Source organism: Agelaius phoeniceus, chromosome 1, assembly GCF_051311805.1.
Source record: "Agelaius phoeniceus isolate bAgePho1 chromosome 1, bAgePho1.hap1, whole genome shotgun sequence".
In the NCBI taxonomy this organism is placed as follows: domain Eukaryota; kingdom Metazoa; phylum Chordata; class Aves; order Passeriformes; family Icteridae; genus Agelaius; species Agelaius phoeniceus.
In genome coordinates this window covers 151,166,731-151,286,725 of record NC_135265.1, presented here as the reverse complement: position 1 = coordinate 151,286,725, position 119,995 = coordinate 151,166,731, and the positions used below count along the sequence as shown (strand labels likewise).

At 45.0% G+C, this 119,995-nt stretch overlaps 1 protein-coding gene across 4 annotated transcripts; it reads left to right on the top strand.

Moving 5' to 3' along the window:
* The first annotated feature begins 24,435 nt into the window (after nt 1-24,435).
* On the top strand, nt 24,436-109,377 carry SLC45A4 (solute carrier family 45 member 4). 4 transcript variants are annotated; one of them, XM_077189462.1, is made up of 9 exons: nt 24,436-24,596; nt 25,030-25,169; nt 72,757-73,375; nt 97,113-97,301; nt 99,690-99,869; nt 99,980-101,055; nt 101,160-101,259; nt 102,255-102,466; nt 103,319-109,377. In XM_077189462.1, exons 3-9 carry the CDS (start codon nt 73,132-73,134, stop codon nt 103,679-103,681), a joined length of 2,364 nt encoding a protein of 787 aa, XP_077045577.1. In that variant the 5' UTR covers nt 24,436-24,596; nt 25,030-25,169; nt 72,757-73,131; the 3' UTR covers nt 103,682-109,377. The 4 variants fall into 4 exon arrangements, with proteins under 4 accessions (XP_077045577.1, XP_077045581.1, XP_077045563.1 ...); XM_077189466.1 differs by lacking the exon at nt 25,030-25,169; XM_077189448.1 differs by lacking the exon at nt 24,436-24,596 and having other exon boundaries at nt 24,662-25,169.
* Nucleotides 109,378-119,995: the final 10,618 nt, after the last annotated feature.

Genomic DNA, 119,995 nt, shown 5'->3' with positions numbered 1-119,995 from the left:
CTGTCTCAGAGGTGAGCACAGTCTGAGCTACAGCAGATGTCTGCTTAGACACCAGTTAGACAAAATTCTCTTTTGCCTCTTTCCTTACAAAACCACAGTCAGATAAACATCAAAATCTTTTGATGTTCCTGAAATATTGTGGGGTCTTGGCAAAAGACACAGTGAGATGTCTGGGACTTGTTTACCTGGTACATGCATGTGATAGTTCAACAGCATTTCTCAGATCAAAAGGAGAGGCTAGGCCTTTTTTATTCCAAGTGCACAAGGTCTGAAACCCCCAGATCCCTTCATTTCTGTTTATTTAGCACTTCCTTTGTGCTGATGTTTCATTTCCATCTGAAAACTTTCACTTTTGGATTCAGGTGCTGTGATGTGAATCAGATGCTGTCAAGGAATAACAATCTGTCCTCTTAAAATGACAACGTATCCCTTGCTTTTAAAACAAGAATCGCTGGCATTGATATACTTCACAGTTACAATATTACTGCCTGCTGATCCCATTCCCCTTCAAACTGTCCCCCTTCCCACTGTCCTTCTGGACAAATGAACACTTGCAGATTATAACTCTGTTTTCCTATCTTTTGATTAATCCTCCCAGAGTCAACCAGGTAGCCACATGTATCATTGCAAGGAATGTTTTCTACGTCTTCTTTCCTTTCAAACCATTATGCCCTGGAAAAATATCTCCATCCATCACTTCTGATAAATTTCAGACCATCTTTCTCAGTTCTCTCTAGAGACTGCAGGTTCCCACCAGCCCTTAGCCTGTCCTATGGCTCCACAGCCATAAGAGTGGCAGCTCCTGTTGTTTCAAAGATGCTTTTACAGCAGAGGCAAAACAGGAGGAAGGAGGATGCTCACAGAAACTTCCACAGACTCCTTTCCCTAACAGCTTCCAAGCCCTTAGGATCAAGCAGAGGCATCTGGAAGACACCTGTGCCTCCAAGTCCTTCAGAAACCCTGTGGAACATCTCTGGCTGAGCATTCTCACCACACCATGGGCACTGAGGGGCTGAATGGACATACTGCTCCTCTAGCAGACATAAAGCACACATTGCACAGCTCCAGATCTTTTTGCCTTGGCCTATTTATAAGAAAGGATGTCAGTGTCAGGCACTGCTCACTCAGCTGTGCTGTTCAGCACAGGGAAGGTGCTGGATCAGAGGCTGCTTGGTTTTCCCCTCTTAAACCCCTGGTACTACCCCTCATGGAAACTTCAGCCCAGACTCTGAGCTGTTACAAATGGCTATAGCAACATCAAAGGTGTTTAAGCTGCTGTAAATCAGGAAGGATCTGGATCCTTTACCTCTGGTGCATCCCTGCATGTGTCGTGACTTTATAAGCAATAACTAAGAATAACATTTAGCCTCCCAGCCTGAATGCTGTGCAGAATATCAAAGTAATTCACCAGGAGTGCAACAACACGACTTTCTTCTGTCCTTCACGATCATAAAAATGTCCTCACCTCCCACATCCAGGGAAACAGTGAAATCATTTATCCCCTAAATTATACAGAAATCAACAGAAGCAGCAGAGTCCTTGTTTTACCTGATGTTCCACTTGAGAAGGAGCAGCGTGAGAGGCTCTGTCATGGCAACTGCTCGTCCCTTGCAGACGAGCTGTCTCCAGGCCTCTCCGATTACATCTTTGCCGTTATAATTCACATCCTGCACTTATTAGTGATAAGGTCAATGGGAGCAATTACAATGGGAGCCGCTGAAAACTCTGTTGTTGCACATGCTCCCAACAACACTCACTGTGCTACAGAAACCAAAAATAACTTCCTGGTCTCCCAGAGTGGCATGGAAAATATTTCCCTGTATTTTCTAGGTTATGGATAGCTTCCCCTCTTTAGGTTTGCAGTGGCTATTTCTCCAGGAGAGCCAAATACTAATCTCCCTTGGGGCATGTACCATTTTCCTCTGCCTTCACCCTGGAGATCTCCATGTCCTCCTTATGAGGGCAAGAAGTCACTCTCTCTCACTTCTCTGACTCCTATTTACATGTACACAGCTTTAGCTCAGTATTTTTCCCTTTCTTTTTTCCAGCATCCTCAGAGTTATCTCAGAGTTATCCTCTTACTTTAAGGCTTTTAATGCTTGTATGAAGGTGTGAGCTCTCAGTGCACACCCATGGCAGAGAGCAGTGACATCGCTTGTGTCCTCTGTTGTTCCTCTAAATGAAACACATGAAACCCCTGAAAGTCCCAGAGGCTCTTTTTGACTTCCCTTGTAAAGAGAAGGAAGTGTTCCAGGAGCTGCATTTCTTCCCTAAGAGAAAACACATCTGCACTGCCTAGACAGCGTGACAGCAATGGACCAGGAAAATTACTTCTGCTCAAGAGATCTAAAATTTCTGCTTCTTCCTACCACTTTCCCATTTCTTCCAATGCTGTCTGTCACTGCCTTCACCTGGGTCTGGCTGTAAGTGGCAAATGAAGAGACTGCCTCTCTGCACTGGCTTAAAAGCTCATGAATTATTTCTGATGGTCTATAAATGTTATTTGTTTTTGAGAAACAGTTGTAAATTACAGAACCACAGTGAATATTAGAGGAGACAGGAATGGAATATGAGAATCCAGCTGTGTTGAGAGTGAGAAAGAGGTGTATCCAGGGACCTTTGTGAAGGTCAGGTCCTGCAGATAAGTCACTGTGCCATAAAAGCCATTAGCACAAATTGTTTTCTAGGAAGAATCCAAGTCCCTTTTCCCCATGTGTTTGAAAATACAACTCACACACATGGGGTGACCCTAGAACTGCCATTGCAGTGATACCTGAAAACCTTAGAGGCTATCAAGGCCCTGCTGTACTATCCTATGGAGATGAGGTGAATCCCTGATCAAAGTAGGATAAACTGACAGGGCAGAGAGGGCAGAGCAGGCACAGGCAGTGCTGGGCAGGGGAAGGAGGGATTCAAAGCCCCTTCACTCTAAATTTATTCTTGCACAAGTCACAGAGAAAGATTTCTTTGCTGGGACTGATCTGTCTGGCTGATTCCAGTCTCCCAAAAAAAGCACATGAAGTTCTGCAGTTTGAAGTATGCTAAAAGCTGTGACTTTCCCTGATCCAGATGCAAAAACCAGCTTTCTTGACAGCTACAGCTGTGGTAATGACTTGTTGTCAGAGCAAACATCTGTGTCTCATCTAACACATGGGGCAGCACAAAAAGGGACCAAGTTATTCTATAAAGAAACCTGATGGTCAGGCCAAGACAAGGAAGGCTTTAAGCTGGTCTGCACTGGTCTGCAGTCTCTAGAACACTATTAAATGTATGAGGATGTGCAAGGCCTGGAACAGGGATCCCATGCCCTTTCCTGACCTCACATGCTGCATCCAGTTAAGATACTGAGCATCACCCTGTGTAAGCAGGCAGCTGCTCAGGAAGACAGCCTGGATTATGTAGGAAGGGTCAAATCCTGTAGGAGTAGGGTCTCCTCTGAATGGTAAAATTCCTAACAACCATTCAGATCCCCTCCAAGCCTATGGCTCTCACCTTCTTCTTGATCACCTGAAACCAAGATCAAAAAACTTGGACTCTACTCTCCAGCTCCTTGACCCTGTTCTCCCTGATTCCTGGTCCTTTTCAAGAGCAGACTTCCCTCCATCCACCCCACAAACCTCACCAGTCTTCTTTTTCTTTCATGCCTTCTACATCTTCCATGGCCCAAGCCTTGGGTGTTTTAGAGCCAGCCCATGCCAACATAGGGAACAGTTTGGTTTACTCCTGTGTCTTATGGGATCAGATGTGACAGCAGTGAACACAACAGAAAAGCTCTTCACTGGAGGAAATACAGGGAGACTGGAGTTCAGATCTGATGACTGGGAACCATTTCAAGTGTTAATCATTCTTTGTTGTTCTTTATCCAAGTTGAAGCTAAATCTTAATCTCCTTAATCCCACTATTTCCATGTGAAAGGTCTGCAGGCAATGTGGGAGATAAACTCATTTATTTCTCTTAGAAATTATGTCAAGGATGGGAAGATCCGCATAGGCAGGAATTTTTAGGTACAGTCCCCCAGGGTGTGAGAGCAGTGTTCTTTTTTCAAACCTGATTAATTCTGCATCAGCTGGGCACATTATAGACACCATTTTCCTGAAGTCTACAGTGTATTCCCTGGGCCACAGCTGCTGCTTCTGCCACTACTTGCTATTTGTGGAGTGATTGCATCTGACAAATAGCAATGGGGAGACATTCAGCAATGACTCAGAGGCAAAGGCAATTTCACATCCAATTTTATATCCAAGGACAGCTCTTCACTGGTTACAGAAATATGAATGGATGAGGCTTACTCCCACTGCAGCACACTCTTGGGATCTTGTCACATCCTAAGCCATGAGTATCCATCACCCTTCAGCATTTCTCTGCTCCAGGCACTGGGGGCAATGACTATCAAGCCCTCAGCACATTTCTTGGGTTTCTCTTAGGTTGGTGACAGTGTGCTGAGTTTGGATGTACCTATTTATCCCTGAAGGAGCTGCCAGTGATTGATCTCTCCAGCCTGAACTACCTTTGCAAGTTATCAGGATTCACTAACTGACTTTTCTTTCCCAGTCTGGGTGTCCTGAGACATTGCACATAGCTGTGCTGGGATCTTGCTGATTTTCTCATCTAGTGGCCATCTACACCTGCCATTTTTGCAGCCTTCTGCTGTTTGTCCCTTCTGGTGCTCCTACACCAATCTTCATCCAATTTCCATTCTTGCCAGTCCAAGCATTTCTATTATAATTCCCCAACACACACAAAATCCCTTCTCCTGCTAACAGCATAACAGCACCTTCAAGATGGGACAAGATGCTGCCACACAGGAATCTGCCCACACAGACCTCATCATCTGAGGCATTTCAAACACAGTTCCAAGTTCCTGTGGGAAATACTGCACAATCAACAAATTCAGGCTACTGCTCTTCAAATCCCTTTGCTAGAAACAACTGTAAACTTTTAACCACTCTGGTGTAATCAGTCAAGAAATACCCTGAGCCAAGGGTTGCATGCTCACACCGAGTTGTCCCTAGGGGAACATTTATCTTTGGTGGCAGAGATTGGTGTGACTTTATCCCAGAGAGGGGTAAAACAACAGTAACCCTGCCTTCCTCCCTTTCAGCACCATTCCACAGAGCAGAAGCTCTCTCTGCTCCATCCTGGGGAGGCCTGTAACATGCTCCATGTCCACCAGTTTCACAGCACATGGCTGGGTAATTTGTGGAGTGGGAGCATGGTTAAGGGCAGCCTTATGCTGTAGTGATGAATTATCCATAGGGAACAACCAGCCTGGCAGTACTGAGTGCTCAAGCTCCATCAGGGCAATGACAATTGAGGCTATTTCCCTTCACATCCAGTCCTTTCTGCAGCACTGTCAAAAGCCCATTCAGGAAACCAAGCAGCAAGCGGCAGGTGTCATCAGTGCAGCTTGCAAGCTGCAACATTGTTGAGCTTCAGATACAATCCCAGAGCTGGCATAATCCCCCAACAATTAAAAATTGATCTGCAGTGCTCAGTTTCCAAAGCACCCATGATGGTGACAGAACATCAGTCAGGATGGGATATGGCCACAGTGGTGACTGTCCTGCACCTGCAGGACCCACCTGAGAGAAACCTTGTCCCCCTCTGTGGGTAAAGCTAACCCTGTTACCACATCCCTGCTACCCCTGCACAGAGAATCATCGAATCACAGAATCATTTAGGTTGAATATTACATCTAAGATCATTTACAGGCATTAACCCAGCACTGCCAAGCCCATCACTAAACCATGTCCCTAAGTACCACATCTACACATCTTTTAAATACTTCCAGGTATGATGACTCCATGACTTCCATGGGCAGCCTGTTTTGATGCCTGACCACCCTTGTCAGACCACACTGTTCAAAACCCCATCCAGCCTGGCCTTAAACACTTCCAGGAATGGGACAGCCACAGCTTCTCTGGGCAACCTGTGCCAGGGCCCCACCACCCTCACAGTAAAGAATTTCTACCTAAGATATAATCTTTCATCTTAAAGCCATTCCCTCTTGTCCTATCACTGCCTTTGTCAAAAGTCCCTCTCCAGATCTCTTGTAGCCCCTTCAGGTACTGGCAGGCTGCTGTAAGGTCACCCTGGAGCCTTCTCCAGGCTGAAAAACCCCAATTATCTCAGCCTGTCTTCATATGAGAGGTACTCCAGTCCTCTGAGCATCTTCATGGCCTCCTCTGGACTCACCACAACAGGTCCAAATATTTCTAATATTGGGGACACCAGGGCATCACTCCAGGTGGAATCTCACCAGAGCAGAGCACAGGACAGAATCCCCTCCCTCACCTGCTGCCCTCACTGCTTTTGTAGCTGCCTAGGACACAATTGGATTTCTGGGCTGCCAGTGCACACTGACAGCTCATATCCAGCCTCTCATTCCCCCAGCACCACCACTGAGGCTGCTCTCAATCCATCCTATGCCCAACTTGTTTGGGAATGCCCCAATGGAAGTGCAGAACTGTATACTTGGCCTTGTTGAACTTCATGGATTCTGACAGTAATGGTAATTTACAGTAGATATTAACACCTAATTTTACTCCCATTGTTATTAATATTAATTATAGCAATTTTTGTTATTCCTCTGTCAATTAGAAGAATAATAGAGTTATTGCAGGTATTATGTGCTGTTGTCATTGACCTCTAACCCTGATGCACATCAGAGTGCTCATCATGGGTGAGGACACCCTGTTCCAGGCTTTCTCTGAGCCAGCCATGGTGGCCTGAGCCTCAAAGCACAAGAGGCTGCTTGGGGAGATGCTGGAGGGAGGTGAAGAAGTGGGGACATGAGGCATGTCAGCACCCTGGCATGGTGAAAGTGTGCGAGTCGAGGAGTTGAGAGATCCAGAAGCATTCCCCATCTCCATCACAACCTTCCTGCCTGACCTCCAAGGAGGTATTTGGAAAGCCACTGGAGACAGGAGGCAGATGCAGCTTACAATGCTTAATTGCAGGTGTCTCCTTGTGTGTTAATGCCTGGTCTCACATTACAGCCACCAAGGAGCTCATCAGCACTCTCAGTGCAGACTAATTAGCAATTTAACTGAGTGAATGTACAGCTAACCCATTTGCCTAAACATAAGCACCACACGTTATTTGAGATGCTGGAATGTATCCCTGACTAAACCTGCTGAATCTCTTCATGGTGCAGCTCCCCACCAGTTACATGGAGATATTACAGCTCACTCCTCTTCAGCTGAGTGTTCTGACATCCTACTCCCCATGATAAGAGGAGCACAGAGCTCTGTTCTCAACTGAGAGACATCAGTTATATTAGTAACAACACAAGAGTTTTGCTTTGTGGCAATGCCACAATGCTCAGCACCTGATTAACTCAGTTTTGAGCTTCTATATGAATCTCACATCTGCATGGAAATCTCAAGCCAAACACTACATCTATATGTTGAAATATTTACATATTTCAACCCATCCTGGAAGCTTATAACATCTGTGAATGAGAAGACAAGCCCAGCTACATAAGCTGACCACATCATTAACAGTGATTCACTGTTCCAGTCAGGAACATTGCAGAAACCAGCATTGGTCCTGCTGGCCACCCTCTGCTCCCCAGGAGTGACACATGACAAACAAGATTCCTTGTCCTTCCCCCAGGGGTACCACAGGTTGTACCAGAGACCTTCTCATGTCCACTCCAACCTGAATTATCCTGCAATCACAGACTCCTGCAACAAAGCATGGATGCATGATGTGAATGTTGTGCCCACCAGTGTGGTCTCATGTCAGGAAGGGTTCTTTAAGGGGCAGGTTTTTATTGATTTTGGAATAACATCGGTTGCGCCACTTGTCCTTCTCTCATATCTCCTCTGTGCCAGGAGGCCTGGGGGGCTCTGCCTTGACAGCAGACCTCAGGTTACCCTGGACAGACCTGGCTGTGGAAAGCCTGCCAAGGCAGCATGGCTGCGGCACACCTCTGCCTCCATCCATCTCTGAGCAACAGCACAGCAGGGCCAGAGCGTTGTTTTTGGCCCCCCTCCAGCAGGTCATTGACCTTCCTGCTTCTGAGCAGGGGTTTTGGCAACAAGACCCATGATCAGTATTTATTTGTGAGTCAGACAGATAAATAGCAGTTAAGCCACGTCCAGAGAAGGGCAACAGAACTGGGGAAGGGTGTGGAGCATAAGTCTGGTGAGGAAAAGCTGAGGGAGCTGGGGGGGGCTCAGTCTGGAGAAAAGGAGCTTCAGGGATGATCTTCTAGGTCTCTACAACTCACTGAAAGGAGGATGTAGCCAGGTGGGAGTGGGCCTCTTGTCCCATGTAACATGTGACAGGACTATAGGAAATGGCCTCAAGATGCACCAGGGCAGATTTCAGTTGGATATTATGCAAAATTTCTTCATGGAAGCAGTAGTCAGGCATTGGAACAGGCCACTCAGGAAAGTGGTGGAGTCACCATCCCTGAAGGGATTCAAAGAAGGTGTAGATGTGGCACTTGGGGAGGTGGTTTAATGGTGGAGTTGGCAGTGCTGGGTTAATGTTGGATTCAGTGATTTTAGAGGTATTTTCCAACCTATATGACTCTATGGATTCTATTTCAGCTGCCTTTCCTTATGTGCTCCTTAGGATCGTGACTTGGAGCCTTGGGCTATGGCTACACAGCCAGCCTGGATCCCCATCCCAGGAATTACCATTGGTGATGGTTGTTGGATGGAGCTTGTGATTTCTTCCTCCTGGCCCAGGGCCATGGGAAGGACTCTCTGTTACTCAGCACCCTGTTTAATCATTTACAGCAGGGCAAAGGTGGGGCAGGCACGGTGTCCCTGTGCTCTCAGTGCCTTGGGAGGAGTCACACTGGAGAGCCTCCCAGCCTGCCCATCCTGCTCCTGCAACCCCACACCAGGGTGACCCAGGGACTCCTCCCCTGCTGTGGCACAGCTCTCTGGGAAGGCTGAGCTATTTCAAAGGGGTTTCAAAACACTGTTTACTCCACATCCAGCCACAGATCTCCCAGGTAATGCCATTCTTTTGCTTCACACTATGTGCCTACTTGACCCACACCCAGTTCTTTGCCCTCCCCACCCAAGAAGAAATTAACTCCTTCCCACCCATGGCAAGATTCCCTTTCACACCCAGGAAGCCCTGGCCATTTCTAGTGTCACAATCTCTGTCCACAATGCTGACACTCTCTCTGAGCCTCAAAATGTGCCAGTGGGCATCCCAGTACCTCCCTTGGGGTCAGGAGCACCTCTGCAGTTCCCCTCCCCACTGCCTTGCATTGGGGGTACTCACATTCCTGGGTGAGTGCCTTGCTCAAGGATCTGTGTGTGTGTCAATCCCTGAATCCTCCACTCATGGCCCCAGAGCCCCAGGTCCTGAAAACACTGTGGGAACAAGAACATTGGTAAGACATAAACAAGCAGACTGTAAGATCCTGTGTGTCACTGACGGGAGGGCCTTGTTTCCAGAGAAACTGGGTGGATCTTCAAACCACAGAGAGCGGGATTGGGAAGAACATGAGGATGTGACCTTGTCCTTCCCTCTGCCCCAAGGCAAGATCAAGCGTGCCTGAACCAGTCCTGAGAGCTCTCACTTTAACCTGCCTTTGGAACATCCAGGCCCACAACATTTGTTGCCTCCAGCTCTGACAAGTTCCTGCCTCAGTTTCCCTACCTGTAAAAGGAGGAATGGTCAGAACTAGTGGATCCATTGCTAGAGAGGAAAGAAGTGGGGAGGGAAACTTTTGGCTGGTGACTGATGATTCACAAACATCTGGTGAAAAGCAGTAAATAAGCCTGGACTATTGTGTACCTATGGGCAGGACCTGTGACCCGATTTCCAGAGGATAACAGGTATCTCCTTTCAACTTGTAGCAAGCCTTGGGTTTTTTGGGGGGTTTTTTGGGTTGTTTTTTTTTTTTTTTTTTTTGGGGGGGGGGGCGTGGAGAAGTGTGGGAATCACAGAGCTGGACTTCCTAAGAAAGGTCAACATTTGCTAGATTAGGCCAGCATTCAACTGCAGTCAGCAGAGTGGCAAGAGGATCATTATTTGTGTCCTGTCCACTGCATGTATCTGACACTTGTGTGAGCACATGATTCCAAGTACACCCAAAAGGGTGTTTTTAAAAGGGTAGCATTTTTATGGCACTTACAACCTCAAGATTTGAACTTTACTGCCTTGAAAGACGTCTTGAGCCTCCAAAACTTATTGGTTATTGTGGGTCCAGGTGTCTGGTCAAGAAGAGTCTGAAGACAGGAGATGACAAAGGCTCCAACATGGGCTGTTGGGTATCAAAGTAATTTGGGGCTCATGAAGAGGCACAAACCTGTTTCAGCTGTCTGAAACCACGGATAGGCTGCACCTCTGCTGGAAAACATGAAGAGCCATGAAGAAAAGGAGGCTGAAAACCAGGCTTTTAACTCCAGATTTCTTTCCTGCACTATAAGCCCATACAATGCATTATAACAGCATTACAACATACATCCCAGAAACCTCCAATATGACAAAGGAGCAGGAAGAAAAAAATAAAACCAAAAAGGATTTTTTTTCTCAAATTTGAACAATAGTTTTGGCACATGCCAGAGCAAACTTAGCTGAAGTTGATTTGGTGTCCTATATCTTATTATGTTCCTAATTTAGCTCTGAAGTCACTGCTTCAGCCAGTGACTTGATACACTAAACCTGTGTCATTAAATCATCTCACAGCTCTCTGGGGAGCAGATAAGATTCAGGATGGCCTCTCAGCATTACCATGCAATTTAGGTCTCTATAATTCCCTTTAGCCAAGAAATATGATGAAAATGTATCTAGGAGACCAGTAATCATCCATACAGCTTCTATTCTTGACAGATGCACAAGCCCAGCTTTCCACTGATAGTAATTGCTGAGAACCAGGACCTCATGATTTATCCAAGACTCCTAAGAGCTTGATATCTGCTGTTCTACCAGCAAGGAAATGCAAAGTTTAAATATAAAACCTGCCTTGAAAAGTTCTGTGCAATCCAATCAGCCAGTATATTTCTTGCAGATGATAGCACACTGATCCTGGCGTAATCCAATGTTTCATAAATGTCTTAGAAGATTAAGGCATCATTTTCTGCCCAAATGACAGAGGAGATTCACATGTCTGCAGAGTAAACACTGGCAACACTCTTGCATAAGAGCCAGCAATATTGTTAAAATTCTCCTTTGTGCTTCCTTACAAGGGCAATTACATAACCAGAGGCCTTCCATCTATCAAAATAAATCCTTTTCATTAAACAAGATGCTGTAGTGTAAGTGCACAAACACATATCCATGGGAAGGAAGGCAAGGTGGCTGGATTGAATTGCATGACTGACCTGGAAAGAGGATTTTAACCCTGCAGTGACTCACCCCTGCTGGCTATTCTCTTTGGTTGATTTCTAGCTCTGACTCATGAATCATAGACCCCAACACTGTGCTTACAATCACACATGTCCCATTCTTTTTAACAGACAAGGGTTGTGCCTGCTAAGGAGAATGAGTCTGGCTGAAAGACCTGCAGGTGTAGAACTGCCAAAGAAACCTCACCAGCTGCTTGCCAAAATGGATCCTGCTCAGCCAGGCTCCCTTAGGGACTAGGAGTTCTGCTGCTCCCTCTGCCAGAGGCTCTCTTAGTTCCCAGTTTATCCTAAACTGCAACAAGATCTGCAAGTTACAACAATTCCTGTCTGAATCCTAAGGTGACAACAGACAGGAGCAGGTGTCTGCATGTGGCCTTTCATCCAGATTCCATAGCATTCATGAAGAGAGACATTCCCTAGGATGAGATGTCCTAGTCAAGCCTGTTTCCCTCTGACTATGGAGGGTGAATCTGTCACAATCTGCAGCACCTCTGCATCAGTTCTACAGACGGATACAGCAATGGGCAGCTTTGTCACCACCTCCTCTGGTAGTACACATAGCAGCTGGCCCAGGAAAAATCACATCAAGAGCCACATACATGTCATAAAGAACATGTCCAGTTATAGAACCAGCAAATGTGCCAACTAACCTGGAATAAAAGATCCTGCTGTCTGCTTCCCAACAAGAGACCCTGGGAGATCCTGGGCTAGCTCCCTCACAGGAAAGCTGTGGGATCTCTTGCCCTCACTGGGGCTTTCTCTTGAGCTGGCAGCTCAGATTAGGATGGATATATTCTCCTCAAGGGAGAAAAGGCCAAGTTGTGCAGGGACTCTGAGGATGCCCCTCAGGAACTGAGATGAGCCTCATGTCTCTGTTCTTCTTTTTGCCATCCATGGTGCAGCTACAAGGGGAAAATTAGGGACAGAAAGGACTGGATTTAATACACATTATCTCCTCTGAGTCAGCTGAGGAGGGATGTAATTCACTGAAGTGCCTTCCCTCAGCGGGAGAAACTTTCCTGACTGCTGATAATGAAATAGCAGGAAACTGTATTTTCCTGCTCAGACCTGGCAAGCACACAGCACAGAGGGAGAATTTTTGAAAGAGGTCCTGTCAGAGAGCAGATAGTAACATGATAATTGGATGAAGGCAAATGGGAAGCAAGGAGAAGGAGGCCATGATGGCAAGGTCAGAGTCTGCAAGACAGGAGTCTTGCAAAACAAGCACAAGGAAAAAGAGATGGACCAAGAAATAATTGGCATAGAGAACTAGGGGCAGGACATGGGTGTCCCCAGAGAGTCCCCACCAGGAGCAGACATACAACATACAGCACAGCTGTGACCTGCTGGTGTGTCTGGGCCTCCTAAAGGCTTTTCCCTACAGAGCAAAAACAGGAAACCAGATGAGTTTATTGCTAAGATCCCACATCATATTTAGGCTCATCCACTTGTGATCTAAAAGTCACACATTATCTTTCACTACCATTTCTCTGGCTTCAATTCTGGCCTCTTGGGTTTCAAGTCTAAAACAATGAAGTGTCATAAACTACAGAATGGCTCAGTTGAAAAGGAAAATGAATCCCTGCTTCTGAGGCTGTAGGTGGATCACATGAGTGGCAAAAGGAGTTGATTTAATGAGCACAGAGATCAAGACTGGAGGATTCTGCTGTGGTCCTCCTTCCCATCACCAGCATGGCCCAGGCCACAAAGCCATCCTCCTGCAGTGGCAGTTTTTGTGGTCTCTCAGATCAAGTCCAGGTCCCAGACTGGGAAACTACAAGGGCAACAAGGTAAGGGAGATGACCTAACAAACCCCTACAAATCATTCACTGCAATGAACAAGCTGTCCTTGGAGAAGTGGATCAATGAAACCTGCTTTAAAGAGATTGGAAGGGTTTTTACAGAGACATTTTGGGGATTTTTAGAAACTTCTCTGGGGTAATATGTAAAGTCCTCATAGCATTGTATTTCCATTAGTGGAGGCACTGAAAGAGACTTTTCCTTTGTCCAGCAATTAATGTATGCAAAAGTGATAGGAATTTTGATATCTACCATCATTGGCACTTCACCAGACTTGGCTGAAATGGGAAAGGATTCAAAGGTATGGAAGATGAAGCAGGAAAGGCACATCAAGAGAAAGCAAGGCAGTATTAGTTTCCTATCTCCAGTATATCAGAAATCAACATCCTTAGCTACTTATTGCAGGAACTGGCCCCTGAAAGGTATGAAAAGATGGCTCAGTAATTTCAGAGGTTCAGGATGATTTTGCCACTTCCCATTAGCATTTTCAGGAAAAGCTGGGCACCCAGTGGGAGGAGGAGAGCAAACACAAGGCGATTGTCTGAGTAACTTTCACATACGTGCACACAGGCGGCTGTGCACTGAATGCTCCCATTGAAAGTGTTTCAAAGCCAGGCACGAGATTGGTCATAGAAAAAAAAGTTTTTGTTGGAAAGTATTAGCACTGGAACTAAATACCTGTTGTGCTGTGCCCATGGCAAGGTTGTAGCTTATCTCTGCAGCAGCAAGAAAGCAACACAAGCCCTCCAGCAAAACAGCAAACAGCAGCAGGATTAATTAATAACACCCAAAAATGAGACAGTGCAGGAACAAGCTACTACTACTATACTCAGAGGCCAGACCTGCTCTAGGGAGCCACTTTCAAGCATTTGAGGATGAGACAACAAAAGGCTTATAAGATCAATTACTCTTTGCAAAAGACCCCCTGTGATGCAGTTTCCATGGGTCCAGGCAAGGTAACACACAGGTTGTGGTGAGAACCAGGGCCACCATTCGTCCTCTGAGTCCCAGCAAGGTAAACACAATGCTTGGGACAGTAGAAATGTCAGAGCCTGCACCAGACAGAAGAAAAAAATGCAAGGAAAACTGCTGATACTGCAGCTGGGGGGATTGAAAAGCTGAACTGACTTAGAGCAGGTCACTTCCACAGTGCTTGGAACTGCCTTCGAATTATCCGGTCAAATGAGCGTTAGATAAGCAGAGTCCTTCTGGGCCTGCAGGGGAATTCAGACAAGAGGGTTATTCAGCAGCTGGGTGATGACTAAAACTTTCTGAGGCAGGTGGGGGATAAATCCCTTCTGTGACCAGAGACTCAGCTGGTGCTGGAGGGCAGGCTGGGAGGGTGCCCAAGGTAACCGGGGTGACTGAGCTGGGCCAAGGTCAGGATCCTTGTCTGTGTCTGTCCTGCCCAATTACCACATCCCTGAGCTCTTTGAGGAACCTTATTTCAAGAAGGGATTTTTTTTTTCTCAGATTTGTATTTCTGTCAGCTTTCCTAAGTTGCCAGGAAATCCCCTTATGCAATTGCTGTGCATGACTGTAACTCTGCTCCTGACCAACAGTTGTTTACCTCACCAGTGCAGGGCTCTCAGAAGCCCAAAGAAAGGTTTTTTCAACACGTGATGTGCAAATGGTGAATGAGGAGAGCAAGGTGCTTGGGATCAAAGGGTTTAAGCAAAGCATGGGATCACAGTCTCTCTGTCCCCTCCATAACACCAGAGGTGAGGAAAAATCCCTGTAGAAAAGCCAGAGGATGCCCACCCTCAGACACACCTCCAGTTGTAGAGATGGACAGGAGATGGAGAGCATTCCCATCTGGTGGGGATCATCTCTGCCTGCCTGCAGCCAGGGCTGGGCCTGCTCTGGGACCCTGGTGAGCACTCTGAGGCTTTGTGCAGAGGAGGGACCTGGAGAGAACCATATCTGCAGTCTGGCACAGGGCTATCCTTGGAGATAGCCTGGCTGGAGATGGAGAGGGCTGAGAGATTGAGTCTGGCTGCTGCCAGTGCGTCACTGCAGAGCTGGGCAAGCTGCCTGTTCCCTAATGCCTCCACTCCTGGCAGAGCCTGGGATACAGCTCTGTCCCCACACTGGGCTCTGAAATCAGCTGAAGGAGGCAGGGGTTGTTCATTAGCCATCTCAGGCCTGTCCCTGTGAGCCTTGTGAAGGGAAAGGCACAGTTTCTCCTGCAGCCAGCAGGGTCACATACACAGCTGAGGATTCAAAGTGTATCAGTAAGGTCAATGAAGGACACTGAAGTTATTGCTCCCCCTTCTCTTTCCTCTCCTCTTGTCTAAATAAAGATCTTCTCTTTTGTATGCTATCTGAGGAGAATGGAATAATTTTGGTCAGAAAGGTCCTCTGGGTGTCTCCAGTCCAATCTCCTGCTCTGAGAAGGGTCATCTTCAAACTTTGGTCAGGATCTTACCCAGGTGACTTCTGGTTATTTCCAGGTGTGGAGATAGCACAGTGTCCTGTGTACCTGACCCCTCTCCAAGTGAAAAAGATTTTCTTTGCCATGCAGGGCTCCATAACAGAAATGTTCAGACTGAGGGAATGTGGATGTTCAGTGTGGATGCACCAGAAGGAACAAATGGCAGGGAAGGGCTGCACAAGCAGCACATTCTGGTGGCACCTGGCAGAACAAGCCAGCAACATCCCAGCACATCTCCATACACCATCTCAGGACATTCAGGATTGGACACAAAGGCCAGTGAGTAGATCCTGGTGACTTTCAGACATGGGACAGGATGGAGAGGCTCAGCTGCTGATTTCCCTTGTCCTCCATGGCTTTGCAGGGAACCCTGGACAGATGACTTGGCCTCGAGTGTTTTGGTGCCAGACTGGTGGGTACACACAGCTGCTGTGGGCATGAAAGTCTGGATGCAGTAAGTGACAACTTTTGTTTTGATTTGTGTTTAAAATGTAATCAACTCCCAAGAAATTCCTCCTGTTATTTCTCAAATATCTGCATGAGCAGCAAGAACAAGCTCCTGCACCTTTGGCAGCAAGTCTTTAAGTATTTGCTGATAACTAACTTTCTCCACTCCATTTCATGTGTCTCCTCTGCTCTGCCTGATAAATTGGCTCCCACATTTCCACCTCTGCTGAGCAAAAACTGATTAGGAACAAACATAAGAGAAACAAACAATAGAAGGTTCCTGACAGTTTGGAGATGAAAGGGTGCTTTTAAATCATTAAGAAAATAATTGAGGGGAGTTTTCTTCCTCCAAAGCAGGAGCCTAGTTCAGCTTTTAATTATTTCCTCACCACTACAGCCCCCTTGGGAAGTTATTTCTCTGGCTGGTTGAGCTCATTGAGGCCCAGAAGCAAGAGCAGGAGCTGCAAGACAGGATGTCTGGGCTCCCCCCTGGTTCTGTCCCTGACCTGCTGTGGGGAAACACAGCTCAGCCCTGCTCCTGATGGGCTGAGCCTGCCTGAGGGGTGGGTTTATGCAGCATATGTCACTGCAGCTGTGGTTTCACTGACTGGCCACTATGGTGCTCCAGTGCTTCCTTGTCTTCTGCAAGTGTTAGGAAGATTAGGTGGTGTTTGCTCAGCACTGGACAGATGCAAGGGGAGGGGGAAGGTTCTCTTCCTTCTCACTGAGCACATGCAATTCTCTCTCATGTTTTAAAGGCCTGCCAGGATCCCTGTTCTTGCCTTTGCCTCCTCCTCTCCTGTGGCCCTTGCAGACCACGGTCCCAGAGCAGAGCATCTCCACCCAGCATGACAGGAGCCTTCCATGGGAAAAATCAAGGCTCTTAAAAAGCCCTTCTCTTTCCCATCTGGTTTTTGTGTCATCATAGAATCATAGAATAGTTTAGGTTGGAAGAGACCTTCAAGATCATCTTGCTCTAAACCCCCTGCTATAGGCAGTGGTACCTTCCACTAGACCAGGGTGCTCAGGGCTCCATCCAGCCTGGCCTTGAACACCTCCAGGGATGGGGAAGTCACAGCTTCTCTGGGAAACCTCTGCGAGTGCCTCACCACCCTCACAGTAAAGAATTTTTTTCCTAACATCTAATCTAAATCTGCCCTCTGTCAGTTTGAAGCCATTGCCCCTTGTCCTATCACTTGAGGGCCCTTGTCAGAACTCCCTCTCCAGCTCTGCTGTAGCCCTTTTAGGTCCTGGCACGGGTCTGGGGAAACCTTAGAGCCCCAGTTTATCTTCTCCAGGTGGAACAACCCCAGAGGCTCTCCATCCCTCAGAGCATGGCCCAAGCTCCACTCTGGACAAGAGTGGAGAAGTATCTACAAGTATCTACAAGTATCTACTGAGAAATATCTACAAGGCTGACTTGGCCATCAGCTCTGGGGTATAAAAAGTTCCCCCGCCAGCTCTCTGTGCCTTCCTCAGCTCTCTATGCTAATGCACAATTCCCTTTGTCTGAGACACTGTCAGGAGGAACTGAAAGTGGTGACACAGCACCACAGGTGACACACACCCCAGTGCCACCACACCAGGGTGCAGAGCAGCCTGGCTGCCTTGCTCTGAGCACACTCTGCAATGCAGGTGCCTTTCTCCCAAGAGTGACCAGCCAAGAGCTGCACCAGCTCAACAGCACAAAGCCAAGGCACGACCTGCCTCTGGCAGGGACATCCCATTTGTCTCATCTGTGGTCCTGCTGGCTTGTCATTCCCCATGCTGAGCACTGCCTGCAGTCATTGGGCATCTCCTGATGCCTCCAGGCCTGGTCTGAGCTGGCAGAGTCTGCAGCAGGGCTGCTGTGTCCCACAGATCCCTTCTGCTGTGTGGGCACAGGGCAGGGTGTAGGAAGCACAGACAGAGCATGTGTAGCCAGGCTGGTCAATCCCACAGCCCCTGGGGTATGTCAGGAGCTCTGGTTTCGTGGCCATGGCCCATTCTTGGCAGACCTTCCCCTCCCAGCACCTCCTGATCCCCCCAGCTGATGCCCTTCCATGTTTCCTTTGCTCCACCCTTTCTCCAGCTCCAGAACTGAAGTGAGCACATGTGCTCTGCTCCGCTCTGCAGAGAGCTGTGGCCATTTCTCCAAGCCAGCAGTGCCATGGGGACAAACCCTGTGCTTTTAATGAGCCCCATGGGGAATAACCAGGGAGAGTGCAGAAAAACAGCAGCCAAGCAGCACTGCAGCTCTGCACACTGAACTACTGTTTGAGGAATGAAGAAATCCCATTTTCTGTGACCCTGCATTTGCCCTGCTCCACTCCCTCTTTGCTGCCTGAAGCTTAGACACTGCCATGATTCATCCCTAGGAATAAGAGGCAGGTTAGCTCTGAGTTACTTCCAATCCCTCACACAGCCTGGTGCCTGCAAAATTCCACATTGCCACCAGCTGAACCAGCTGCTGCCGAGTGCTGAGCCAGACTCTGAGGCTCCTCTGTGTTGCAGATCAGAAGGGCTGTGGGGCAGGGATACAAAACCAGCAGTATTGCTTCAGGAGAGCAACACATATCTGGCTGCAGTGGGGAAAAGGGGATGAATAACTGGACTTGCCTCCAGCTAAAGGCTGACTTCACTGAAGAGCATTTGACTCCATGCCAACCCCAGAGCTAGTGGATCTTGATGGGAAAAAAAGCAATCCAACAACAAAAGTTCAAAGTGATGAATTCCTGTACTTGGAGGGAGGTTTCATGAGGCCTTGACTCAAAGGATTTTTTTAAACCTTATCCTTAGCATAACCAAAAGGAGGGCAGGAATCTCAGCAGTTGAGGGGACTTTCATCTGGCCAAACAGTTCTGAAAGCTTTCTGTCAAGGAGAATTCTCAGGTGACTGAGCTGTGAGCAATCTCTTCCCATGCTGGAGCCTCTGCTGGGTCAAGGCTCCTGCTGCTGCCAAACTTCCCAGCTTCAACAGAGGACAGCAGTTTGAGGCATCAAGGAGAATTTATGCATCCATCTCCTTGCCCTCCACCTTCTGGTCATGCTTCTGCTTAAGCATTGTCTCCTTCAAGCCCAGGTTTCCCTCACCAAGCACCTCTCTGGTTCTCCGCTCTGCTCTTCATGTGCACATCCCAGTGCCAAGGGAGCAGCTTGGGAAGGGGGCCAGCAAACACGGGGGTAGGCAGGACCCCTGCATGCTTTTCTTGCAGGGAAACAGGTGTGTTGCAGGCAGAGACATTGCACATCCACGTCTCACTCATTTCAGGCACCTCTTTCACTCAGCTGTGTGAGGTCAGTGCAAAGACAAGGCATGAGGATGGCTCCCTCAAAGTCAAAGTCTCCCCAAATTTGTGTGCACACGAAGCAGAGATTTTGTAAGCAATTCTGCAGAGCACCTCCTGGCCATGTAACACTCACAAAGCTTCTCATGAGGTCCCTCTGGCTAAGAGGGACCAGTGACCAGCATCTGGTTCAGAGTCACAGGGTTTAAGGCACATGGAATGAACAGTACTCAGCAATCTGCCCTCTTGCAAAACCCAGCACTGACCACTTCTGCCAAGCCCGCAATTTCCTTTTGAGCAATAATTTTGCTGTGTTGATTTGGAGATTTCCAGCAATGGAGAACCTACTGTGCACCAGCTACCACAGGTGGCTGTTCACAGTGGTCTGCAGCCTCCACCAGTTAAAGCCAGGAGGGGATTAGACTGACTGGACATATCTGGCCTCTGCTCCACATCACTGGATGTGGTTTGGTTTTCCCAGTGGGGCTGAAGTGTTGTTCACCCCATGGAAAGTCTTTGCATCCACCTCATCCAGGTCAGCTCCTTCTTTTTTGAACTTCATTGCTGCTTGGGGCACAGCTGTGTCTCATCATCCACAGTGGCCAAGAACAGCTGTGCTCTGTTCCCTGCTCTGATGCCCCTGATTCCCCTCAAGGCCACGTTACACAAGATCTTCTCAGATGTTCAAAAACCAAGAGCCACATCAGGGCAAGGAAAGGCCAAATCAACATCTGCTGGACAAGTTTCTCTCAAAGAAATCACAGAGAGGGTGCAGGACAGACACACAGGACCTGTGAATGTTATTATCTGGTTGTACTTTTATTAAGACTCCACATCATGTGCTCTCATAGTCTCCACTGACCCCCAGCACATTTTTGGTGACCCTGGTAGTGCCAGCAGCCTGGGATCTCAGTTCCAGTCATCCTGCCTTCTTGCAGGCCTATGGGTAGAGGCAGGTAATCTGTCCCCAGATCAGCTCATCCTTTCACCCAGGGACTGCTTTAAGCCTGGGGACAGCCACTTTCATGGCATTTGTGTCCAGTGTGCAACTTGTTCTCCCCAGGAGCATCAGATCCCTGGAGACACTCTGGGCAACAGAGGTGCCCCATGGTGGAGATGTGGGGGATGTGGAAAGCCAGGATATGCCTTGTCCTCAAGTCCAACCCCAGACAAGCAGTTGTTGAATCCCTGTGAAAACTCACCACAAGCACTGATAAACACAACCCCTTTGTATAATTTCAGTGACCAACAAACTGCTGAGCTCACCCCCATTCCCATCTCGGACATCCCTGTGGCCACTCCATCTCTGCTCTGGTTATCTCCCCAGGCTTTTCTGACTGAAGTCAAACCTCCTCCCCAGCATTCTGTGCCAGCAGAGAAGCCACTGTGCCTTTCAGCTGCCGATTTCACACGAATCTTTGATTTGCCAGCACCTGCCAGGTGGGACACGGCAGGATCCCGGAGCAGCACGAGAGCCGCAGGGATGATCGGCGCAATGCCTGAGCTGCAGCCGGATCTGGAGGGAGAGCACTCGCCTGTGAGATCTGACACGCTCATAACAATCCCAGCTGGCTGGCACACACACCGAGCCCAAAACACCCCAGGCCACCCCCCTCCCACCCTTCTGATACCATCACACCCCTCAGCAGTTAATTAAAAAAGGATTAAAGCAAGGCTGTAAGGACGTGGGCGATGCTGAGGTCAAGGGGTGCCTTGCAAAGCTACGCCAAGCCCCGCAGCTGGTGCTGGGACAGGGGGCTGCCTGCTGGTGACTTCAGCTTCTCCAAGAATAAGGCAGGTCTAATCCAAGACCCAGGCAACCTATCTGGGCTGCTTGCCTGTGGCAGTGCTGCTCTGTACAGAGAGCTGCAGGGCAAGGATTGGGATCAGGGATGTGGGAGCCTGCAGGGTAAGACAGCAAGCAGTTATGGCTTGTTTGCCAATGCTTCCATGCTGTCCTGCTGGCCCTTCCAGAGCTCATACCTTTATCCCACATGAGCCACGTGCACCCATCCCAACCCTGGCAGTGAGGTTCATCTCGTGCAAGCAGCTCTGTTACAACAGTACAGGCTGTTCCTACCCGCTCCCTGTTTCCGAAAATATTAATGTTTCACCAGGGCAGCGCTCAGAGGCTTTTTCCAGCCACAGTGATGCCAGGTACATAGGTCCTTCCCACATCCAGCCTCATTGAAAGCCCTGGGAATATGTGTGTGGATGAGGCACAGTGCCAAAGAGTCCCTCATCTTACCTGGCTGAGATGCCATGGTCATGGATGGCTGGAAGTCACCTCTGCACAGGGATTAACCCAGGGATTAAAGCTTCAGTATCAGTGAGTTACACCTTCAAGGGGGTACCTTTTTTCACAAGGAGGTGGAAAACACCCTGGCTGACTCTGAGGATGCTCCTACCCTGTTCAAAGGTCTTTGAGAGCAGACTCCATGACATACCTGGGAAGCTCCCACATGGAGAGAAGCAGAGGGCAAAGCTCAGCAAATAGAGAGACTGTGGAAGATGCAATTTGCTGGCACAGAAACAAGGCAACAGGTCCAGGTCTGAAACTCACCCCTGAGTGACAGGACATGTTGTATTGTGGCAGCAGAAGAGATGTCTCAGGCTGGTGATGGACTGCACCAACATTCCTGATGGGAACCCTCACAGCTTGTAATCCCTGCATGGAGAACTGTCCCTGCAGGACACAAGTTGGGCCCTCAGCAGCAGATCCATGTCCCACCCAAGCCTATAACATGGGGCCAGTCCCTGCAGGGAAGTCAGGTGAGTCCATGGCATATTTAGTGCTCCCCACTTCACCCAAACCACTCTCACATCCCCCGATGCATTTTGGTTCAGCCCCAAACCCACCTCTTTCAGAGTGACTTGACCAAAACAAGCCTGAAGAGCTGCACAAAGTTCTTCATGGTCTTTTTACCTCTTTCTTCTATGAAACCACTGCCTTTCCCTCCATCACCTAAGGGACTCCTGCTCCTTAGACCCAGCTGCTCCATGCAGAACCTGACCTTTTTTTACATCCTAAGCATTCCCAGTCACAGAATCACAGAATGGTTTGGGTTGGAAGGGACCATCAAGATCATCTCATTCCAACCCCCTGCCATGTGCAGGGGCACCTTCCACCAGAGCAGTTGCTCATGGCTCCATCCAGTCAGGCCTGGAACACTTCCAGGGATGGGGCAGCCACAGCTTCTCTGGACAACCTGTGTGAGTCCCAGTGACCTCAGTAATTGCTGCTGTCCCCTAACCAACCCATCCTACTGTCACCCAGGCTTGAAAATTTCCTCCCTCATTACCTTGCACTTGCCAGAGAAGGCTGATTCATCCACTCTCTGCCTCAGGCATCCCACTCAGCCACTGATGATTGAGTTACTTAACAATTAAGCAGAGCCTTAAATCTTTGCAGCACTTAACATGTATTGACTAATTAATCCAAGCCTTATCTGAGGTAGGTTAGTTCAGTCTTGTGTGTAGCTTCCAAACATGCCCACGGCCGCCTCACTGGTCAAAGGCAGAAGCTGCTCTGCAGAGAGGATGGGAGGTCCATCATCCCCACTGCCCACCCTGCAAAGAGGGGCCCATGTAGCACTGCCCTTCTGTGCTGTGACTTCAGAGACCACTGGGCCCAGGGGAGCATGTTCCCAGCCCAGGACTCTTGCCAAGCTTGCCCTCAAATGACCTTTTCTCCTGCATCTTCTCTGGCCCTCCATGATTGCTTCATTGCCTGCTGTCCCACCCAGTGGGGCTCTGGGCACATCCACCAGCTGAAGCCAACTTGCTTGGACAAGCACCAAGTTGCCTGAGGCTCTGCCAGACCTGGAGTGCAGGTGGGATAAACCTTCCCCTGGGGTCTGGCTGGCAGCCATCCATGAGTTCTGCTGATGCAGGAGAACAAACCTGGCCTTGAGAGGTTACAGGTGAGCACAGCACACTGCCCTGCTGCATCCTGCTGAAGTGACACCAGGGGAGCCAGGCTTCCCCCTCAGCCTATTCACAGGGACTGTCTCAGCCACATCAAACCCCACATTCCAGTCCTGCTGGCAGCAGGGAACAAGGCCAGGTGTGGGAGGCAGGGAACCCATTCCCTGCATGGATGAGCTGCACAGGAACTTTGTGCAGATGAGTGGGATGGGAGGTGCAGGGACACACCCAGGGTTATGCAGAGAGTCCGTGGCAGAGGTCAGTGCCTCAGTGGCTCCTGGCCCTGGGCTTTGGGAGAGAGAAAGGGAGGGGGTTGGCAGTAGCTAAAGCCAGGGAGTTGGGGACATGAGTGGGTTCCCAGCACACAAGCCTTGGGGCCTGATCCTGAGTAAATCATCTCATTTTCCTCCAGTGCAGTCACTCTAGTTCCAAGACTAAAGGAAAATGCCATGTTCCTTGTGCCCCACAGATTCCCAACCATTAGCTAAGACCAAGGCAGACATCAAAACTCTTGCCATGCCATGAGCCTCTTGCACTGGAGCACAGGATCCCCCCAGCACAACAATAGAGACCCAGAGATACAAGATTCTCTTTGATATAACACTGACACCAAAAAGTTTCAGCCCACCTGAATCCTTTGAGCACCTCTTGCCCTTTTTCTGCCTCTCTGTCACCCCAGGGTTTCAGCTCAGTGATATCCCCAGCCTGACAGGCAGGTGATGAGCCTTGAGAGATGCATGATGTGAAGGACATGGCAGAAGAAAGGGACTTTGTCAACCTGGGGAGTCATGGAGCAGCCAGGTGGAAGAGATTTTAATCCAAACAACCTCACTTAGGAAAGCCAGGACCAGTGGAGTCTGGATCTGCACAGCTCATGTGGATCTGTAACAGCAAGGTGCTGGTTTGAGTCAAAAGGCATTAGCCTGCAGGTTATAAAGGCATCTCTGGTGCTTGTACGGGTGTCTTTCACATGCCCTCCACCTCATGTGGCTAAGAATGGGTTCCTGCCTACCCCATGGATATCACCACCATTTGCTTGCTTTTTAACACATCTAACACCAAATGCAGAGGAGAAACTCCTTTCCCTATGAAATTCACCCCAGAAAATCCTGAGTAGTAAAGCAGAACAACTTGTGGACCGACACTTTTCCTCTGGGTCTCAAACCATCACATATATTTATTTTTTTTTTTCCTTGACTGAATATGTGCTGATCTCATTCATCCTGGGAAAAGCACGGGGTGTTCTCATCCCGGCTATACCTGGCAAGCTGCACACACTGTGACAGAGGGAGAGAACTTCTGATCAGGCTCTGCAGTGGCTGCTGCCCAGCTTCTTGTGGCTCCTTCCTGGAGCGAGAGGCCGGCTTCTTCACCTGGCATTCCTGGGAGAGATGAAGGGTAAGTCAGCAAATCAGCTTCATGCACTGCACACATCCTCTGCTTTCAGCCATAGCAGAATTAGCTCAGGTCGGGATTTGCTGGTAGCTGGGCAGAAAAACATCAACAGGGCTTTTTTTACCCCCTCTCCACCTCCTTTGGAGGGAAAAAGCAAGAAAATGTTTTTAACATGCTGCGTGCAGGCAGGTTGCGGGAGCCGTGGTCCCCGGCATAGCTCAGCAAGCACTGCCAGGGAAATCAACAGGGAACGTTCCTGATGCTATTTTAGACACCGGCAGAAAACGCCAGATAGCAACACCGAGTTCGACGGGGCTGCGCGAACCCGGAGCGGCGGCGGCGGCACGGAGCGCAGGGACCCGCTCCCGCCGCCGTGTGGGTTGTCAGTCGATTTGTCGATGAGCTCGCTAACCACGACGTTGCTTTGACATGTCAGCTGGCGAGCCGGCGTCTGGATGCCTCGGTGTCATGCAGGCAGCTCCGTCTGAGCCCTGCGGAGAGCAGCTTAGATCCGCTGGCCGGGGTTAGAAATGAGCCGCAGTTAAGCTGCTGAAAGGGATCCGCGCTGCCGCCAACGTGAGTGCTCCGCGCCTGCCCGCGCAGGTGGAAGATGCATGCCGGTCTCCAAGGGGGGATGCAGCTCTGGCCGGGTGACTGCCGGCTCCATCGGGAGCCTCCTGGCTTGCTTGCCTGGGAGAGGATGGAAAGAGGGCATCTTAAGGGATTGCTGCAGCCAGAGGTGCCGCTGAAGGCAGAGTGTGCGATTAAAGGCAGTATCCGAGCATAAAGATACCGCAACCTGATTTAGGAATAACGAATATAGCAAGGCTGGCTGCTGCAGGGAATGTCCCCTTTGTAAGTCGGGCTGTTTGGAGCAAAAAAGAGCAATTATGCGGATTCTGCTGCAGCTCATTGTGGTTGGGTTAATTTGGGAAAAGGATGCTTGCTGGCAGCTGAAGGAGGCAGCCTGGCACAGGGGTTAAAATGCACAATTACCAGACCAGGCTGCTGTTTTGAAATGGTACAATAATGCCAAGGCAGGGGAACATTGTTTGGTATGATTTATCTTCTGAGATAGTCAGGAGCAGGAAGACCTTAGCTTAGAGGGCTACTTTTAATAAAATTTTAAAAAAGAAAGATTTTCAAAGGCAGACCCTGTTTTGCAAAGCCCTGACACCACAATGACAGGCACTGCTGATACCAGCTGTCCTGCCTGCCATCTGAATGCCAGGCCTTCCCAGAAATGCTGCTTGTGAAAGATCCATCACAGGGAAGTTTTTACCACCCCCGTTTTGTGTGGGGGTGCGAAAGCACATCAGTGTTTGGGGAGAAGAGAGATGAACTGCTCCTTGTACCCCAAACCTGGCTGTGCAGCCAAGGAATTTCTGTAGCTCTGATGATGAGTGTTAGGCAGGGCTGTGCTTTTAAAGGACAGCCTGGCTGGGTTTAACATGGTGATCCCTCCTGGAGCTTTCAGCACTCATGGTCTTGGGCATCTCATGGATAAAACTGGTGCCTGTTCTTCAAAAGCTGGTGTCAAATGCCTGGTGCTCCCATAGGATCTCCTGCATGGACACAGCAAGGACACAAGGTCCAAGCTGATTCACAGCTCCAGCTGGGGTGGAGTGGCATAGTGAAAATGCCATGGAGGGCGACTTGGCAGGGTTGATTTGGACAGGATGGGGATTGGAAAGGCAGGCAAATAGCAGTGAATCTTCCTGGAGAGGGGACCAGGGATCAAAAGGGAGAGATGGCATTGGTGTGTGCTGGGACAGGTCTGGGATGTGAAGGGGACAAGGGTTTGTGATGGCAGGGAGTGCTCCCAGTGCTAACCCATCACTGTCTGTACTTGTCAGCAATACACAAAGCCACAATTGAGAGATATTGTGTGTTTGCAAGAAAAGGGGAATTTGCTCCTTCCTCATTTCTCTATTAAACTTTGCACTGCAAACTGTGCCTCAGCTCTCCTTCCAGATGGAAAAGAGCAGTTGCTGTGAAGGCTTATTTTTTAAAAGCAGTAGCACAAGGAACCTAAAGCACAACCTTCCTCTGACATAACCTTACTCTGGTCTCATTCCCAGTGGCTGCTTCAGGACTAACCAGAACCAAACCATTCAGCAGTGTAAGAGCACATCCTCTGCAGAAGCAGCAGCCTACCCTCGAGGGCTACTTCATTTTCATTCATTAAATTTACTATTTGTATTATTTTGTTTAATGCTGTTGAGGGAAAAGGGCCCTCTCTACTGAGCATTCCTATTAAAACATGCCTGTTAAACCTCACCCCATGAAATCACAGGGGCTGGCTGGTGCTAGTGGCAGTCCTGCTGATGGTTCCAGTCCTGAAGGGTACGGAACCAAGCACAGACCAATGTTGCTGTTGTCAAAGGCCAGGGGTCTGCTGGTATAACAGCAAGAACAATGAGGGAGGGAGGTTTTACAGCTCTCTAGCTAGCAGGAGATCTTCAGGATGTTTTTTTCCTTCCCCCTTCATCTAATGTGAAAAAGGAGATACAGTGAAGGCTGTCCCTTCATGCCTTGTTGACAGCTTGTCAGAAGAGGATGGGAGGAACCAGTTAACACCTGGGCATTCCTGTAATTTAGTTCTTCTAGCAACTAATGCTGGTTCATGATCTGTGTTTTCAGAAACCTCTCCATCCACTTCTGAAGCATGGCCACTGTTTTGCTCAGCAGGGATCAGAATCCTGGCTATCACTTGCTATTGACATGGGCATAGCATTTTATCCTTCACACCTTCCCACCATGAAAAGATGAAGCCCCACCAGCAAACTGATCCAGACTGCTCTATGGGGTGACATCACAGGGTGCCTTTCTCTGCCATGGAGCCCTGTGCCAGTGCAAGCTGCTCTGAGAACATGGACCCAGACCCAAAACTGGGTGAGGGCAAGGGCCTCCAACACCCCAGAGCAAGGGGAATTGTATCACATGCACAGCAAACACTTTGCCAGCGGCTGCACCATACATTGAAGCAACCACACAGCCTGCAGCCCTGATACAAAACCACTGACCTGAACAGCAGCCAGATCATTTTTCTTATGAAGATGCACCATTCTTGAGCAATTTTTCCAGCACATCCCACGCAAACAGGTTTTCTGTGAACACTGCATGGCAGCATTTACCATCTCATGCCAGCTCTTGTTTTTCCCTAATGGCAGGGGCTGGGAGGGCTCTCACGTAGCACTAGTGTGTCTGTGCTGGTGGGCACGGAGTCTGAGGGGTATCCTCATGGAAAATCAAGCACTAAATCATTTCATGTCACCAGTTCTGCTGAGGACAGAATTATAGGATGGTTTCGGTTGGAAGGGATCTTAAAGATCATCTATTTCCAAACTTAAGTTAGACAAGGTCACACCTTTCTGCAGAAATCTGAGATCCTGAACCTTGCATATACATACTAGTCTAAGAACACATCCTTCATCTTCTTATCACTGCAACAGCTTTCCCAGGAAGAGCACATTGACTCTTCCCAGCTGGCATGCAGGGGGTTGCAGAAGCAGTGTTGATACTTCAACACTGACACTAACTCCTGTTGTTTGGGATGTTATGCTAAATTAGTTGAATTCTTGGTGGTAAAAAGGAAATGTAGAGGGAAATGGATAGTGTCTGTAGAGTCTCATTTATGGCCCAGTGTATTTTGAACCCACTCTGACCTGGAGTTTAAGCTACTGTGGAAGCAAGGAGATTTTAAGGCATTTTTTTGGCCCAATTTATCGACTTCCATTGCACAACAGCACCTCAGGGCAGCCAGGGTGTATCACCAGATACATTAACTGGGCTTCTTAGTGGTGAGTGATGGCCATGTGCTATTTGTTCATAACTAAGAGAAAGAAATGGCCAAAATCCCTCTCTTCCCACATGGCAGAGATGGAGGGATGTTTCTACAGGAGCAGCCCTGCTCCTTGGCAGAGACTAGTTTTTGATCCAAGCTTGCAATCTCCTCATGTCCCTCATTTCTGTATGCAGGAGGGAGGAGGAAGCAAAAGCAGCTGTGCTTCTCCTACTTGTCTGGCCCTGGTACTCCATACACTGATCTGATGGGAAGAGCAAGGCAAAAAAGTATTTATTCAAGATGATCTAATTAACATTTCCCATGTTGTCTCATTTGGTAAGAGACTGGTACTCTATTTCTCCCTTGATTACCCTGAAAGGTCCATTAATTTTAACCTGCCAAAAAAGGATTGGTGGATATAAAATTTGACCCTCAAGCAAACAAAAAAAAGAGCAGAAATTAAGTATTTTCCTTTATTTGTAATGCAATGCACTAAATAACGTTCAGAAGCGGCAAATGCCCAGGGAAAAGCATTTCATCATATAATTTTACAAGGGAGAGAAGAAGCAAACCCAAAAGTTATGGATTCAGTGGATTGAGTGGATTGAGCCCTGTCCCCGTGCAGTACTGCAGTCAGTCTGATCAACCTCCCATGTCTCTTGCACTTGTCCTGTCAGACCTATCTGAGGGTATTTGAGGTAATTCTTACCTCAGGCACAGAAGCAACTTCTGTCTGGGATCACGACTGTGCTGTGAGTTGGGAACTTCTGGATTTGATTCCTGTGTTCACAAACTTCAAGCAATTCTCTCCCTCTCCTTTTGGGAGAGGGAGAGAATGAGCTGGGTGGTAAGCCAGGTTCTTCTTGCCATTGTCAGAGGATTCAGTGTGCTTTAGAAGAGAGGCAAGAGACTTTAGGAAAACAATTCTCATATACACAAGTCTACAGAGAAAGCAATGATCAGCACATAAAGAAAAACACAGCTTAACTTTAGCAACCTACAAAATTCACAGCAGGGGTGCTGCACAGGGGGGGCTTGGCATGATATGTGAAAAATTTAAGTGTCCCCAAGAGTGAAAATACATGGACAGCTGCCAGTGTATTATGCAGTTCTCATCTGAGCATCTGAATTCCCCCTCAGTGAGCTGCGCTAGGCTGCAGAGCAGTCTGTAATTGGGAAGTTTGGCAGTGATGACAGAGATGTTCCTGGCATCCATTTTGACCAGTCTGTTGTGCAGCCGGGTCTGCAGAGCCTCTCTGGGTACCAGAGAGAACAGAGGCCTCTCCTGCAACTGGACAAGAGCTGTGGCTCTCCACACATTGGACAGGATCCACTTCAGCCTCCGGCACAAAGCCCCGGGAGCAACGGAGCCGGGGCCACGTTGCCTCTTTGTACCGAGTCTGGGCAGACACATCCAGGTCACTCACTCCAGACAGCATTCATGACCTGTGTCTTTGCTGTTTTTCAGTTGCCCAGAGGGGAGCTCAGAGCCTTGGCAGCAGCCCTGTCACAGTCCCCAGAGTCCCTGGGCTGTCCTGCCTGCTGAAGCACGGCTGGAGCGTGTGGCAGCTCAGGAACTTGGGAAGAGGCCACCACGTCCAGCTTGGATGTGATGTGCCTCACCCCATGGTGCCTTTTGGGTTCATTTAGGCACTCAGTTCATTCTTCAATGGCTGAAGGGAGATCCAAGAACAGGATTTAGCTATGGCTCACCCTCCCTTTCTACTCCTCAATCCTCTAGAAAGAATAAATGCTAAAGAGAATGAAGGTCATCCACGGTCAAGGCAAGTCCATGCTAATCCCTCTCTGGAGTCTTGGCCGAGTCCAGCTTTTAAGTCCTGGGAAGTATTAGGAAATGGATAATAGAACAGGAAATGCCAGATTTTGGTAGCTGTGAAAAGGAGAGACACACATTGCCCATGCCATAGAGACAAAGGAGAGGATTTCCCTCTCCTCCCAGGCTATGGATGCTAGAACTAAATGGACACGGTGTCCAAAGTGGGTGAAAAAAGACTGTGCCACTCTTCTTGTGGGGCTTACAGGGAGGGCCCACACTAGGAAAAAGCCAATGGCTTGAGGATGACTTTCATACTTGGTGCCTAACCCCTTCTGTGCTTGCCCATGTGGAATTTTCAGTAGGCACCCTTGCATGCATTTCAGAGGGAAAGAAAACCTGTCTGACAGTCCATTGCTCTAGCAGATCTTTCCTTTCATTTCTGAGCCCAGCTCAAAAAGGACTTTTCTCTGCCATCCTGGAGAAAGAACTGAAAGTGCATGATCAGCTGAAAAAGCAAGCTCAAGCAGCTGCAAGCAAACCTGACACCTTCTGCAACATCCAAGAGATCAGAAACTTTATTTGCTTTGTTTCTACACAAGTGATCAATTGAAACCAATCGATGAAACACTGGGGGTTGGCACATTCCTGCCTCCACCCCATGGGCTCTGCCTGATCCCAACAGCAGCCCAGAGCTGGCTCCCATGCTAATGCATGCTCAAGCACAGATCCTCCAGTGACATCTGATCCTCCAGGATATCTCATGGGTGTCTAATTATTATCTAAAGCCCAGCCTGGGTAAAACAGAGTTTTTGATATCCCTTTTCTCCCACACCTTCTCCCTACATCTTCTCAAAACACAGTGGGCAGCATGATGGTTTATCTGATGGTTTATTTGTCATGCAGGCAACTGATTCTGATGCCACTTCATACCTCTCCTTCAAAGCCCATGAATTTAGGCTGCAGTTAAACCTTGCAGAATTTTTCAAGCCCAGCTTCTCCAACCCTGCAGGTAAATCTCTTGCATATCTTTTCCTTCATCTGTTACTGAAGGACTTCTTGTGGGCCCTGATCACATTTCACTCTTACCCAGTCACGATACCACCACTGAGATTTTTCTCCTAACTCTTCTCTTTTGTTCTGTTTCTCAGGCTGTATCCCTTCACTGGTTCATCCCTTCCCATAACACCAAACTCAGGTCTTTGCTCTCAGTGCCTTCTGACTTCTCTGTCCATAGCTCTTCCAACCAACAACCAGCCCACAATGGTGGCCAACCTCCTTTCTATCATGTCTTTGGAAGTGCTCCTCAAAAAACCTCCAAAAATCACTCTATGGTAGAAACCCATCTTTGCTCCCAGTATCTGCATACTGGTCATGTTGCCACACAACACATTGGCAAATATCACTTTCCTTCTCCATGTTCCCATTTTCTGAGCCACCCATTTTCCTATGTCTTAATCTTGGAATAGCAGTCATGAGGATTTGTTGCGTAGCACGGCTCAGCCCAGCTGCAGCTTCTTGTCCTATGGCAACAGGAACCAGGAATAATAACAGCAAGGTGATGACTCATTAAAACCAATAACCTCAATAATTAGACTTACTTAACTTTTCCAATTGTATAAACAGCTGAGAAAAAGAATAGAATCTTATGCTTTTCCAATACTTTTCCTTCTTCCAGTTTCTCACACAGAAATTGTCAGTATTGGGCACTTGTCATAGTCAAATTTCCTCTCTCTCCACACAACAGTAAATTCATGGAGTGAACTGAAATGTTTGCTTTGTCCATATTCTGTGAGTGCTGAAGACTCTCCAGCATCTCCTTGCTCTGAGCAAGGAGGAGAACAGCTGCAGCTCTGCCTTGGTGCCAACATTGTTCCAGCTGCTGTTGCTATAGGAAAAAGGCAGAACTGTCCAAGTTTCGAGTTCCTGAAAAAATCTGTTTAAGTCAGCAGGGATAGAATCTGGATGCAAATTTCTCTCCAGATCTGATGATCAGTGGGTGCCATCTACCACTTCATTCAGCTGCTGCTGGTTGAAGCTGCATCCTGGTACAGCCTCTTTGCTCCCCCTGTGACCTGCCCCTCTTAACACTTCCCTGCCCATTGCCTCTTGTCAGAGGCAAAGAGGCTTGGACCAAGGAAAAAGCTGCCCATGGGATTAACTGTGGGACAAGGAGCCATCACAAGCAGGACAGAACTCAGAGAGCACTGGAGGGAAAGGTAGCCTGGGGGCAAAACACTGGGACAAGCTAGCCGGTGAGATAAGGAGCAATCAGGCTGGCAGGGAGTGGGAGAGAGGAGGCAAGGAACCAGGGAAGAAGACCTGAGAGGACTGAGATGAAAAGGCAATGAAGTGACCAAACTGCTAAGAGAGGTGCGTGTCATCCCTGAGCAGAGCCTCACACTCCACTCTTCTTTCTCAGTCCTTGTCCCTGCATTTTGGGCCCACCAGGACCTTGTGTTTAACTTTGTCCTTCTTTAATTTCAAAGGATCTCAGTCCCCTGTAGCTGAAATGGCTGCTCTGGCCCCAGCAGGGGAACTGCCCTGCTGCCAGCATTGAGGGAACCTTAGTATGGATCAGACCTAAGGAACCTGGCTGCCAAACCTGCCCTACAGACCTCACCCCCGTCCCAAAAGAAGCACACCAGTGAGTACAATAATATGGAGTTAAAAATGGAAAGTGCTTTTGGAGAGAGATCAGCTGCTTTGTGAGGCAGCTGTATGTTCTGGAGCTCCTTTTGATGTAAATGTGTGAAATTACACATTTATTGCAGGATTCAAATGTAGCCATGGCAACATGATTATCAAACAGTTTCATATGGAAGTGTAAATCCATACAGGTTTCTGGCTGGCGAGATTAAACTGCCCAGAGACAGAGCTCAATGTATTCCAAGCCCAGACCCTCCATGCCCAAAAGGATTCATCTCTGGCTTCTGTGCCTGGGAAAAATTCCATTTCTTTGCAAGCAAATTGGCTCCACTCAAGTGGGCCAACCACCAAACAGATGGAGAAGAGCACTAAACAGGCCAGTACCCTCAGCAGAGAGAATTCACTGCTGCACAGGGTGACCCTTTCCTGAAGGCTGGTTTGGACAAACTCCTCTGCTCAGCCTTGCAAGGGGCAGGGACAGTTCAGGCAGGAGCTGTGTCAGCAGAGCAGGTTTCAGTTACACCTCGAGCATCATCAGGCTAAATTCATAGAGTGCCTGGCATGAAAACAGGCTGGACAGCCAAAGTCACCCCCTCACCCACAATGTCCTCATGTGACAGCAATCTGGTGACATGGTGACATCTGAAGAGGGGACAGCAAAGCTGGCATGTGTACTGGCTGCAAGTAGGAAAGGGCTGTGCCCTTATAGCCTGGAAACCGTGACCTTGACGGTCATTCCTTGGAAACAGGGCCCATCCATTAATTTTCCACAGCTGTCAGCTCCAGGCTGAGCCACAGTGTCACAGCCAAGGAAAGTCAGGCACAGTCTCCTCCCCTGGATATGCAGCAGGCTCTGACACCTCATGTAACAGTGTCTGCACATAGACTGGGCTCAGCCCAGGGACCTTGTGTGTCTGGAGTGATAAGTGATGTGTATCATCAGGTGGACTGTGAAACAACAAGGGAAAAAAAAAAAAAGAGGGAAGAGAAAGAGAAAAAGAAAAAGAAAAAGAAAAAGAAAAAGAAAAAGAAAAAGAAAAAGAAAAAAAGAGAAAAAAGGAACCTGCACCCCAGTACGGAAACAGACTGGTGGGAAGGAAATAGAGGTTTTAAATAGGCACTAAAAGATTGGCAGAATTTGGCTGTAAATGAAAACAGAGTAGTGGAAGGGCAGAACTTTGTCCTTGTTTTGCTTTTTTTTTTTTTTTTCCAGAGCCTTGATGAGGCTCTTTCACTGAGAAACACAAAAGTAGGGCACAGTCCTGCAGCAGGCACCCGGGGTATCCACAGTCCTGAGGTTTGGGGATCTGCAGCATCCATCTGGAACCAGGGGAAAAGCAGGTTTTCTCCACAACAACCTGGTGAGCAGCTTCCTGGGACACCTGAAGCATTTGATGGCAATGCCCCGGAGCCATCACCTAGGAATTCGCAGGATGGCTTCTCAGTAGGACGTTCCTATAGTTAATTAACCTCTGGTCCCGATTTTCAGCGGGAACATCTCTTGTTTTCATCTTCAGCAAATGGCTCTAATAGATTTGACAGCCTGCTTTTAACTGGCACCCTCTTCTGCTGCAGGTATTTCTGGGCAAAATCCCTTCTCACCTTCCCTGCTGCAGTGTAAACATCCTGGAGCTCCACCTCACTCCTGTTTCCAAAGCTGTGAAGTCCCAGATGGTCCATCAACCATCTTCCTCAGTTTCTTTCTCTGCATCGTGAGATTTTCTAGCAGAACCTCTTTACCTTTTCTCGGGGACTTTTTTAATAGTGCTGTTTCACAGAAGATTTTTGGGTTGGGGAAAAATATAGGCTCTTGGCACTAAACATAGACCCTTTTCAGTAAACATGAGGCCCTTGATTTTAAAAGTGACAAACCTTGCTTCTTAATTTAAAAAAGATTAATTTTCCCAAGCGTATTTAGAAAATAAAGAGAAACTATTGCTGTGCTAATTGCTATTACCAAATGATTTTCACATCATCTCCCACCTGTGGCCACACAAATACAGGTCAGAAAAATGGACTTGGAATTCCAGGCTGCAGCAGATCAAGTATCAGGTTTCTGGCTAACCATGAATTATCACTAAAATTTAAAGGCACCCAGCCCTGTCATTAATGCTGCCTGAATACCATGACTTGGGAGTGCTGCTGTGCTGTGCTGCCATGGCATCTGCTCCCCAAATTTGGCCTCTGCTCCTTGAGAGAATGAACCAAACCTCCCTAACAGGGGAGGTGAAGCTGTTACCCACATCTCCTAATTCCCCTCGCTGCAGTCCTTTCATCTCTATGCTATATTAGCATTCTGGAGAGCACTAATGGGTGTGAAGTGGCTTAAAGCCATTTTCTTTATTGCTGGATTAGTGCTGGAAGGGTATGAAACTGCCGGCGCTGGGCTCGAGCACGTCGAGAGCTTTCTGCTCCAAGCAGACACGAGAGCTCAGAGCCCCAGCCCGCTCGCACAGCCCAGCTCACTGCTTTTATGAATGGAGTTAAAAACAACACATGCCGTGAAGCTGCTGCTTAGAAGCTTTTTTTTTTTTTTCCTGATGTCCTGACTGCTCCGGCCAATACAAGCCCCAGTGCTCCGGAGCAGTGCACAGCCATGAAAACAAGGAAGTGGGCAGAAAAAGCAAAGCACAGGTTCCCTATCTGTTCCCTGCCTGCCTTTAGTTGAGCAATTATACAACTCCAGATCTGTGATTATTCCTGGCAAGGTTTGTTCATCTCATGGGAGACTTTTGGAACAACGCAGTGCTTTTGTAGGGAGTGTCAACCACCAGGCGAACGTGTCTTCCAGATCAGATTTTATTTTTTTTTTAAATATGTAAGTAATTGTTTCTTTACAGATTGGTCTTTGCCTTTTAATGACTCACATTTCTACCTTGTCAGCTTTCAGCACGGGCCCTGCCCTCCCTCCCAGTGCTACAATCCTCCCAGATCTCACCCACAGTGCCAGGTCACACCAGGTGAAATCCTGAAGGAGGAGAATCCATTTTGTTGGCGCCCTGTCCAGATGTTCTGCTTACAGGGGCTGCTTTTTGGGGGGCTGCAGAAACTACAGGCACAGCAATCAGAAGGCATAAAACCGAGGTACAAACCTGCCTCTAAAACACTGAAATAGGGGTTTGTCTGTGGTTTATTTTTTGGACAAACCCAGATACATTTTCATGGCAATGGTGACAGATTCTCATTCCCAGCACTGCTGCCGTGCCAGGAGTCTCATTCCCACTCTGGCCTCCTGAGGTGCAAACATGCTCTTGAAAATAAGGAGGGAGAATGCTTAAACACCCCTAAAACTAATAATTAGGTTTAAGCTCAGTGCAATATAACTGCATCTTTTAAGAGGGTTGTTTTTTGGTTTGGGTTTTGTTTTGGTTTTTTTTTTTTTTTTTGAAGCTTTTCCCCCTTCATTGCTCTCTGAAAATCTATTCAACATGAGGCAGGGAGCAATTATGGAAAATTTCAGGCTGGATGGTTAAAGCATGGCCAGCTTGTAAAGTAATTGGAAAGGCAGAAAGAAAATGTTTGGCAACAGGGGATAAAAGGTGGTGTGTAAGTGGAGGATTTTTTCTTACTGCAAACTGTCCTCTCTGATATGTCAATTGTGTTTGGCCTGATCCCTTGACAGTCCATTAATTTTTTGTCCAATTGCAGGCTGCTGAGGGCAGATAAATTTCAGGCTATTATGGGAACACCCTAGAAGTTTGTATAGAAAGGAAACTCTCTGTTTCCTGTATCATCCTTCTGGGGATCTTGAAAGAGTTCACAAAAGCCACTTAAGCAAACTTTCTTTGCTGGATAACGGAAGGAAAGGAAGCTGTGAACAAGCAAACAACACTCAATTCCATGAGACAAGAGATACTCTTGGGTCATTTGAGAGAAAGTAAAGTCTGTGAATGAAATACACACACACACACACACACAGAAGATATTTTGTACTCTGAAAATAATGGGTATTTTTTGCACCTCTGCTCTCTTTCTGATTAAAAACAATGTAAATCCTGCAAACCACCAGTGAGATAGGTGGTGGAACATCCATCCCTGCAAGGCATGAAATGTGTGGAGGGTTTTTGTGGTTCAAATAATACATCTCAGGATGAGCTGGAGATGGTCATGGATCAGCTGAACAGCTCTTTTCCTTTCCTTTTCCTTTCCTTTTCCCTTCCTTCCTTCCTTCCTTCCTTCCTTCCTTCCTTCCTTCCTTCCTTCCTTCCTTCCTTCCTTCCTTCCTTCCTTCCTTCCTTCCTTCCTTCCTTCCTTCCTTCCTTCCTTCCTTCCTTCCTTCCTTCCTTCCTTCCAACAGTGCAGCTGCCACAGTTCTGCTACAACCAGCTCTGTGGTTTTTGTCACCCAGACAAAAAGCAAAGGTGTGAAGAGCTCTAAGTTTCCCCAGGGCTGGCGTCAAGCGCAAAATTCAGACAGAGCTCAGGGAGCTGGGGCAAAACTCAGGATTCAAGTGTTCAAAACTCAGCCTTCAAGCCCTGGAAATATTGGGGGGTTCCATTTTATAGGTTTGTCCCTGTCTCTGACTTTTACTCCAGTAATCTAAGGAGGTGACATTGGTCAAACAGTGCATCCCTTTTCCTGAGAAGTTTTAAATATCTTGGTTTCAGCTGCATTTCAGAGGGAGAACAAAACCACAGAGAGGATGAAATGCTTTAAGTTTGTTAAAATAAGCTCTTAGAGGAGAAGATTTGTAGCTCATCTGAAATATGGGGGTTGTGGTTTTTGATGTGAGTAAATCCAAGTGGTAGAGAGACCTTGTATCTATTCAAACCACAAGAAAACAGGTTCAAGTTTGCAGTCAACAACAATGCATGGTCATTTTAGAAGAAGAAATGGTTTGGGAGAATACTTGGTTAGCAGGAAACTACCTGGGCACTGACTGAAAAATTTTTTAAGGCATTTAGGAAATCAGTTCATCAAATGTGAAAAGATTTTTTTCTAGCAGATTCTGCAACATATGCCTATGGTCTGACCAAAACCACTAATGCTGGGGGGGGGGGGGGGGGGCAGAGAGAGAAAGAGCAAGGAAAAGATATTGAATATTTAATATATTAAATATTTGCCAGCTGGAATAAAGAAAAAGGTTTTGTTGAAATTTGGGGCAATCCACTCAGGCCAGTTCTTGTTTCATTGGGACTGGGGAAGGCCTTTTCTGACAGAAATATAGCTGATTACTTGACAGGAAAAATCTAAATTCCTCAAAAACATTTCTCCTGGTCACTTCTCAAAGTTATCCACAGGAACAGTGCTTCCCTGGGGAGCTTGTTAAACCTCCCAGATAGCCTCATTGCCTTTCTCTCAGTTCTACAAACTTCCTTACCTTCAGCTGTAAGCTCTTGAGTCTGCTCTCCAGGTTGCAAATGATCTCCATTCAAATCATCTGTTGTCCTTCTGTGCTCTGGCCCAGGTGAGGGCCAACACATCCCTGTGGAGAGTGTCCATCTGCCCAGCGTAACTGCATCACCAGTCCAAAGAAATGGCCTGGAACCTGTTCAAGGAGAAAAGTTCTTTACTCCTATTCTGACAGTAATACAAAATTTTTGGTCCTACCAAAGCAGCCTTTGAGGTTCTTAAGTCTGGAGCTTAGTTGCCAGGCTCCTGATATAAATAAGGAAAGAAGCTGCTGAACTGATAGGATTGTCTAAGGAAGAAGAGCAGCAGGAAAGCACAATTCCATCCTAATCTTCCTGGTCTTTGCTGTTGGCACAGTGTTCATGCACACAGGACACCTTCAGGTCCCCCTTCAGCAGGTTGTGTTCTAGCCCTTGGAAGGTCTGGGAAGTGTTTGAGGGAAAATTATGAAATTGCTTGAGGAGAAACTGGAAAATGAAGCTGTTTTTATAGGGGTCAAAAGTGAGAACTGGAGGCTGATTTGTTCTGTGAAAGGGCCTGACCATGACCTGCCAGCCTTGGCAGCTCACACAAGGTGTAGGACTGTGGAATGAGTCAATGTGTGCGGTTTCTTCAACAGAAAATTATACTTCTTTTTTTTTTTAGGGTTTCCTACCAAATCAACTAGATTAATTGATTCATCCCAAGACTAAACTCTTACAATTCCATAGGCTGAGTTCTGGGGTTCCACAGTGTATTGCCATGTATTTATTCCCACAAAAATGTCTGCAAATTGCATTACCTATCCCACATTCCAAAAGGCTTCTGTCCAGTGCAGTCACTTAAGGAGAGCACTGTATTTGTGGGGGTCTTTGTAAGGGCCCCTACAGGGTTCAAGCAGTGCCTGGATAATGTCATAAGGTTTAGTTTTAGGTTCTGCAAGGAGCATTGAGCTGGAGTAAAAGACCCTTATGGGTCCTTTCCAAATTGAAATATCCTATGATTCTATAGAGTACAAGGAGATGACAAGGAAAGGAAAAGTTACTCCTTTTGGGAGTAAGTGGTTTTAAAATCATTTAGGTTGAAAAGCAAAACTAGAGCCCAAGAACAGTGGTGTGAAGTATCCACATTGTACTTCAGGTAGAGGGACTTTCACAAGTCCAACACTCCATGAAACTCAATGACTGGGGTGACATTCAGGTCTAGGAAAAGGGGAAAATTGCTGAACACATAAGTAACTCAAAACAATTGTTTTGAGTTAATTCCAAAAACTGTGAATGTTTCAGTTTACACTCAGCTTTTAAGAGCAGCAGGTTGGGGGGGAATGATTAAAAGAATCCTGAAAAAATCCCAGTATTTTGTAGGGGATTTCCACTCCAATCACTTTGGCATTTCATTTTTTTCCTCAAAGTTTAAAATTACTTTCATAACAAACACTTTAGGGTCTGCAGCTGCTTGGTTCTCTAGTTGTGTTTGGAAATTCAAGCAATTAGAATAAAAAGTATTCACCCAATTTGGTTTCTCAGTCACAAGTAAAACAGCCTGCTTGGGGTTATTCTTGAAACTTGGGTTGCTTAAGTAATTTAAATAGATTTCTATTTCAGAAACAACACAAGAGCCAACAATTTCACAACTAAAAGCTCGAGGGCTACAAAACTTGGCTTCACCTAAGACTCTTAACATTGTTTTTCATTATCTTAATCACTAGGTTCTTTACATACTAATTTTCCATCCCGTTGCCAACCAGTGCCAATCCAACTCGCTTTTCCATCACCCAGGTGAGTGTTACTCATGTTTTCATGGAAATGTGAAAACACTCTGAATACAGTCAGCACAACAGTGTCCATTTCTGTGACTGCTCATTGGCTTCTGCCAACACTGAGTCATATCTGCAGAAGTCACTAACACAGGTGTAGCTTCTGAGTTCTTTCCTAGGATTTTCCAAAAATATGGATAATGCTGATGGTTGTCCAGATGCAGTTTTGATGACACAGGGCTAAACAATTTGTTTATGCTGGGACCCAATATATTGCAAACACCAATTAGGTATGTGACTGATTAAGCAAGGGGAGAGATGAGATAAATCACAGCACGTGGTTCTAACAGGCCTTAGCAGAACAGAGAATAAAGTGAATCCTCCAAGAAGGCTACAGAGGATTCAGGTCCCACCTGGTGATCAAAACAGTGGGCCCAGTAACACCTGCACAGTTTGAATCCAGCTGGAGCCACAAGGCTGCAAAACAAGCAGGCAGTGTGAACAGGGATAAATGCTCAGTTAACTAAAGGTCATCACTCAGTGTCTAGAGCTACAAACTAAGCATTTGTGTGGTGATCAGGTAAGAAATAGTATTTTCTTCTCTCTGGGTTAGTTCAACTGCCTATCATCTATTAATTAATCCATGAAAAATTTGTGTTATTATGAGAAAGCATTAAGTAACCAAGAACTATAGAATGATTTGTGTTGAAAGGGACCTTGAAGCCCATCTCATTCCAATCCCCCTGCCACAGGCAGGGACACCTTCCACAATCCCAAGTTGTTCCAATCCCCATCCAACCCGGTCTTGAACATTTCCAGGGATGGGGCATCCACAGCTTCTCTGGGTAACTCATGCCAGTGCTTCACTACCCTCTGAGTAAAGACTTTCTTCTTAATATCTAATCTTTACTCTCCCCTCTTTTAGTTTGAAACTGTTCCCCCTTGTTTTATCACTTTCTGGCTGTGTAAAAAGTCCCTCTCCATCTTTTTTTACAAGCTTCCATTAAGTGCTGAAAGGCCACAAGATCTCTGAGGTGAAACTTCAGAAAATTTGGCTTTATGGGAGGCAGCAGGAGTCTGTGCAAGCAGAAGACTAACTGGTCTTTTTTTAGACATTCACCAGTGTAAACTGAAAATATTACCAGTCAGCTTTCACCAAGGTAAAGCTAACGTGAATTAAGTCACTTGAAAATCATCTCAGACTTAAACAGTCTCCTGTACTTGAGGCTTTGGTTCAGGATTTTGGTTCTCTGCACACACAATATGATGAAAATATATCCATTTTTCAATAAAAATAGAGCAACCAAAATACAAATATCCCTGTGCAGCAATGGAAACCTCATAAACATCACAGTCATGGTTTCATAAGAGGCTGCTCAGAAGGAAAAGTGACTAATCTCAGCTCATTGCCCAAGTGCAGAGAAACAGAAACGTTTCAGAAAAGTACACAGAATTAAAGAAAAATTAAAAAGAGAGGTTCTGATGTCTCCAAGACAAGGGAAGCAGTGACTGAACTGAACAAGCCCTGCAGTTCTTAAGTGCTGTCTGGCAGCATCTTAACTGCTCTTGGCACTTGAGGACTGAAAGCCACAGTTCTTGAAGGACTGTCACGTCACCCCTTGACACCTATAAACTATTCTGAAACTTAATTCCTCGCAGTTTTATTGTGAAGATAATTATAGACCACATAAACTCAAGAGGCAGGATAATTTCTGCAGCCATTAATATCAGGTTTCAGCTGTGCAAACCAGGAAAATAATGACAGAGAACTCTCATTCTTCAAGGCATGAACTCATGATGAGACCTCACAAGTGGCAGAAGCAGCAAACCCAACCTTACAGCCTGTATGAGCACCTTGTAACAGAGCTGCTATCATGAGCTGTTATTTTCCGTATGAGGGTGATGTGAGAGAAGTTATAGCTACTGCTTTTAGAGTCATACAATCATTTCAGTTGGAAAAGACCTTTAGGAACATAAAATCCAACCATTAACCCAGCACTGCCAAGTCCACCACTGAACTATCTCCCCAAGAGTGACAGAGATCACCTCGATCATCTCTCTTGTAGACAGTGATAAGGTCACACCTCAGCCCTCCTTTCCTCCAGGCTGAACACCCCCTGTACCCTCAGCCACTCATCATCCAGACTCTTCCCTAGCTCCTTCTTTGGACACACTCCAGGACCTCAATGTCCTTGTTGTTATGGGTCTAAAACTGAACAAAGGATTTGAGGTGTGACCTCACCAATGCCCAGCACAGGGGGATTCCAGGTTTCAGTGCAGGACGAGGGCAAAGGGAACCTACACCTCCACCACCCTGTTTGCTCAGGACTGTTGACATTGCTCTGGGGTGGCATGAACCAACTGGCTCCACATGGGTGGACTTTGGGCTGGTGACAGGGCAAAGGGCTGAGTCACACTCTACACCTTGAGTTCTGTTGGAAGCCCTTTGGCTCTCAGAATTAGAAGTCAATTTTGGCTAACATGGGCAATCTGAATGGACCTGAAAATCTGCCTGTCTGGGTGCCAGTCACAAATTCATACAATCTCCTGCTCTTCTTCATTAAACCTTCTTGAGTCTTGTCTGTGTCCAGATAAAATATCTTTGGTTGACTAGCCACAAGTTCACATCTGAAAAAAACCAGAAGCATCCCAATGCTTTTAGGGAAAAAAATAAATAGGCATCAAGGGACATGGGCCATTTTTTGTACAGCCATTAAAGTTCCATTGTAATGACAGCATGTGTTGGGGGAGGGTGGGAAGGATAAACAGCAGTTTCAAGTCCAGAGTCTGGGTCTCCCATCAGATATATCACCCTGGGGCTGAGTTACAGGCCGAATATGTAGAAGTTGAGACTCATTTTTCATGTCCTGTTTATAAATCTCCTGGCTGGGAGACCTCACCTGGGTTTCTGGGTGCTCAGATTTGCTTCAAGCACAGCCTCAGGCTTCCCAAACCCACGGCCACTCCCAATCAGGAGACACCTCAGAGAGCTGTCTGTGTCAAATATCATTAAGTCTGAAAGCAAGTCAAAACAATCCCAAGGGCTTCTGTCCATCCAGAGGGAGAATTACCTTTTTTTTTTTTTTTTTTTTTTAAATCACAGCTTTGAAAGGATTTAGGAGCAGCAGCGTTCTCGGGAGGTTTGTATAATCTAGGAATCCCCTTGTTTCATATAAGGCAATTCACACTAGATCTGAACACTGGCAAACAGTCAGCTAAATCCATTATCGCATGATAATGCTCAAACATTTCATTAATTCCTAACCAGCTGTCCTCTGCTCCCTTACCCCTTTCATCATGCAAACATTTCTTTAACTGTCTAAGGGAGGGGAGAAGGGAGGATCAGCCGCAGCCTCATAAAATTCCTTCACCCGCTTGGCCTGCGGCAAGTTATTTCTTTTGACACGCGTGTAAAATAATATTGGGGGTGGTGTTTGTTTGGCTTGGCTGGATGGTGAGTTTTCATAACAATTTGGTAAGCCAAGTACCTGTGAAATGGAGTACAGAGAACTCATGGCAGCTTGTTGATGAGCCTGCCGTCTGGTTGATTAACATCTCATTAAATAGGGAAGACCCCTTGCTCCAGCATCTATGCCAAGACACAAGGCAAGGTGTTTGGAGCAGGATGCTGCTCTCCAGTGGTTTGAGGTCCTATAGGTTATTTCTCTTTTAAAGTCCTCGGGTACTCCACGCCAAACAAACCAGGGGAAGTGAGGGTAAGCAAGGGATCAGTACCTTGGAGGGTTCTCCAGCTACGTGACTCACTGAAGTGGATACGTGCATGCCAAGAGCCAGAGAGAGATTTTAAGGGGATTTCTGAACGCTTTTTTAAAAAAAAGCTTTCCCTGAAGTGCCTCAAATCCCTCCATGTCGCTTAGGGACTCTCCAAAGACCAGGATTCGCCACTCTGCTGAGGAGGGACCTGAGGGGAGGGCTCAGGGGGTGTCTCCAATCCTGCTCTCAGCCTCAGTCCAGGGGCTTTTCTCCCAGCCCCTCTCCCAGGCAAACGTAGCACACGTCTGGACAGCACATCAGGCTCCTGACTGACACTCGTTCCTCCCCTGCCAAGACATGAGAGTGCGTTTATTTATTATGGGTTAAATATTTGGAGTTGAGTAAGAACCTCAGAGGGAAAAGGTGGGTCTGTTTCCTTGGATTTTTTTCTACCCCCTCACTCAGTATGAAAAATCACATTCTTTTAAACTAAAATGTTAGGTTTATGGAAAAATTCCCCTTTCTGACTTTAGGCTCAGCTAAAAGCTGAGAATTAACAACTCCTGAGTGAAAATAACATGAGGAAATACAGTGGAGTAATATCTGGACACGTCTGGACATGTCTGGACATTGCCAGAACGGGTCTAAAATGTCAGGCTGAGGTAAGGATCACACTTCACCACAACAGCAGGCAACAAAAGGACTGAAAAAAAAGTACTTTTAAATTTTTTTCAGTTATTTAAAAATGAGGTGTCAAAACATGAGGTAGCTGGGGCTGCCACAAACTCATGGGTAACAAGAAGCACATCTTAGAAGCTGTAATGATATCTTGAGATCCTTTCTTGGTGTTTTTAGGTGTGTTAGGGTCTCAGAATTTTCAATAAAGTAATTCAAGACTTTTTTTCTTACCACAGAACCATTAGACATTTCTATAAGTATAGGTATATGTTGTTTCTTCTGTGGAAGAACCTTTAATGTTTTATTCATGTGTATTGCAGTTTTGATACAATGGATGTTGTTTTGCTGTCAAGAGTAGGTGTTACACTGGTCTGTTATGGGTGTGTATCCTTTATCTTCACCATTTGACTACTTAAGATAATTATTTGGCCACTTTTTGTGTTTATAAACATCTGTAGTATGTCTTAAAAACCATCACTCTTTGAATGGACTTTGGACATCCTCACCAGAGGATGTTTAATTTAGTGAGTTGTGCATGACTGGTCATGCATGCTTTTCAGCCCTCAGTCTGAATTAGCCCAAAACCAAAAACATATTGATAACAGCATCATAGAACAAAATATTGCTCACTTTTTTTTTCTTTAGGACTTGTAATAGAGTCTCTCTGTTAGACTCAAGATTCATCTTGCTTTTTAATAGATGTGTACAGTTCTTCCATTTTGCCTTCTGTGGTTTTCCTTTTCTGAAGTCTGGTATGCTTTGCGGTTTATTTATTCATGAGCTGTAGAAAAAGAAGTTCACCATTAAAAAAACTTGTTTTGGAATATCTCCTTAATGGTGTGTCAAGAAACAGAAAACAATTACACTTACGCAACGTAACGTGCATTTTTACATGCCACTTGCAGGCTGCTTTACGTATCCCCAGTTTATGTAAGTAATGAAAATTAAATATCATGCTAGCCTGCACAATGCAGTCAGCACAATTAAAGCTAGGAGACCTTAATTGGGAATAAAAAAAACACACACCAGTGCTAAAAAAACAGTCTTTTATGGCAAGTTTGCAGAGGGTTCTTCCAATTTGGCAGGGCTATGGCTGTCATGGGGAATGAAGTGTTTTCATGTCCTGAGAGTCACTGGGCACTGTCTGTTGAGGGTTGTGTTCTGCAGATGTCACAAATACATAATAAATGCCACATGTCACCCTCTCCATGGTGGCCTGGCACATACCCTGTCATAGGGCTGGACATGAGGAGAGGCAGCTCATGGCCTGTGGTGGGCAGAGCAGCAGGGGAAGGTGGGAGGCAGGATGGGACCTTGACTGCAGCCAAACATGAGGAAAAAGTATTATTCTCCTTCATGATGAAGGCCAATTTCAGCAGCTTGGGGCCAGCATGTTTGCAGTGTCTCAGGTAGAGAACAGCACCCACTCCTGCACTTCCAAGTTGCTGGCTTGCAGCTGTACTTGGCACAACTTTGCCCTGAGTGGGGCAAGGGCTCTGTTTCTGTGCAAATGCCCACTACCCTGGCAGAGGCAGTGCAGGTAGAGCCTCCATCAGCCCTCAGGTTGCCACTCGTGCTCCCTTTCCAACCAAGAGCCCCCCTTCAACCAGGAGCGGTGTCAACAGACTCATCCTTCAACCCTGGGCAGAGGGAAAAACTCCTGCTACACAAACTGGGGAACAAGATGCTGGAAAGAAGCATTTCAGAAAGGGATCTGAGGGTCCTGGTTGCTGGCAAGATGAATGCAAGTCAGCAGTGCCCTGGCACCCAGGAGGACCAACCCTGTCCTGGTGTCATCAAGCACAACATCACCAGCTGGGCAAAGGAGGGCATTGTTCTGCTCTGCTCTGCTCTGCACTGGGGTGGCCTCACCTTGAATATTGTGTGTGGGTTTGGGTACCACAATATAAAATAGAAAGCTATCAGAGAGCAACCAAAGGAGGGTAATGAAGATGCTGAAGGGCTTTGAGGAGACAAGGAATAGGAGGAACGGCTGAGGACACTTGGTCTGTTCACCCTGGGGGAGATTGAGGGGAGACCTCATTGCAGTCACAATTTCCTTGTAAGGGGAAGAGGGGCAGACACTGATCTCTTCTCTGTGGTGACCAGTGACAAGGGAATGCCCTTATGTCGTGTCCGGAAGATTTAAGTTGGATATTACAAAAAGGATCTTCACCCAGAGGGTAGCTGGGCACTGCAACAGTTTCCCAGGCAAGTGGTCATAGCACCAAGCATAGCAGAGCTCAGGGTGTGTTTGGACAGCTCTCACAGGCACGAGAGTTTGTTTGGATTGCTGGGGATTGTTGAGGCTGTCCTGTGCAGGGCCAGGAGTTGGACTGGACTCCTGAATACTCTGTGTCACTCTGTGACGCTGCCATCCTCCAACACCGGCCCCACCATCGCCCGCCTCGGCTCCCCTCACGTGGTCACCCCTGCGGCGGACGCCTGGGCGCCCCCGTAGCCCGCCCGCCCCCACCCAGCAACGCCCCCCGCCCGTCCCCACCCTGCCGAGGCCACGCCCCTCGTTACATATTCATGAAACACGCCCACAGCCCGAGGGACGCCGCGCCTCTTGATACATATTCATAACCCACACCTCACGTACCCCCGGGAGGCCACGCCTCTCTCGCTGCATATTCATGACCCCGGGGGCGGGAGGGGGCGGAAGCGGAAGCGGAAGCGGGTGCCGGTTCCCGAGGACCCGGTATAAAGCGGCCGCCGCTGCCCGGTGCCGCCGCGTTCGCGCCGCCGTCAGTGACCTCGTCCCTTCCCTCCTTCCCTCCCTCATCCCCCCCGCCCTCCCCGGCGCCGCCGCCTCCCCCCTCCGCCGCACGGAGCAGGTCCCGGGTGCTGGGGGAGACCCGGGGGCAGGTAAGGGGGGCGGCGGGAGCTTGGGCTGTGAGGGGCGTCTGGAGTGAGGACGGCGTGTGGAGGCGAGGGGCGGCTGAGGAGCTGTGGGGTGACGGGGGTGAGGGGCTGGAAGGCGAGAAAGGGCTTGGGGTGAGGGGCTGGGGAAGGTGAGGAAGAGTCTGGGGTGAGGGGCTGGGGAAGGTGAGGAAGGGTTTGGGGTGAGGGGCTGGTGAAGGTGAGAAAGGGTTTGGGGTGAGGGGCTGGTGAGGATGAGGAAAGGTTTGGGGTGAGGAAGATGAGGGGCTGGTGAGGATGAGGAAGGGTTTGGGATGAAGGAGGTGAGAGGCTAGTGAAGGTGAGGAATGTGAGGGGTTGGTGAAGTTGAGGAAGGGTTTGGGGTGAGGGGCTAATCAGGATGAGAGATTTGGGGTTAGGAGCTGATAAGTTTTTTAGGTGAAGAAGTTATGGAACTGGAAAGGTGAGAGGGTTGGGGAGCTTTGGGATGTGGGTATGTAAAATCGTGGAGAAGACAATGAGGATCTTGGGAGTGAGGGACATGTTAGGCTGCAGAGGTGGAAATTGGAAATGCTGTCTGCTGTGGCGAGAAATCAGGTCAAAGGAACCTGCAGAGGTTGGGAAGGGATGAAGAATGAGTAAGGTGATGTTGGAGAGACTTGTTTGGGGTGTCTGAGATAGCCACCCCTTTCTCATCAGAATTTAAGTGCCCCTTTAGGGTTGTGTTGGGTGGAGACTGCGCTGGAAGAGGACTTGACAAAGGGACCAAAGATGGAAATTAGCGTGCCTTTTCAGACTGTTAAACTTCAGTAGTCTGCTATTTGAATAATTCCACACTTAATCTGTCACCTGATCTCAAAGCTTTATCACAAAACAATTGAGTCTCTCCTTGCCTGATATGATGGTGGGAGGGTACTGGGGAAAGAAATTACTTCCAACTTTGCTCTTAAAACTCCATGAATACAGCAGTTTTCCTTAAGATCATGTTATCAGTGATCTGCAACTCTTGAGATGCCTCAATTTAGCACCTTTAGCAGGTGCAGAAACTCTGCTTGACCTTGAAAAATACTCTCTCCATGGGGCAGTTTTCTGTTGGAGTGCTTTGCCTTCAGTATTTTCTAGGTATAGAGAGGAAAAAGGAGGGGAGGCAAAGATTTTGCCGAGGCTCTGACTTGGCACTGGGTGCGGTGAGTGAATCAATGTTTCTGGAGCCTGGCTAATTCAGGGACTTACAAATGGAAAAGCATAGGAAAGATATTGCAGGATATTGAATGTTAGACAGAGGAGATGTTTTCTCCTTCAGGAAAAGAGCTGATACAAGAATTGGATCTACAAGGAGAGGCAGCACTTGGTACAGACACAGCCAAATAACTGCATCATTATGAGGATCTGTGGGAAGGAATTGCACTGTTACAGCATGTATCCTCTGTGCTCTGCAAAAACTGCTCCAGTGTGAGCTGCATCGTGTTCCACTGCTGTGATCAGACAGTGCTACTAAAATATTTAATGAAATATGGCTTGAGCAGGTGCTTGAGCTCAAAGAGTGAGCTTGTGAATACTTTCTGCTTCCCTCCCCAAGTCAGGCTTTTTTGAAAATATCTGTCAGAGGGGGGTTGCTGATGTAATTGCACTGCTTGTGTGGCTTGTGTGACTTCTTCCCTCCTACCAGTACTGTGAAAGATAAGGTCTTCCTTGCTTGGTTTGTTTAGTGATTATACTGGATTGATGAAATGTTCAACATGCCTAGTTTTCCCCTTCCTAAATAAGGGAAGAGGTTTCAGACAAGAGATTAAATTATTTACTTGACACTTTGGCTATAAATGCCTACAGAAGTGGTTTTTACTGTAAGTTTGAAAAGCTGACACTACCTTAAACTCCTAAAGATGCATCCAAAAACATCTGTGAGTTCCTGTTTATGTCAAAGGTAGTGGCAGCTGCTGTCTTGGAAGTGAGAGCTTCATTCCTCTATTAATGAGATTAAATTGGATACTTAAGGGAGTTTTCATGACAAAATAACAATTTCCATGATCTAATGGGTGGGATCAGTGGAACAACTTCTATTTTAGTTTGCTATTTGGAGTGTCAGAGGCTGGTTTACATGGGTTGGCTTGTGCCTCTCCAAGCAAGTAAATGATAGCAGTTCTTGTGTTCAATTATGTATGACTGAGGCATCCTCAGCAAAAGGAAAATGTGTGGTTCTACAGATAAACTCTCCTGTGTAGCTGTGGGTTAACTCCTGCAGGATCCTGCTGTTCTCTGCGAGTCTGTTGCTAAGAAAGGAATGAGCAGTATCTGCTGACGTGATCTTGCTTGGATGCTGTGGGGACTGCCTGCATTCGAGGGCAATCCTCTCCTTCCAAGATGAAATGTGCCTTAAAAATTCAGTCTGTTTTAAGTACAGTTGTATTGTGCTGCCTTGGGAGGTTGTTTTCTGCTGGAGATGTCCTTATTAGTCATGAGAAGGTGGCAGGAACACTGACTAACAGCTGATGAACCTGCTGCTCCTTCTGTGTTGTGTTACAGCAAAACTCAAGAAGTGCAACTTTGTTCATTTGCCTTTTCAGTGGGGGGGCACAAGTGGAATATTTTTGTGGCTTCCAGTGAAGCGTGGTGTAACTCTGACTGAAACAATGCACATGCTTGTATGTCTAAGTGCATGTGACCTTAAGTTTTCCCACTGAAGCAAGTGTTCAGCCTGTTTGAGGAGCTCTCTGAGGTAAATGCCTTGATTCCTCCAGGTGGAAATCCAGGCTCTGAGAGAGCAAGCTGAAGTTGGACCTGTCTCACAGGGCTGTGACCTCCAAGGTTAATTACCTTTAAACTCACTCCAGTCCTGGATTCTCTGGCAGCTAGAAAGTTAAGACTTGGTAATATAATGTTGCTCTGCTTGTATGCTGAGACAGGAATGCATGGACTCTGCCTCTATCCCTGTATAAACTTAAATGGATCATTTATAAAAGCAAGGAGAATATTAACATTGGATGGTACCTGCAGAGTAATTCACCAGGGAACCTGCATCTAACATTTGAAAAACTTTTCATGCAGTCAAAATATGTTGCCAGCTTAAAAAAGATGTTGAAGCTTTAGGGGTCATGAATTCCTGGGTAGGAAGGTGATGGCTGGCATGACCTGCCAGGTGATGCCTGCAGTTGTGAACACAGCTGCATGTAACACTTCAGCAGACACTGATTTAAGCTATAAACAGTTCCTTTACACAAGAGCATTTGCTCTTGGCTAGCCTGTAAACTCTGTTTGTGATGTACCATTTATTTGAGCACCTTATGACTTCCAGCAGCAATTCCTAGAGTAGAAAGCCAGTTCCACTGGCAGAATGTGGGCACTGCTACTTGCATATTGGGCAAAAGCAGTGAAATCCCTCACATTGCTCGTCACAAGAAGTTGGAGCTGGCAGCTGCTTTTGAGCTTAACTTGTGGTCTGTAACTCCTCTGCCCCTCTAAGAACATAAGCCATCCTAAAATAATTTCATCAAATGATCAAGCAGTATCTGTTGAGCAACAGTGTATGTGTGCTGGTGTCATGTTTGACATAAAAACAAGCTTCACTTGCCCTTCAAACTGACTGCAATGCTATAGGCTACTTTTAATAGTGTAAAAGCATGCTGAAGAGAGGCAAAGCTATTGGAGTTGAAATGGAGCTTTCCAGCTGATCTTCCAGGCGAGCCCTGTGGAAGTGACAAGGCTGTCGTGACGGAGGAGGAAGCTTTAGCAGCTTGCAGAGGAATGAGTAATATGAAGAACTGTTTGTGCTGTGTTTTAGTTTTGCAAGGGTCACTCCCATGACCTTTATATCTGTAATACTTGTAAGATCCTAGGCTGTGACCTATTCCAACTCTAGGCATAAGATTCACCAAAACTGCCAACAGAACAGCCTTGTGTGCAGTTGTTTCCTTTAGAGATGGATTAACTGATCTGATACCTGTTCTGTTGGAGCTCATGTTCCTTCAGCTTAGTGTCAGCCTTACTGAACACTTTGATTCAGCAGTAGTCCCTTGACTTGGGGATTACAGAGTGCAGAGAGCATTGCTTAGCTTAATATACCAGCATTAAACATGACATGAGTGAAACAATACTTTTCCTAAGCAGAGCATTACACCTGCCCATAATGACTGTATCAAGTCCAATACACTTTCTAGCTGTTGTGTGTTTAATGCTCCATGCAAAACCAGAAAACAATCCAGTTGTCAAAGTTGGAGCAGAATGCTGTCAGGATGAGTGACACCATGTGTGTAGCTTGACAGCTGATGTTTTAAACCTGAGAGTCACCTTTCAGACAGGAGATCTGGGCAGCCCAGAAACCAAGCATGGCAGCAGACACATTAAGCTGTGGGGTGTTGTGAACCAGGGACTGCGTGCTTTCAGCGGGCTGCTGCTGTCAGGTGACTTTTACGGTCAGCAGCTTATCAGTTACCCACACATCTTGCAGTTGGGTCACAGCCCTGCCCAGAGAAACTACCCAAAGCTTCCACTGGTAAACAGATATAATATCCTGCTTCTGGGACTGTGAGGGGCTCTTGTATCCAAGCACTGAGTAATTACTGCTCTTCTAAATAAAATGATTACTCTTTAGTGTGGTAAAGAAGCATAATATTCCTCCAAGTGAAACAAGGTACTCTGCATGAAAAAGAGCTGATTTCCTGCTATAAAATCTAGACCTCCAATAGAGTTGCCCAAGACTGAATTTGCCTTAAGTTAAAAGCTGGGCTTTGGACACTCAGTGATGGGTTCAGAGCACTCAGTGTCTGAGCCATGGAGTGGTTTGTGCTGTGACCTAACTGGCACACGGTGGCTATTAACTAAAGCCCCTTCTTGCTGGTACTTCCAACAAGTGCTGTGCAGTCATTTGGACTGCAGCTGGCATACGGCTTTGTAACAACTCGGGACAAGCAGCCAGGTTTCCTCATCAAACTTGCTCTTGGCAAGTGACTCTGGCAAGCATCAGGACACAAGGCTTTTGTTGGGTAATGATTGGGTTTGGCTTAAGAGCTGCTCCTGACCTTGGTTTGGCTCTTGCTGGCGTGGATTCTGCTCAAAACATGAATCTCAATCTATAGATGGTGGGAAGTTGGTCTCTACAATGTGGACAACTACCTAAACTTAAGACCCAGTTAAAGATGGAGAAGACTTGATTTCCAGGACTCCCATTTATGGAGGATAAAGACTATTAAACTTTAGCTTTAGGAGGCCTGGCTGGCCTGACACTTCAGGCTTGACTCAATCTCTTTTGCAGTGTTACACGAAGACTGACTAATCTGGTGGCCTGAGGTGTTCTGGGAGGGGACTGAGACATACTTTCCTTGCACGACTGAAATTGTCAGTCAATAGCTGCTGCTCATGCAGCAAGGCACAAAAGGGTAGGAGATAAGATTTAGTCTTAAGAGTAAGCCAAAGATACTTTAAAGAAAATTCTAGTGTGTAAATGGCAGCAGAAAGGTGTTACCCTGAATTGTTTTGCTAAACTCTGTTTGAAGTGGATTTTGTCAGTATTCTGGGGAGAGAAGGTTGGTTCTCTCAGCAGAGTGGAGAGAGGACCTAGTTTCCTCATCTTGTTTTAAATGAGAGCTCTAATGTTTTTGTAACTGAAATTGAAACCAGTGTTATGCTGACCCTGCATATTTTCTATCCTCTGCTGGCTGGCCTGGACTACTTCTGCATGCAGTGTAGTTCATTTATTTTGGAGACTTGAAAACAAGCCATTATCACCCTTCAGTGCCAGATAAATAAATGATCTAACTGGGGGCCGAACCCAGTGTTCTTTTACAAAAGCACAACGGCATGTCACTCTTATCTTCTGCATTCTGCCCTTGAATATGTGATCAATCTTTCTGGACCACATCCAGAAACCAGTGGCTTAACCCAGCAAGCGATGACTGCGGAGCAGTCAGATTTCTGTGCCACTTCATTTCCTATCATCACTTACACACAGCAAACAGTCTTCCAGCACTGTTTAACCTACAACTTTCTTATCAATCACATGGAGATACAAATAACAGAAACAGGAGTCAACTCTTAAATAGTCTTGATGCTGGATCTGTGCCTCCAGGTAACTTGAGGGGGTGTTGATTTTTTTGTTTGGTCTTTTTTTGGGGGGGGGAGTGGGGGGCAGGGTAAAAAATCCTCCTCCCATTTCATGAGGGGAATATCTGAGCGAGTACACTGGCCTGAGCAGTCTGGCTCTGGGTACTCCCAGAGGAGTGATCTGACAGTCTGAACTATTGCTCCTTAGAGTAGTGTGGCTGGCCAGCTAACTCCCAAGAGTTCAAAAAATAACCCAAAACAAATGCACAGCTTGCTTTAACACCAGCCCTTCCAGTGCACGTCCCATTTGCTGTCTGATTCGTAGCTGGAGGAATCAGCTTGTGACGTAGGCTTGTTCTTTTCCTTGGCTCTTGTTCTGCTTCTAACTTTGGTATAGAGGGAAAAGGCTCCCACCTCTCAGTGCACAGGTACCCTAATTGTTTCCAGCATCATAGGGCTTCCACTTCCCTAAAAGTCAAATTCCCTTCAATGAACTGAAAAAAGAGAGTGAATGGGCAGTTACCTGTTCCCTTCATGTTCCTACAGTCATTTCTGACCTTACAGTTGGAGCTTTTTCTGCTGCTTTGTTTTCAAATCACCTTTCCAATTTGTCATCTTCCAGGTACAGTCTGTTCAAAGCTCTCATTATGCAGCTGCATAGTAGATCTTTCAGTCTACTGAAGAAATGGAATTGAATCAGATAAGGTGTGTCCCCTTCCAGACAATTGCTCTGGGATAGTTTGCGTGACAGTTCAGGGTGCCAGTTGAAAATAAGCTTTTTGACCCTATAGCACTAGTGGGATCTCTAATCTTCTTTGTATGCAAATGACACATGGACACTACCATGGCTGTTCAATTGTGTAGTAGCCCCCAATTAAGCTGTATATAAAAGGGTTTGGGTTCCCATACAGTGAATTTTGTGCTAACATCAGATGCCTGTGTGTCTAATGAGTTTGTATTACATTGTTAGTAAGTCTTTTACTGGTTAGGAGCAGCAGGATATATTTGTGGACAAGTAATAGCCTTGGTGTGATGACTTAAGATAAAGCCTCACTACTCTGTCCCAGGGTATTCTTAGCCTGGTCATGGCTAGATGTCTGTAACATCACTTTGTCAATGTAAAACCTAATGAGTCTGAGGGATGTACAGTATAAACTTGACTCTGCTCTTTGAACAATTTCATTGCATCACCCCTACCTCTTTGTGGTAAAGATACACATAAAAAAAACCCCAGTGCTCAATTGCTGCAAACTATGAAACATGTACATTCATCAGACTACAAACTTCCAGCTCATTCCAGCAGCCCAACACTGCATGGCATTTCCCTCAACTGCACTTAGTAGTTTTCTCTTCCTCATTAACTATGCTCCTAAATTAACACGTTCTAAGAGATCAGTTCCAGTTCTTTGTTAGGGCTGGTTACTGAATAACTGGTTGTAATTAATGCCTGAATTTATCACTGCTACAATACTGGCTACACTGTTCCCTGTGCTTCAGCCTCTTTAAGAAGCTCTTTGTCAACAGACTCCCTGTCTGGGTGGCTCTGTGAGGAGTCTGTGTATTGCTGAGTATCTCACTTGCAGGATCCTTCAATGAACCTGGTGAGTTGCCCTGATTGTGGATCACAGCCTCATTCTGTCTGTTGAGAACTTAGTAACTGATGTGTCCCTGATGGCCTTTTTGAAGTTTTAGGGGCTACCTAGTGACAAAGCCATGCTGCTAAGTGGCCCATGGTCAAACATCACTGACAGAGAAAGCTTTAAATCCCTATGTGAAATTATTGTATTGACTGGAGATATATATATACACACACACACACCATAGCTTACAAAAGACAAATTCTTTAAGTAGGGAATAAAGTTTCAGCTTTACATGCAGAAATTGCTGCTGTCCAAATGATTTGGAGATCTTGGGATAAGAAAGTTGTTGCAGTTCTGTGCTTCAGGCATTCACAGTAAAATTGCTTTCTCTGTGAAAAAAAAAGTTTGAAATAAAGAGGTGTTGGTAGTGGTTCTCCAAGCTTTAATGCTAAAGGTATATTTTCTAATAAGGGCATGTGTTTGAATACTTCAGCTCTTATTTATAACACCTTCACTATGCACTATCCTCTCCTTCTTGCATGTAAATGAATGTGGTCAGGGTGAAAGTACTGTGCAAATGAAAGCAACACTTGGTTTATCTCCAGTAGCAGCATTCAGTTCATTAATATTGCATTTCCCTGTAACTTAGTGGAAGCCTGCCTGTGTCAAAATATTAAATAAAAATGGGTTCTGTATTTTTGCATTAATGACTGTCCAGCATAATTTTTAATTCTTACCTGATGCAGTTATGCTTATACCATTATAATACTTCATTTTCTTACTCACTGTTGATGTAGGGTTTAAATAACTTCCTTTCTCATTGTCTGGATAATAGTCATATCTTTTCAAAGAATGAGAAAAACAAGAACACTGGCCAATTCTTAGCTTTCACCAGAGAAATTTTTAAAATATTGGACTGGACTGAGAGGAAAGCAGGAAGCCAAGGCTGGAAATTTCTCTACTCCATCCTATCTGATAAAGCAAGCAAGAGCCCAGAATTTTCCTTCTTTAATTTGTTGGCCTCATAGGACAATCTGGAGCTCTAAGTTGCTTGATGTGAGCAGCTAAGACTAAAGCTACACAAGTCTGTCTTTTTGCATCTGAAAGGGCTTAGGCTGGTAATAATACTGTGACCCTTCCAGCCTTGCAGGGAATAATGAAAATGCAGCAGGCTTACATCAACAATGAATACATCCTGCATTGTTTATATCTGGGCCCCATAATTTCATGTTAGATCTTCACTCCCTTCTGAGACTAAGTAGTTTAGGTGCAGAATTAAACTGTAGATTGTGCAGCAAAAGCCTGAAAGTCTGGGAAGCTTTTTTTCATCAGGTAGGTGGGGGGTTTCACTCCCAGCCTATGTGGGGAGGATGTATCCAAAGTGACATGCAGGTGTCACTGCTCACAGACTGGTGGGATTCAGCTGTGGCTGCAACATTGAACTGCCAGTGCTTCTGAAATAGTTTAATCTCAGCAAATGCTTGTCCAGCCTGCCCCTCATGGTAGGGAGTGTTTAACAAAAAGCATATGAGAAGGCACATACTTGTGTGCAGTTTATTTGCTGTTCAGCAAAGAAATCTGGGATCAAGCTTCTGAAGATCCTACCCAGATGGCTGATTTAGCCCATGTGTCCTAAAGTAAACTGGAGTCTGTTTTGATTACTCTGTTCTTCAGAAGGAATTCACGTTTCATACCTGGGAAATTTGTCTATGTAAATTTCAGTTCCACGTTTTGAAGGCTGAGTTTTGCTCTCCTTGCCAGTGAAGGTTTAAGCCTGGTTGATGCTCATTCTAAGGTGACAAATATTCTTTCATTGGGTAGAATACAGAATACAGTTGCACATTTTATATTCATTGTGTTTTTCCAGACTTCATGTGTGAGTGGTGAGCAAGGGCACACAAAGTCCTCAGAGGAAGATGAAAAAGCTTTCATAGCAAAAACTTGTTTGAGTTATGCACACTGCTGTTCACATTACTAGAGATAAATAGGAAGAATTTTACAGACACCATGTGAACTCTTTTCCTGCAGGTTTTATTTTTTTTCCTGATAAACTAAGACATTTTTATCCCCTAACTCTCTACCCCAATTAAGTTAACATAAACTGACTGCAGCTTGATTGAAAACCAGAATACAAGTTAAGGAGAGTAATGTGTCACATCATGGCTTTTTTAATGTGGAATTGAAACTTAAATTTAAATGTCTTTTGGCTTAAAAGGAAAGGTTTAAAACAAAATGGAAGTGACCTTTTGAATTATGCCTGTTTTACTATATGATCATATGTACTTCTCCAAAGAAGTCTATGGGTCAAAAGTCTGCCCATGTGTTTTGCAAAAGTCTTTATATAGAGGCAATACATTGAACTTTGAAATTTGTTACTGGAAGAATAAAAACTTAACAGGATGATAAATGGTTTTCACTTAAATGAGATAACAAGGATGTGGTGTCCCTGTTTCATCTGTTAAATCTTGACTGCTGTACAAAGCAACATTAAATTATTTCAAATCTATTTAGGCTCTTAAAACCTAAAACAGTTAAGGGTATATTATGGTTAACTGCTGATTGCTTTAATCAAATCTTATTCCTCTTGAAAATCTGTCAGGTGATTACTCAAATGATAAAAGCATTAGTTTATTGCATATGCTGGTCCTGTGCTGTTCATAATTGAAAAAGTAAAATGACTAAGCACAATGCTCTCAGTAAAGCTGCCAAAATAAAATACACCCCAGAAGGGCAAGCCGTGCATTTCATTAAAATAAGGTTCAGTAAGCATGAAATTTATCACCCTAAGGGCTTCCTCACTCTGACAAGTGACTAAAGTGTAAAATGTCAAATACCTCTGAACTGACCAGTAACTTGCATTAAGATTTTGTTAGGTGTACTTTCCTGTTCACAAGCTACAAGAAATGAATAGTTTTCTTCCTCAGCTTCCTGTGTTACTGCTGAAGACTCACACCTACACACGCAGCCCATGCAAATGTCTGTGCCTTTGTGGGCTCAGGGACATGGGAAACTCTGTGTGCTCACAAGGAGGATGAAAGAATGGCAGGGAGCAACCTCAGCTTGCAGAGCCATGAGAAGTTGATCCATGAGTGGGGCAAGGAAGGAGTGAACCTGCTGGTTGTCCTCCCCTTGATGGATAATAGCACTTCTGTTACCCATTGCATCTAGAAAATATTCTCTAATTCTCTAATTTGGCCTAATCATTACCTTCCTCATGGAGAGATCACATTATGTTGTTCTTTCAACAGCTTCTACATTTGAAGCCCTCTGTCAAGACTTTGTTTAAAAATAATCTCATGCCTTTCAGACTTTGTAGTCATGTCTTCTGGTTCCTGTCCTTTTGATTATTTCCTCTCTCAGTTTTTTCTGCTTGGCTCAATTTGATGTACAGCATGCTTTGCTCACTGAAGTGTTTGGCTTGAATGTTGTTGTGCTTGATGAGGAATCATTTGTCATATAAGGTGATCCTCCCCTCTAAAAGAACAATAGGACAAAAGTGAGAATATCTCCTTTCAACAGGATGTACTGACTTGGGTCGTGTTTCTCTGCTGGAATCCACAGGTCTTCCTAAAAAATGTGCAATCCCTTCTCTAAACCACTATCAGGAAGCATTGTTTGAATAAATATTTGTTAGGTTTTTGGTTTTGTTTCACACTATGGTTTTGAATCCTTGCAGAGAGATCCCTGTTCAGTAAACCTGCTCGCAGTGCATGGGCTGATATTTCTGGACCAACACCAGAAATCTTCTGAAACCCTTCTTGGGAATACTGTTTTGGAATACTCCAGCTACTTGGGAGTACTCCAGCTACTCTTCACAGCAAACTTTGTGGGAGCTGTTGTAATGTCCTTTAAGTCTGAGTGTCCCACCCACTTCAGTGATGGTTTCATCAAAGTTTGACAGAGCCTGAATATATTCAGGAATGCATGGCACATCCTACTGCTTATTAAGACTTGTGAAACCCTATGTGATTGCTAATTTATTAAAACCTTCAAGTGTTTCAGAGTAGGATTTCCTTGGAAGACTTCTTGAGTGACCCAATTCAGGCAATTCTACTTGTCTAGAATCAATTCTAAAATCTCTTCCTTGAATCAGAGGCCTATAACAAGCTATCCAGTATGCCAAAGTGCTTACACAAGGCTTTTAGAAATTCTAGGCAAAGTTAATGTCACCAGGATAACTGCCAGTTGCTCAAAGCCTTATGCACTTCATATTTTTGGTGTGCCTGCTCTTAACAGCTGTACACTTCAAGCAGGTGTAGCACTTGAATACTTAGGACTATATGTATCACCATATGAAGGTAACAACTTTTTGTCTGCTTTTCAAGGACTTGGGGTGGTAAAGTTGAATGACAAGTCAGTTAATTTCAACAAACACTTATAAATGCCTTGCAGACAATGAGACAGCAAAATAATTCAGGAATGAATGTTGTATCCCTTATCAATTCCACGTGTGATAAATGGATTTAGCTGGTTGTAATGTTAGAGAAAGGAATCTGTAAGTGTTAACTATCTTCATGGGAATTGGGGTGGAAGCCAAGCCACTATCTTGTACCAGAATAAACTGATAAGAGAAAGTGTTCAGTTAAAAGTAGAGCATTTGTTTAAAGAAATAGTCTGAAGATGTAAAACTCTTTGAAAGTTTGAGATTAGGTAATATGTGCAGTATTCATTCAAGTACCTGACTTTAGTTTTGTAACTTTAACTCACCCCCTGGTAGATATGACAACTGTCCTCCTGGTCTCCCCCATTTCTTCCCATAGATGCAAACCTTTGATTTCTTCTGCAGCACAGAAAGAGAACATCCATTTGAAATTTATCTAGTCAGAAACACCAAACAGCTTCAGCCAGGTCTATGTGTGCTCCCATGTTTTGTCTGACTTTTGCCATTTGTGATACTCCTTGCTTGGGATGCTGCTGTGGGCAATCTCCTGGAAGACAAACAAGACAGTTTTGAAATTTGAGAGATTTAATATCTTATTGCAAGTAGAATCTTGCAATAATGAGTTGCAAGTTGATTAGGAGCTGACAGATCAGGCAGCTGCAAATGTAACATCTGGAATACTGTGAGGTCAGGCTCAGCTTTCCAGAGGAGCAGTGAGAAGACTCTGCATCCATTATACTTCTAGGATCAGAGAACAGAAAGCTCTGAGAGCTTAGAGAGCTGAGTCCCTGTCTTGTGGTGTGCCTGTTCCCAACAGCTGCTGCCAAACCATAAAGGTGATTAAACCACAGAAAAGAGTAGAGACTAAAACTCTTGTTCTGGTATTTCTTCTGCCATCTGAGCAGAGCAGCAGAGATAAATCCAGACTGAATGTAAGTGGAGCAAGATGAGGAAAAGTCAGTGATGGAACCACAAGTTTTAAGCACTATAATAAAGGTGTGTGGGATGACAGATTGTGAATGAGAGCTATTTAACTGAACTCTCTTCATGAAGCCCATGCTCTTGCTAGATGCTATTACTCAAGTTTAGAGAATGCTCCTGTCAGTGTGGTGAGATGCATGAGCAGGTAGCCTCAGAGCACTGAAGGCAGCATTCACTGATCAGATCACAGTTTGGTGAGTTCTTCCTCTGTTCTGTGAATAGCCCTACAGTTCCTGAGCTGAGGTCCTTTAATGTTAGGTGCCTGTTAGACTAATTCCAAAGATTTATCTGAGCAAGATGTTGCTGTTCCTGTTTATCCTTCAAATCAGCACCCACTCTCCAAGCTGTAGTTGGTGTGCCTTTTAGAATTTTTAGGAGACACTCAGTCCTGAATTGAAGCTGTAGCTGTTATTTACACTCAGTCTGTGGAGTCCCTTTTATATTCCTCCCTCTGAAGATAGCTTACACTAACTGCACGTGTATTTTGGTGTCTCTTTAAACAATAAAGGCACAAAGCCAAATTTATCTTGTTGGCAGTTCAGGTTTCTACTTCTTTCTCTGGATTTCCCCCTTGGCTTGAGATTTCAGGATCTATCCAGGGTAATAGAATGAGGAAAAGAGATTGCTTGTTTTCTGAGTGCACTTTGCAGAGAGGATCCCATCCCTTTCTGAGGATATTAGATGTCTAGTAGGATAACCTGCCAGGTCAGCTGTTACACTTCAGTATCAAACTACTTTGTGCACTTCAGTTCTGGTGTTTCCTTCATTGTTTTGCTCTTCACATATGCTGCTTTCAGTGCCTGCACACATTAAAGCAGCTCTGCCTACTTAGAGAAATACCTGTGATATTATCTGACCACAAATTCATTCTGCCTCTGAGAATGATCTGGAAAGGCACTACAGCTGGTATGCAATTAGCCTTGCATAAAGAAACAACCACTAGATTAGCTTTGTTTTCTAAACAATCAATCGTGCTCTCACTGCCCTGTTCTCTATGTCAGCAGCCCTGTATCTGCAGAATGACTCAAGTGCTATCACTTTGAATCTTACAGCTAAATTAACATTGGCTATGACTTGTTGATTTTAAATAACAATGCAGAGAAATCTCCTCTTCCTAGAAGAAGCCTGCCTAGTCCAGTAGACACTATTGCAACAATGTTTTTGTTCTTATGGATATTCAAGAAAAGCAGCTTTAGCATGTGAAAGATTAATTCACTGAAGATGTTTTAGGTAATCCATCTGTGTTATCTGATAGTAACCTCCAACAAAATGCTTTCGGGAGGCTAGATGCCTTTCAAACAGCATTTGCTTGTTGTTTTGGGTGGGTTGGTTTTGGTTTTGTTTGGCAGGAGGTGGGAATAATAGCTCACAAGGGGAACCAATGTTCAAGGTATTTAAATGTCCATTAGCATCTCTCCTGCCTTTATAACCTGCTTGTGGTAGTCCCAGCTGCCTTGTAACAAATAGTTATAGAGCAGCTGCTGAAACCATTGATTCCTCTTAACCACTCTGCCTTGGAAACTTGCCTCTGTGGGGACTTGGAGAGATGCAAGACCCATGATCTGGATGAAATGAGGATGCTTAGAGTCCCATGGATGAGATCTGCCACCATCTCACAGTGCAGCTTTGTCCCTTGGGTTATATGTTGAGTTTCCCTTGGAGGATGGCAGCTGTCTGTTTTGCTGGAAGCATGCAGGAAAAGTTGTTGGGACTGACAGAGCATGACTGAATTGTCTGACTGTGACAGGGCTAAACCTAGACTGGGAGTTGGGTTTGCTTTCAAATATTTTCACCTGCAAGAATTTCTATAGTGATTGCACTGATGTGGCAGCAGGGTACAAACACTTCTGTGGTGCAGGAGTGCTGCAGGTCTCATTCCAGAGTGTCCAGATGTCTGCCTGTTGAAGTGGCATTGGAGGCTGGAGCTTGTGCATCCTCTAAGAGGAGAACAGCTGACAGTCATTCCCAAATTAGGTAAAAATGCCAAATTCTGGCAAGCCTTTGCCAAGTATTTCATAGTTCTCCAGAGTCACAAATGCAAGAGGTTTGTGTCCTCTAAATATTGCCCTGCTAGCTGGTCTTCATGTATCAAGTCCAGCTGCCAAGCACTTGTAACCTCTTATTATTTTAGTGTACATGTCAGTAAATATCTTATCCTGACAGTTCTAACAGGGTTAGAGCTTGGCAAAACACATTCTAAAATAGAATTTGTTCATCGTCCAAAACCAAAATGTCCTGATCAAGCTGCTCTTAAATGTGACCATCAGCTTTCTATGGGGCTGCTTATAAACCAGCTATCTAAAGCATTTTATTTGCACTAAAATGAATGGTTTGTAACTTGGCCTAAATACAGTCTGTTTATTATCTGTATTTCTGTCTCCTATAAGGCGTAACTCTTATGTGGTGTGGGTTCCCTACTTTGTTAAAAGTACTGGTTGTGGAAGTTCTTACTGTATTGATCCTAAATGCTGTAAATAAGGTCTGAAATCAGTGCTGATTTATCCATATTATTGACCAAACAGTAATTCTCTGATTTTAAGGTTTATTAATTATTGGGGTTAAGAGGGAATTCTTAATTTTGTCTTGTTTTGTAATCTTACACCTTACTTAAAATACACAGGCTGTGCATCACTGCTAGGTCAGTTCAAATGTTTATTTAAATAATTGAGAAACTAAATCAAATAGCTCCACTTCATGGCAGTGTACATAAACACGTCTGTCATGCTGGTATTTGGGACAGCCTCAAAAACTGGAGCAGGGATCTGCTCAAGTGCTCCAGCAATACTTTTTATGGAGTGTGCTTTCTCAACGTTTGTTTGTAATTATTTGTGCGGCTAAAGGGAGGCGCTGGAGATGTTTACCGAAGGTGCTGCACCCTAAACCTGCAGTTTCCTCTGTTAGCTCCACCTCGTTCATCGCAGGTGTGGGGCCAGAGGGGTGGAAAGCAGCTCTTTTACCACACCCTTTGCAGCAGATTTAGGAGGAGGTGGTATTCTTTCGGTGCCAGGAAGTAAGAAAGAAATAAATGTTATCTCTAAACACCTTTTATTCCTTTCTTTCAGTACTGAAGTGATGAGTTCTATTTAATACTTCATCAGGGGATGTTTGAGTATTTTCCTTGGCTCAGATGGAGGGAAGCTCGGCAAAGCTTGCGTGGGGAAGGGAAGGAATCTCTCTCCCTTGTGCTGACAGGAGACAATTTCCAGCAATCCTGATGAGTCGGTGTGGGCTCAAGCTGCAGGTTAGGCTGTAAATGTTGGTTTCTTTATCAGGCAATCACGGTGATGAGGTTCCCCTTTGATCTGTGAGTCCACTCAAACAAGGCAAAATGAGAGCACTTAGTGCAAGATGATATAACCAGTTATATATACTTGTTTACAAACCCTTTGGAGAATCTGAAATGTGAGAAACCCTCTTCTGAGATGTTTTGGTTTTTCTCTGAGGGAGTAATTATTTCCTCAGAGTTAGTAAAATCTGGTCAAAACCTGACTTCTCCCTCTTTGTTGGAGGGTGAACAAAATTCTAGGAATGTTTTCAAAAGCTTCCTTTAACAGAGTTTTCTGAGATTGAATGATGGTAATGCGTTTAGGGACTGGTAATTGAAGATAATTCCAATGAATTAGACTTTGCAGACATTAATGATATGCTAGAGGAAGTCGGCTTATGAAGATCTATGCTGTGCTCTTTTTTTGTCTTGATCTATTGAATAGCTTCTGTAATTGTCTAATACATATTCTGTCAGTATTTGGGTTTCTTAAGTATTTGCAGCCTAAAGAAACCAGCCTGTGAATTTTCAGGCAGTGAATATGATTAGTTTAAATGCCAGTATGTGAAAATAATGTGCTTTTCACAGTAGTATCTGCAAGGGATGTCTAACTTTGCAGATACAGTCTACGTAATCAGTCCTGGCTTGACTTTTTTTATGGATGAATATTCATGCAAAAACTCTAGTCTCAACCTATTACAGATAGTATTTCTTATTCTGGAAAACCATCAAAGGTTGCTCTGGTGTATTCCATTTTCCCCACTGCAGTTGGGAGGACAGCCTTGGTGAAAGAACTTGCTAAACAAATGCTACTGGCAACAATGTCCCAGTAGGATTATTCTTGCACCACCAGCCCAGCTGGGTTAGACATTGCCCTTCCTTCTGCAGGAAGGTGGGATTGGTTATGTATTAAGAAGTTTGCTGATGATAGCCTTAATTTTGTTTTCCTCTGTTGTTCTACTTCACAGAGACAGAGGGAACAAATCTGTTTAATTCTGATGGGAGATAACATTTGGGGTCAACATGGTTTAAAAACTTGAGGATCTTTTAATAGGACATTCCAAGCTGGACCATAGCTTTAGCTCAGGCCAGAGTGAAGTTTGTGCCTATCTGACCAAATCAGTGAGTTTTCTTAGTGGCTTGCAGCAGTGTCAGCCCATAACACCATGTTTGCACACTGGCCTGAGTGATCTCTGTCCCCATGAGGTTTTGAGTTCTGTGCCTTTGTGGAGACTTGGTTGTTGGGTTTTGGTTTTGAAAGCTGTTAGTGCTTGCTGTCTTGCCCTTTACCTAATTTTGGGTGTAGAACCTGCTAACTGGACATGCAGCTATCACAAATCAAGCATGCCTATGTGTTTGCTGTGCTGTGACACTGCTTCTTAGTGCTTGTTTTCTTCCCAGCATCCCTGGTCTCAGCTGTTACGTTTTCCATTAGCTCTGAAGGCTTCTCTACTGCTATTTATGCATGTACTCCCTTAGCTGTTTACTTGTTTAATGTATCTGTATTAATAAACATGAAGGTAATGTGAGTATATATGACTTTTTTATGTATCAGTAAATCAAAATACAAGTTAAATCAGATAATGCCACCTCTCCAGTTTAACAAAATGAAGTATTTCCTACTAAAAACAGCAGCAGCCGTGATTTAACAATGTAATCTGATCTAATATTAGTAACAGGCTGTGCCTTTAGGGAGCAGTATAATATCCAATCCACTGAATAAAGTCTCACATTAAATTCTGGATCCCTCTTAAAAAGATGGCTTCCCAGAATTGTTTCAGTAATTGCATAAAGACCCATGATTTCCTACTTATTTTTCCCAGTAATGAATGGAGAAATTATGTTGGCCCCAAAATACAAATAATGATGAAATAGTGCTGTCTTACAAAGCTGTTTTCCCTGATGCCACAAGCATCTTCACCTCTCCACCTTACCTCTTGAGCTTTCTATTCCTCCTCATGTGTCCAGGCAGGAAGATTCCAGCCAGGGAGTTTGTCATGCCCAGATTGCCATCTGTGACTGCATCACCACTTCTTCCAGCAGGAGCCAAAATCTTACTCTTGGTTATTTTCTGAGTAAGCTGTGAGGGGGTGGAAAGAGGGGGTTCTAGTCAAGGCCATGCTTTATGGAAAGAAGGAAGCAGGAAAACCTATGGAAGATTTAACTTAGGCAGGGCTGGAGTTTGTAAGCCTGTCAGGGTGTAATAATTTCTGGAATTTTGTATACATACCAAGGAGAGGGTGCAACAAGTCTTCATTAACCCTTCCAAAATCAAGCTGTTCACACCCTTCCTTTTATGTTTTGCATTGTGGTTTGGATATTTATTTGTTGGGGGAGTAGAGGATGTCAGATGTTCAGCGTTAAGAGTAGAAAAGCTGCCAGCATCATCTGCTTCTCTTAGATGAATTTGTATTAGAAACATCGTGTTTTGGCTTAAACAGCAAGGTTGTAAAAGACATCAACTGACTTAGAGTGTGTGAGGAGTCCTGAAGGCAGGCAAAAGTTTGTGTTGGAAGAAGTGGGAAAAATGCTGTTTCTCCATGTGAGGTGGATTGCTTCATATTGTTTTAATTCACAACGTGCTGCAGAATGACTTACCCCTGTCCAGACCTTGCTTCTGTGGCCTAAATTGTGTGGTAGCTTCAAAAGTAGGTCATGATGCAAAAGCACTGTGCTGTTTCCAGTGGCTCTTTTCTCTCTCTCTCTCTCTTTTTTTTTTTTTTTTTTTTTCTTCAAATCTCAGGTTTCAAGATGAACTTGCTAAGAATCTGACCTGCAGTTGGTATTAGTCATAGGGTTGTTTGGGCAAGATGTCCTTGTAGAAGAAGCTGGTTTATGCTGTTGTGTTTCAATGCCTTTGATTACCTAAATGATGAATTAGATGTTAGGACATGTCAAATGTGGTTCTTTATTGCACCCAGTTAGCCTTAACCTTTTTCCTTTGGCAGGGTTTTAGTGATTCACAACAGGCCAGTCCAGGATAATGTAAGACTGTTTTAAAGTGAGAGATTGACTTTCAGGAGCTGGAGGTAACATAGCTCATATATGGAAATATTGTTAAGTCATACATGATATAATTGATTTTTTGAAAAAGTATTTCTGAACAAGTGTAGTCTTCCCCCTCTGATAGGGTTAATACAGTTCTGTTTTTAGAAAGTAGTAGCTACAAAGCTTTTAATGTTTGCATTTAGCTGTCAGAAGTCTTAAAGAGAGTTGAAACAACTGCCTGCCTGTAATTGCTGCCCTTTTGAACCAAAGGCCTTATGACTCACCTATATAGAAAGTCACAGAGTTTGTCTACACTTTTATGATGGAACAACTTCATTAGATCACAGAAGGATACAGCCCTTCCTCTGAACTTCGAGTAGGGCGGTTGAGCACATTTATCCAGCTGGGCCAAGACTTCCAGGTATGTGTTCTAGATGCTTTTCTTCCTAGTGCAGTGACTGAACACTTCAGTATTGACATGGGCCAAAAAAACATCCCTTGTCACCAGTTCTGTTACTATAAACAGCAGCTAATTATTAGCAACAGAGCCACAAAACTGCCAGGGAGAAAATAGCTGCCTGTTGGCCAAGCAAGTGGTGTTCTGCCTTGCATCTGGCCAGTACAAGGAGAACACAGGAGAACTCTCCCAGCATGCCTGAGGATCCTTCTGCACAGCAGGTGTCTGGAGCTGAGCATATGAGTTTGCTTTTTGACCTTGTAGCTTCAGGGACCCACCAACAGCGCCTTTGTGAGCTGCAATTTCACCCTGGCTTTGGGTATTGCTGCCCAAAGGGACACTTCCCCCCCGTTACTGTGGTATTGATCCCTGCAGCCAACAGGATTTTAGAAAGGATTTCTTTAGCTGCTTGGACCTGGTTTTGTCAGCTTTGTTTTCAGCCTGGATCAGTTACAGTGTCTGGTTCACTGCTGTGCTGCTGGTGTGGCTGCGCAGGAAGCAGTGGGAGTAAGGAACAAGGGGCAAAGAAAAGGAAGAACAGAATGGTGCTCTTAGAGGAAGTACTGGTTTATACCAGCTTCAAGTGAATGAGAAACCTAGAGTGTAAGCCGTGGAATAAGCTGGTAATGTATTTTATGTGATATTTCTTTACAAAATCAGTTGCCTGATCTTACAGAGTAGTTTTTAATGTATTTTGAGAATGGACAAGGCTTTGTAAGCTGGTGCAGCCATGCTTGCAGAAGGGATTGAAGGTCAGTCTTCCCTTTAAGAACTTCTCTTTTACAGCAGCATTCTCTTTGTCTGTTGGTGTGGTGGAGCACAGAGCATTTGAACTCAAAACACCAGCAATTATGCTTGGACAAAATCCATTTTACTCTTGAAAAGGCACAAGCCCAAACGATGTGTCCTTTCAGAAGCCAGTCAGATGCCAAAGCAGAACCCATTGTCCACTTTGCATTGAATTGTGGAAGGAATAATAAGTAATGTTTGTCTGCAACATGGTGGTGGAAGTGCTCAGCCAAACATTTATTCAGCCTGAAGAAAAGACAGATAAACTCAGAATACCTTTCTTTCTAATGCTAATATTAAACTTAAACTTAAGTCAATCTAGATAACTCTTCAAGATATGGCCAGATTACTTGAAAACCTGAACATAAACCAACTTGGCAGAAAAGTATTTGACAAATAAATGGAATGACTGGGCACTTACAGGCTTGTCAATCTGACATGATTCACAGGTGAAATATTGTGGTTGCTAGCATGGATGTCTGTGGGATGCACTCATTGAAGCATTGGAGGAGGGTGAGTTATAAGGCTCTGCAGAGGAATGAAAATCCTCTCCTATTAGACTGGCAGCTTCTGCAGTCTTATACTTTTTTCCCAAGTAAATATTTGAACTTTCATGAGGAAGTTCACCTACTTGGGTTTTTTGTGGTTTGGGGCTTTTTGATGTGTTGAGCAGAATGGATCACTGACAGGTCCTAATGTGACAATGACAACTGTGACTAGACTTATTAAAGCCTATTTAAATTCTGTAATAACTGATTAATTGATCCTTAGCTATTTTCCCTTGTCAACCTTCACAGTAATAAACAATGAAAAGTCATTGTATGCAATGATGGCTCAAGGTGTTTCTTCATCCTTCCTCTCCATCAAGGTACCATCCTTTTACCATCAAGAAGGTAAAATTCATTTAAACTCTAGAATCTTAGAGTATTTCCAACATCATTAGAAAATAATTCCTATGAGTAAAACTGAGTGCAGCTCTTCATTATTTAAGACAGCTTTGGTCACTCTGTACCCTTGCATGTAAAAGAGAGTCATGATAACGGAAGGGGCAGATCTTGAAGGCAGGAGATAACTACATGAATGACTGGAAGTTAATGCAATAAACTTCAAAGAAGAGGATGAGATAAGGGATAGTTTATCTCTGTTCAATCCTCTCCTTTTTTCCTTAGATATTCAGTAGTGCTTGGGCAGAAGTATTTCCATCGTTTTCAGTTTGCTCATTCCAGTTTTTCATAGGCTGTGCTTATTTTTGTCGTTGTCTTGAGTTTTTATAATTAGTGCATACCACCTCTTCTGAGATTGTTTCCTACACCAGTAAATGCCTGAGGAAGTGCTCAATGGCTTTATAGGAAGAAAACCATCTGAAAGATTTGAAATCTTCTCATGGTATGCAGTTGGGCCTATTTAACTGTTTTCTACTTGCTGGCTTTTTTACAGCTCAGAAAAATACGTTTGTGATTACCTGAAATGTGCTGTGTACTCCACAGCTTACAGTCATATGCTTTGGCACTGGTTCAGAAATTCTAGTTACTTGTCAAACAGTGCATTCCAATTCCTTGTTAGCAAGAGAGATCTGGAAACAGGCATCAAAAATAGTTCAGTCTTAAACAATTTGGGCAGGATCACTGTTAACCTCATTTTATTTTGGTATTGATGGATGTGCTACCAGTCTGCTGGCCTCCAGATGGTGGCATCACAAGTGCAGGAACACTGTTTGTCAAACCCCCAAGTCCTGAACTTAAAAACACACTGAGATGTGTGATAGAAGTCATTTGCCTGAGGCATCATGTTGGATAATTATGCAGCATGAGCTCTTTGTGCATCCTAAGCATCATAGTGCTCCCTAGGGAAAAGAAAACCATGAAATTTTGTGGGCTACAGATATGACCTATATAACACTTGCTCTTCTTTGGCAAACCCTGAGGAAAGGCAGTGATTTTCCTTTGGTTCTTTGATGGTTCACAGACTCTGTCTGTGAAGAGTACCTATTTGAGGATTACTGATTTGTCAAGCCTGTAACATGTTTTGTGTTTGACACAGTCATATTATGCCTCAGTGGAAGGTAGGAAGTAAAAGTATAACAAAGATAAGATTGCAAGCAATTTGAGAAGCTTTATAAAATTTTGCTTACAGAGTAGGTTTTGGACTATATTACTCACCTGTTTTGTTGGAATATTAACTATTGCTTTATATGTTTTTGTCATTGCTAAAACATGGCCAAAGGTCAGAGTAAAATACGTGCAATTAAGCTGACAAAGAGCCAGTGTCATCAGTCCCCTCCTCCCATAAACACTCGGCAAGATCAGAAATATTTCTGTATCTAAAGTTCTCTTCCCACCCAACCTGTGTACAATGCCCAACAGGAATCTTTTCCCATGGATGAAATTCTTCATTTTTCTGCTTTATTTGTTGTTAGTTATGAAAATACCCTTGAAAACCAGCCATGAAAAACAATTAGTGCTGGATGCAGACATCAGAGAATTCTGTATTGGTATTTTAATCCAGCTTCTCTTCAGGTGCCATTTACTTTGGAGTTCTTTGCTGCATAAAAGCCTCTGTTATATTTACTTCCATCAGGTAAATGAATTTCTCTCCCTCTTTGAGAAGAAAGAATGCCAGTATTCAATCTTGCCAAATTCAAAATGAACTTGGAAAAAAAGAAGCAGAATATATATCAGTCTAAAATGAACATCAACACAACTGGGCAGGGCTTAGGAAAGAACTGAAGACCTTTCTGAGAGGCTCTTGTTATTCTCTGGCTCTTGTATTAGACCTGCACTTGGAGTCAGATGAAAGTGCTGCAGGAAGTCTAGCGTTATGCTTACCACAAAATTGACATAATGGAACAGTAATTCTCTGTTCTTTTAGATAAAACCTGTCCATTGTGCCTCTTCCTATTGCACTTGAACACTGTAACTGCTTTTTCTGGCATGTTTAAAATGTGCTGTTCTTATCTGTGTCAATTACAGCTTCAAAGTCTACCTCCATCTACCACCCATTATTCCTGGCTCTTAAATTATCTGATCACTCCCCATCATCTTCCACTTCAGAAATAACTTTTTCAGTCATCCCTTAAGAGCCTTGCTCAAATGGGCTAAATCTCAAATATCTGCTTTTGTCCTGCCTCTTTATCCTTTCCCAGAACAAATGCTCCTGGCTTGGTCATCCTCCTTGCCATGTGCAGGCTGCCCCAGTGCATCACAGAATATTCTGCAGTGGTGAACTGCCTTCCTCAGTGCCTCACCCTGGAACTGCATATGGAAGGAGGTGTTTAGGCAAAGGCAATTAAATCCTTCACAGGAGGGGAAATCAGGCATGAAAAAACAGTAGAAACTTTAAACCAGACTGTGCAGGAGAGTAATCCATGACCCTTAGTCTGTAATGCAACATAGATGTTCTGCTGAGGTTTGGATAATAAGGGCTCACATGTATACTTTCAAATTCTACTGAATGTCATGATGCCTGAGTCTGCCAGCAGTTAAACATTTTATGACTAGTCTGTAATTAAAATAATTGCTCCTACTCCAGAACATGTATTTTGTAGGCTTTACTCTCTCAGAACTCGTGTTATGTAAGGTGGATGTGTTTTTTTTAATACACAGAGTACTTTACATTTATTATAAACTACTTACATCTTAATTTCTGTTAATTCTGAGTGGGTAGAGAAATGCTTTCCAAGTCCTTTTTGTTCTGAGCTATTTAATGCTTATAGATAAAACCTTGAACTTAAAACTTGGTTTATACTCTAGTTCAGTAAGTTATTTTAACTTTGTCATGTAATTTAAAGGTTTGTCCAGATCAAAATAAAATTTTAGCATTAGTTTGTTGTTGAGGTGGTCAAATGTGAGAGTTCCAGTAATCTTGGGGAGCATGGAAGAAGACATGTACCAAAAAAGACGCTTTTGAATGGAAGAATAAAATATGTGCAATAAACAACTCTCAGGAGGGTGTCAGCAGGAGGGAGTGCTCAAGATGGTGTTCTCATGATGCACTTTTAGTAGAACAGTGTCTCAGTCCCACTGAAACAGAGCTGCTCTTGTGATTGAGCACCAACCATGGCATCTGTTTCCTAAGGCTCAGTTTTAGGCTCACCACTTAATGATCTGGTGTGTGCTCAGGCCCACAAAGAGTTTTTGTGGCCACAACTGAAGAGATGGGGAATTGCAGCATGGGGACTTCTACTGAGGCCAGCTTTGCTGCCAGAGCCAGCATTTCATGGAACCATATCCCTGAGGGGTTTGGTCCTGGGGTCACAGCTCAGTCACCCTGTGTGCAGAGATGTAAACATGCATCCTTCTAATACAAACTTGATGTAATCTGACTTTCTTATAAGAAGCTTTGTTTTCTTCTCCTAAGTGCTTAAACACATTTTGATTGGCATGGTGCAGTATTTGTACATCTGCTTAGATTTTGTCTATGGCACAAAGGAGGGGAAGGTACAGAAGAACCTTGTCTTACCTGTTTAGAATATATTTTAATAATTTTAATGTGGAAGATACTGTACCATTCTGCTTTCACAAACTTCAGCAGCCTCACAGGATGTGGGAGTAAGATGGTCTGGTCTTGTGTGCAGAAAGAAGATGAATTCATATGCTGTGTATATCTTCATTAAAGTTTAAATATTTAAATATCAATACTTAGTTATATGCATCATGGCTTATTTTGCTCATGCTTCCTTGAGAAATATCTTCAGTATAAAATGGTGTGATAGTTACTGCAAAGTAACTTGCAAGTTCCAAAAATCTAAATGGAGATATGTGTGTGACCATGGTAATTGATGAATCATCTTCCTGGCATAGAACTGAAATGCAACGTGCTTTAAATTTCCCAGAATTTTAGTCTTGTGCTCGGTGTTCTGAGGATCTTGGACAAGTACCCTGACATTCTTCTGTGGCTTTGTGTAGGACCACAAACCAGAGGAACTGGAGTACAGTAAAGCATCATTTAAATACAAGGCACAACTGCTTTTCAATGGAAAGTGCAGAGGTAGGAGGGAACGTGGAATAAAGGACCCTACTCTAGGCAAGGACAATGGAAAGCATGAAGCAGGAAATAGGTTATATGGTTAAGGGGGGGACACAATATCCTGAAAAAGCCTATTGAAATTTTTAAATGCTTGCTCTTTGTTGCAGATTAATCAGCCACTCGATGGGGATTAACAGTGGAGCACCTCTTTGTGTCGCCTTTCCACCTCTGTGTAGCACAAATAACAACTTCAGCACTTCTTCAATAATAATTATGAAACTGGTATTAACTGAATGGCAATTATGGATTTTTAACTCTAACTCACAGTAAACCAGCAAGCCATATGTTGAAATTCTTACCAAATAGCTTTTCATTCTTAATGTCTCGTATCTCTACAAGAAGTTGCAAGATACCTGTTTGTACAAGAGGAATATAAGCATTACTTGCCTGAGGAACAGAAGCTGAAAGAGAAGACACCCTAACTTGTTCGTGGAGTTATGGTAGAATTATTTATATAGATATAACAAATACATATATTTTTTATGGTAATGAAAATGGCTCCTCAGAATGCTGACTCGGAATCTATGCAAGTTCAAGATCTACCTGTGGCACAGCTTCAGAAACCAGAAACCAAGGAGAATGAAAGTAGGGAGGAGACCATTAGTGAAGGATCCATAGACCGGATACCAATACGCCTGTGGGTGATGCATGGTGCAGTAATGTTTGGCAGGGAATTTTGTTATGCCATGGAGACAGCTTTGGTAACACCTGTATTGTTACAAATTGGTAAGTAATTCTCATTTCTGTGAGTCAAAGCTTTCTGTATATTTTTGCTTTGATTGAAGCCAGGCAAAGAGGGGAGATGTGTCTGCCAGCTAAAGGTACACAAGGTAAAAAGAATTTTAGTTTTTTTCCTTAGTGCCTGTAGCACAGACTCAACTGTGTGATCATGTTTAAGTGGGAAGGATTCCTACATGCATTCATCTTCTGTCTAATATTGCTTCCCTCTGTAAAAAATGTAACCTGATTTAATTCTAAAATTCTCTACTACAAGGTAAGTGTCCTAGAAACTGGAAACAATGTTAGGCTATAAAGGATTGCAGTGAAGCATTTTTTTAACTTATGGCAAAATGCTTCAGGTTACAGTACTTTACAATAATTTCATGGTGAGTATTGTCATTAGGTTTCAAATAAACTGTTTACATTATTAAGAGTATCTGATATTGCCTTTATCAAATACAGAACGGGTCAATCATATATCAGAAAATATGACATGACACAGAATGGAAATGCCAGATTGAGTGGGGAGTAAACCAACCATGTGTGTGCACTGTATAATTGTCTATATATTTGTATATTATATGTTTGCTTTGGCTTACCTGTGCAGGTCTACCTTACAGCTGGCTCAGCTGTGGCCAAACAGAAACACTCAACCAACTAAATAATAATGTTCAATGAATACTATTTACAACATTGATTAAAAATTTCCAGGTTAGCATATTGAATTAATCACATGGGGGGTTTTTGTTTGTTTGACATGAGAAAAAGGCATTTTAGGTTCAACTTGTGAGCATGTGATGTACAAGTCTTTTCATGCAGTCTTGCTGCAGTTAAAAATGTGTTTTCATATTAAATTGCTAGTTGGTTTATTTTGAGTGAATGGAGTGAATAATCATTGCAGTTAGTGCCATGGGAGATGCTGAAGAGTTAAGCCTCTATGTTTTCCTGAAAATGTTAATTTTCAGAGCTCATCAGATGATCTTCATGGATCTGTTGTTTGCATAGTTAAAACAGATTCTAAAAAGCTCCAAAAAAAAGAGCTTTTCTGATCAACCTACTTGCTAAATAAAACACATGCAGCTTCATCTAGGAATGTTTGTAAAGTTCATACATTGTTCTGTGAGGTTTTACCTTTTGGATAAGTTGAGATTTAGAGACTTCAGTCCCTTTTACTGGCAGCATTGATTCAATAACTGTCTACCATAAACTCAAAAACTTTCATCCTCCTTTGCATGGAGAAGATCCCTGGTTTTGTAAGTGACCTGTACGTTTTTGTTTGCTTTGTTTGTGCTGGCATTTGGATGATTAAAATGTATGGCTGGCTAAGCTGACTTTACCTTACCATAGGGTAAGGTCAGACAGTGTAAATAAACCATCCTCCTAATTACTGATCCGTCTTCCAGTTTACATTTCTTTTGTGAGCTTTTCTAGCTGTTTCCTCCAGATAATTGAAAAATATCTCTTCCCTTCCTTCCCTAACTCCAGTGATCAAAATAACGTTGGGATTTGGGGGAAGGGAAGAAGAGGGCTCCCAGTTCTAGAAAAGCTGCAAATTGACAAAGAGATGTCAAAGTCTGTGGGGATGCAGCAATGATGTTCCAAGCCACAGAGATCAGAAATGGAGGTAGCAGTTACATATGTCAGTGCTTTGGGAGCTAATTGAAATCTTTCTGCTTGGCTTCTGTGCCATCAGCGTGCCTAAAAACAATGCTGGATTCACTGAAGGGTTAAGTTATTCACAGGTGACTTATCTGGCCTCTTTGTTAATTACCTCTTACATGGTTCTGTTTACCTTTATCAACCTCAACATCTGTCTGCCTCAGCATGAACTATATTTATTCCTCACTGGAGGGGGTTGCAATATAGCTGTCGAACTGATGTAATATTCCCTTTGCTTCTTGTTTTGGTAAAAGCAAAGATCAGTTTCTGTGAGATTAAATTGGTTTGAGAAACTATATTTGAGAATTGGCACCTGGGGAAGTGGGGTGACTCAACCAATTTTGCTTATAATACACTGAAGAACAAGAAGCCTTTTGGGTATCTGAAAAAAGATGACTCTTTACAGGCTGTGTTGAATTTTAACAATTAAACTTTACAGTGTGTGCTTGTGCTTTTCTGTACCTGAGAAAACTTTGATCACTGAAATAATCTGAGATTCTTATCAGATATTACCATGAAAATTTTAGCCACATTAGTATGGTGTTACACACTTTCTGCTTGCAAGTATTTGACTTTCTTTGCAGTTTGAGTACCCTGGATCAGAGGTATAGTTATGATTTGGCAGATGACCAACCTGTCCTACTTGTTCTGTAACCCACAAGATTTTATCAGCTGAAGGAGATGGTCACTCGGATGGTCCCTTTCCAGTTTAGTGGTGGTTGAACTCATTGTGTTTAAGTTTCCTGAAGTTCTGAAATTTTAACAAGATAACTTGAAAGCATCAGTGAAAACTGCTTGACTCAATGCATACTGTGAATTGGAAAGGTGCTGAAGCACCCAAGTTACTGCACCCCTCTGAAAGAAACTCTAATTTCTGACTTTAATCATTGTCTTTATTGCTACAATTCATGTTCCATTGCTGTGTCAGAAATGCAGCTACAAATCTATAACAGCCTTGTAGTCATAACTGGGCTTTAGTAGCCTGGCAACAAGTGCAAGCCAAATATATATTACATGTTCTTTTTAATTACAGCTTGCTCTCTGGTTTCTTAGTATTTGCAGCTTAAGAATTCAAAATGAAGCAGTGAACTTGTTGAGAATTCAAACAATGTAAAAAAATGCCAAATATGAGCATTCTAGTCAGAGTCCAGATGAAATTATATTAGTTGACACTTGCAGAAATTATAACCTCTAAAAATCTCCATTAACCTTTTTGGGACCTGTTCAGTAAGCAATTTCTACCACCCAATGTTAAATTTTACTAGAAAATAAGCTTTCAGCACCCTCAGAACTTAAGTTTTACTTGTTCATGAGTCCAAGGATTGTGAGAAACTGAGTGATTCATGTTTTGCTTGACTATTAACACTGCTGTTTGCTTCCCCTGCACAGAAACTACAAATTCCATAGGAGCAGGATGAGGCCTTTGTCTTCTGAAACATCTGGTATTTAATGCTGCTTATCTGTGAGAGGGAATTAAAATCCCTGCTATTGTTTATAAATGACAGTGTATTTTCTTCCATCATTAAACTTGGCTTCTAAGGATTAAGTCTCTAAAATCATCCCAGTTCATAAGTTCATGGAAGATTTGGATACATGATAAATTTATTTTGCACGGGATTTGCATGAATAAAAGTAAAAGGAGGAGAAAGCAAAGACTGGTGTGATGTAAACTTGGAGAAACTGCTTTTTGAAGAGACTTGTTCAGTGAAATCACAATACATTATTCTGTTAAAAACACTCTAAACCATTAATAAATACATAAGTTGGTAATTTCAGATTATTTCTACTTTAATTCAAACAAAATTTTTGTTTTAATACAAGATGTAAATCCATTTTAGTTCTTCTGAAAGGTGGGATGCCTGTACCTTTTTCATTAGGACCATGGAAGGAAAAAAAAAAATCTGTATTTTGTGACTTGGGGTGGCTGCTGCTTTCAGCATGAAAAACTCACTGTCTCAGTAATGAGTAGTGGTAGCTGTAAACATGAATTTCACATTTTATATTTAATATGATAAAAGCTTTGTCAAGCCTTTACTGTTGCTTCAAAGGCTCTTTCAATGCTATTGAGATTTTTATGAATAGTTAATAGACCCAGAAGTGACTGTCAGCACCAGAGCTGTTCCTCTTTCCCCTGCATCAATTAAATATATTACACTGGTGCTCTTTAAAAGTATCTATGTACATTTACATAGTTTCATAAGGAAACATAAGGAAAATGAGTTTACATGTGCTGCTTACCTTTATAATGTCACATAAATTAAGGGATGTTTGTCTGGTATGCTGCAGGAATAGCTGGGTTTTTTATGCATTTCATATCTGAGTGCCTCTCTGTGATGGCATCACTTTGTTTTACTGTGAGAGTTAATGGGTTCTTCTAGTAAACATTGGCTAGTCTACCATTAAATATTGAAGTTGGTCATTTTTAGCTTAACCCTGATCATCAGTGTTGTTTTTAGGCCACAACATTGAAAAACAGAATTTCTGGAAATTGTATATGTCACTGCTAATTATTAGATTTTATTAAAAAGAAAGGCTGAGCTACAGAGAGCAGAATATCATAGATTACTTTTGTTTGGAAATTATTTCTCTCATTAGATTCTTTCAAATCAGCAAAATGCTGTAGTTGCTCTAGTTTCATATACATAGGAAAGCTGTTCAGGGGTTTGGGCTGTTATTTTACAGCTAAAGCAGTTATATATAATATCTCATTAAAAAAGAAATTGTCTAACATTCAAAATTCATCCAGCCTAAAGCTTAGCAGACTGTGCATAAAGGGTCCTGAAATCTAGTTCATGTGAAATTGCCAGTGTGGAAAAAGTGTGTTAAGCAATAATCCAAACTGCTGATTTTGAGAAATCTCTGTGGTAGCTGAGAACTCATTATGCAGAAGAGATTCAATAGTCCAGAGTGAATTCTTTTAGTTTGCTGTAGTGACTCTCTCCATTGAAATGTAGTGTTGATACCTGCCTGAGAAGAATGCTTGTAGGTAAAGGGAGATTATGGAAATGTATTTAGAAACCAAGCATGAGATGTTACAGCTGAATTGGCTTCTAGGTCTGTTTCTTCAAAGGAATTAAGGTATCAATTGCTGACTCAATTCCTGTGGAAGCAGATAGCCTTCCTAAGGCTAAGCCTGAGATCAAAGGAAATCTAAAAACCTGAAACATTTCTTGGGGAAGAAGGGAGCAAAGGGTTGCATGGGCTGTTAGAGGCTGCCTGTAATTTGAATGAAAAAGAGCTGAGTGGCTGGAAAGCCTCTTGCAGATGGAGGAAGCTCTTCAACACAAAGCAGCACCGAGTCTATTTCAGCTCAGCTCCAGTAGTTGAGTTTATTCCTCATCTCTGCCAGAGGTTACATTAAGGTTATGTATTTTTAACTGCCTTTCTGCAAAGCTTCATCTTCCATTTCAGCTGTGTCCTACCTTACCTTGTCTTACCAGGAAGAAACTGATTTGCTATAACCTGGCCTTTTACTCCCAAAGTTAAATTCCTGTTCAATCCAGCTGCATCCGTGCTCCCAGACATGGCTACATTTGATGCTGAGAGTGAATTGCAGGATCTCGATTTCTCTTTGCAAGAATTAATGTCTTGAGAGCTGACCTGTCCCAAGAGAGGGCTGTAACACAGCTAACCTGAGGGCAAGAATTGAATATACAGTGGATCCAGAAAACCTGGAATAATAAACAATTAAATCCTTTTTTCAGCCTTGTTAGCTTTAGTTAGTCTGTAAGATCCTGTAAAGTTTGTATTCACATCTCATGTGGTGGAATGTATAAGACTACAAATACTGTGCCTGAGGCACATGTTAATTGCTCTATAAAACCTCCCCACCCATCTTTTTTTACTTATTGACTAATTTTATGTTCACTAAGGGGTTGTGTAAGACTAATTTTACTGTACTTCTTTTTAAACTAACAAGCAAGCAGGCTTTCATATCATGTATCACTCTTACATAAAATATCTTTTGACCTCGAAGCAATAGCAGCACAGATTTTGAACACAGATAGCCTTAGTGGAAGGTTGGGTTGAAGATATTTTTAAAGCCCTTTTAAAAGAAAGATGCTATGGAACTGTTAAGATTTTTAATCCTGGGGCAGTTAGGAGCATGTGCTTTATTTCCATATGAAGGCAAATGCCATGCAGTTTGGCAGTTGTGCAAGAGCTGTTCTTTACAGCATTTTTTATATCAATGTTCTGTTTTCTTTAAGTAACACTGAATCTGGCATTCAGAGGCACCACTGATAACACATGGCAGATTTTCAGCTGGGTAATGTGAGGATTCCTGCTGGCTCTAGGGTCCTACAGACTGTGAGTTTGGATGAAAAGCCTTTCTAGGAGAGAGAAGTTAAGTGCAAATGGCTTCAGAGGCTTCTCCCTAGCATGGAATATGTTTCCTATTGCTACTTACCAGTAGATAACTTTTTGTTCCCTTTTTTTTGGCTGAATAAGGCTCACTGGAGAAGCTACTTCTAAAATAAGGTTCATATTTATTATGGTGCTGCTTTTTCCCATTCTAAATCTTTAACAGAATTCCTTGAGCTTTTAATTGTGTGCTGTGGGAATGTTAATGTGGTTTGGGTTTTCTCCCCCCTAGCATAAAGAGTGTTCACAGTAAAAACTGTTGTGTGAACACTCTTTGAATCCTCAGAAGTTTTCATTTTTAGAGTTTGTGTGGTCTGAGGATAGAGCAAGTGACCAGTATATGACACAAGAAATATGAACAGGTCTGAAAACTGTGGGCCGATAGAAGCAGCACAGTGCAGGGTAAAGCAAACTGTGTGAAAATGCAGGCTGTCAACAAAGGATGGAGGTTTAAAAGCAGTTTTTTATTTCATTGTCACCTCTGTTCTTCAAATCCTTTTTTTTCCTGCAGCAATAGACATTTTAGTCTGTGATTTGTCAGAAGAGCTTGAAGCCTCCAAAAATAATCACTCAATAAGAAGGAAATGTACATCTCTATCCTTATGTAGCTGCTTCTTCCTACCTGTAGATATTTCCAGCATGCTTCCTACCTTTTATTTGGAGTAGCCAAGGGTTAGGAGAGGCTAAACTGTTTGTTATGACTTATGTGTACTTTGAGATCTCTGTTCCCTTTCTTTTCCAAGTTCCTTTTCTCCTGCTCAAAGATCTAGTAAAGCACAGAAATAAGATCTATTCACTTACTAACTAACTGGAAGTTTAGTGGTGAACCGGGTATGGGACCTCATTAAATTAAAGAATTTTTTTACAAAATTTTCATATCAGCTAATAGCATTAAATTCTTTTTTCAGTCTATTGTAAACAGGGTTTTATATATCTCTTATCACTGGGTCACCAAGTTGACTTGAAATTCTTTCCTCTCACACATAGTAGACTCACCTTGTTGTGAGGCTCAAGGCAAGCCTTTCTGCTGCTTTCAAGGGCAGTTCTAGAGTAGAAATGGGCACAGATGGGAATAAAGGAACTGCAGGATCCCTGGATTTTTACTAAGATTTCCTGTGAGTAGTGGGGAAAAGATGAGAGAAGAAGGGACAGACTTTGGCCTCCTGGAAATGCACTAACATTTGAGTGGTTTTAAACACACATTTATGCAATGTCTTTCTTAGCCTAAACCCTTCCTCTTCATCTGCTTTCCACTACATGCCCAACATCTCTTTGTACTTCTGTCTAAACACCCTCCTCTGGAAGAAGATGTCAGGAGAAGCCTTGACTGTACATACGTGAGTTTTTCTGCTCAGGATTTGAGTTTGACCCTCAGCTCTGACCCAGAGGTAACTTTGCCATAGCAATAACAGGTGAAACATGATAGTGCTTCCATGCTCCTTTATTACAAAGTAATTGCCACCAGGGCAATTTTCCAGCAGGCAATTGCCTGTTCTTTACTGTAAAAAGAAACCTTTTAGCTCTTGGATGGGCTTCTGGTGGCAGAGACTTGCGGATGCAGAACTGAGATTTGGATGCCCAGCATTGGAACTGGCAATCCCAGCTTACTTCAGTGGGTTTCTGTTCAATGTGGACTGAGCCAGGTTATAAAAAGAGAATAACTGGCAACTTTTTAGTGAACAGGAGTCTTACTTTTCAAGGAAATAGGATTAAAGCCACTTTGGAAATGAAAAGACTGTTAGCAGGCCAACTCTTGTAATGTTTTAATATAGGATTGTCAGAGCTGCAGCCCCTTGAGCTCTGTTCCCCTCAGTCTCCTGTGTGCTTGTTGCAAGAGTCTTTCTGTTGTGATGCCCCTCTGGGACCCCATTTAATCATCCTCTTTTCACCAAACAACAGCTGAAGAGGTTTCAAATACACTTCCTGCAGGCTGTTTTGCAAGAAATTATTGGAAATGTTTTGTGCTACTGATTCAGTTTGATAATATTTAATACAAGTCCATTTAACTAAATAGGGAAAATCCATGTTATAGATTATGTCTGCATTGGTTTGGATAAATCTCCTATAGCTCATGTAACTCCATAAACATCTTCCTTTCCCTGAAGTCTTGAATAGCTGGGTACAGATGGAGATTTTTCCAAAAACAGATGAACCCAACTCTGTTAACATTTGGTGATCTTCAGTTGGAGCCTCCAGGTGAATTTTTTCCAGGGTAGTAGATACAGAGCATGTAAACTGAAGAATTTGAATCTGAGCTTCTATTTTTAGGGAATGGTGACTTCTGGGCTACAGTTTTCTACATCAAAGTTAGGTGCCATCTTTCCAGGCTTTTGGAACTGCTTCATGTGAGGAGAGAGCTTCCACACTTGGCTCAAAAATGTCTTAAAACACTTCCAGAGCAAGAATGCTTTTCCCCGTGGAGGTGCTGATATAGGGAAGGGTATCAGAACAGAAAGGCTCAGTCCCTACAGTGGCCTGGTTCTGTCCTTGGTATAAGCTTTGTCTCTGGCAAGTTTCCCATCATGAGGTAGTGCAATTGCTTTTATTATGCCCATAAATTTTGTATCACTTCTGCTTAGATTATCTTCACCTTGAATGTCTATCCTCCCCTGAATCCCAGTGTCTGTTCTTTCTGGCTCAAGTGATAAACAAAGCTTGATAATTTTCTATGTGTTCTCTGTATTGGCTGTATAAAAACATGAATTTCCTGCTTTTATCAGTTGTGCTGCTCTGTAAACAATAGTCTTTCAATAATTCAGTCTATCAGAATTGAGCTTACCCACCCCCCCACCCCCCAGGATAATCTGCAAATTCCAAAAATATCCTGCTTTAAATGAGCTCTTGATCTGGAAGTGTTTTAATACCTCTTACAAATGTTATATCTGGACACTTCTGGAAAGTAAAGTATTTCTTTGGAGAGTAGAGATCAAGTTCATGCCCTTAAGAGTTCATGTAGGTGACAGGAAAATAAATATTAAATTACATATTCTAAAATAAGTATTAAACTTGGGCACTCTGGGAAGAATCTTCATTAATTTAAACTAAAGTGTCTCAGGTGTTCAGATAAATGATTGTTTACTGGGGTTAATTAGTTGTAGTGGAGACAGTTGTGGTATTCATTATGTTTTCTTTGCCTGATTTGGAAAGTCAGAGTCAGCGTCCTACCAAGCCAGACATTTTCTGGCAAGGAAGAGTCATTACAGGCATACCTGCTGTCTTACATGGACTGCATCAGGTGACTTCAAAATGATTGTTTATCATACTCAGCTGCAATTTAAACAATTTGTGCAGCGATTGGATGTCACTGAAGTATCTGATCTGCTGTTTTCTTCCAAGCTGCAGCAGAAAAGAAGAGCAGATGCAGTGTGCTTTGCTCTTTTTTCCCCCTTTAAGTCATTATTCTGCAAAACTTTAAAGGAATAAATTTCTGGTTGCTAGACTTTGGTGTCAGTTTATCACCTCTGTAGTGGTTTTGCACTACATGTGGTGTTTTAGAAAAAAGGGTTTGGGTATTCCTGATATTAATGCCTTTGTAAAATAGAATCATAGAATGGCTTGGGCTGCAAGGAACCTTCAAGACCATCCAATTCCATCCCCCTGCCATGGGCAGGGAACCTTCCACTAGACCAGGGTGCTCAGAGCTCTGTCCAACCTGGCCTTGGACATTTCCAGGGATGGGGCAGCCACAGCTTCTCTGGGCAACCTGTGCCAGGGCCTCACAGGGTAGAATTTTTTCCTAATATCCAATCTAAACCTATCCTCCAACACAAAGCAACAAAGCTTACTTAATACTGACCTTAAATAAGAGCAGAAGGAAACTGTCATCTGTATGAAATTAAAGGAGAACTTAAATTATTTCCTTTCCTTTCTGTTACAAGCAACAGATTTATGCCAGAAACAGAGTTTTCAAGCCCAAACTGGCTGACATCTCAGAGCTCATGGCTGGGTCTGTGGTGAGCAGCAGTGTTGACACCCCTTCCTCAATGACTTCCTGGATCCCCCCAGTACAGTCTCACTGCATACTTTTGAGAAGCTCAGGAAATGCATGGGGGAGCCTTCACAATATTTGAGGTTGGCATGAGAAAATAAAATTTTGTAATCAGTTAAAAGGCTGAGGGTGGTTCTTTCTCTGTAATTTAATTAAGCAATAGTGCACCAAGTGCTCCCCCTTCTCTGAGGTAGTCAAAGTCATGCGTCATAAATTTTGTGCCAGGGACTCCATTGGTCTGGAGAGAGTCAGTGTGTGCCAGAGGTTATTTTTCTGCACTGTGTATTCCTACCCTATTGATGTGGCAAATATGTTTAAAATAAGTTTTCAAATGTTTTTAAGCTGTAACATTCAGGAGAAGAGTTTGGTACAACTTTGTCAGATATGACAGGATTGCCAAATCTTGCAAATTATTTAGGTTTGAATCTTAAAAATTATTCAGGGTCTTTGTTGGATGGCTGAATGATGCTGTGTTGCTACATCTGTAACTTATGTATAACTTGTATATATGTATAAATAACATATATTTATATAACATATAATATATACATGTATATATAATATATAAATAACTTGTTCCATTCTTTTGTAAGGTTAAATAGCAAGAAAAAAATCACACACAGAGTGATAGAAAAGAAAACTGGTTTTCATAATATATAAAGACACTTGTCTAATTGTTGGAATAGAGTTGTGTTTTGCTTCCTCCCCACTAGGGTCTCTCATAATTTGCACATTTGGAAAGGAAAAGTTTGCTGTCATTTGTGCTAGTGTGCTCTGCTTGTTTAACTTCAGGTTTTATTGGTAAATTTATCTTTCCACATGTAGCTTCACTGATTGGGCAACATAATACATGTGAGTAAAGATCACATTTAAGGGTCTGCAGTAAAAAGTAATATTCATCTTGTATTATTACATTTTATTCCAGCCTATCAATTCCTGTTATTTGGTGCAAAGGGACTCCATGGATCTCATTATCCTTCACGTACAAATGCAGTTGTATAATTTTTAAACAGCTGAGTGAGGGTGGGGAGCCACTTCTCTGGGCCACAGTGAGTGAGTTATTTGGAGTGATGCCTGAGATTCTGCTCTAGTTACTAAAATTTCCTGTAAGAGCAACCCTGTAGTATCACCCTGCAAGCTCAAAATACTAAGATCAAGGGGTTTATTAACTAGAATTTAGAAAACTTCAATGTGAAAGCAGCTCTGCTCTGAAATTTCCCCTGTACATGTATAGAACGTGTTTCACGTAAGTTAATGTTCAAGCCAAAACATGTAAGTTAGGAAAGTTTGAAAGTTTGAGGCAGGTTCCATAAACACCAACAGTGTCTTTAATCAGCCCCAGAATTTCATCTGAGAGGATGGTTTCCTATAATGCTTTACCACAAGGCAGGTGGTTGGTGGCATGAATAGCTACAGAGAAAACCCACATTTTTTTGGCAGGGAAAATCCTCAGTTGATTAAAACTCTCTGTCTGATAGTCCTCATGCTTATATCTAGAGGTTGTTCAGCCTGTGGTGAACTGCACTGTTTTTCCTGGAGCAGTGTACATGGAAAACTGTGCCTGCAAACTCCAACATGCTGTTCATTTGTTGCAGCAAATGGGGAAAGCACTAATAGGATTTCTGTTCTGCTTGATGTAGCCACATGAGGAATTAACCTCAATAAAGGCAACTGCATAGAGGAATGCAGTTTCTCTTTAGGGGCTTAGGATAGTTTGTTTGCAAAATTCACCTGTTTGGGTTTGTTTTTTTAAAGCAAACATAAGCTAGGATAAGAATAAGATAGAATAAGCTAGGAGCTAGGAGAATCACTGTGTTTATATATTCATTCATATAATTCAGCAACACTTTTAAAACAGCAAATAATTTAAAAGCAGATGCTGTGTTACCACTCTCTGCTGACTTTCTTGTAGAGCTTCCCAGTAGCACAGTTTTAACCAAAACGATCCCAGACAGAGTGTTTATTCCTGTCATAAACAAACCTGTGGTCCAAAAGCTTTTAGAAAGTCCAGAAGGTTGATTTTTCAGCATGGTAACAATTAACAATGCACTTTTTGTAAGCTTGTCATGAGAATGGTGCTTTTTTGTGAGGCTTTGAGTATTGAAAAGGGAAGTAAAGCACTTTGAGAGACTGCATTATGTCAATGGGCTAAGGAGTGTGGGTAGGATCAATTCAGCTTTTTTCTTTTCTGGCAGTTTGGGGTGAAAATGGCTTTTGGATATGAAGTGTATATTGGGTAGCTATAACATTTATTAGGTATTACATTTTTTTCTGTTGGGTCAACCAGGGTAATTGTAGAAGGAGCTGCCTGCACCCACCTTCTGACCCTTAAAAGGACTATGAAAATGTGATCCCAGCTGAAATGTAAAGATCAACTGTCTGGTCACTAATCCCCAGGAAGAAAAAGGTTCTCAGATGGTGTTTGCAGGGCTACACAGGCCAAAAAACACCTCCTTAAGTCAATGTTTTCATGTGACTTCCAAGCATGTAGTCAAGTATTAAAACTGGGGAAGGAAAGAATGATTTTTATCAATGTGCAGAGACAAGCTCCTTGCATTTTACTCTTGAGGCTGGAAATGAACTGTTTTCTTTGCTGCTTGCAATTCAAGGGCACAAATATTGCGCTGACTGGACTCTGTCTGGCTGCCCACTCAACAAAAAAAATACTTTTTTGGCTACCCTCAAGTCTGCTTGCCTTCCTTTTTCAAGTTCTGTTCCTGGATACACTGAGCAGATGCCATGCTGGACTATGTATATGCCAGTCATTTGTTTGGCAGGGTGAACCAGATCCTTTATGATTCCCTAGGGCTTGGGACTTGGTGGAGTGGAACAGACACATTGGGGGAAACTTCTGCTGCAGTGGATAGGAATCAATATCTTGGTGATGCCTTCCAGCCCTGTGTTTGCTACAATGGTGGTTTAAAAGTCTTGACCATGAGCAAGGCCCAGAACATTTGGGATCTCCTAGCCCTGCTGTTCATCTTGTCCTTGCTTAGTTATGTCAATCAGGCTTTCACCTACCCTTGAGGTCTGGGTAAAGCAGTGTGGAATGGTACTCAAAGCTTCCTTTGGGCACAAACTCTTTGCCCTGTGGAGCAGAACAGCACCAGAGCAAGGAGGGCACAGGCTGCACCTACTGCTGCTGGGCAGCCCCATATTGAATAGGTCTCCCTTAAGCCAGTGTGATTTTAATTAAAAACTTGTTCTTAAGGTGAAAAGTTGTTTGTTGACCAGACTTTTTTAGGAGGTGGAAGGGTTGTTTCAGTCTGTGTCAAATACCCAGAGTTAACAGTTGAGGTTTGACTCTACTTGGAGTTACAGCTAGGGGTTAACACAAGTTTTTGGTTGGGATTTGATTCAGCCATTTAAGTAGATGGTCATATTCTAGGGTATTAATGTGTTAATCACTGCAACAAAAGCTCCACTGTTGATTAACAGAACAGGTTGCTGAAGGATTTTCTGTGTGTGTCTAGGAACCTTTTGAGTTTGGGAATTTTTGAGGAATTCAAGCCAAAGTCCCGTGTTTATAAATTTGTCGATATTCTAGAAACAGTGACGAAAAACCCTATTGAGCTTTGGATAAACTGGGATGCTGCATCTCTTCAGGCCACACATGTCACAGTAATTGATGTGTAATCTTGCAGCGGGAAGTGCTGCAGCGTTACGTAATGCCCCAGCCCAAGTGGGTCAGCACGGACGCTGCTGCCTTTCAATTACATCCCATAAGGGCGAGGGAAGGATCAGTGTGCTGAAACAGCTTATTGACTGCTGCAGTCATACATGGGCCTGCATACATTTAGACACTTAGTAGTGAAGGGAAATGGATGCTGATGTTGTGTGTGTGACCTTCGAGTCCTGTGTCTGCAGCTTGCTTAACCAGGCTGGGGATAAATACCCTGACATTGTGAAGTCAGCCTTGGATGATTCTATGATACAGAACACCACCTGTGTTTTTCTGGAACACTGAAGAAAGTTTTCAGTTTTTTACTTGATGTAAACACCTCTGCTATACCCTTAAAACTGCTCAACAGTGGTGGTTAAAAGAAATTTTTTTATTAGTGCTGGTTCAGCACACTGGAAGTTGCATCAGATTTAATCTATATTCCATTTCAGCTTGTTAAACTCTGTGATGCAAATTTCTTATTAGTGTCAAAGTGATATATTTCTAAATATTGGTTAATAAGTGAGAGAGCAAGAAAAGTTAAAAACAAGTTTCCCAAGAGCCAAAAAGGACAGCACAGATAATCTGGCAAACTTGAGTGAATCAGCTTCAGCAGTAGGTGGGAGCCCTTGGCAATGTAGTCTTTCCTTGCTCTCTCTGCAGCTTATTTTCCTGCTGCAGCATGGGGAAAGCTTGTTTGGCATTCTCAGTATTTGAGCATAAAAGGTTCAGCTTCTGTCTTAAGTAAAGCTGTCACTTTACACTGTACCCTGGCAAAAATAAATACTGTGGGTTTGATAAGGATATAATTCAGTGGAACCTGTAGGAATTGCTCATTAGCTACAGGAAAAAAAAAAAATCTACAACAGCAGTTGATTCTGTGGCCTTTCCTTGAGCAGGGCAGGTCACATGCATTGCTTTTGATTCGTCCTCCTCTGCAGCAGCAGGAGTACCAAGTAAATCAAGTAATAGACATATGTGTCAATATTGGATAAGGAAGTAAGAAACTGGCTTGTTATAAAGGCAGTAAGCTAGAAACAGTCTTCTACCTGAATTACCATAGGTTACCCCTGTGGAAGTAGGTTAGTAGGAGGATTAGAAACTTTAAAATAAATAATGGAAGCTTTAAAACCTATGCTTGACAGCATTTGTGATTATGCTAAAAAGAAAATCACATTTGCCTGCCTGCAGATCAGCCCATGTGTTCTCTCTCTGATTCCTCAAACCTCAGCTGTTCCCAGGCTTTTGCTTCCCCTCTCCCCCTTCCACACATACCTTTGGCTCACTTCTCTTAACATACGCTTCTCTTTCCTGACACAGCACCATAAAACTGGGTTATAAACCAGAAATTGTCAGGAAAGCCACATAAACCTTTCTACAACTTTGGCAGAGCAGCCGTGCAGCAGCAGAGCTTAATGAAACACTGACGACTCCCACAGCTGCCAAATATGAGAAGGGGAGGACAGTTGTAGGAGGGTGAGAAGCAATAATTGAGCAGAGACAGAAAATGGGAGAGCTGGATGATGAAATCCTTTAAGAGGCCTGTCACTTATTTCCTTAATTCCATTTTCCAGAAGTGTTATTTAACCCACTGAGGTTGCTGCTGGCATGCTATTGCATAGGGAGTTTCAAAAGGCAGAACAGCTTTGCCAGAAGGAGATATGACTCTTCTGCAGCTTAAAAACACCTCCAGAGCTTTCTGTGTGAAACACCACACTAATATTTCTGTACTGAAGCTGTTGAAGGGCAAGGGCTTTGTTTTATTACCATTTTAGCTGGTCTTTCAAAATGGATGGCTCTAGTCTAGGTGCAGACATGGCATGAAATAGTTTCCAAATTTTTGGGAGTTAATTCTGCTGTAACAGTGTTGACTTGTTTGCATCCAACTCCTAAGGAAATCAGAAATTTGAAATACAAGTTTTAAGAAAATGTCAGACAGTTTTCCTACATCTCTAACCTAATATCATCATTTTAATTTTCCTATTCATTATTTGTTCCTGTGTCTGTAACATAGATGCAGATTTTGTCTTGAATCCTGTCCTTATGATAGGGAGTGACTAAAGCAGAAATGTGGGTGCATTTTAAAAGTCTGAATGTGCTGTAAAAGGTGTGAATATCACAGCAATGTAGGCAGCAGGTTCCTGTCCTAGAAGACAGGCAGTGCCCCAGCCCTCTCCCCTACAGTGTCTCTTTTGTCCTCTGGGTTTTTCCTGACTATTCCAGATTTCTGCTGGTAGTTCTGGAAAATATTTTCTGCTTTTTGCCCTTGGATGTCAGGTTTCTGCAGTGCCATGTTTTTATGTCTCTGTAATATTCCTATTAATTATTTGTTCTCTTGATTATCACTCTCCTCAGTGCCCATAACCCAATCCAATGGAGAAATTGTGCTTTATCCCTCTGGTCTTGTGCCCTGTAAAAATTCCTTGTTTGCACAGAGGAGGCAGCCCTGTACATCCTCCAGAGCAGTAACAGAGCAGCTGAGTGAGCTGAGAGCTCAGCATGCCAGCCCTTGTGCAGCCATCCCTGCTGACAAGGCCTTCCAGGAGGGGGATGAGGGACAGGAGGGACTTCTTGCAAGTGGCTGATGTTTGTGTTCCTGCAGTGCAGGGCACGCGTGCTCCTGCCTGTGAGATGGGATAATGTGCTGACAGCTCCTGAATGTTGCAGGCTAAGCACAAGAACTCTGATTCCACAGGCACAAGAGGAATTTCAGGATGTAAATTTTACCAGTGGGAAGACTGAAGGCACAGTTTTGAGATGCTGTTTATGCAGTAGGTTGTTCCCGAGACACTGAGCAAATCAAGATGCCTGACAGCTTGCTGGGCAATCATTTTAATGTAGGAAGCAAAGCAACAGTGAAAAACCTCACAGTTTTGTTCTGAGTTCTTCCACCTGCTCTCTTGCAACTGAACTGAGCCCCGTGATCACAAGTATTGGTCAGTTTTTCACCAGTGTTGTGCTGTTTGCTGCTTCTTCCAAGCAGGTTCTGAACAAGCACGTGGCTTGAGCAAATGCCTTATGCAGGCTGGGCAGGAGTCATTGAATGAAAAGCAAATTTTTAGTCTAAAAATCAAATCCTGTATAAGCTTCATTTCTTCTCATTCCAGCAGCTGTAAGATACTGTCACATTAGGGCAAATTAGAGTCTGTCTCATCTCATGTGCTGCCAGACTCTGATTTCAAGAAGTACTTTAAATTATTTCCTTCTTAAAAGCTTGTACTCTCGCTGCTCAGATCATAGTAATGGGCACCAGGACCAATTACTGTGCTTTCTGTGCTTTTTTTTTAGCCCTTCTCTGTTGGTCAGAGTTCCTGTTTCAATCCAGAAGTTAGAATGTGGTTTCTCATGGGTGCAAAAAACTCTGTGTACAAGTGTTGACTGTACCTCAGTAGTGCTCAGACCACCAGTCAGGCCTATTGCAGTGCATTGGTTCAACATAAGTTGTCTCAGGTATGGTTTCTCTGACAGCTCAGTGTCCCACTCTTAAGCCATTAAACTCCTAAAATCTGAAGGGAGACAGCAAGAAGCAAAGAATATATGGTCAGTTTCATGTTGTCAGAACAGGCATTGCAGCTTGTTTGCAGTTTCTCTGGGAGACACAAATGTGTGATAAGTCTATATTTTCATTTTAAATATAAGGGAATGCATATTTGGCTGAATTTATGAAGTTGTTCTGAAACCCCTGCTCCTCATATAGATCCCCCGAAGCTAAACTGCTTCAGTTTGCAGTGGTTCCTATAATTTTTATGTATAAGATGAAAAACAGATAGCAGAGTTCGAACTTTTCCACAGCTTTTTGACAAGGATTGGTTCTGCTTGGTGCACTCCTTAAAAATAGTCTAAACAAAACAGATTGTATAAGCAATGTAGTTTTAAACAGATCAATGTGAAATATTTTTAGCAGCATGCAGTATTTTATACAAGGATGAAATTGTGGAATAGAAAGCATTTGCAGGGCACGACAGCTTCTTGTGTTCATTCAGAAATTTGTATGGTGTTTATTTAAAGTGTATAAACAAGTCTCTAGGTGATGATTTCTAACAAATGAAAATAGGACCATAGCATCCTATTCCCATATCAGATCTTATTGTTAAGCTTATAAAGAACTATTTTTCCCCCAATAGAACTTATCAAAAAGAGATTTTGAATAGAAACTGCTGCATGGGACTTAATCTTTCTTCCATGTAACTCGTGACCTCACGCAGCCCTTAGACTGATGGTGACACAGTGAGCATTTCCTGTGAACCGTGAGCAGTGCTGGTCCCACTATTGTTGGGCACTTTTTTTGTCTGGGAAAAAACAAACCCTTATTTACTAGAAGCCAGTGTCCTGTTTGTTTGTAGCTGGCTGGGAAATGCCATATTACAAGGGTCTCAGTGGCAGTCGTCACTCCTAACAGAAGCTGTTGTTGTGTTTTGCTCTTTTTCTCACTGATTTGTATGAGACTTCTGAGTCTGCCTTGTGACCTGCTCCACATTCAGTTCACATTCAGCCACAAATACTAACCTTGTTTATCCAATATGTTTTTTCCCTCCTCGGTGTTTCCTCAGATTAGCTGTCAGTAAAAGGCTAAATAATAATCCTCCAGTTATTATTCCTCCCCCGTGAGGCCACCAGGCTGCTTTTCCAAGTTGGTGGATGGCGGTTTGCTCTAAGAGCTGCTACCTGGCAAGGCAAGTGTGGAGGTGGAAAATTACAGACAAAATAAAGGAACAGCATTAAATTGGTAATGGGATGCAGCTGCTTTGGCCTTTGAGTCTGCATGTCTGTCTGAGCAGCCTTTGGTAAAGGCATGTGCTGCATGAAACCACTCTTGGCCTTACAAAATCAGTCCCAGCTGAGCTGTGGCCTGTTCTGTGGGGACACAGCAGCTCTCAGCAGTTGGGACATTTCAATTCTGGCTGCATGAGGTTGTGGACAGGCTGTCAAATGGATGACAATCTCATGGCTGTGCTGCCTTGAAATCCAGTCCAAGCCAGCATCTGTGCATCTGTTGTGCACATCAGAGACTGGATGCTGTAGGGCTGCTGGCCCAGCACGTAACCATAGCCAAGTTTATTTAAAATACACCCCCCAGCTGAGTCCTTGCCACTGAATGGGGGCGTCAGAAGGAACTTCTTGGTGTCAAAACATTCCCTCTGTCTCTACATTTCTGCTTATTGTTTTCTTTCCTGCCTCAGCTGCCTTCTGAACTGTCTTCCCATTTTAAAATATTGCATAAAATGGTGACATTCTGTACGTTTAGCAGCATGCATATACAGAAAAAGGAACCATTAGGATATGCAATTACCTTCCTCAACTTTCTAACGCTCTTGCAGACAGAACTTCTATAAAGTTTCATATTTGGAGCTCATTCTTGTGAGGCAGAAAACTTCTGGAAGACTTAGGGGGGGTTTCTGTTGTTTTAACACAGACACATACACACATATACATACACAATTTCTTGAAGTATTTCAATTTTCAGCCTTTTTTTTTTCTTCTCCTGCCAAATCACACAAGCCAACCTAAATATGCATATCATGTATGCAGACATTCAAGATACTAAAACCAGAACAGCCTCTTTTAAGGGAAGAATAGTATTTTGGGGTTGGAGTTCTCCTTGTCTGTCTGGAATGTTCTCATTTATATAAAAATGTCTAGCACTAAAGCAAGCTACTGTTGAAATTATGAAGGTCCTGCAGACTCTGCCAGCATGAAGGGTGAATTTTAGGAAAAGCATCTGCGAGGTCCCTTTTGAAGTCTCACTTCTTGGGACAGTGGAAGTCGTGCTCAGTGCCTCAGAAGGCTCTTTCCTGGAAAACTCCTGGTAGAACACGGCTGTGAGCTTCACAAAAGTCTGATTTCCCAGCAACAATGCTGAGCACAGACATCAGAGGTGACAGCTAAATCTGTACAGAGAAAGAAGACACTTTTGGGCACTAGAGCTCTTCAGAGTTTTGGTTCACTGGGCAGACTGAGTTTATCAATTACACATCTCAACTTTCACATCTAGAAAGCAAACACATAAGGAAACTCTGGATAATTCACTTTCCTGCCCACTGATACAATGATTGCTCTGTCTGCCTGTGCATTGCTCAGCTGAGGAGTCTCTCAGGTTGAGAAGGGAATTCTCCCAACAGCAGATTAATTTTTTCCAGTACTGCTTTTAGTTTTCACGTGTGCCTGCTTCCCACCAGGAGTCTTCTCTTACCCCACTCAGTTGTTTTCCACTTGAGTAACCAACTACATTCTGATATGACAAACTCACAGTTTACATACTTACAGTAAAGCCATACACATCACTTAATAAATGGTAACAGTTTGGAATTCTGCATAACTGTATGTAAAACACACATGATGACTTTATAAACTGCTGGCTTACTCTTGGAATGCAATTTATCAGGGCCCTGCCATTTAGCTTATGGAAGCAGTCCCATGGCATGGCTTCTCCAGCAAGAGAGAAAGCAGGTTGTGCTCATGTCAGTGATTCCTGCCATTACCCAATCTATGGGAATGGCTCATGTTTCACTTGAAAGTTATCCCTTTCCTGTTTACTTGGGGGAGCACTCAAAGCTTTTTAGAAATTCTTCCATTTTTCTTGGCATGGGGCTATTAATTCTTGTATAGATTTTTATCGTGGCCTTTTTTCTAAAGATAGATATTTTGGCCGCTAATGAGTAGTTCAATAAAAAAAAAATCAAAGTGGTTTTTCTAAAAAAGAATCTTGAAACATAATGTTCTTGGGGTTTCAATTGTCCTTTTTACCCTTCCATAAAAGCTACATCCATGGCTCTGTTCTGAAATCATTGAGATTCATGTCTTCTGCAAAGTAAGCCATTTTCACTGTAAATATTTAGATTTAGGCTTTTATTTATAATACTTAGATGTTAGGAAGATCACCCTTTGCAATAAGTAAAAATAAATTCTTCCCAAGAAAGCATTTCAGTCTCTCTCCTCTGACTCACACATGGAAAGATAAAACTCATTAGTTTTAGTCATGCATCAAAGGTTAGGTAAAAAACTTTTTTTCTTCCTTTTTACTGACCTGTAAAATCAAACCAGACCTTAATCTGATTTTGAGTTATTACATGCAAAGTTGATCTTGAAAGTACTTGAAGTCAAGTACTGAATGTTTTTAAAATAATTTTAGGACATTTTTATGACAGTTAGCTGTGGCTCTAAAGCATAAAAAATACCTATCCGTCCAGTTTAGAAATGTGCAGGTTTTACACTTGAAGGAGAAATATTTGTAAACAGTTTTTGGTTCTTTGCCAAAGTAATTTCAAATCATCATCTCAAATGGTTTGTGAGTTTCCAGAACTGTTTTTTTTGTTAACACACCACAGAGAAGTGTCACTGCAGACTGCAGACGAGGTGGTGGCCTCAAGGACAGAGGGACAGTGAGCTGTGCCAACCCCTGGTGTCCCTGATTCGTATTTCTTTTGCTTGTCTCTGATCTACCAGTGTTTCCTTGTTGTTTCTGCTCACAGTCTCCATTAAAACAAATTGTTTGTCTCAATGGATTATTAAAGAGAATCCTTGTGTCCATTTTACTTAAATATGTCTATTTGATTGTTTATTCACATAAGATGTGATGAGGCTTGTTAGGCTGATGACAGAGCTCTTGCCAGCTTCACCCCTGTGTTTATTTAAAGTCTCTGTGTGATTTACTGCAAACCATCCCAGCGTCTCACAAGTGTTTACTGATGGATGAGCTCGATTGAGACGTCCCAGCTCATAACTCACAAGTCACAACATAATTCAGAAAAGAAATGTCTGCTTTCAACACACAGCCCTTGTGCAGTGAAACACCATCAGGTTATTCCAGATGTTGGTGATCACTGCAACAAAGATCCATGACATTGGTTAAGCTGCAGCTTCTCACTGTGTTTGAAACAGGCTCTGCAGGGACTTGGCCTCACACAGTAGCAACCTTGGGTGCTGAACCACTGCTCCCAGGATGGCTCTATGCAGGCTAAATGGGATGAGTGTTTACATGTTGCCATTTCTTCTGTGTCCTGCAGAAAAATCATTCACCTTAAATGAATCATGCCCAGCCTTTAGTTTTACTTGCCTTGAACTAAATGTTTCCTCTTCCCCATCATTAAACCAGTTCAGGCACTGATAAGTGTCAACATCTTGGAGCAGGTGAGGTGCTAGTTAAACATGAGGTGCCTGAACCTGCTTGTGTGCTTGGGAAGCTGTTGAACCTGGTGAAGTTAAAGGGAATGTTAAAACCACAGGGGGATGGAAGTTTTCCTTGCACTTCTGCTTGAATTGCTGGCTTCCCGACTTGCATCTTTGATGAGGATATGTTCACGAAGAGAAGCTGGATGGTGCAAATAAATACTGCAGTCTGGAGGCACTGTGGCTTCTTGAACAAGAGCTTTAGGTCTAATATTCAAACACACACAGAGTTATGTCTCAGCTAATACTTCCATGTCAGCTAAGACATCACCAAACAGCAGGAAAAGCTAAGCAGGAGATAGTGATTTGAATCATGATGTGAACAGGGTGCCACCTGTACAAACACAGCCCTTTCCTAAAGATCTAAATCCTGTGCAAAAGGAATCAACAGTTCCATGGTAAGTACTGATAGGGAATATTGGCCTCAGTGCAGGCCTGCAGCTGCCTGTAACAAGGAAAGGTGGCTGAACCACGATGCCACTCCCTGGGGCACAAGGTTCATGGCAAACACAGGTTGGGAACTTCCAGCAGGAGCAGGTCCCTTCCGATAACTCTGGACTCATCAGGGCAGCTGTCACTGTTAGCTTGTTCATTAGCCAAAGTTGAGTCAAATCACACAGACCTTGGCCTCAGACCTGGATTTTGAATCCTGATGATGAAATTGATTATTTATGCCAAAAAATATCTTGTTTTCCATGATATAATCTCTGTATCACCACAGAGTGTACAACACTCTTGGGAAAATCTGATCTGTCTTGTGGAAGAAGTCAGTGTTGCTAGTCAAGATTTGGTGCTACTTTTAAACAGCAGCAGATTAGACTTCCAAATTTGCATCAGAGGTTATTTTGGGCAGGGATTGGTATAATCCTGCTTGGTAATGGATGCCTCAATGTGCTGAACAGGGAGCACAAGGTACAGGTTGATCTCGCCAGCAAAGGTCAAATGCTGCTCGCACTCACCAAATATGGGTTTGGATAATAAATGGTTTTCCTTCCTGGGATAAAGACACTGAGTTTTTCTGTCTTGGCATCAGTTGGACTGCAAGAAATAGATTGTTTTGTTTTTAATGTTATTCTAAGAACCGTGCTGGAGTGTTACCTGCCCCGAGCGGGAGGCAGGTCCCAGAGGAGCCAGCATGGCTGCTGCTGTGGCCAGTCTGCCATCTGCAGGCCACTGCTCCGTGCTGGGGATGTGCAGAGCAGGGCTTGGGAACTCTTTCTTCTCCAGAAATTATTAATTTTAGCAAGTTGTTGCTTTCTAGTAAGTGCTATGTAGTAGATTTTAACTTTTTCCCATCTGATCCTATGAATAGTCATCTCTGTTCTTAAAGAAAGCAAAGACAGCGGGGACAAGGAAACCTTGGATTTATCTAAGTTGCTGAATAATTGCTAATTGTTTTTATTGTCTATCATTCATTTTTGTAAGTAAACATTTTTGTGCTTAGAAATGGGACGTCTCATAGGGCATTCAAATTCTGTCCTTCATTCTCAGTCCATTAAATCTTTAATAACTCTTTTGTGGGGCTGGTCTTAGATGAAAGCAGCACCACTATAATGTTCAGTTTTGAATCTTAAAGGCTTTGTTGAGCAGGGGATCTGTGTATATGACAGCCAGGCAGCTTCCCCAAAATCTTTGGTTTTATTTTCCACAAATCAATAGAGGACTCAGTAGCAGAAATACTCCAATTGTTACTTTCTTATTGTCCAGGTATTTGAAAGGCAAACAATCTGTGCTTTCCTTAGCTGTTTTTTAACCATCGCTGAAGGATCTTAAATGACTTTTTAAGTTGGGAGAGAATTCACTGTTAATCAATTTACCCTTTTCAATGCTGTAACAAAACTCAGTGTATAGAGTGAGATGTTTGGTGTGTACCACATGACCTTTCCATCATTTTTGTTTTGTTTTAGGTCTTCCTGAACAATACTACAGCCTCACTTGGTTCCTCAGCCCAATCCTGGGCTTGATCTTCACTCCACTCATAGGTTCGGCCAGTGACCGCTGCACGCTGAGCTGGGGCCGCCGGCGGCCTTTCATCCTTGCTCTCTGCATTGGTGTCCTCTTTGGAGTTGCACTTTTCCTTAATGGCTCTGTGATAGGTAAATAACAAGGAAATGCCCTACGTGCATCCCCTGCTAATGTACCTGCTTTGAGATTTTAGTGCAGGAAGTAAAGATTATGTTCTGCAGTTGGTTTACCTCACATTTAACCTTAAAATCATTAGAAATCTCCACAACCCTGCCCTTGAGCTCTGTCCATCTTGCCTGTTATTATTTGAACTCAGAGTTACAGCACTGTGCTGAGCATTGTGCAATCCTAGCTGGTATTAATAACAATGTTATTAATACAATGGTTGCCAGAATAATGTTTGCAGTCGCTGAGACGAATTTGGTCGATCCTTGACATGGGAAAATTGTAGCAACCTGTTCACAGGGAAATGTTTCCTGTTGTGATCCATTTTCCCTTTAATGCATATCTGGCAACACATCCTGTTTCCAGCATTATTTCAAAAATTATCTTTTCACTTTTTCTTGTGCTTTTCTTAGACCCAGTATTGAAAAAGTCCAGAACACAGTTAATATTTGTTTATCAAAAACTATGTGGGAAAATAATTTTTCCTGAGCCCCCATCAAAGCTGGTAAAAATAGTTTCCCTTGAACATAGTTTACTACGAATTTAATCTACAATCTCTTTGTAAATTTATTGTAGGAGAGGTGACAGCAAGTACTTTTCGGAAAATGTTTACAAAATGATTGGACTGATGCAAACAAAAGGAACTTAGCACCTAATAACATCCTCTTGGCTCTCTTTTTTTGGGGTTAGATGCAGCTCTATTGTGAAACAGGTCTACTAATAGAGGGAAATGAGTGGAATGTTACCTTGGCTTAGCCTGTTAAAGCCAGACTGGAATGCCATATGATTGGCTTCAATTCTTTGCAAACTGCAGTGGACAAATTATTCAAATAGATGGCATTTAGTTTATGCTTTTTTAATTTATCCCAACAATAAATATTATTTATTTGAATTGTTATCATATGGCATGGTCCTGGGTTGACTGTACGGTTTGATATTAATTGTATTTAGTTGTCATCAATTGTATTTAGTTGTTGTGTCTCCAAGACTTATTCCTCTTCCTCCAGATGTTTGCAGGATGTTAGGCTGCAACCCCCTTACAAGATTTTAAGTGATAAGAGCTCTCAGTTCCACACAGTAGTTTAGATCAGGAGCCATTGATACTGACAAGCAAACCTCAGGCTCTGTTTATAGGCTTATTTTGAAGCCTTTTAATAAATCAGCACAAAATATTGACAATTTTTATGCTTTGCTTGCCTATCCTCAGTCTCCAGTTACTTGCAATCCTAATTGCAATTTGGGACAACAGGAGATGCTGCAAAGACTGTATCAGACCCTCTTTCATAATGTGGCCTCTGGCAGTAGAAGTCATAGGGAGAGGAACCAAAAGCACAGAGGTTGGCTAATCCCAATCATGATACAGCCATGTCCCAGGAGAACACCTTACCCAACTCCTGTTCTCTCCTGCCCTGTTCAGATTTCCAGCAGATCTACAGCAGTGTTGGTGGTTTCTGCTCTAGGGTTCAGCTGAATGTGGAACATTTATAAATTTCTTTAGCCTTCAAAGAGCTTGGTATAAATGAGGATTCAATATGCAGGAATCAGCGCTTGAGATTTAGATGATTTTTGGTGGCTTAGCCAGTTCATCTCCTTCCACAGACATTTTAATCAGTTACACTAATGGTTTTATCAGCCTCACATGTGTAACTTCTAAATCTCTGTGATTCGAGTAATTCATGCTTTTGTCACTGGTTCATCTCATGACAAATTATCCAGCTCTGCACTAATGCTGCCTTTCTACTCTGTAGACAAAAAGCATTTCATCTTATGCTGTCAACAGAAGCTGACTGATGCTTTTTGCAATGCAAAATACATCCGTGTTGCTTCATCCTTAAAAGTTTTGCTTATAAAAAGCAATCTAGAAAATAGGAGTGTTTAAGAAAAGCAAAGAGAGCAATGAAGGGGTTAAATTTCACTTTACCCCGGTGTCACATTAAGCATTGTGTGAGGAATGCTGCCAGCAGTGCAGTTACCTGTGCATGTGTCTGACAGGTGGAATATGTCATTTTGGATGCTCCCCTCTCCCACCATGGCTGTCTTTTATAAAAATAGCCTTCAGCAGCTGAAGGAAAATACATGGGATGAATATGAAATAATATCCACTGCTCCCAGAGGTTTAAGAGATGCTTTATAAAATAACATTTTGATAAATGTCAGTCTTAAGAACATAAAACCCGTCTGTGTCCCAGGCCTTCCATGATGCTGTGCCAAAGAGCTGAAATTGCCATTTTGCTCCATAAAGAAGTTTTTGCAGTGAACATGTTGGCCACCTCTCTCTTAAAGTGTTAAGCTTGTTCTTAGGAGTTTGCCCTTTTTAAGTGAGATGCTCAGACAGCTCTCCCATTTCTCCCTAGGTCTGGCTATTGGTGATGTCCCGGACAAGCAGCCCATTGGAATCGTTCTCACGGTGCTTGGGGTGGTGGTGTTGGACTTCTGCGCCGATGCAACCGAAGGGCCAATTCGGGCCTACTTGTTGGATGTGGTGGACAGTGAAGAACAAGACATGGCCCTGAACATCCATGCATTTTCAGCTGGTATGGAGTTAGCTGAAATGTTTTTGGCAGCTGTTCGGTCTTCCTGAAGACCAGGTCATGGCTGAATTGATCATTCCTGAACTCACTTCTCACTTTTTTCTGTTCCACAGGTCTTGGAGGAGCAATTGGTTATATGTTAGGAGGGCTGGACTGGACACAGACCTTCTTGGGTAGCATTTTTAAATCTCAAGAGCAAGTCCTTTTTTTCTTTGCAGCCATTATTTTCTCTGTCTCCGTTGCTCTCCACCTTTTCAGCATTGAAGAAGAGCAATATAACCCTCAGCAGGACAGGATTGATGATGAAGGAGACACACTTTCCAGTGCCAAATTCAGTGGCAGTCTCCCCCCACTGAATCGGCTGAATGTAATTAGTGAGGAAGAGCCCTATGGAGCTTCCATGTTCCATGATGAGGTTCAGTCAGAGCATGACCTCAATATGGAGTTCCTTGAGGTGAACATTGTGAGAAGCAAGAGCGACTCAGTTCTGCACATGCCTGATGCCACATTGGAAATTGAATCGGAGCTGCTTTTCCTGCATGACATTGAACCCTCCATTTTTCAGGATGCTTCATATCCAAACACTCCCCACAACACGAGCCAGGAGATCATGAAGTCCAAGCTCAACCACCTGTCTGCTTTCCTCAGGGAGAACGAGAAGGAGGAGGAAATGTTGCTTGATAATCGTTTAAATGAAGATAAAGTCCCAAACGTCAATGGCTCCCTACCAAAGGAGTTCCTCAACGGCCACGCCAGAATAGGCATGAAGCAATCCAGCACTTCCAACTCCATGCGGCGGCGCCGGCACATGTTCTACCGGCAGCCGTCCTACACCTTCTCGTACTACGGCAAGATCGGCTCCCACCGGTACCGCTTCCGCCGCGCCAACGCCATCGTGCTCATCAAATCCTCGCGCAGCATGAACGACATCTATGACATGCAGAAACGGCAGCGGCAGCGCTGCCGGCACCGCAACCAGAGCGGCACCACCAACTCCAGCGGGGACACGGAGAGCGAAGAGGGCGAGACCGAAACCACCGTCAGGCTCTTGTGGCTCTCCATGCTGAAGATGCCCAAGGAGCTGCTGAGGCTGTGCGTCTGCCACCTCCTGACCTGGTTTTCCATCATTGCTGAAGCTGTGTTCTATACGGATTTCATGGGACAGGTCATCTTCCAGGGCGATCCAAAGGTAGGAGAGCCGTTCCCATGGGCAGACCTGCTCAGAGTCCCTCGTTTCTGAGATGTGCTCAGTACAATAAAGTGGTGTTTGTTTGGTGTCTGTGTCTGTTGCAGGCCCCTTCGAACTCAACTGAGCTGCACGCCTACAATGCTGGGGTTCAGATGGGATGCTGGGGGCTGGTGATTTATGCTGCTACTGCTGCTGTTTGTTCAGGTAAGAGACTGTGCAGTCACACAGTGGAATACACCTCATGCATGTATTTCTAAGGTAAAAGTGAATCATGGAATATCCTGAGTTAAAAGGGACCCACAAAGATCATCCAACTCCTTGCCCTCCTGAAATGGTGTTGCTTCAGTTGGTATCCACCTCCTTGTTTAAGGTAAAGGATATTTTGGAAAATCATTTCTTGTGGCCATGAGGGGAAGGGCTTCTTTAAGAATCAATATTAAAAAGTTCCTCCAAATGTAGAGGTGGAAATATGAACAAATGGTTAAGTGGCATAAAGCACAAAATGAAATCAAAGGATATTCAGTGGCATTTAACAAGCCTTCAGGAAACTAAACTCATGCTTGGTAGATATAAGCATATGCAAGAGGGTTCTTGCAAAGACTGTTTTTAAATCAAAATTATAAATATGTATTTCTGAAAGTCATTCTGCAGATAATTTGCACTTGCAATAGACTCTGAAATTCAGAGTTTTTGCCAAAGTTAAATTCTGCCTTTTGCAGCACACAGCAGGCATGTCTGCTCAGCTCAGTACTGTGGGGATGGGCTCTTTCTGAAGCAGGAACGCATCCTGTTCCCAGTGAGGCCTGGACTGTGCTGGTCAAACAGCCCAAATATGAGCATCCACCTCCTAAACAGGGTATAGGGCTGCCATGACCACATCAATCCCCTAAAATTTTAGTGAGTAAACTGATATTTAAGGGGAAATGGCTTCAAACAAAAAAAAAAGTAGGTTTAGATTGGATGCTGGGAAAAAATTCTTCCCTGTGAGGGTAGTGAGGCTCTGGCACAGGTTGCCCAGAGAAGCTGTGGTTGCCCCATCCCTGAAAGTGTTCTGGGCCAGGTTGGATGGGGCTTGGAGCAACCTGAGACAGTATTAGGTGTCCCTGCCCATGGCAAGGTTGGTTGCAACTGGATGGTCTTTAAGGCCCCTTCCAACTCAAACCATTCTATGATTCCTGTTTTATTCTTTATCTCTGCAGCCTTGTTGCAGAAATACTTGGACAACTACGACCTTAGCATAAAAGTGATCTACATCCTGGGCACGCTGGGCTTTTCCCTTGGCACTGCAGTGATGGCCATGTTCCCCAACGTGTACGTCACCATGATAATGATCAGCACGATGGGAATTGTCTCCATGAGCATCTCCTACTGCCCCTACGCGCTTTTGGGACAATACCATGAGATAAAACAGGTATGTGGAATATTTGGAGTATGTATGTGAATCAAGGCAGAACATCCATGTTTCTCTTAAGATCACAGTGACAAAATAGATTTGTTAAATGCCATTTTTGAAGATACCTGCTTGGTTGGGATGTGTGCCAAAGCTTGAATGGATAGTAAATAGCAGGAGCTGGTGCTGAAATCAGATAGTCTTCACACTGAATTGGCTCAGAGGGGGTCACGATTGCTTTTTCCTATGCTGAGGTAAAATAATCTCAGGGCATATGGCAGATGAAGAGAAATTAAATTATTATTGGAGTGAATATTTACTATCTATCTAGTTGTTACTCCTGTCTTGATGTGGTATGGTAGTGTTACTCAGGTTTTTCACAGTCTTAGATTTTGAAGTGAGTCTGGAAATGCAGCTGTAATTTTGGGGATGCATAAAGCAAAACAATTCTGCTGGAAACAAGGGCAGTTTTACTTCCCAATAGTGTCATTCCACTGTTCCATTTGGATCACAAACTACAGGAGGAACTTTTGCTACAAGTTCCTGAATTGCGACTGGGAGGGGGATTCCTTGTTATCATAGGATTAATGTTTTCATGTAGTACCAAATGTTTCATGAAAAGTTGTTTTTACAAAACCTAATCTTGGAGCTGATGTGGGCTGGAAGTGACCCTGTCAATACCTGCCTTGTGCTGCAGGGTCCTGAGGAGGCTGTTGAGGAGCAGATAAGGAGGCTCTGGAGTTGTGTCATGGTGCTGCACAAAGATGATGTGAAGTTGACCATGGGGCTGAGAAATTTGAGGGAAGTTCTGCTGTTTAAGTATTGCTTTCATCCATTGTTTTACCTCCTACCACCTTTCTTATCTTCTTGCAGTACATTCACCACAGCCCTGGGAACTCGAAGCGAGGGTTTGGCATCGACTGCGCCATCCTGTCGTGTCAGGTTTACATCTCTCAGATCCTGGTGGCCTCCGCACTCGGCGGCGTGGTGGACATGGTGGGCACGGTCAGAGTCATCCCCATGGTGGCTTCTGTGGGATCCTTCCTGGGTTTTTTGACAGCGACTTTCTTGGTGATTTACCCCGAAGTCAACGAAGAGCCAAAGGAAGAGCCCAAGGGCCTGGGTTCTCCAGAGACAGCCGAGGGCAGCGGCGCGGGCACGGAGAAGCCGACGGTGCTGAAGCTGACGCGCAAAGGAGCCACGGCGGCGGAGCCAGAGGGCGAGTCAGCCGTGTGAGGCCACTGACTCTTGTTCACCCACATTCCAAGGAGTGCAGGTGCAGGATCAAGAACTTTAGTTGTGGTTTTTTTTTTCCAGGAAAGCGAATTAGGACCTTCACTACTTGTGGCTAAAATTTGCAGAAGAAAAGGCAGTTTCATGCAAAATTGTAAATGAAATTCTGTAGTCCTTCCTCTAGGTTTGAGCAGGTCGCTCTGATGCTAATTGCTTTCTCTACAACTTAGAAATGTCATTTCTGAACACTTTTTTATTAAGAATACATTTAGATTTCAAATAAGTTTTATTAATCTGCATGAGACTCACAGTGTATACAATTAGCAGTTAGAAAAATTAAGTTTTCAGCTGTTTTTAAACTAACAGAAAATGGAAGCTATCTCGACCTATAGTCTCTTGCCATTTTTTTGTCTGAACATTTCAGATTTCACTATGCTTAGACATCAATTGATTTTTTTCACGAGCATGATATTACTGGTCTGACAGCTACGTTAATTTTAGACTTCATGTTTTTGTTAGTGCAATTACTGCAGACTCCTTTTATTTGCAATTATTTTCAAGGAAAAAAAAAAGCAATTACTGCAGTTTCTAAGAAATTGCCGTGAATTCTTTTAGTCATACTATTCACAACCACTCCCAAATCTGCTGCTTGTCAGGAGAGGGTGACACTTGGTGCTGGATGTCAGCTGTAGATGGAAGGAGCAGCAGCTGGGAGAGGTGACCAGCACTCACAGGTTTCTTTATCACAAGTGCTGCATTTTATGAATGTCGTTGGAATATGCTGTGACAATTTTTAGCTGAGAGTTTCACGTGCTGGTGAACTCGGGGGTTTTCTCAGCATTTAAACCTGATCATCTCTGGATGAAGCTGCCATGGAGAAAGGGCATCTCTGGGGTCAGCTTTGTGGAAGGGTGCATGCGGATTCTCTTCTGTAGGGAAAGGAAGTAATTGATTAATTGCACTTTTTACGATCCTTTAACCTCCTGGCTGGGAATGCAGCAGCCGAGGTAAAGGCACGGGGTCAGTACAACAAGGAGAACCCAAGGCCTACCTCTGTCACTTTATGGCATAGTCTGGGTGTATAAAAATCTGTGTCAGAAACAGTTTTTTAGGCCTTAAAATTCAAATGTTGCTGTTCCAGTCCCTGTGTTGGAGGAATTGTAGGCCAGAGCTCTTCTGAGCTGCCGTACCAATGTTGTCAGCACATCCTCCATGTCCCCTTCTGTGATTCAGGACACAGCTGCAGTGCAAAGATACTTTTCTGGAAAGAGGTTCAAAGAGTTATGCTAACTTGATTTAAAATAGGTTTGGATCATTATCCAGCAGCCATTTAAAGCAACTTTCAAAACTTGTATTTCACAAACTTCCGATTGTCATTTGTAAGATATGTTTGTGATGCTGTTGACTCATTTTGGCTTGGGCCCCCCAGGCTGCCTCAATCCGTGTGCTGGACAGGCAAACACAGCACGGTGTGAGATTCCTGCTGCCTCAAACTCCTCCTCCTCCAAGACTTGCAAATGCCTGTGTCAATCATGCTGCAATCCAGGCATTCAGACAAAGAAGCTATATTTCAATATGAAAAGCAGTTTTTAATGAATTACTTGAATTGTCAATGTTTTTGAGAAATGGATGTTTGGGTGTATTTGTAGGTGGCATCTGTGGGTTTCTCTGAAGGCTTCCAGTCAATGCCTATGGCCTTTGCTATCAAGGGTGATGATGTTTTAGGCTGGTGACATCACAGAGCACTGAAGTACATGTAATCACACAGGACTTGAGGTTGTATTTGTTTTTCCAAGTGTCTCAAGGAAGTCTTTCTTTTTCTATGGTGAATGTTTTTTCTGTAGAACATGTACTGTGAACTGTGTTCAGCCAGGGGAGCAATACTACTGAAGAGTGTGAGACCTTACTGAAGAAAGCAGTTGTGAGAAATTCTGCCGTGAATTTTATCATCTCAGTTACATTTAATATATTCTGGTGATGTTCATGTGTGAGAGACAAGTGTTGTGTTTCACCCTAGAACTGGCATTCATGTAAGTTACATGCTGAGTTACACATTTTAAAGTGGCTTTAATATTTTAGTTTTGAAGCTCCTTGAAGATTCTGCTTTTGGTTAAATAACCTCTGTCAAGTACTCCTTATTTTAATCTCTACTGCTGGAAAGGTTCTTCAACAGTTTAAAAACCTGCATCTTCTGAGTGGTGCCAGCCTTACCTTTTTCCCAAGGGTTCCATGGACCAGCATGGATCAAATCTCCATTACTCCACACTGCACTTTCTAAGCCAAGATCTCTTTCACTGCACCGTCACACTGACCAAGTAGCTACAAAGAGGGTGGAGAGGCTGCAGCTCCCTCTGACTTCAGATCCCACAGAGGGAACATGAAACCATTTTAGGAGTGAGCTCACCCATGTTTATGGAGCTCTCTCAGCCAGGGAAGGGCAAGGACAGAGGAAGGACCTTTCATTTGGAACCCAGAGGCTTCAAGCAAAGGCAGGGCAGGGCCAGTTTTGTCACAGACAGCATTTGGCATGGCTTCATTTCTAAGAACTGGATGTTAAAATCTGTGTTTGGAGTTGTTTATGGGGCTCATAACGCAGGCATACGCACACTGCCACAGCAGGAAGCTGATTTCACTCCCTGGTAAAGGCAAAGGAAATAATTATTCATTGTAAATGTGCTGAAGTTTTTGTAGTGTTGCCAGAAGAGAATTAACTTGGGGAGTCCCAGCCAAAGCATCTCCTCCTGTCCTTGGGCCAGCCTGGGAAACCCCCACACTGGCTTCACCTGCTGAGGTGTCCCAAGGGCTTTTCCTTGGATGTGAAAGTCATCTTTTAGCCCCAGCACTGCTCAGTGTAGAGTGGGCAATGATTTATTTCTTCATCTGTCCCTTACTTTATCTTTTCATACAGAAATTCTTTTTTTGGCCATAATTAAAGTAGTACAGTTTTATGTGTTTGTTGCAGATCTTGTGGAAAGAAAAGTTTTAGGTGGCTTTTTTCAATATTCCTGGTGACAATTAACATCTTTTGTTTTGTTTGTATTCCTGTCCAGTTGAAGTCATCCCATTGGACCATCAGTGTAGTAGGATAAGGTTTAGGGGTTCAGTTCTGTGTTGTTCAATACTATAAACAATTTTAACATGTTCTACTGCAGTGATGTGTGACACAAGGCACTGCTGGGGTCAATCAGCTGCACATCTCGAGATGTTTCATGTGACAGCAGAGGAGCTTTAACTTTCACCCCTCAGAAAGGTGCAGTGTGGCTTTGGCCCTGTTGGGTTATTCCAGTCCAGTGAGATCTGTGCTGTTTGTGGACAGCAATTTCAGACTCCAGAAGCAATAATTTCTTAGTTTCTCTTCTTGCTGGTTTGATGACTTTCATAGAGATTTATTGCCTAAATAGCCTTTTAATAACACAAATATGGTGTTTTGCTGGTGCTGGCTGTGAGTAGTTGTGGAAAGATAGGGATTGTTCATCATCAGGAGGGAGGAGGCCAGTAAATCCAATGGAGGTTTGTGCTCTTGAAACACACAGTGTCCTTTTCCCCTTTCATTTGGAGCCTTTTTCTAGGCTCTGAAATATTCCCAGCACATCAGTGCCAATGCTGGCACTCAGACCCCAGGATGGAACAGGCTGCATGAGGTTTTCCTCACAGGCAAGGACTGAGTCCTTCTCATCCCTCTCCCACCTCATCTGAACCCCCCAGCACTTGGAATGACAGCAGCAACCACGGTGCTTTTTGCCAGGTACCTCATTAAAACCTTGTTTGCATCATTAAGAACATGTCCCCTGCCCTTGGTCTGGGATGAGCGTGGCTTCCTCCAGCATCCACCATGAAAAGCAGGATTTTCCTGGCTGCCAGATCTCACAGCCATGCAGGTTGGGGTCACATCGATGAGTAAAGGCAGAGAGGGTCACACTGTTCCTGGGAGAGCTGGGACATCTGGGCAGAGGGAAGCACAGGAGGCAGGTGCTGAGATCTGGGGGTTTTTAGGGATGTGTGTGTGTGTGTCTGTACCTCTGTGTTTGTACATTTCCAGACACACTGCTTGGGCCAAAATACCTTTGGGGGTTGTGTGTTGCTGTCACTGTACTCCACAATGTTTTCAACTGAGTTCTTCCAGGTTTCCCTCATCCTAGTCCAATGCAAGACAAGCTCAGCTATAAATATGTATCCTATTTAAATGAACAAATGAACTCCTGCATGATATTCCAAGCACATGTAGCAGCTTCAGCATCTGAAGTGTCTGTGGTGAAAGAGAAGTTGGTTTTCTTTGCAGCTGTTTTGTCCTCGTTTCCTTTGAATAGGCCAAATAAATGTAATGGACACCAAATATTGCACAGAAATGTTATGGATGACTGTGTGAAAGAAATACCAAATTTTATTTTTCTTTGCAGAAACTTTATGGTTCCAGAGAGTCTTTAGCTGTTTTCCTTCCTTAAATGACAAAGCTGAACATTTGTAAAGCACGTCACAAAATGGTCATTTGGAAAAAGTGGAGCTACCCAAAGTTTTCTCTTTGTCATGTTGCATCCAAAGGAGCTGCAGCAGCTCAAACAACAACTGGGGTTTGAATTTGAGGCTCAGCAGTTCAGAAACTGCCTTAGAAAACAAAAAAAGGCTCAATTCCTTTTCCTGGCATGGCACTCGCACCCAGTGATCTGCTCATTAAGGTGTTCCAGGCTTTCCTGTTGTTTAAATTAAAATTACCTCCTGGAAAACCGATTTGGTTTGGTTCCTCAACCCAAGCAGCTTCACCTGAATTTCCACCTCAGCTTCCCTCACCCCTGGGAGTACCAGGGCTGCCCAGGAGGGACAAATACATCCCCCACCAAAAGAGAGCATCTGCTGTAATTAAAGGGCTTTTGATGCCCTTGCAACCTGCTAAAATTTTAAGGAAAATGCAGAGCATCGTTCAATTTGACCTGCTCTGGCACATTTATTCTTAAATTTGGAAGTTTGGGGTGAAGCTCTGGGAGCATTTAATCAAACTTAATGATGTCACCTTATTTACTGTGCACCTACTCAGTTGTTAGCAACAGCCAAATTGTAATAAATTACCCAAAAATCCAGACTTTTCTCTCAACAAATTGGCAGTTCCCAATGTGAATTTGTTTTGCCTGATGTAACATGAACACTAAGCCCTTTAAGTAGCCAAATGACCAGCTTATTTTAAATGCCTCGTATTACTAGAAAGCTGCATATAGGCATCTCATAGTGGGGAAAAAAAGAAAAAAGAAAAAAAAAAGAAAAAAAGAGAATATTTAGTTCCTTTGTGAACTGGCCATATGACAACTACGTTTTTATCAACTTATTAAGTTGGGGCACTATAATAGCTCTTGCTGAGTTTAGCAATGTTTATAAGCATGTGTTAAACACATAATGTTGTTTTATGAGGAAAAAGGGATAAAGAAAAGTGATGTCACAGATGAATGTTTGAGTGCGTAGATGGCATAATGTATGTATGATTTTTATTTCTACACTGTTGAGCTTATTTTCTGTTTAAAGGTTAAAAAAATTGTTGCATGAGAACTGTTTTATTGTGTTCTGCACTTTCTGTTCTTTTTTGTATAATCTTGATTTTTTTTTCATTTATGCATAGAAAAGAAAAAAATCAGTTTAGAAATATTCTACTCCACGAGACATTGTGTTCCAATCTGTTGTTCCGAAGTTCGATCTTAATAAACATTTCAGTAAGAGTTGGTGGCTCGTGTCCCTGTGCTGTTTGTAGGGAAGGTGAGCAGAGGGACACCTGGTCCCTGAGCTGTGCAAGGCAAATAACACTCACCTGCACCCCAGAGCTTTGTGAGTATTTCCAAAAATGCTACTGCTAAACAATGCCTGGCAAGAATTCAGGTGTCACAATTCAGAGATGGTTCTAAGCTCACCTTGAGGGTTCAGGTGTAACCCAGGAGACAGCACAGGTGGAGCAAAATGGGGATACCTGGGGCAGGTGTGTGTCCCCAGCTCCAGGCTCTGCTCTGACAAAGGGTGGTGGCTGTCACACAGAATCTGTCACCACTCATGCCATTGCTAGGGCTGAAGAGCTGAGGGTCTCCCCAATCACCTCTGAGTCTATGATTTAATAGCCACAAGCAGCTCCCAAAGAAATCATTTCACATCCAAACTCATCAACCTCTGGGACCATTGACAACTAGAGGGGAAAGCTGGAGCCAGATCACAAACACCAGCTGATGGGTAAACTTGCAGTGAAGAGCTCACTTGTCCCATTTGGTTTCTAGTTTCCTTGACAGATTTTATCTGTGATTCTCCCTAAAGGAAATTCCTCAGAACAAGTATCAGCAGCTCTTGGTTCATTTTTCATAGAATCATCCAGAATTAATTACACTGGAAAATACCTCCAAGATTGAGTCCAGCATATGACCAATCACCACCTTTGTTAAGTAGACCAGAGCACTGAGTGTCACATCCAGTCTTTCCTTAAACAACTTGAGGAAAAGTGACTCCACCATCTCCCTGGGCAGCCCCTCTCAGTGCTTGGCAACCCTTTCCATGGAGAAATTCTTCCTAATACTCAAACTAAACTTACCCTGGTGCTAATTGAGGCTATTTCAGCTTATCCTGTTCATAGGATGGACTTGATTAATCCCAAGATCTTTTCCAACCCCAGTTGATTCTGTGATTCAATGCTTGTGACTTAGAAGGAGGCTGATGCCCACCTGGATACAGCCTCCTCTCAGGGAGCTGTAGAGAGTGACAGAGTCTTGCCTGAGCCTCCTTTCCTCCAGACTGAGAGCCCACAGATCCCTCAGCTGCTCCCCACCAGGCTCATGCTCCAGAGCTTTCCAGGTGCCGTACTCTATCCTGGACGCGCCTCCAAAGTTCAAAAAATAGAAACACCATCAAGGTGTGGCCTCCCCACTGCCCAGCACAGAGGGACAGTCACCCCCTGATCCTGCTGGCCACACTGGTGCTGACACAGAAGCTCAGGATGCCACCTTCCCCCTTGCCCACTTAGGCACACACTGGCTCAGGTTTAGTCACTGTCAAGCAGCAGTCCAGGGCATTGCCTGCTGAGAACATTTCCAGCCAATCTGCCCCAGGCTGGGTCACTGCAGGAGCTCCTAGGGACGCAAGGGCAGGACCCAGGCCTTGCTCTTCTTGAACCTCACCCCACTGGCCTCACAGCACCCAGCCAGCCTCTAGAGCCTTGTCACCCTCCAGCACATTGACACTCCCACCCAACTTGGTCTCATCACAATTTTACTGCTGAGGGTACGTACCCTCTATGGCCTTGTCCACATCCACAGGACAGACACTGAACAGAACTGGGCCCAGGGGACACTGCTAGTGACCAGGCAACACTGGATGTGACAGCATTCCCCATCACTCTCTGGACACGGCCATCCTGACAGTTCTTAACCCAGCAAACAGTGCCCCTGCACAAGGCCTGGGCTGACGGCTTTTCCAGGACTCTGCTGTGGCAGATGGAGTCAAGGGTTTTGCTCATGGGAGACTCCATGCCCTGCTTTTCCCTCAGGCCTGAGGTGGCTCATCCATGGCCCAAGGGATATCAGGTTGCTCAGGCAGGACCTGCCTTTCCTAAACCCAAACTCCCTGGGCCTGATCCCTCAGCTGCCCTCTCTGGGCCCTGCGATCCCCCTCACCATGATCTATCTGCCCCAGAACCTTGCTGGGCCCCGAGGTCAGGCTGACAGGCCTGCACTTCCCCACAGCCTCCCTGTGGCCCTTCTGGGCCTGGATGTCACACTGCCACCTCCAGGCATCTGGGACCTCCCCAGCTGGCAGGGAATGATGACAATGAAGGATGGCAGAGTGGCTTAGGGAGCTCTTCCATGGGCTCCCTCAGCATCCCTGGGGGACTCTGGGCCAGGCCCACACACTTGGCAGTGTCCAAGTGGCTGCACGGGTCACTGACGGCTTCCTCTGGGATTGCAGGGGGGCTGCTCTGCTCCCTGCCCCTGTGTGCCAGCTCAGGGGACTGCTTGTCCTCAGGATAACCCATCTGACTGTTGAAGACTGAGGCAAAGAAGGCATTCCATGCCTGAGCCTTTCCTCGTCCCTTGTGACCATATTCCCCTCATCCCCACATCGATTAAGGAAGGGTGATGTTCCTTGGTGCTCCTGTGTTCCTCATCTTTTTTAACAAAGACCTTTTGTTCTCTTTGAAGGTAATGGCCAGATGAAATTCAAACAGGTTTTTGCCATTCTGATGACCTTTCTACCTGGGATCAGGGCAGGGACACGTGAGGGGCTGAGTGGGAATCACACTTTGGCACAGCACAGGGCTTCCTTGGGCATGTTTAGGGGAAGAACACACAAGGTGGGACAAGAGACAGCTGCAGGTCTATGGGAGAAGAACAAGTGTAGGCAAATTGAGGGACAACGGCCTAAACAAGGCCTCTGTGACCAGGGACCTGTTCTGTCCTCCATTTTTCTGCATGGAAACCACCAGGCCTCTGGGACCATGGGCGGCCATGCCCACCAGGCCTTTGTGACCCGCGGTGACATCGTGCCCAGACACCATTGTGATGCAGGTCCATGTCATGGCCCTTGGGGCTATAAATACCCTGCAGCGGCCACTCCCAGCAGAGCAGCTCTCTGAGGAGGCAGCAGCTTCTCTGGAGGCAGCAGCTTCTCAGGACACAGCAGCTCACCTTGGTGATTCTGGCCAGTGTCTGGCACAGCAGCCTGAAGATGTGGAAGCAGCAGGAGGCGAATGCCCACGGCCAGCCCCGGCAGGGGCAGCCACTGCTGCACCAAGGCCTTGGGCCAGCAGCAAGGCAGGGCCATGGCCTGCCACCCATGCAAGCCGCACGTGCTGTGCCGCTCTGCACTGCGACCCAGCCGGCTTGGAAGCACCTGGGGCACTCTGAGACAGACGTGCTCATCAAGGTGCAGGCAGGGCATGGGGACAACACCTGCAGGGACCTGTTCACGGGCCTGGGCCCGTATATGTGGGGGAAGAGGTCTACCCTGAGAGCCTCCAGGTGGGTAAGTGCCCACCAGGAGGCACAGGGAATTTGGTGGCCAGCCAAGCAAAGAGCGTGGCACCATCGGCTGTGCCCAAAGGATGAGGCGACTTTGGTGGATCGTTTGCATAAAAAGAGGGAGGAGCTGGGCAGGTTGGAAGACAAAGTCCATGCAGAGATGTTTAGAGCCACCTTCTCCTCCCTGTACAACAAAGAAAGTCCCATGACGTCCAGGAGCATCCTCAGGGATCCACCAAGCCCCATCCTGGAGCCACCGGCAGGCCATTGCGAGAGGCACAGCACATCCTGTGTGACAAAAGATGCCACAGGAGAGACACCAAAGTACTCAGAGCTTGTGTCTCTTGACCAGTTGTTGGCAGAGATATGCCCTGTCTCTGATGACTCTCTGTCCTCTGACGCTCCTGTCAAGGAGCTCCCCGAAAACTGGGAGCAAGAAGAGCTCCTGGACACAGAAGCAGAAGGACAGAAGGACAGAGAGCCAGAGAGTGCCTTGTTTCTCCCACCACTGCAAGACAAAGAAGAATGTGTCCTCAGGGACACATCAAGTGTCAGCCCGGGACTTGCTGCAGGCTCCCAGGGGCTGTGCAGCACTTCGGGAGGGACCAAAGACTCAGCAGGAGAGACAGAAAACAACACAGAGACGGCACCTCCTGACCGCTTGGTGCACCTGCGCTCTGCCTCTGACAATGAGCCATCCTGTGATGCTCTTCTAAACGAGCTCCTGGAAAAGCGGGAGAGAGGAAAGCTCCTTGGCAGAGCTGGGCCAGGAGAGTGGGACAGCGAGACAGAGAGCTCGTTGTCTCTCACACCGGGAGATGATGAAGAGCCAGAACATTCTACATTGGACAGCGATCCCGGCAGCAATGGGCACAGCGAGCCTCTCCCCAGGGAACCGCCCCAAGAGCCAAAGGGGTTTGCGGGGTGCCCCTCGCCTGCCGATGCTGTGGACGAGGCCGAGGCAGGAGGCACGGAGGCTGGCCGTGCCCAGGCCGCCCCTCCCCAGGAAAAGCCCTGCGGGGATGAGCCGCCGGCAGGAGCTTGCCCGGTGCCTGTGCAGCCCCTGGCACGCAGCGTTCCTGCTTGCCCCGCTGGCAGCGCAGCCGTCCCGCAGCCCCCGGCCCCACGGCCATGGCGCTCCATGGCCAAGAGGGCCCGGCGGGCTCTGCGCCGCCTTTCCTCCTTCAGCTGCCTCAGGGGGCAGCCAGAGGAGTGAGCCCGGGGCCAGCAGCAGGACCATGGCCAAAGGTGCCGGGGCTCACCCTGGGGACACCCAGCTCCCAGGGGCAGCGGCAGATCCCAGAGGGAACGGCTCCAGGGAGATGAAGACTCGGGATGCATGGATGGATGGCGGGATGGTGGCCAAGGCAACCACTTGCCAAAGGCAGGCCCTGCTGCCGGCCACAGCGCCTCAGCCCAAGCCAACAGCAAGGCAGCCTGCTCAGGGAGATCCAGCTGAGGAAGGATGACAGCACAGCCTCGTAGAATCCCTGAGGAGCTGAATTTAGGCCTGGCCTGCATTTTCAGGGGGCATCCCAACCCTGCCCCAAGCTAGGCTTAGGACTTGAGAAATGCTCCTTGGGCCTCAGCATTGCAGATAAATACAGGCAAACCTGTTCTCTCTTCACATGAGAAATAGCAAAGTGCCTCCCTGGATACCAACAACAACAACTGGAGAAAGGTGTTAACTCCGGTTGAACGATTCGGGCTTCCTCGCCTCTAGAGGAACCACTGAGAATCCAGTGCAGAGAAACACAGGGTGAGGGAAGACCAACAAGTCGCTACTGGAGCCCAGCCCCTTGCACTGCTGTTTGTTTAACCTCTTCCTCACCTCACCCCAGCCCTGCTCTTCCCCATGCCTCAACACTCCAACTCTTCCCCACCCCCCTCCCAGAGCTTCCCAAGCACAACCCCTCCATTCTCCCACCCCAACCACCCTGCATTCCCCCTCTTTCCTTCTCACCCTTCTCTTTCCCATCCCCACATTTACAGTGAACTAAATCTCTGTTGTTGATTTTGATAGATGGTCCTCTTGGCAACTTAGTTCAGGCAGAGGCATCTCTCACTAATCTCATCTCAACAGGGCCACACATCTGCTCACAACACCCAAGGTGTGGCCTCCACAGTGCCCAGCACAGAGGGACAGTCACTGCCCTGGTCCTGCTGGCCACACCAGTGCTGACACAGAAGGCCAGGAGATCGCGGGCCTCCCTACCCAGCTGGGCACACACTGGCTCAGGTTTGGCTTCTGTCAGCCAGCACCCCAAGTCCTTTTCTACTGGGCAGATTTCCAGCCACTCTGCCCCCAGCCTGGGCCACTGCAGGGGCTTTTGGGGACACAAGGGCAGCGTGGGGAAATATCGCAAGGTCTCGAGATATCTTGATGTCACGCAGAACCCCTCCCCTTTTACTGTTACTGACCGATAACCCCTGTTCTAAAAGACCCTGACTAACCCTTAATAAAGGCCAGTTACTGTCCACCATATTGGTGTATGCATGTGCTTGGCCCGTGTGGCAGAGGCGCCGCCACTGAACCGTCCTCGACCCGGGACGCCACGCCCCAAGTGGCGGCAACAGGGCAGGACCCAGGCCTTGCTCTTCTTGAACCTCACCCCACTGGCCTCACAGCACCCAGCCAGCCTTTAGAGCCTTGTCACCCTCCAGCACATTGACACTCCCACCCAACTTGGTCTCATCACAATTTTACCGCTGAGGGTACGTACCCTCTATGGCCTTGTCCACATCCACAGGACAGACACTGAACAGAACTGGGCCCAGGGGACACTGCTAGTGACCAGGCAACACTGGACGTGACAGCATTCCCCATCACTCTCTGGACACGGCCATCCTGACAGTTCTTAACCCAGCAAACAGTGCCCCTGCACAAGGCCTGGGCTGACGGCTTTTCCAGGACTCTGCTGTGGCAGATGGAGTCAAGGGTTTTTCCTCATGGGAGACTCCATGCCCCGCTTTTCCCTCAGGCCTGAGGTGGCTCATCCATGGCCCAAGGGATATCAGGTTGCTCAGGCAGGACCTGCCTTTCCTAAACCCAAACTCCCTGGGCCTGATCCCTCAGCTGCCCTCTCTGGGCCCTGCGATCCCCCTCACCATGATCTATCTGCCCCAGAACCTTGCTGGGCCCCGAGGTCAGGCTGACAGGCCTGCACTTCCCCACAGCCTCCCTGTGGCCCTTCTTGGGCCTGGATGTCACACTGCCACCTCCAGGCATCTGGGACCTCCCCAGCTGGCAGGGAATGATGACAATGAAGGATGGCAGAGTGGCTTAGGGAGCTCTTCCATGGGCTCCCTCAGCATCCCTGGGGGACTCTGGGCCAGGCCCACACACTTGGCAGTGTCCAAGTGGCTGCACGGGTCACTGACGGCTTCCTCTGGGATTGCAGGGGGGCTGCTCTGCTCCCTGCCCCTGTGTGCCAGCTCAGGGGACTGCTTGTCCTCAGGATAACCCATCTGACTGTTGAAGACTGAGGCAAAGAAGGCGTTCCATGCCTGAGCCTTTCCTCGTCCCTTGTGACCATATTCCCCTCATCCCCACATCGATTAAGGAAGGGTGATGTTCCTTGGTGCTCCTGTGTTCCTCATCTTTTTTAACAAAGACCTTTTGTTCTCTTTGAAGGTAATGGCCAGATGAAATTCAAACAGGTTTTTGCCATTCTGATGACCTTTCTACCTGGGATCAGGGCAGGGACACGTGAGGGGCTGAGTGGGAATCACACTTTGGCACAGCACAGGGCTTCCTTGGGCATGTTTAGGGGAAGAACACACAAGGTGGGACAAGAGACAGCTGCAGGTCTATGGGAGAAGAACAAGTGTAGGCAAATTGAGGGACAACGGCCTAAACAAGGCCTCTGTGACCAGGGACCTGTTCTGTCCTCCATTTTTCTGCATGGAAACCACCAGGCCTCTGGGACCATGGGCGGCCATGCCCACCAGGCCTTTGTGACCCGCGGTGACATCGTGCCCAGACACCATTGTGATGCAGGTCCATGTCATGGCCCTTGGGGCTATAAATACCCTGCAGCGGCCACTCCCAGCAGAGCAGCTCTCTGAGGAGGCAGCAGCTTCTCTGGAGGCAGCAGCTTCTCAGGACACAGCAGCTCACCTTGGTGATTCTGGCCAGTGTCTGGCACAGCAGCCTGAAGATGTGGAAGCAGCAGGAGGCGAATGCCCACGGCCAGCCCCGGCAGGGGCAGCCACTGCTGCACCAAGGCCTTGGGCCAGCAGCAAGGCAGGGCCATGGCCTGCCACCCATGCAAGCCGCACGTGCTGTGCCGCTCTGCACTGCGACCCAGCCGGCTTGGAAGCACCTGGGGCACTCTGAGACAGACGTGCTCATCAAGGTGCAGGCAGGGCATGGGGACAACACCTGCAGGGACCTGTTCACGGGCCTGGGCCCGTATATGTGGGGGAAGAGGTCTACCCTGAGAGCCTCCAGGTGGGTAAGTGCCCACCAGGAGGCACAGGGAATTTGGTGGCCAGCCAAGCAAAGAGCGTGGCACCATCGGCTGTGCCCAAAGGATGAGGCGACTTTGGTGGATCGTTTGCATAAAAAGAGGGAGGAGCTGGGCAGGTTGGAAGACAAAGTCCATGCAGAGATGTTTAGAGCCACCTTCTCCTCCCTGTACAACAAAGAAAGTCCCATGACGTCCAGGAGCATCCTCAGGGATCCACCAAGCCCCATCCTGGAGCCACCGGCAGGCCATTGCGAGAGGCACAGCACATCCTGTGTGACAAAAGATGCCACAGGAGAGACACCAAAGTACTCAGAGCTTGTGTCTCTTGACCAGTTGTTGGCAGAGATATGCCCTGTCTCTGATGACTCTCTGTCCTCTGACGCTCCTGTCAAGGAGCTCCCCGAAAACTGGGAGCAAGAAGAGCTCCTGGACACAGAAGCAGAAGGACAGAAGGACAGAGAGCCAGAGAGTGCCTTGTTTCTCCCACCACTGCAAGACAAAGAAGAATGTGTCCTCAGGGACACATCAAGTGTCAGCCCGGGACTTGCTGCAGGCTCCCAGGGGCTGTGCAGCACTTCGGGAGGGACCAAAGACTCAGCAGGAGAGACAGAAAACAACACAGAGACGGCACCTCCTGACCGCTTGGTGCACCTGCGCTCGGCCGCTGACAATGAGCCATCCTGTGATGCTCTTCTAAACGAGCTCCTGGAAAAGCGGGAGAGAGGAAAGCTCCTTGGCAGAGCTGGGCCAGGAGAGTGGGACAGCGAGACAGAGAGCTCGTTGTCTCTCACACCGGGAGATGATGAAGAGCCAGAACATTCTACATTGGACAGCGATCCCGGCAGCAATGGGCACAGCGAGCCTCTCCCCAGGGAACCGCCCCAAGAGCCAAAGGGGTTTGCGGGGTGCCCCTCGCCTGCCGATGCTGTGGACGAGGCCGAGGCAGGAGGCATGGAGGCTGGCCGTGCCCAGGCCGCCCCTCCCCAGGAAAAGCCCTGCGGGGATGAGCCGCCGGCAGGAGCTTGCCCGGTGCCTGTGCAGCCCCTGGCACGCAGCGTTCCTGCTTGCCCCGCTGGCAGCGCAGCCGTCCCGCAGCCCCCGGCCCCACGGCCATGGCGCTCCATGGCCAAGAGGGCCCGGCGGGCTCTGCGCCGCCTTTTCTCCTTCAGCTGCCTCAGGGGGCAGCCAGAGGAGTGAGCCCGGGGCCAGCAGCAGGACCATGGCCAAAGATGCCGGGGCTCACCCTGGGGACACCCAGCTCCCAGGGGCAGCGGCAGGTCCCAGAGGGAACGGCTCCAGGGAGATGAAGACTCGGGATGCATGGATGGATGGCGGGATGGTGGCCAAGGCAACCACTTGCCAAAGGCAGGCCCTGCTGCCGGCCACAGCGCCTCAGCCCAAGCCAACAGCAAGGCAGCCTGCTCAGGGAGATCCAGCTGAGGAAGGATGACAGCACAGCCTCGTAGAATCCCTGAGGAGCTGAATTTAGGCCTGGCCTGCATTTTCAGGGGGCATCCCAACCCTGCCCCAAGCCAGGCTTAGGACTTGAGAAATGCTCCTTGGGCCTCAGCATTGCAGATAAATACAGGCAAACCTGTTCTCTCTTCACATGAGAAATAGCAAAGTGCCTCCCTGGATACCAACAACAACAACTGGAGAAAGGTGTTAACTCCGGTTGAACGATTCGGGCATCCTCGCCTCTAGAGGAACCACTGAGAATCCAGTGCAGAGAAACACAGGGTGAGGGAAGACCAACAAGTCGCTACTGGAGCCCAGCCCCTTGCACTGCTGTTTGTTTAACCTCTTCCTCACCTCACCCCAGCCCTGCTCTTCCCCATGCCTCAACACTCCAACTCTTCCCCACCCCCCTCCCAGAGCTTCCCAAGCACAACCCCTCCATTCTCCCACCCCAACCACCCTGCATTCCCCCTCTTTCCTTCTCACCCTTCTCTTTCCCATCCCCACATTTACAGTGAACTAAATCTCTGTTGTTGATTTTGATAGATGGTCCTCTTGGCAACTTAGTTCAGGCAGAGGCATCTCTCACTAATCTCATCTCAACAGGGCCACACATCTGCTCACAACACCCAAGGTGTGGCCTCCACAGTGCCCAGCACAGAGGGACAGTCACTGCCCTGGTCCTGCTGGCCACACCAGTGCTGACACAGAAGGCCAGGAGATCGCGGGCCTCCCTACCCAGCTGGGCACACACTGGCTCAGGTTTGGCTTCTGTCAGCCAGCACCCCAAGTCCTTTTCTACTGGGCAGATTTCCAGCCACTCTGCCCCCAGCCTGGGCCACTGCAGGGGCTTTTGGGGACACAAGGGCAGCGTGGGGAAATATCGCAAGGTCTCGAGATATCTTGATGTCACGCAGAACCCCTCCCCTTTTACTGTTACTGACCGATAACCCCTGTTCTAAAAGACCCTGACTAACCCTTAATAAAGGCCAGTTACTGTCCACCATATTGGTGTATGCATGTGCTTGGCCCGTGTGGCAGAGGCGCCGCCACTGAACCGTCCTCGACCCGGGACGCCACGCCCCAAGTGGCGGCAACAGGGCAGGACCCAGGCCTTGCTCTTCTTGAACCTCACCCCACTGGCCTCACAGCACCCAGCCAGCCTTTAGAGCCTTGTCACCCTCCAGCACATTGACACTCCCACCCAACTTGGTCTCATCACAATTTTACCGCTGAGGGTACGTACCCTCTATGGCCTTGTCCACATCCACAGGACAGACACTGAACAGAACTGGGCCCAGGGGACACTGCTAGTGACCAGGCAACACTGGACGTGACAGCATTCCCCATCACTCTCTGGACACGGCCATCCTGACAGTTCTTAACCCAGCAAACAGTGCCCCTGCACAAGGCCT

Coding starts and splice junctions, on each gene's coding strand:
- SLC45A4 (XM_077189466.1), top strand. CDS start 73,132: ATGGTAATGAAAATGGCTCCTCAGAATGCTGACTCGGAATCTATGCAA. Junction 101,260..102,254: donor TACTGCTGCTGTTTGTTCAG/GTAAGAGACTGT, acceptor TTATCTCTGCAG/CCTTGTTGCAGAAATACTTG. Junction 102,467..103,318: donor AATACCATGAGATAAAACAG/GTATGTGGAATA, acceptor ATCTTCTTGCAG/TACATTCACCACAGCCCTGG.